This window comes from Ammodytes marinus (genome assembly GCF_949987685.1).
Source record: "Ammodytes marinus genome assembly, chromosome: 2".
In the NCBI taxonomy this organism is placed as follows: domain Eukaryota; kingdom Metazoa; phylum Chordata; class Actinopteri; order Uranoscopiformes; family Ammodytidae; genus Ammodytes; species Ammodytes marinus.
In genome coordinates this window covers 11,502,274-11,646,452 of record NC_137231.1, presented here as the reverse complement: position 1 = coordinate 11,646,452, position 144,179 = coordinate 11,502,274, and the positions used below count along the sequence as shown (strand labels likewise).

General features: G+C 40.8%; 1 protein-coding gene across 5 annotated transcripts; it reads left to right on the top strand.

Annotated features, from left to right (window-relative positions):
• Window positions 1-64,825: 64,825 nt before the first annotated feature.
• On the top strand, window positions 64,826-123,487 carry pbx3b (pre-B-cell leukemia homeobox 3b). 5 transcript variants are annotated; one of them, XM_080046944.1, is made up of 10 exons: window positions 64,826-65,414; window positions 66,042-66,115; window positions 110,669-110,910; window positions 111,859-112,049; window positions 113,131-113,266; window positions 114,066-114,095; window positions 118,157-118,319; window positions 118,935-119,012; window positions 120,431-120,520; window positions 122,313-122,446. In XM_080046944.1, the coding sequence occupies exons 1-9, from the start codon at window positions 65,167-65,169 to the stop codon at window positions 120,475-120,477; spliced, it is 1,209 nt and encodes a 402-aa protein (XP_079903070.1). In that variant the 5' UTR covers window positions 64,826-65,166; the 3' UTR covers window positions 120,478-120,520; window positions 122,313-122,446. The 5 variants fall into 5 exon arrangements, with proteins under 5 accessions (XP_079903070.1, XP_079903074.1, XP_079903071.1 ...); XM_080046948.1 differs by lacking the exons at window positions 114,066-114,095; window positions 118,935-119,012 and adding an exon at window positions 119,462-119,574 and having other exon boundaries at window positions 122,313-123,487; XM_080046945.1 differs by lacking the exon at window positions 114,066-114,095.
• The last annotated feature ends 20,692 nt before the right edge of the window (window positions 123,488-144,179 follow it).

Genomic DNA, 144,179 nt, shown 5'->3' with positions numbered 1-144,179 from the left:
GGGTTTCAAGCTGCTAAGATCAATATTTTTACATTAACAATGGATCTAGTGACCACATGTAATGGGAAAGGGGTCACCGGTACGAGGAATCCAAAGGGAAATTATCAGCCGACTGCAGCTTCTCTCTGCTCTATGGAGCGTTTTAGTAGCTTTTAAGCTTTTAGCTGTTTTGCTCTTATGGCCTCGCAACTTTAATGTTTTGGTTAAGTCTTATAGTCTCTAACTCAGGGGGCTGAGTTCAGCAAAAAAACAAGAAAAACAAAAAAACCTGCTTCATGTTATCTGCCGAGCACTGAACAACTCACAGGCAAAGTTAATGGCAAGTGGATTTATTGGAGCAATGAATTGATACTGTTTGTGTCAGGAGTTGGTGGAGAACAAAACAGAGTTAAAAGGAGAGAGAATGTTGGACTTATATGGTTCAGGTGGCCAGAAACATGACTCAAGATAAATGCAATATTTTCGCCATAGAAAACACGCTGGATGTGTTAATAAACATTTGTTCAATAATTAATGCCAATTAATTATTTAATTAATAGAAATAAATTAATTGAGGAATGAATAAGTCCATTGGTAAATTCTGCATATCTATAATCAAGAACTTAGCGCTTGATTAAATAAAAAGGTAGCCTTTTGCTACTTACAGCCTTTTCACACCAAAATACACTGTGCTACCTAAATAACTGACACCCACACAAAAAGCAAGAGAGAGAAAAAAGAAGAATAAGAAGAATAAGGAATGATTTGAATTGGAAAGTGAATATTTTTTACAGGGGTCCACAGGTAATTCTAGCATGTTTTCTGAGTTAAATAGACTCTACAGTTCTATTGTCTCAGAATTTTTATCAGTTCTATTTGAGGCTCAAAGATGCAAGCAATGAAATCCTCTCAGACAATATGAAAGTGAACACAGTAGACCTTATCCGAAAGGGGCCACTTGGCAAAAGCGAATGAACACGTCAGCTACCTCATGGTTTTAAATGAAACTGCATAAAGGGGTTGCCCTGCCATTCTATCTATACTGGCAGCGCAGTGTGAATTGTGCTGGAAAATCTATTTTGGAGCGCTGGGCCTTTCAATTCAAAGGAAAAAAAGACTGACTGCTGTAGCGACATCAATCAAAGCGGGACGCTGTGGTGGCTTTGCTACACAAGTGGAAGATCGCAGAGTTCACGGGTTAAAACAGGCAATATAAAGAAAAGGTGTAGAGAGAGAACGGCTGAGCTGGGGGCCAGGCTGTTGTTGGTATCTGATATCTCCACAGTGGATGTGTTGGAGAGGTATATACCCCCCAACCCCCCCTTCTGTATTAGCTGGACTTCATTAATCTTCATGCCATCTTCTTTAACTAGTCATGTAGAACGGCTCAATAGAAAACCGTATAATGGGGAAGGCCCAGTGCCAATTACTAGGTTAACATAGTGTTCAGCCCCAGTGCAACAAAGGAATGAGATGGAGGAGGAGGAGAGCCGGCTCACAGGGAGAGATGCACAGCATTTGAATTGACAAGAGATGCAAAATGGAAGCTCCATGCAGTGTTATTAGAGCTGCAGAAAAAAAAGCAAAGGTGCCAATAAGAAAATATCATGCAAGCATATATTTATGTCACTCAATTCAGAGAAATCATACAGAAAGTGAAACTAACAGTGAAGTTTGACATTCCTGTCCTGATTTAGTGATTAGAACAACTGCAACAGCATGTGAACTTCACTAACATATTGTATTACAGTAAAACACAATGTAGTCACGACTTCTCTCGCATTTGTTACATTTTGGACAGATTTTTTGTTAATAAAGTTCTTGAAAAACCAGAGAGATAACAGACAGCAGCTTGTAGTGTAATATATAACACAGGAATTTAGTGGAATCAAAAAATGATTTGTCATTATCTATATAAATACACTTTATGTATTCAGCTAATGAAACTTAAAATGCTAGTTTTTATTTTCAGACCACCTCAAAAACAAATTAAGTGATTTAAAGTTGAATAAACGTATTTCTGAGTTTTACTAAAGAGGCTATAATGGACATGGCTATAATCGATAATTTTTTAATAACGATGCATCAAATTATATTCAGAAAGGAGGGTGACAATGTCAAAGGGGTAAACCATAGCGATGAACCTCGCCCCGGTGTTAATGTGAGTTTAATTGATGTGTTTAGCTGTCTGAGCTGACACTTTACTGTTTGTGTTCACTCTCACCGCTTGTTGTTTTCAGCAAAAGCTGGCAGCTGTTTCGGCAAAAAAAAGCTTGAAAGCCCACTGTACTCTACTTGCTCAGCAGCAAAGAGCAGACACAGTTAAGGACTAACTACAGAACATAGTGGAGTGTATTGCTAAAAAGGCAGATATTTAGTATTAGGTAGACTAAATAATGTTGCTCTGTAACGGCTGGATGTGTAAATAAGCAACTTTTTGCTAACAAGTTTGCCATATCAGCTTAGCGGTGATTATATGTCAGCAATGTGTTCCCTGCTTGTTTCTGTTGACCCCCTAGTGGCCAAAAAACCCAAAACGGTTATTGCGAGTTGACATGAAGTTGCTAAAGAAACTTTCCTTGCGTTACAAATCGCATACTCTTTCTTTTTTCTATTCTACATACTACATCTGACCATACAAATAATCTAGTTAGGATGCAGTAGGCACTTGGGACATACTTTTACTTATTCATTTCATCATAACATTACGCCTTGATCCTGCCTCTTGCTTTTATATCCGTCGCATCCCTGTTTGTTTTCATATGGAGCCTGGAGGCTCCGTTAAAATGACGTCACTTCCATAGCGCACTGGATTGTGGGTCAAAATCACCCAAATAGGATGGTGTTTTCAACACTAAAAATCTCGGCCAGATGTAGTAGACATCCAGGTATTTCAACCATACTAAATCTGGCCACAAGAATTGGGACATCCTAAATCTTTTCTACCATTCTAAATAGTAGATAGTGTGGGTATTGGAACGCAGCCATTATAAGAATTTGCAGCAGATTTCCCAGCATGCATTGCTGTTCCAAGAATGGTGGAAACTTGCATTGAGTTTTTAATACATGTTAAGACAAGTCACAGTTATTTATTTGTGTAACTATAGCTTAAACCAATGCCAATCAAGATGAAAGTTAGGTCATCAAATGACTATGACTTACATATTTAAATGTAGGGTTTTTTCAGGCTAGGATGATCCGATTTCATTTTTTTTGCACATTTATACTTCATAGGATCTCCGAGTTCAATACACCTTCATATTCCAACCGGTGAAGTAGGCCTTTAACTTAATATAGTTATCTCACATTTAAGGCTTACAAAAACAACATATTTATTACACTGCTTGTTATCAAAATTATATAACTTTGATGTAGTTTGTCAACTCTGCACCAGTAAATAAAGCAAATTAAAACTATCTTCATAACTATCAGGCAAAATGAATAATAATGGAGTCACATGAATTTAATCGTAGAAAAGTCCAGATTTTCTTTTTAACATTTGTTTTTCTTTCACTGCAGTTCTCAGTAATGGTAAGTATCACTACTGTCATCTTCAGCCTCCATTTACTTTGTTTTTATTCTTTATTTGACTGGGGGGGGGGGGATTTTGCTGTGCAAACTACTTGTCATGACTGCTGTCAGAACAAGTACAGTGTTAAACTCTAGTTATTTAATTCCATGTGATTAAAATGGGACTGGGTCCGTTTGGGAAGGGCCTGTAGGCTACGGTTTTATTTAGAGGACCAAGATTAAACTCGAGTAAAATGGAAATGTCACACCGTCATGGAAGATGCTGCGGGAGTTGTGAGAAGGATAATATTATTGTGATGTGAAGTGATAATTCCGCCCTGTCCACCCTCATTATCCAGCAGCCTAGTGTATTTCTGGCTTGCAGCTGTGTGTGTGTGTGTGGGTGTGTGTGTGTATGTGTGTGTGTGTGCAGATGCCCTTTCCTTTCCCCACACACACCCAACTGCAAATTTGCAAAAGAGGAAAACACGGGGAAACACATTTGGCATCTTTGCATTTTTATTGTTGTCAAGGCGCCCAAATTAGGCCACGGGAAGGACACGGCGCACGCTTATTTGCGTGTATGTGTCAAAATGAAAGGTGTGGCCCTGCATGAGTGTGTCTGCGTGTTTTGGGATTGGTGATCATGTTGTGTTTGCAAAAGATCTAGTATGCTCAGTATCAAACGTATTTGTCCCCACACTCCCCTCGCCTCCACCCACAGAAAGAGTGACACAAAGTAAAGCAGAAGATCCCATCCTGAATTACATGCAGAGGAGCAACCTAGAGTAACAACAGCCCCAACAAACAGCAACAACCCATCCACATGCAACACAAAGAAATTGAACAAGAGGATGATCTGGAGAGGCTCCACATTCATGCAGACCACAGCAGTCCGAGATAAGGTATATTTTGTCTGGCAAGATAAGGCAGAGAAAGCAAACATATTACAGGGCTCAAAATTCTATATCTATAGCTCCCTTTTCGTGAGTCCAATAATTCATTCATTCATGGCCTCTGTTTCCTCTGCCTCTCGGAACATCTGCCTCATACATACATCACTGCACTGATAAAGATCGCAGACAGAATTGGTAATACACTGTGAATGGGAGACTGCAGCGCTGATTAAATAACTTCGGTGGCACACTAAAATTGAAGCGGCCACGGGATGAAAGGGGACTTATCGGAGGCTTTATTAAAGGCGGCGGAGGATGATTTTAGGTTTAGGGTGATGTACACAATTTAAGACATGGTGTCCCGCTACACTGCAGAGGGATTTAAAAGAGAAAACAGAAATGGCCTTTTTGACCTCTGTCAATGTATCCCCCCCCTCCCACCCCACATACACACACACAACAAGGAGGAGAAAATCTTATCCTATATGTGCCGGGAATGAAAATAAATCTAAGGTTAGGACATGTGCGAGGGGGATGAAAAACTTTTTATACTTTATAACATTGAAAAGTGTTGAATTTTCCTCTTGCTGATCTTTTATTATTTGTTACAACTGAATCTTGATTTATTTTTTAATTTTTTGTAAAAGTTTTAAAAATATTGCATGGTTTACTTTCTGATGAAACACTGTTATGCGATATTCCTCGTGACTTAAAGGTGGAGTCAGCAATTCTTGAGAATGTTTGTTGACAAAATCAGCCAATATCTCCTTACAATCTGTTACCTGTCAGCACTGTGTGTGCGCTGTAAAAATATCTGGTTAGTAAACAAAGGTAACAAAGGGGGCCCACCGTAGCTAGTAACACACCTGTTTACAGAGCCTAGGCTGTGTGCTGCTAACACCGGAATTTTCTTCAGTGTATACACAGTATGTAGAGGTATCAGATCGTGAGGAGATATTAACTGATTTTGACAAATGATGATTTTGACAACAAGCATTCTCCAGAATAGCTGACTGTGACTGCACCTTTAATTCAGTATAGGGACCCCTTAGGTGGAACTCTACCAATATCAAGTCATATTATGTCTCCTTAGTGGCAGATCCCTCTCACAGCTCATATCAGTCTTGCTGACACATTCTAGTTGCAGATGAGGACAGGGTTGACCAGTATCTGATCTAGTCTGGTGATGACTCTTTTAATCAGTCACATTGTTCCTTCAGTGCATCTCTCTCTGCATATGAAGCACTACCCAGCTGTCAGGGGAGCTGGAAAAGGTTGATATGTAGCTAGAGTGTAAAACGACAAACACACAGCATTAGGTTTATGAATATGACCCCTATAAATACACACGCCACTGCTGTATGTTTAAAATAATTATAATAAAGGCTAAATTAACAATTTTTTGTTCAATGACCCAGTATGTAGCAAGTAATTGAAGTGGTGACCCTTCCCATTAGCACTAACTAACTTTACTCAATGAAGGTGTCAAAATAAAAATATTACCATTAAAACATTGTATTACACTGAAAATTAATATTTCATGTTTTATATGTTATGTGGACTGATTAACAAATACAAATGTGATTTGTTCAAACATGGTATGTTGTCCCAAAGAGTAATGTTAGTTATGTTTGCAGATCCCTGTCAGACAAACTATTGTGAACGTCCAATAACAGAAATCCAATTACAGATAAAGAGCAAATGTAAATCCATTTTATTGAACTGTCTTCTATAGCTAGTGAAACTGGGAAACCCAAAAAGACGTAATGTGTCATATTGTTTGTGGACCGTCGTCAAGTTCAAAATCATTGTACTGTATATAAGCGTATCAGCAATTTCCCCAACAATAGATAAAGTATCAAGGTGATTAACTATGTTAAGTATGATTTTCAGCAGTTAAAGGTTACAGATTTTTTTTCTGGAGACTCCTCTCTTTGTGGATGTAAACAAGGCCATGATTTATAATGAATATGTTTGTTTGCTGAACCATGTAGTTATTTATCTTATTTGTGTTGTGTGTAATAATTAAATGTGCATGAGTATAAGTAAACATTTTGTAAAAAGAAAGAAAAAAAGAAAAGAATAGAAAAGTAAAGTAAAAAAGGTTCCAGTACAACTTGCAATTTGAGAGTAAATGCAATAGAATGTATGTGAATCCACAACACTCACTGGACCATAATTTGAATCATTTTAACAGGAGTTTTTCTTTGTGGTCTTTGTATTGAATCACTTCCCTGCAGAGTTCCTGACACGCTATACAAGTTTTATCCTATATTTTATATTTTGTTCTGCTCTGAGACAATCGTGTTAAGATTTCACTCAATTCAGAATCTATTTGCATTCGACTTCGAAAAAAAGCCTTGGTGGAATTTTACCCCGCACAGTTAATCTACACTGATCGTCTAACAGGGATTGTCTAGCAGCACAGTATCTCCACAGCCAAGTCATACAGTATGAAACTGCATCAAATGAACAGATGGCGGTGACACGAATTAAAAGCACAGAACAATAGTAGAATATAAACCAGAAATGACACCCAAAGTGGCTGTTGATTTATGGCCGTGGCGAGTTTGGTACTGGGCTTCCATGTATATTAGTGCTACAAATCTGGGTCCATTTAGCAGGGAGATGCTCATACATACATCACCGACTCCTGCTCCAAGCCAAGGTCAGTCCTTATTGCATCAATCTTTTCAACAGAGGCTACTCCACACAGCAGCAGTTTTGTAACTGTCGCAGCTGTAATGGAATCTTTTTTCTCGCGCTTCATCTTTCTCTTATCACATGAAATATATATTCAACTTCTCTTCTTTCCCCCTCATTCTCCTGATTCTTTTTTTATTTTATCTGTAAAACATTCCCAGGGACCTCATTTCTTTTTCCAGGGGGACACACTCCAAGTAGCACACACATTTTTCTTTAACCCTTTCAGGTCACCGTCACTGCGGGTCACTTCAGAGACTACATATTGATATAACGAAATGAAACATTTTAAAAACACAACTTCAAAATAGATTTGTCTCATGTATAGGCTTGCTTTAGGTTGGCGGCAAGAGATTTATTAAAATCCTTCCCCTACATTCAGTCATTTCCCGAAGGTTTGAGAAAAGTAAAAGCACTTAAGATTCAGTGCTGTGCTCAAAGTAGAAATAGGATGCTCCCTTAGATAGTTTTTTTTTTCTTTTTTCTTTTTTTAAACACAAAATGCCACTTTTCCCGGATTTTACCCTAAATGTCATAAAAGACTTCCTCGGAGTTGTGCCTAATGGAAATGGCTCAAATGCTCATAAAGAAGAGTCTGAGTTGCAGAATTGTGAGGTGCCACTTTTAGACATTCATGCTGAGTCAGTTTCTGTTGTCCTGATTGCTCACGCCACAGCCTCACGTAGTACTTTAATAAATGAAGAAATAATAAAATCAATCATTTTAAATAGCACTGGAGCGTTTACAGCGAGAGGGATGGAGAGAGAGAGAGAGCGAAAAAAAGAGTGGACTTTTTAATTGATGAACTTGACCTGCTTTTCCCTGATAACAAATTTCATTTGTTCTATAAAAATTATGCTCGAGTGACATTATTTGACGGGATCTTTATCACCTGCAGAGTAAATAAGAGTAATTTATGCTGTTTAATTTTGAGCGTGCATTATAAATCACGGCTCTGTCATACATTATGGAGCCTCGCATTGATGAGGGGAAGTGAGAGCAGGGCCAGCTGATTGGGTTGTTAAGGTAGCAGTACAAAACAACGGTAGTAGCAGCAGAGACTCATTCTACCCGCATAGATCTTTACGGCCGGGGCAGATTGATGCCGATGATAAATGATGATAAACACCCAGCACAGCCCAGTGCTGAAGGATAGACTTTTAAATTAATTATAAAGTATGCATCATTAAAAATCAGACAACAGCTTGATGCAGAAACAGATTACAGGTGTGTGCATTGTCTTCCACGGGAGCAATTGTAGTTCAAGTGAATAATCATCGCTGTAAATCCAGTTGTGTGTTCACGCTACATTGCTTTCGCGGTAATAACAACATGATCAAATGATACAATAAAGTGCAGTGCGTAATGATAATAATAATGATAATAAAAGAAGCTCGAGATATATTGTGCTGGGATATGACAAAATGAAATGTAAATTGATGCAGACATAATTTCATCTGCAAAGGCTCTGATTGCAGGCGTCGCTCTGCTGTAGGTGAAGCCTTGCAGCAGTCACTGGAGCAGTCATACAGTAAGCCGTCTCTTGGCTGAGAAGACCCTCAGATCCTCTGCCAAAGAGATGGCTCCTGACAAATATCAGTCTGCAGTGATGAATACATGACAGCTGTCCATCATCTGCTAATAACAGGGAAGCAGAGCGGCTCGCTCACTGGGAGTTTGACCCGTGAGGCCACAGAGAAGGAAATACACACACACAGACACAGACACACACACACAGACAGACAGACAGACAGACACACACACACACACACACACACACACACACACACACATGCGCACAAACACACTTTGATGTATCCAACTCTCAACTTTTATTAGTAAAATATAAAACAGTAGGGGGTGAAACATGAGTAATATTTAGAACAGCAGCGGTGCAGTTAACACTGCTAGACAGTATAATCTCACTCACCGGGCATAAAAACAATCTGCAAAGAAATAGTTTGACATTTTGAAAAATAGTGCTAATGTGCTTTCTTGCCAAGATGTAAAGGTGGAGTCAGTGATTCTGGAGAATGCTTGTTGTCAAAATCAAGTGAAAATCAGTGACTATCTCCTCACAACCTGCTACCTGTCCAGTGTTAATACAAAGCCAAGGCTCTGTAAACGGGCATGTTGCTATAGGCCCCCTTTGTTTACATAACCTTTGTTTACACACCAGTTTACAGAGCCTAGGCGGTGTATCAACACCAGATTTTCAACGCGCACTAAGTAGGCTACGGACGGATCATTAGGAGATATTTACTGATTTGACATAAAGTGATTTTGACAAGAAGCGTTCTCCAGAATTGCTGACTCTACCTTTAATTGATAAAACTGATTCCACTCACATTTATGCACGGCTTAGCATAAAAACCAGAAGCAGGTTGGTAAACAGCTAACATGGATCCGTCCAAAGATAAGAGAATCAACATACCAGCATCCCTGAAGCTCACCAATTAAAATGTTAGATTCAGGTTCGTGTATACATTGTGCTATTCTGAGTTACTGCATGTGCCGTATTACAGTAGTAGTTTGGCATTAGCAGTGTGTAACTAATCAATCATTGCTCTGTGTTCAAAAGCCAACATCAGTTTTGACCATAAGTGGTGATATGGGATGAGAACCTCCAACCATCAGAGATACTTGGGATATGTTTCCACTCGTGACAGCTACTCACTAGAAATATCTTCAACAGGAACAATGGACATGGATATCGCTGGACTAGTGAAGTGAAATATTTATTTTGTAAATCTTCATTTATGTTCTATTTTTCAAAACACTCTTCAGCGTAACGTTCTAGATACTCACTCAGTGCTAATTGTCTGTTGATGCAAACCTAAATCATAAACACACTGTCTCATTAAAAACAACTACAGCATAGAGACTTATGTGAAACATAATTTCACCCGGGCCCATTATATGTTTTATTGCTCGTTATAGGATGATATAAATGGTACACTTTATTTTTTTTTATAGTCAAGTAGCGTCTTGACTAGTGTTTCTCATCACTCATAAGTTCTTGTGGTTGGACAGTTATAATTATTAAAAAATAACTTATAGGCCATATGGGTTAGGCACTTCTCTGTGTTCATGATATTATACCATAACTCACATATACTGTATAACATAACATCAGATGCATTTGGGAATGTCCACATTTTGAATGTATTGTTTGGATTATAATAAATATTCATCGTTTGAAGTTTTACCAGTTTTTGAGTTCATAAATTCAGTATCATAAAACAATGTTGTGCAAATTACTGAACAAATGCTGAATATTTAGACCAAGCTGCCAATCCAGTCCACATATCTGAAAACCATACCATGACAAAAGTTCCCTTTCAATGTCCTTTGCCGTCTGACTTTCTGAAGTGTTTGGCCATCTGCGAGCGGTTAATGTGATGCAGCAAAGTACTGGTCTCAGGTCTGTATGCTGTACAACAGCACAGAGCATCATGTATGCGGATGAAAAAGGATTAATAATACTCTTCCTCCCCTCGTCTCATCCTGCCCAGCTTTATGAGTTCCTTCGATCCCTGCTTTCAGAAGCCATTAGCGCTCTTCCTCTTGAGAGATAGAAGGCGAAGCCCGGAGCCACGGTGAGAGTCCTCTTCCTGCCCTAACTAGAAATGACACAATGTCAATAAGTATACTGATTATTCTGCCCATTTGTTTTGTGCAATGCAGTTAACGAGCTTTATTATACAAAAGACATTGTGAAAACCCAATAACCATTCTTTATCATTTGTTTTGATGAGAGTAATAGAGTGGCTCATGTGGATGGCCTGCTCTGTGGAAACGTCGCTTAGAGGATGGATGAGCTCACCCATACGTAGCTGCTGCAGCAGGTACCAGTGTGAGCCCAGGAGGAACCCACTGACTACTATACAGTGTGTAGTGGGATAGTGAGTAGAGCGGCCTCAGTCCACTCCATCGTCTTGAAGTGTTTGTGTTCCTACATCAGCTGTCCTCCCAGTTCACCATTTATCTTCTCTGAACTGTCCTAACCTTTTCAAGCTTTCACTTATGACAGATTTCAGATACACTGGGCCAAACCTGAATGTAAGCCAGATACAGTATCATACACACAACTGTCAGTATAAAAGGAAGCCTATACATGGCCTGGCACACTGGATTGGCCTCTTCCTATATACAGCCACATAAATCTCAGCAGCATCAGACAGGTGGGAGGAGGCTGTGGCAGATGTAGGCATGAGGAATGGAGGTAGTGATGCCTCAGACAGGAACTCTTCACCGGCCTCTGGCCCTATTACACTGCACAAAACGAGAGAGGTTGTGGGAGACTGAAAGAAAAGTGAGTTACCTGGCGCTCACAAAACTTTGGCATCAGGAATCCAAGTCAGAAGTTTAGTCGTACACAAAAAAGAAAAATTATAAAAAAACAAAGCTTTGGCCGCAAGAGAAATGAGCTAATAACACTGTTGGAGTATATTTCCTTAAGAATGACATGTTAAAGACAAACTTTGTACTAAAAGCAGAAAGCAAGTGGACATTTTTAAATGTCATTTTCATTTTAGCATTTTTACTAGAGCTCAAGATGAGTAACTTTTACAGCAAGGCGACCTACAGCACCTTCACAAGTACAAATTCATCACACTTAAAATGAGGATATTCACATTAATTATGTCAACAAAACCAACACAATTAACAACAACTAGAATTCTGGATTCTCTCTTTCTTTTTTTCTTGTCTACCTCTTGTTTTTTTACTAACATGACTGATCGAATTTTGAGTTGTAAATACATGGGAAAAATACTCTATTTGGTCTTTTAAAAAAAGGCTTCAGTAATGTATCGGAAATGCTCAACAAATAACATATTCAATTTAAACTTTTGATTTTCGTTCGATAAATATAAGATGGTGGTTTTTTTCTACCTACAGCTGAATTTGAGAAGTAGGAGAAAAACATTCCCCGGTCTTGTATTTGTGTTACAACAAGCCTGAGAAAAAAAGATAGAAACATGAGATCTCTTCTTGGATTTGTTCTGTCCTATGGGGAAAGCTCAGAACGTCATTTCTAGCCGAGAGCCTTAAATGAGCAGTTCTGAGCCGTAGTTGATTGACCGAACCTTACAGCTTGTCATCTAATCAGCAAGCTAACCGAGTTTGTGCTGTACTTACCTTGCCATTCACTCTCTGTTGTTGTTGGAAAGCTGATGGACCAATTCACTTTTCTTCCTCTATTGCTGCAGTAACAATGCCAAGGCTCACATTCAGTCTGAGAGGTCTGGAAGATTCACTGTGCTCAATGTGTACTGCACTATTTTATTCAGTGAGTGAATACTTTATAAAATCATGTGAAAAATAGTAAAAAATAAAAGGAAAGATCTTCATGTGCATGGTCATGACATGCAGTGAAGCTCAGTGTCACTTACATCTGGATTTCACAACATGGCATCATGTCATGCACACAGCTCCAGTCCCATGTGTGTTGTCCTCCTGTGGGCAAACAGTGAGTGTAATGTGGGTTAGTTACAACAGACTCTGGCTTGTTTACTAATCTCGGTATGAGCGATATGACAGGCTGACTGACGATGATCCGCTGAATTTTGTTGGCGCTCCTTCACTGTCCGGCAACTATCTGACAACGTTGATTAAGATTATTACACCCAGCTACAGGCTTTATGTAAAACACTTGTGTGGCAGAGGAACAAAGAGGTTTGGCATGTTTATGTCATGGCATAACATTTATACACTATGTCATGATGTAACAAGATAGAATGAGACATGCATGCATCATCATATTATTAATTTCTCTCATAAAAAAACATATACAAAAGAAAATCTCGCCACAATGACAATGAATTGTTTTCTTGTGATTATTTCACTATTATTGCATTTTTATGTTGTATCCTTGTTTTCCTAAAGGGTCTACTGTGACCCACTTCGTCCACTGCATCACACTTTCATTAAGTATTGTTCACTTAGTAACTGCCCAGAAATATCTGGGTGGGAATCTTATATTTAATTTCATACAAAATGAGAATACAGTCATTCTCTATATTTTAATGAAAAGCTAAGAAATGGTTAGGACTCTAACAGCCAACATACAGTGTCAACCAACTCTGGAGTTGCAGATTTTTTGTATAGGACCATAACTATGACATTCTTTTGATTAAAGCTGGGGTATGTGATTTCTGATTGGTCAACGTTAACATGAGCTGTACACTTTGACCAATCAGAGTGAGGCTCCGATTCTCTGTTCTTATTGGCTGTTGGGACTGTCCATTCACTTTGGCACGACTTTGTTGGTGTAGAGCGTGTCAAAGAGGGACCATAGGGGAGGGACCAAAGAGAACAAGTGGAGCGGTTGAGGTATTTGGATTCAAATCTCTATCCCAACTGCTATTTTCTCCCCAAATCCTCCACCCCAGCTTACACTATGCATTATATGATCAACAAGGGAGAAAAGTTTCATTATGTGCAAATATAAAGTAGAGTATGGTGTGCCACAAGGATATGTTGTTGGTCCCATTTAATTATCTCTGTACATTATTAAGTTAGGCCATGGCATCCATAAACTTGAGTTATGTGGATTATATTATACAGTGTATTATTAAGAGCAGGGTTTCATTGTTAATTTGTAATTTTCAGAGGATGATTCATAGTGTTAAATGAAAGACTTTTGTGAGGGGTAAATAATGTTTGTTATTGTAATATTAAAATGCATACTATTCAAATGTTTTCAAATGATCCATCCAACTGTATGGCCTTCATATGGAGTGATCGGTCAATTTCACCATAGGAAACGATGCCTTAAATCTTTAATGAGTCAATCAAAGGCAGCTCATTAGCACATAATTAAATGGGATTGGTTTTAAAAGTGGGGCTAAGCTATGCTTTTAAATTGGCTTTTTGATATATGAAATTGTATCAATGCAGAAAGCGGCATTAGCTCCACAAAGGACCAAAGGAAACAGGTTAGCAGTAAGGATGTTTGCTCTGAGGCATAGTGGGAGGGGGGGTGGGGCTGTTTTCAGCCATCTCCTTGATGGGTTTGCATTTCAAAAGACCTTGGACCAATCCATTAGGGGTGTAGGAAAACAAGATGTTCCTCTCCAGTTGGACTAATTAGGTTTTTTTGAGGGAACCTTCCATATCCTTAAATTGCTGTGGGGATCCAGATGTGTAACTAGGCTAATGACTGACTGGCTAACAAAGAAAAATGGGCTTTAAATCCTGAAGCAGCATAATAAGTCACCTTCTGAGAGGCGGCAGCAGTGAATAGTCATTGTCCGTGTAGCTCCGCTCACTGTGCCAGCCTGGAGTACGCATCCAACCTTTGCTGTTCTCTGGGGTCAAAGAATATGCACGTCACCCCCATTAGATCCACTCTAAATAGTGTGATTACAAGTCCATTTACATGTGGCAACATCCTCCTCGCAGAGACAGAGGAGATGGAAAGTGACCATGAGAGGATGGGAGTGGCCCGGGGGGTGAAGGGTGAGAAGGCGCGGCGGCAGTGGTGTAGCTGAAGCCTTCGTGTCTGCTTTGAGGAGGAGTAGAGCTGACAGAGGCAACCTCAAGAGACTCCTCACTCTCCATCAAAGAGCTGAGAAGAAGAGGCAGGGTCTGTCAGGGGTTCCCAATTCCTACAGAGAACCCACATGCTGCACCTCCCACCCTAAACACCTTTAGTCAGTCTCGCAAAGGCTCCTCACGCCGCCACGAGCCTCCAGACTCATTGTCAATGCATGACCAATCCCAAGCTCAACCAGCCAGACATCACCAGAGTTTAGCACTTAGGACATGACAGACACGTCCAGGGGCTTCATTTCCCACACAGTCCGCAAACATTGGGATCATATGTAACTGGGCTTGCGGTAGGCCTATACGTGATACAATCCTATCACAGGTAACATCAGATAAACTGTACAGTGCTGTTTCAGTCACAATGATCAAACAATATTATATATACATATATATCTGATAGAAACCTTAAACTATTGAGACAACTAAGATAAGATTTCTCCCGGTGGAAGCAGCCTGACCATATCTGGACAACCAATTTGACTTGTTCCTGCTGCAAATTGAGATTCTCTTACGCGCCCCCCGCCCCCATTCCCTGAACAGGGGCTATCAGTTTTAATTTTCCAAACTTTCGCTTTTCCGTCAAAATTGCATAGGAGGAAAAAGAAGGAATATAGAGGCAGAGACCACCATTCCAAGTTGTATCTGGTCTACAACTCTATCTCTTTTTTTCCAGGTGACAGGCACAGACGAGAGATAAGATTGGAAAAGAATCCCACTCCACTGAGTAAATAAATAATCAATACTCATCTAAATGTAAATGAGAAAGTAGCCCCCTTTGATAGGAGGGTTTTTATCAACCAACCAATTTTCTACAGGCACTCACTGGGCCTCAACCAAATCACCATCATTCAGCTCCCATGTAATGGATAAGAAAGGGGGCGGCTGGGTGAGAGGGCTGTAGGGGGGCTATAGGGGGGAGAAGAGAGGAAGGGTCATCTGAGATCAGCACTGTTCAAGAGGGCTGCATCACTAGCAGCACAGTCCCACTGTATGCACAAGCACTGTTTTGTGAAAAGACTATTTAACCCACATTGGGATTTTCCTGTTGTTGTTTTTTTAGATGATGGTGGAAGTATTATTGATGACTTGCACTTTCAAAACATTTTCAATTTAAATTGAAAAAATATTCTTTGTTTCATGAATGTGAATATGAAGTTAGAAAAACTAAGAATCTAAATCTACTTATCTAATATGGTTTAATTGCAAGAGGGCATTGTCAGACATTAAAATGATAATCGAGTGACGTTCCTGGGAAATACTATGGAGGTTGAATACAGTTTTAAAGATTAAACAAAACAAAAACAGCATGTATACCAGACGTATTGAACTTTTCTTTAGTCAGAAGCAGAAGAAGCAAGGTAACCAGAAGTTCCCTTTGCCATAGATTTAGAGATAACTTGATTATTTGGTCATTTATCGTATCAACTTTCTGCACCTGAATATTCTGTGAGGAACATCGAGCCCATCACTCTTTGTTTGCTGAAGCGCACCGATCACATTCACCACTGTCAAGTTAAATTCCAGCAGAACTTTCCCTCAAAAAAAAATCAAGAAAGACAAGCAGATGCTGTGATTATTTCTCAGGGCTCTCTCGGGTTCACATTTTTTGATACCTCTGCACTTTTCTAACCTTTTTTGATGTCCTATATGCGGGACAAGATTAGCATTTTATTGTCATCAGAATGCACTGCTCTGACTTAAAATTGATCCAATAAAAACCCTCAAATACCATTTCCCTCATCCTCATTGCATTAGGTTTTATTTCATAACTCATAGATGTCAATAATGGAAACCATTATAAAGCAGTATACTCAATAACAGATTTTTCCTGCTTGAAATGCATGCAGTATTGATTTCATGTTTTTCTGGGTCCATAAGGGCAAGTAGCGTGGCGGAGGTTGTTTTACTGTACTCGGCCAGCAATGTACAAAAAACAGCATGCAGGGCACACTGAGCTGCTAAAAAGTACAGAAAGACATGTGATAAAACAACCCTTTTATGGCCATTTAATGTATGAAATAAAGGACAATTCATACATACCTAACCTTTTAGATGTGTGCTTTAATTTAACATAAAGATTACTGTGCACAGAATATGCACATGAATTTTGATGCAGAGTAGCATCAATAAATCAAAATAACTGTGTGTTATTTCAGATTTAACATCCAATCACATTCCATTTAAACTATAAAAAAACTACTATATTTAAGATTGCTGTGGATGCAGTGTGCAAGTTACAGGTTATTGCTGTGCAGGGAAAATCTTGTTTTTCAATTATATTTTCATTGTTGGATAAAGTATAAAATGAATTTAGACAGTAGTATTTTCACAACAGCTGTATAGTGTCTGAGGCTGGAACTGTAGTGTGAAGGCTCCAGGTGAAGTTGTGGTCTGTGGCCAAGCCGCCTTTTGATTTTTATTGTGCTGAATTGGAATGACAGAGCAAAGCATTTCACAGAGTGTGTCTTCCATTTCTTCTCTGGGATCCCTCCAAGCTAGCCTCTCGTGGTCCCTAGGGAAACAGACCCATCCAGCTAATATGCCATAAGCTGACAGCCCTCCTCTGAAATGTGTGTTAAAGAGCTGGGTTTGGAAACATAAAGGCATTCTTCAGAAGCTGACGCAATTCCTTTTTAGAAAATACACACCTCTCAGTACAAGCAGAATGCTCGGAGCTTTATTGATACAGGACAGAAAATTTAAAGCAAATCCCATATGCACACAATAAAACTCTGTCCAAGGGAAATATACATGTATATTTTATATTAATATCAAATGATACAAACAGTTGTGTGTTTTTGTATGATCTTATAAATTCAGCACAGGGAGGCAACAAAGTCACAGTGATGCTTTAAGTCTGCAAAAAAAAATCAAGAAAATGGACTTTACAGTATTATATGCCTCTGACTCACTGATATCTATGCAATTTAGCAAGTACATGAAATTGCCCCAAGTTTTTCCAACCTCGGCTGTAATCCGCTCAAGGAGGATTTGCAGACTGCTTCTCCAAACCATTTAAAATCAGACAGAAACGCGGAGCTGAAGAATAACACTTTAAAGGGAAATCTTGACAGGATAGTGCAATGTTAACTCTACACCACGGCTGCTTTTGTTTAAATCCAGTGCATTCACACCTCTTAAAAAATATTGCGTCACCACTGGTTCATAATCTCTGCGCAATTCCCCTCTTTGATGGTCTTAACGAATCAAAATGCTCTGTCCTGACTTATTTTTCCGAAGAATTAGGGAATGACTAATGCGAGCATTTATCACGCCACTTCAGGCCAAGCTGAATTGCGACATTTAGACTAACATTCACACCTACTGAGACTTCCTGTTGTGCCGTTATTCAATTTACACACAAATACTAAAGCCAGGACTTTTTAAGTACAAGCGGCAATATTGCTGTTCCATAGAGCAATCTCTCACAAGCACATTGTTCAACAACAGAATCACCAGCCATTTAAAGACCAATACCAGAGACCATAACGCCTTTATAGTTGGTGTTGTCAACTCAATTTTCAGATTCCACCCCACACTCTGGCTCCTCTATTGAAGTGTCATCTGATCTGCTGAATTACTGACAAGGCCACAGTCATCACCGTATCGCTCTGCCTTTCTCTCCAACAACAGCCATCAGCAGCTGCATTACGCTCACCTTAAAGCAGGGAAATAACAGCTCTGAGGGTGGGGGGGGGGGAGGAGGAGGGAGAAAGCTGCTTGGAGCCAGTGTGCCATCAAACTCTCAGAGGCTTTTATCTGGAGGGCTGCATTTCTGCCTATTGCTGTATCACTATAGCCTGGTCCAACCAGACCATCGTACTTCATTTCATTTGTACAGAAGGTCTGGAAGTGCTGTAATTGGCAAACGTTCACTCACTTGGAGGCGGGTGTCTGTTGAAGTTTAAAACTATTGGATCTGCCCAATGCCACTCTGGATTAGCCAACCAATCGCATAACGTTTGGTCGTCACGTGTGTCATGAGCCGGCTTCTGACGGTGCGTTCCAGTTGTAGAGGATACTCGGAAATTTCCGACTTCACTACATATTGTGGTCTATGGATCTACCGGTACCTGTAACTTGCTAGAGCCTAACGTTTAGTTATTTGGACGAGAAAGGTTGTCGGCGTCCATACTTTCGCGAGCAGATGCACTGGAACACAGACAGGTCGGAACTCGGAACTACCAAGTCGGAAATCTCCAAGCTCAGAGTATAAAGGAACGCAGCATTCAACTGAAACTGGAGCGCGACTTCGACGTCATCGTTCTCAGCCACTCGCTCTGTTCGCTGATTGGACGGCTGTAGATTTTCCTGAGAAAACTGAGAAATTCACCGCACCCCCAGACTGACTACTGAAGGGAAAATGAAATTTGAGCGGAAGTACGTAGGCGGGCGGAGCCAGGCTAGTATCACTGTGCTCTAGCTCACACAGTATCATAGACACATTATTTTTTAAATGTATTTAGATATCAGAATTGAAACAGTTGCAATCTGATCACACACTAGATGACATAGGTCGTCAACCAATAGCATCAGAGGAAATAACAGTAATAGTACGATTCCTTTATTAGTTATTTAAGTATTTTTTTTATCTTTAATTTATTATTTTGTAATCGTCTTTCTCTAATGTGTACCTTTATAAATTAAATGTGTGTTTTATTTTTATCTTTGAGGCCACATTGGTACTGTTGCTGTATTGGTTTGCATTTTATTGAAAGGTGCAGGTTGTGGTATTGTATTGCATTGTTTTATGCAGGTGCACCTAGCCTAGAGTCCAAGTCCACCATTGTAATTTGAAAATCGTTTACTTCATTTGTGCACACCAAGTAGAACATTGCATGTGTTTAAACAAGCAAAGCTAGCATTGTGAAGGTTAATAGGTTCTGCTGCACTGTGAAATATTTCTTATAGTCTACTTAGTTCAACATTAATGAGTTCACTTTTGCAGCAGCAAGACAAAGATGACCCACAACGTATCACCTCACCATGAAAGGATTCGGCAACCTCACCTGAGACTGTGGCCCCAGGGGCAGCAGAACAGCTGAGGGAGGTCCTCAGGGAAAATATCACACTCGCTACCAAACAAAACTCAAGGACGCCACAGAAAGGTTGCCGATATGACCACCAGCAGTCAAAGCAAAGACAAGGGGTAGCATGATCTGGCAGCGCTCTCACTGCTCATTGGTAAGGTTGTCAAGCACTTGCTGAGATTCAGTTTCTGACAAGGACACTGGGACACTTGCTTGTTGTTGTCGCTGGCCAGGGATAGTGACTTACTTTGCTTTTTCTCATGCAAGAGAATGCTTCCATGTGGCTATAGCTAACTTCGCACCAGTGTGGAAAATAACAGTAATCCACATTCACTACAGTCAAATATACTGTACCTACCTGCTTTGTGCTAAATTACTTTAAGAACTAGAGATGAAACTAGCTTTTACTGTATTAAGCACTTTCATGTAACAGTCAAGGAGACTAGGCCTACTTGCATTATATTCTTAAGATTTCCATTTGCCAATTACAGTTTGTGAAGAAGCATCCAGAGCTGCGTATATCAAGTAATATCCTCAGTTAGGATGAATGCAACTTTAAAACAAGTTCCATTAAACAAACATTATGTTTTAACAGCTAATTGAGACCAACTTAAAAAAAACATCTCACATCAGATCAAGAACAATTTCAAAATCAGCCATGTTTGTCTATTTCTGGGTAATCTGGATGAAATTTCGAAAATATGTTCTACAACGGATTAAAAAGCCCCTCCGTGCTTGTTTTTTCACTCTCAAGTAATTGCACTTTCTGCCTCAGGCACCATTGCATTACAGGTCATGTGAGGCCTATGTACTGTAACTGCTTTATAGACGTAGGCCCCTTGAAAACTGTAGGCACCTCTATTATTTATCAACATGGCCTAGCTGAATATGGATGCACTTATGAAATATTTTGACCTGTAACATGGAGGATAAAAATAAATCTGCAGAGGGATGTACATGCAGTAGAACCTATTGAATTACTACTTTATTTGGGTTATTGTCTTTAGCTTTGGAAAGTGTACATGAACTGCAAGACACTCAAATTATCAGATACTTGATTGTTTTGTTTGACTGTGTGATTTTCATAAGAAATGTATTAAATTTTTTTTGATTAAACAAATGTTTAATTTTAAAATAAATGAAACAGAACTTAATAGTTACTGACAATAATCACACACACAACCCTCATTGTTAGTAAATCATTAAAGGCACAAAGTGGACTTTTGACCACTAGTAGCGCTATTGAGCAATGTTGTTATGAGTGGGCCCTGGTCTGTTCCTAACACATAACCCACAGCAATGCTAAACAACGCTGTTGTCGTAAAAAAACAGGTCTGTGAATAACCGGTGATTCTGGGAAGAGATATTGCTGTTGAGGTTTTTTATACATCAAACGTTGTTCTTGTTTACCTGTTGTATTAATGAAGACACTGTGCCAGTTATTTAAAAAACCCAGCTTATGCAACTGATAGTATCTAGATGGCTACATATGCCCAGGGGTTCTACTTCATCCTTTTGCGATTTGTGTGAATAACCCTTTAATTCATGTGTGTGTGTGTGTGTGTGTGTGTGTGTGTGTGTGTGTGTGTGTGTGTGTGTGTGTGTGTGCGTGTGCGTGTGCGTGTGCGTGTGTGTGGCTACAGAGCTTGTTCGTTTACCAAGCCTGGTTCCCCCTGCACACCTCTGCTCCTGGTAATGCCGTCTCCTGGAAGCATTCCTGATGCTCAGGTGAGTGTTCTCATGGTGTGAATTGCAGACCTTGTGCTGAACATTGATGCACTGCCTCCATTACCGCCCTGCCTGCTTCCGAGGAGTCGACGCTATTGTTTATGACACTGACACATGCAGTAATGGGTATTTCACTTCTGCACCTATACTGAGCGCGTGTTGAAACTGGAAACACAGATAAATATGGTGCGTATCCACAACATCAGTAAATTTCTATTTCATCAACTGAAGCATTAGACTGATCACCAGGGAAGCCACAGTGTAGTGGTAGCATTGCTCATTGGGTGCACTGCTATTAAAAAAAACAAAATGATACAGTTTGACTTTATAAAGCAAAAAAATAATAATACTCCCATGGGTAAAACTGTAGTTGCTACAAATTTACTGTCCGCGTTTGGTCTCTCTGTTATTTCCAGGACATAAACGGTGAGGGAATTCAAGGCGCAAAACTTCTGAAAAGATTTAACTGCAACCTCTCTTTAAGGAAATCATCAAACATGGAACGATGTGTCTCAGGGGATTTGAGGAACTTCAGACATACTGTACGAGTCAGATGAATCCTCCAGTACAGTTACGTCCCTGCAGACATGGCAGCTGTCACTAACAAGGAAAGTCACATGCCACTCTGCTCCTTTATGTTCAAATACAAACACAGACTCCGGTGTATTACTGCTAGATATTTTCAATTATCCAGTGTCAACCTTTATCTCTTCAAATTTACTGCCTGTACAGCTGGATTGATGCGTTTCCCTTTTTCATATTTCAAGCACTGTTGTACTTCAGAGGAGAAGATCACAACACTTTCCTCCAACTTTTATGTAGGTGTTTTGAGAGTCTGCTAGCATCGGGGAATGTGCCGCAACAATGCTTTTAGCGGCACGATGATTGTAAATAAAATAAAAACGAAAGCTCAGAGGAAATGTTTGTCTTGAAGAAATCTTGTTCAGCAAACAGGTCATTCATTTCAAACAGGAATGATCAGCACAGATAAAAAGACAGATCAAGTTTGCAGATACGGAAAAGGAAATCCACTGTAGTCCCAGTGTCGATGGTATATATTTGTATTACAGTGTAGCTGGGGAGCACAACATGGTTTCACATCTCCCCAGGAGATTTTTATTACAGTACAACAAAAAGCATTTCCTGTTTACATAGCCAGCTTGCATCAAGTGGAGGACTGTGCACATACAATTACAATAATAGGCAGCCACTGAGTTTGCTAATGTGCTTCTCAGGATGATAGGGCATGCAGAGTCTAGCTGAGGAACTGACAATGTGGCAAAAACAGAAAACCCCCCCAGAATATTCTCATTTTTCCAGGCCCTGTTTAGTACATGGGTGTGCAGCCACCCCAGGAGCAGAGAGGTTACCCCACATCTGGAGAAATGAGTTTGACCCTCTCAAAGGGCACAGGAAGTTGCCCCTGAAAGCTGCAAACAAAAGCAGCAGTGGCGAGCAGGAGCCCAGAGCGCCATTCATCGCGGCTAATGACTTGTTCATTAAGAGTGATGATGGATAAAGACTTCTCACGCTGAGATGAAATCAAGATTTATATGCGTTGTTTCCTCACCCAACTTGTGGGAAGATCATCATCATTTAATTCTATCTCTGCGGCCGGTGATGGGCATCCAGAGAGCGGGCTATCAAACGGTGCAGTCAGCTGGCAAAATCCAAAACGTGCCGTTGGCACATCTGGAGCTTGCCGTCGCAGCTGAGGGTGAGCAATGGCTGCTGGCGGGTGGCCAAATTACAGGCAGAGACGCTTCAGGACTCCACAGCCTCCACCCTGGCTTCTCCTCGTTTAGATCATCATCATTATTTATTTGCTTATTTATTATTTTTTCCATTATGTGTGCTGTGTTGCATTTCAACTGCACTTTTTATTTTTTCCGGTGCATCAGCGTATTATCACACTGCGCTAGACCCTCGACCCACCTCTCTCTGTAGGTTCTTATCTCTAGCTGGAAATAGGCCCCAAGACACTTCATCAGTGTCCTTCACCCAGCTATCTGCTGCTCCCAACTTTTATTAAAACTTCAGCCTTTATCAGCTCCTGGGTAATTCAGGCATGACAAATTGGGCACCAGATGCCACCTCCATTTGAGGCCGCTGTACATCTCTTGCTCCCCTATCAAGACAATGGGAGGTGGCGGGCTGCAGCATTGTGGGATATCCACCTTCAGCCCACCACATCAGGTTTACTTCAACAAACTTCCTACATCAATCTGAATGCTGAAAACAGTGTGTGCCATAGTAAAAGTTCTCCAGTAGACATCTCCTTAACATTGCTGCAGTTCCCATTTGTCTTTAATCTTTCATTTTATGAAGTAAATGTACATGTAGTATGTACATACTAGATGTATTCTTAACAACGGAGAGCAAGACTAAGCTTTTTGTCTCAATATAAGTAAGACACATTTTCTGTCAGTTTTCTTTTCTTGTTCTTAATATTTATTTTCTTTTATTTTTTAATACATCAGTATTAACAAATAATGTGTGGGTCAGGTATTTTGTACTGTAGTCATACACAGTGTATCCCTTTAAAACAAAAAATATCAGGTACATTTTCTATGGTACTGTTGAAGCTACACCATCAAAATGAGCATGTTATCATAATGTATTATTTGTAGGCTAATACATCTTTACCTTTATGGGTTTATGCTAGAGTGAAGAAGAGAAAAATCAGCAGCAGTTTTTATGGAGAAGTGTGACAAGTGACTTATTTAGTCATGTAAAAGTCATTCCATTGTGTTTGAGCATCTGTGCATGAACGTCTTGGCATGAATCTATCTCTGTCTATGAGAACACGAGCTGTGCAATCATTGAAAACAATAAATAAATAAAAAATGTTTTTTATGGAGAATGGTGTTACTGGGCCTGCAATCCACAATTAGCTTAGCGTGGTGCGTCTGAATGCACTCATCTTGATGACATGGACAAGAAGAGCATCGGACAGCTCATATTTACTGCCTCCTCCTCCTGCACATTTCATTTTGGGCATGTTTAAAGATAGGACATAATTTATGATGCATTTAAAAAAGAGGGAATGTGGAGCAAGAGTTTTACGCTCTGTTAAATAAAACCACAGCGGCCCTGGGATATAGAAAAAGAATCAGTCAATGTCATTAGTTCATTTCTATCACAGAGATGAATAATAATCTGCAGTCTTTGAACTGACTGCGGTCCCTGAAACAGACAATACACGTCTACTCACACGTGAGATAACCTAATTCTGACGTAAAGCGCTTTCCAAGTTGACAGCATTCATTGCCTGCCCCTGGCTGCACCTTACGGGATCAGTTACTGGAACTCTTTGAATAGTATTCATAGTGATAGGGACAGTATTCATGGGATATGGTCTCTACCTTAGACCTGCACATCATCTGCTCCTAGGGGGATTCAGCGAGGGTCCTGCCTTTAAATAAAAATCCATGGTAGAGGGGCAGCAGGCGTGAAGCATGAGATTGGAAACCAAAGGCATCACACTGGGCTGTTGGATCTTAGTGATGTTTAGCAACACATAACTCTACACATAGACCCTGAATATGGCATCAGCTAGTACACACTGGTGCACACTGTGGGCAGCCATGCACGAGAACACTCTCAATAGTACACTGCATTACAGCAAACTCCCCTCTTTCACAAATATATGGTATCTTTCAAAATGAGTTTGCAATAATCAAAGCCTGCTTTTAGCGAATAGCCGTTGGTTCAGACAGGGGAGACACATTGGGAATGAATGCGGAAAAAATGCACGAACATCGCAGCATAGATCCACTCTCATTATTCCAACTGGGTTCCATTTTAATGTTCTCTCAAACATCACTGTTTGGTCCTTCCATGCCCAACACAGCAGTGCTGGCCAAGATGCCAGCTGTGTTTCTGGGCTAAAACGTGTTTTAAGAGCTGCTGCAGGATGGTAATGTGTTGTGCAACCTGCCAGCCTGTGAGCATCCCGAGGCAAATGGGAGAAGCAGTGGTTAAAAAGCAGGCTTTTCTGGGCTGTAGCCAGGGAGTAATCTACCACATAAAGGCACGGCTTAACCGAGGGCTATCATATGGGATATGCCTCCCAATATACACGCTTTCTTTAGGAGACCTCCCATTATATGGTGCCAATGGAATTTGGCATGGAAAGCCTCTTTTAGTCAATTAACATTTGAAATTAAAAAGCACTTTACATGCCCGCATTAAGTAAATTAGCAAACAATAGATTCATTCGTCAGAGATGTTACAACCATCACATTACCGCAGCAGATAGAAAACACTCACAGTGAACAGGAAATGGAGACTGACCTCAAAGGCAGCATGTAGGTGCTCTTTTGTCACACATTTACCTATTGGTTTGAAAAATATACCAATTCCCTGGCTGGGAAGGCTTTCATTTTGGTAATTTGTTATGTCAAATAAGTTAGCCGGGTAAACTGGACTTGGGTACAGAAGCCAGTGATGAATAGTGTCCATTAAGCTGGAATCTTACAAACCTTAAAGAGAAAACATACCTAAAACAAGAGCATCATTAGGAAAATGAGCAAAGACCTGAACCTGGAGTGTTTGTGAGCAGAGATGAATGATGGCATCACACCTCAGTCCATTATAGACTCTATTTATACACAGGGACACAGAGGAGCAACACTAGTTAGAGGCTTCTCTCCAATTAGGTTATTACTGGTCTGGGAGCCTTTTCTACTCAAGGAAAATTCAGAATAGAAATTGTGTCTTTAATCAAGCATGAGAAAATCTGTCATGGAATAGTTCACTTTCCTTGCTGTTTCTTTTAGTTTTAGAATCAAATTATGCAAGTCCTTATGCTTTGCAACATTAGATCAAAGTAAATATTCTCCTGATTAGCTTCCATGCATTGATGATTCTCTTTAATTTAAACATTATGAATATAAATGTCTGTAATTTCATTCTAAGAGGATATTGGAAAACATAATAAAGAGATTATTTTGGGGCGACCATTATGTTTGCACTGCTGTTTCCACATATAACTTATTTAATATCCAATGCTGTGATGTCTCAGCTCAGTGTCCCTAAAAATGACATTTATATTTATGTCCCGATTGTGCACAAATTAACCACAGGGTCCTCCCTCATGCTCGACAGGCATGGAGAGGCCATTTTGGATGTCTACTGAAGTTAACATATAAGGTCCCTCGCACGATAAAGATAACATTTTAATGTGCTTAGAGTTTAGGGTGGTGGATGGTTGTGAAATTGGAAAGTCAAAAAAATAAAAAATAAAAATCTAATGTTCATTTTTAACCACAATATTTCCCTTACCTATCAAAGTTTATAGCTGCAAAGTCCATTTTCCCTTTGGATGATGCAAATCTTCATAAAAAATGGGTCAGGAATGTATGATTTCGTTCTTAAATTTCAAATGTAAGTTTTTTTAAAGAGCTGGATACTGTAATTTGACTTTTACAGGATAAATAGTGGATATGATGGGGAGCATTCTCAGCAGTGGATTAATACGCACCAGTGGGTATTCATAGCATTTAGGTGGGATTGAGTCTACATAAACTACAGTGTGTGTATTCATGGTGATGAAAAACTGTATCATCTGGTGCAATGGTGTGGCTCAATGATGTATTTTCTAATAGTTCTTGGACCACAATGGAGCTCCATGGCAAATAGGAATACACTATATCCAGCCCACTTGTCACTAGGATATATTCATTATTGTTTTTGGTCTTTTGATGGCATTACAGTATAGAATAAAAACAGTCATATCCTTTCCCACCTCAGTCTATCTTCTTGTTCTGAAAGGGTAAGGATGAGGGTTTAACACAGGGCCAATGTGAGCTATAGTGTGGCCCCCTCGCACACAGCCTGAGTGACAGGTCAGCGTACAGCGCTGGAATTCCTCCGCCTCCTCATGGCGGGACATGGTGGCCTCACTTGAAGTGGAGCGAGGAATAAAGGATTGCCTTCTGTATTTTTTCATTAGACTTTTCTTTTGTTACTGAATACATAAATCCATTGTGGCACGATGCAATATGTATCATGGCGCTCCACCTGCGGACGTCTCATAATGGCTGCCATGTCCCTCCAGTCAGGGGATGATAAGTGAACCCCCAGTGAATGTTAATGATAGTGATCATTCTGAACCAGCCCGCCTCTCCGTCTTGGCTCACAGCCGGGGTGTCACACGCAGGGTGGCAAGGTTCAAGGGACTAAAATGAAAACAAACACTCAACGGAGATATATAAATAAATTAAGACGGGAAATGAATGAATGAGGGGCTGAATGAATGTACATAGCTGCACCTGAGAGGGAAAAAAAACAGTGGCCGTATATACTGGTCTGTGTGGATGCATGGACTTTTCAAATTACTTTAACCTTACGCAATGTTTTGGTTTTTTATAATGTTGATTAATTATCGGCTCATTTAATGCAAAGTCCATGCTGCTGTAATGTTTCCTGTGCAGTTCTAGTAATTTCTTGGACTTATTTCATTATTTACAGGGCCGGTTAGACACTGCAGGGGAGCAGGTGGGTTTCAAGCAGATGTGGCTGTTTACATGACCGCAATAGTCTGGGCTTCATATCTGCTCATTGCTCGTAAATAGCTTTGACAACATGCACACTTTGCAGGGCCAGACAAAGGCTTGACTCGGCTAATCGAAACTGACAATACTGAAATCACGACGAGCCTTTTTCTATCAAGCGCGGTGAGTCAAATGGGAGATGAGCTTAAGTATCCCAATAATCTTGAACAGCACCACGTACGACAGAGATAACGTGGATATTGGAAAAGACTCTGTTGATCGTTACCAAATTTACACATACAGTTCCAAGGTCTTACGTGTAATGGTAACCCTCATTTGATTTCCTTTTCACTGCGCTCGCCGCAACTTTCTCCATATCTGCCTTCTTTCGGAGTCTGTGCCGGTTTTTTTTGACCAACACGGCAGCCTCTCCAAGCAACACGCCCAGCTCAAGTAACAGGCAGGGGAGAAAGCAAACACAGGGTCCATGCCAGCTCATCCCCCCTCCTCTCTCTCTCTCTCTCTCTCTCTCTACATCTCACCGCTTCCTCCTTGTCTAACTTTGCCAAAGTCCTTGGAACTCGCCAAATTTGGTCATGCCTGCTTAGCTCGCTGGACTGATTGTGCCAGAAAAGAAAATAAGACACAGATGTATACAAACTCTTGGTGGGTGCCAGTGGAGAGACAGCTAATGGCTTCATCTCCAACCCTTCCATTGTAGCTGGGCACAGGTGGGGATAATTAGAGATCTATCTCTCTCTCTCTGCGGTCATCGTCGATCCTTTTCCAGTTGTGATGACTGAAAAGAGTCTAGGAGGCTATAGGCTACATCCCCCTTCATCAACAACTTCCTTACACCCATCACAGCCTTGGTAAGAATGACAAAACATCACCCATACAGCTTGTCCTTTAGAGTCAGACAGATCACTGGACGTGCTTACCAATGGTTTGTGTTGGCAACAATGGAGGAAACACTGAGTTTTTTCAAATAGACACCAACACACGTCCCATTTGGAAACAAGAAAATCTCCTTAGCAGACCTACTCTCCTGTCAGGCCAGGCTGTGTCATAGCAGTGGAAGAAGCACGGCAAAAACCACAGGCGGAGGGTGACAGGGATTGTTTCATAGCCAAGACTAATCGACTGCTTAGGACAGCTCAAGCCTGATAGACATTAAAAGGTAAAAGGAGAAAAAAAAGGAGAAAAAAAAGTGACGGATTGTTAATGTTTTTCGGTCGTTGGGAAATTCAATATCTTCAAGTGCACCATGAAAAACAGTTAGGTGTCTCAATCCAGATTGCTGCCTCATTTAATAATTTATGTTCCCCCGAACTCCAGATGTTTGAATGAGCTCCAAAGTGTGACCTCTTGTCCTCTCTCTGGGAGACTGGTAATGAAATAATCCCGCATGAGCAATTCCCGACGCAAAGTGGAGAGCGCTATCACACGTAGCCCCGTGTGCTTCAAACGGCTCCGAAAAAGCCCTTTTTCCTCCGTTAGCCTGAGTGACAGCAGAGAGACATGTGTCTTCAGATGAGAGGAGGCGAGTCTCATTACGCCGTATTTGGTTGACACTGAGTGATTCAAGTGTTCCTGGACAATTCAGACACACTGATATAAAACACATTAAATGTCTTTCACAGCACTTTACCTGACACTGTTCATCTACACTCATCTGTTATCCCTGACGAGCCGTCTTTTGTCGCCGCCGCTTCAAGTCTGGGGATCTGTGGCACTGTGGTTGAAAAAAGGAGCTCTGATGAAATAGAAATGAGAACTTTTAGATCTTCAGAAATATAAAATATGTTAAGAGCCATGAAAGAAATATGAAAAAAAATCTCTTTGACTTTGGTCTTCAGGGACAATTTAAACCTTTTGTTGCATATGTAATTCATCTCATCAGCATAATATCTTGATGCTGTGGTGTAACATTTTGGAAATACTGTATACAGGCAGGTACCAGCGGATGTATACTTTAGACAAATTTGATAGACCACATCCAGATCAAATCAAAACACGTTGTAGCGGATACACGTGGCAAACCTTCTCAAAAATGATATTTGTTGTTGTGCAGTAATCAGACATGACAGCATAATATTATTTTGACATCCTGCATTGAGGGTAACAAAAAAAAGAGAACAGCAACACAGGCAGGTGTGTGTACATGATGTACAGTTCCTCTAGGAGTGACAGGCACACGAGACAGGGTGACACAGTGAACTGAGCAACCTGAAAGACAATTGCTGTCACAATGATGATTTGCAGCTCCGTCAGGACACAGAGGATGCTCCATCTTCTACATACACATTAAGGCAACATCAAAAAATACAAGTTTTATAGCTGGTTCCCAAATACTGAACAATGATGTTATGTCTATAGAATGCATGCAATCACAAAAAAAACCACAACAAAATATTTTTCATCAAAACTCAAACTTCCACAAGAAACAACATTCTCTGTGAACTAAAGGAAACATCTGCTACTTGATTAGCCACTTACATTCCAAGTGAAAGTGTTTCATGGTTGTCAGAGTATTATCAAAAAAACTAGAAAAAACAAACCAACGTCAGCACCCTGGAACCGATACTTTGTAAGTCCGCAGTCGGGAAATTGTTAGCCTACAATCTCTGGTCTTTGACACCACCAAGGCGTTGATCCTCATTGCTGTTGCAGAGACTTTGAGGTGAGAGTGAGGCATAGAACGTAGAGAGATACCGGTGGAGGCGGTGATAGGGCAGGTGAGTGGAGAGAAGGATGCCAAGCCCAGTGGTCAGCGGCGGGTAACAGAGAGAGAGGGCGGCTGTCACATCCTGCTGACTTAGCCAAGACAGATGAGACAATCAGTAACCCCCAGGCTCCGGACAGTTCTTCAAAACCCTGGGCCCATCATCCTGTGTTTGAGGGCAGCATCTTTCCACAACATCTCAAAAACCTCAACTCACCTTACCTCGCTGCTGCTGCTTCTGCTGCAATGTGGAAGGCGGGGAAACTAGCTGCTCGGGAGTGTTGTCCAGTTGTTGAAAGATATGTAATGTGCTCTGTTGGCAACGCTGATTGTCAATATTAAAGCATCGTACTTTTTATTTCATTTTTTATAATAACAATGCAATGACTTAACATAATAAGAAAGGGGCCATAGAAAATGATCACCAGACCTCGAGTTCCTCTGAGTTCTATGCAGCGTTAAAACATCTTTGAACTCATTGTTTCAACCCAGTCTCACAGTGAAATGTAAAATAGGTACATTGGTCCACAGCGCAAAATGTAGAGATTTCACAATACAGGCCTTGAAATTGTGAATTACCTACATTTGTTCCCCCTATTCATTTCTAATGGCCAGCGTACATGTCACGTGACTTTCAAATCCTCCCGGCCGAAACGAAACCCAAGCTGTGACCGCCATTGCCCCAGCTTTTATTCTGCAGATTTTTAAGATGTATAAGCTATTAAATAGGTTTTTGATAACATCGTTAGTGAGAAATGTGTGTCTTACTCTCACAATCTTCACTCAGTGAATGTATACGATGTAGTTTGATGGTTATCACGAATATTATTCTGGACATCGCCAAGAAAATGTAGAAATACAACATTTCTTTCAGGTCGATACACTGGTTGCTATGCTGTTGCTATGACGCTCCTGGCGCTGCCTTGAACCGGAAACAGGAAGTGTTTGAATTATTATTATTTATTTGCTGTAAATGCTTAATTTGTTGTTCTCTCATTTAAAAAACACATGTTTATTACAGAGGAGGGATGACGTCTACAGAGTCGCCTGCTAACAGCTCCCGTGACAGTTATGAACGTTTTATATTTTCGTTGTCACGAGGAAAGCCAATCAAGAGAGCAGAGCTCAGTCATCCTCCACGGTCAGACAGGAAGTGAAGCGATAAATTACAAAGTAAAATCAGTTTGACACTTCCGGTTTCACCATATGTAATGAATTTAGCTTTCTTGATATGTCATTTAGAGCGATCTGATGATTCTGATCACTCGATATTGCGGACTTTACAGTTAAAATAGCAGGAGAGATCACTTTGCTTGCTTTTTAACCTCTGCATAATCTTGTGGATTAAATTACTTTTTATTTTATTCATTATTTTACATGAAATTACCTTTGAGGGATATCCTTGACACCTATTTTTTTTCTCACCTGCACACTTTGTTACCTTTTACCTTTTACGTTGTATCTTATTTTCTATTGTCTATATCTTTTTAGTTTTTTTATTGTGCAAATAAATTAAATCAAATCAAAAGCATTACACCGGAAACAGGAAGCGTTTTGATGACTTTCGTTTTTTATTTTTATTTTATTCTTTGCTGTAAAAGCTTAATGTAACTGCTAAATTGTGTTCTCTAATTTTTAAAAAACATGTTTATTTAAGAGCAGGGATTACGTCTCCAGAGTTGCCCGCTTACACCTCCCGTGACAGTTAGGAACGTTTTTTTTTTCACGAGCAGCTCCCATGAAGCATGGAAGCGATGCCTATGAGTTCATGGCATGGACATATTGAGTTCCGAGCTGTCCGCCGGTGATGTGCCGCATTCTTTCAGCTTGTGACGTCATCTGAATGGGCGCATTCCATTTTCATGTCTGCACCAAGCTGAATCAAAAGGCCACTATGTTTGTTTTATAGCCTGATATTGATTTTAATGTAATTTCATGTGGCTGATTATATTTATTATGAAATAAAATATATTAAAAACATATATTATATCAGTTAATAGGCCTATTGAACCAAATCATCCACTAAAGCCCTACTGTGTGTGTGTGTGTGTGTGTGTGTGTGTGTGTGTGTGTGTGTGTGTGTGTGTGTGTGTGTGTGTGTGTGTGTGTGTGTGTTTGAGTGATAGTGAGAGAGAGAGAGAGAGAGAGAGAGAGCATGGTCAATCAGACTGAAGACTATGTTAACAGTGAGTGAGTGAGTGAGTGAGTGAGTGAGTGAGTGTGAGTGAGAGAGAGAGAGAGAAAGCATGGCCAAATTGACTAGACTGTTAAGAAATGTTTCATTGCATGCCCCTCATTTAATCCCTGCACTCTCTTCATAGGCCTATTTTAATGAGATATTCAGAATATTCAGCAGTTGAGGGTGTGCCATGCATGTTGTGGGAGGAAGATGATCGAGATGGTTGTGGATTTTTGGATGAAATGGAGCACTAGGCCGAAAACAATAGGATGCCTGGCTTCTCGAATCCTGGGGGAAGAGGATGAGATGGTGGAGGGCTACAGAGACCTGCATTTACTTCTACAACAGACTGCAAATGTAACATGGGGGTTGTGCATGGAGGGACAGAGCAGACTGTACTTCATGAGCAAATCATTATTTACCTATTTGGGCCCATAGTTGGTTGTGGAGAGAATGATAATTCACAAGCTGCTGAAGATAATGGACAGCACTGCTCCTTCAGCTATTCAACCACTACAGAAAGTCATTCCTGCCAACTGCAATACAATCCACAATAACTGCTGCTTCAATGCTACAATTTCCCTATGGCAATAAATAAAGTAGGCCTACATTATCCATCTACAAATCCATCCATCCATCTATGCAGGTATATTTGATTTAGGCCTGTATTTTAGATTATGCATAGCTTTCTGCATTATAATCTCTGAAAGTGACATCCTTTGGATTATTATTTCCAAAAGAAAACAAATGAGCAAACAAAAAGCTTCATTTTCATTATTGGGCTTTAAAAGTGATCAGAGGCCTATTTCAGGTAGCTGGTTTTGAGTCAACCCAGAGTTTGTTCGCTCTGAGTTAGTGGAAACTCAGGGTTTTCCGTTTCAGGTAGCAGGTTCAGCGCAACCGAGAGTCAGTTACTGCGGCAACATACGCCGTGGGTCTAAGCTGCTGGATAGGTGGTTAGACCTACCCTGAGTTTGTTTTCACTTTACGCTGCAGCTCCGACTGAAGAAAGAGTGTCACTGTCACACGCGTCCCTGTACAGTTTGAAGCAAAATCACTCCATAGAAATCTCCATCGGGATGTTTTTATCATTTCCTGATGATTTTACGTTTGACCGATCATTTATCTGATCAGTAGCCTTGTTCTCAGTCCGTTCATATAGGCGGCCACCTTACACATCGTGACATGCTCTACATTCAGATTAATAAACCTATTTGTATTGTTTTTAACTGGACTTAATTGTCTTTCACTCCCCATTTTAAAGAAGCGACAGTCTGTTTACTGCACAGTGGGCTATTAGGCTATAGCTTCCCAACATATTATACAGCGAATATAAAACACTGTCAGAAATGCTGTGCCGCGCCAGCTTTATTACTTTACTGCTGATATGCGTAACTTTTTAAAATAGACTATGGCTTCTCATACGGAAGCGAAATGATTGCTCTGTTTTTTTCTGAATTGCCGAGGAGATTAGATCAGAGTTATGTGACAATATCCCCGTTAATTCTTCTCCATAGGCTACCATAAACTCATTCGTTAATATTTCTAACTCCAGTGGGAGTGAGAAGTGGAGAAGTGGGAGGATCACGCATTTGTTTCTTCTGTTTCCATGGTGAATCATGTTATCAGCGATCCATTGACGATGGCTTTTATGCACACGCTCCACCCAGAGTGAACACGCTCAGAGTTGATTGACCCAACGCTGATCCACTGTTCTGTAACCGAAAACCCAGAGTTACTCATCAACCCTGCGCTCTGAGTTGACCAACTCAGAGCGCAGGATTAAACTCAGAGTATGTAAAACCAGCTACCTGAAATAGGGCCCAGAAGATCAAAACCTTGCCATAAGAACACCAACTGAATACATCGCTGGAAAGGTCTTAATGTTGTCAGTGTAAAGATTCTACGACTCTACATTTAAACACACCTACAATTCACCATCATGCTTATTATTTGATTTAATTTATTTGCACAATAAAAAAATAGGCCACAGAAAAATAAGATATAAAGTAAAAGGTAAAAGGTAACTTGTGCAGGTGAGAAAAAAAATGGGTGAAGGATATCTCACCTCAAAGGTAATTTAATGTCAAATAATGAATAAAATAAAAATTATACAGAGGTTAAAAAGCAAGGAAAGTGCTTTTTGTTAGCACTTGCTATTTTAAATAATATACATATATTTTGCAGGTTTTATACCCTTCTATTTTAAAACGCTCTATAAGTAGAAGACACCACCACTCAAGGGCATGTCCGTCTAAAGGAAATGCAATGAAGAGAGTAAATCATGATATATATTTCTTCTCTTCTCTCTCTTTATGATGAATGTAAGTTTGATTTAATTTATTTGCGAGATAAAAAAAAGGAGGTGTAAGCGGGCAACTCTGGAGACGTAATCCCTGCTCTTAAATAAACATGTTTTTTAAAAATTAGAGAACACAATTTAGCAGTTACATTAAGCTTTTACAGCAAAGAATAAAATAAAAATAAAAAACGAAAGTCATCAAAACGCTTCCTGTTTCCGGTGTAATGCTTTTGATTTGATTTAATTTATTTGCACGATAAAAAAACTAAAAAGATATAGACAATAGAAAATAAGATACAACGTAAAAGGTAAAAGGTAACAAAGTGTGCAGGTGAGAAAAAAAATAGGTGTCAAGGATATCCCTCAAAGGTAATTTCATGTAAAATAATGAATAAAATAAAAAGTAATTTAATCCACAAGATTATGCAGAGGTTAAAAAGCAAGCAAAGTGATCTCTCCTGCTATTTTAACTGTAAAGTCCGCAATATCGAGTGATCAGAATCATCAGATCGCTCTAAATGACATATCAAGAAAGCTAAATTCATTACATATGGTGAAACCGGAAGTGTCAAACTGATTTTACTTTGTAATTTATCGCTTCACTTCCTGTCTGACCGTGGAGGATGACTGAGCTCTGCTCTCTTGATTGGCTTTCCTCGTGACAACGAAAATATAAAACGTTCATAACTGTCACGGGAGCTGTTAGCAGGCGACTCTGTAGACGTCATCCCTCCTCTGTAATAAACATGTGTTTTTTAAATGAGAGAACAACAAATTAAGCATTTACAGCAAATAAATAATAATAATTCAAACGCTTCCTGTTTCCGGTTCAAGGCAGCGCCAGGAGCGTCATAGCAACAGCATAGCAACCAGTGTATCGACCTGAAAGAAATGTTGTATTTCTACATTTTCTTGGCGATGTCCAGAATAATATTCGTGATAACCATCAAACTACATCGTATACATTCACTGAGTGAAGATTGTGAGAGTAAGACACACATTTCTCACTAACAATGTTATCAAAAACCCATTTAATAGCTTATACATCTTAAAAATCTGCAGAATAAAAGCTGGGGCAATGGCGGTCACAGCTTGGGTTTCGTTTCGGCCGGGAGGATTTGAAAGTCACGTGACATGTACGCTGGCCATTAGAAATGAATAGGGGGAACAAATGTAGGTAATTCACAATTTCAAGGCCTGTATTGTGAAATCTCTACATTTTGCGCTGTGGACCAATGTACCTATTTTACATTTCACTGTGAGACTGGGTTGATTGTTTTGGTTTTGTGGCCTACAGCAGGCAGCCATTTTCGTAAAATAAAAACTTTTCATAAGCTTATTTTAGGCTAACTAAATGGCTTACAGGGAAAGTAAGCAAGTACCATTGTTAATGTAACAAAGCTTTTAGATGCTAAAGCTAAAACAATCTTTTAACTTGTGATATTGGGCTTTGAATAAAACTGAATTAATACAAGAGACAGATACTTATTTCTCAAGAGTTGCTCTTTGTCCGCTGGATGTTTAAGTAGGCAGACATGTTCACCATATCAACTACATGAGGTAATAATATATCTGGGTTTCATCTGTTTCTGCTGCTTACAAGTGGCCAAAAACATAATATTGAATTTAATAAAAAACTATAAATGTATAATGTACACCTACATCAAGCTAACAAATGACTCTTTATCTATGAATTATACTGTAAGTAACATGTAAACCCTGAAAGAAAAGAGGTATAGAAAGCAAAGGCATTCATGGGGAATGTGGTCTTAATTCTAATGAACGCTAACATCAATAAAGGCGGTGAGAGACAGGGCCAACTAATCATCTGGACCGTTGTCTCATTTGTTTGTGGTAATTATCCAAAGGTGTCACAATTAATTTGACAATGACATATTGATGTGTAAAAATGCAAGTCACTGCACAATTGAGCAGGGCTTCAGATATGCCATTTTACTGCTGCTAACGAGGAGATCAGTATGTCCAAAAAAAAAGTCCCCCAAAAAAAAGGAAAATAGTTTTGGAGTGTGTGTATGTCTATGTCAAAAATGTCCTAAAGACTGCTCTGGACCCCAGGCCAGCTTCCAGCCTCTCTCCTAATTGCATTGATTTTTAGCACGGTAAATCTAGCTGTGTCACAATCTGCACTCCCCAGGCATGATGTACTGCTCCAATGCCAGCCTGCAAGTCTGTTCCCAAATTTGCTGGCTAAAGATTTGAATTGTAATGGCGTGATTAATGGATAAATTAATTAATTGCTAAATGTATGCTAATTGTTTAATTGGTTGCCTGATCTATATACTATCATTTATAAATTAAATGAGTTGATTTACAAAGTTTATTGATTAAATGTGACAATGAGTTATACCACTACCTGATTTGCAATTTTACCAATTAAATTCACAAAGTGTGGTTTCGCAAAGTGAGCCCTATCCAAGTGATCTATACCAGACCTGACACTGCTGTACTTATTTATGAAATCAGACAGCTGATAATGATGCATTAATATTAATGCAGACTGTACATTTTCAAATTGCTCGGCAGACACAAATCCAAGAGCATTTGTTACTGTAAAGCCATCTATATTTCAAATTTTTAATGCCAATTAAAGTGGAATACCTCAGTGAGGTCAGGTATCTCGCAGGAATCAGATTATTTGGTTATGTAAGCTACAGGTGAATTATTTAAGGAAAACGTAATTTTTGTTAAAGCATTTTCCCTAATATTTAATTTCAGTGAAATGCTTGTAATGTGAAGTCGCAGCCTACGTAACTCTGTTTGTATTAACAGTAACTTAACTGCTGCTTGCTATAGATAGTGTTTTTTTAATGTAGAAAGCCTTGTCCCTGGCATTATCGGTGGTGACACAAGTTTATTAGTTGCTAGAAAAGCCGGCAGAGCACACATCTTTCACCAGAGTGTTATATTGGAGCCCTGCACGAGACTGATCACAGTGATGGTGCAGCATAGACACCGTGCATGTTGTCTTCTATTTCAAAAGTTTAAGTTTTTAAGACTGCAAACACTGTTATCATGTGAACGAACGGCCTCAAACATAAAAATACTTTAGCGTTTGTGTTGAAATCATTACAGTGTAAACATCCCCTCAGTGTGATCCTTTTTATCACTATTTGTTTACAAGGCCTTACAAAAGGACTAAATCCTCAGGTGTGTTTTTCAGACATAATGTTAAAGGTGCTGTAAGCGGAATGGTTCTTTTAGCTAACTTCCTGTCAGTTACTGCAGTTAGCAGTCCCCTTGCTCGTCCCTACGTCACCACATTAATGCACTGCGGTCTTCAAGCACCATCTCAGATCCATAAGTGTGATAAAACATGATAAAAACCATCAAAACAGACATTGGGAAGGATTTTTACCTGCTCCGCCATTGTAGGCTCATACACATTCACCCATCTGTTGCTCTGGCGTGCACCGGCAGTGAGACCATGTATATTATATATGAGTGAGACGATTGCCGGTTTGTAGCGTTCTCTCTTCTGATTGGATATACATTTCGGGATACTACAATAAGTTTATTTGCCGATTACATGGAAAGCAGTTGACTGAGAGATCGGCTTTATGAAACGCGCACATTATGTAAGTGATCACTATATGAATTAAGAGCGATTTTACACTTATATTAACATAAATAAACAAATCTACAGATACACCTGTAGTCTGGTACTATGGAACTAGGCCTCTCTCCAGCTCATGCTTGGGAATTACCATTTGTGTTGTTTCTCCCTTGGGGGCTGGAACACATGCAGGGATGCTGGAAAATATGGCATTATGGCATCCAATACAAATGTCCCTTTGGGCGTGATGGTGAAGGATTGTTTTTATGTAGAGACTGTCTGTACCAAGCTCAGTTAATGAGCCAATGACTTCTGATTATCACATACCATATATTATACCTACAATAGCATGTTATTTGAAATTGGTGACTGGAATGTATTGTGCCAATGATGGTTTAAAACACACAGTAGTGTAGTAACATGCATGTGTTATAGGTCATTGATTTTTATTAATGTATGCAGTTAACAACTATTACTCTTCCTAAAAGCAGACACCGTGTTTAATTATCCACATATTACATTAATAACCATCATGTTTTATGAAAACAATAATTGTTTATTTATCATAATACATTAGGATTATAGGATTATCTTTATTAATGGAGTATTTCATTGCTATTTAATGTACGTGTATCTTATCTTGCAGTAGGCCTTTTGTCTTTTAAGATTTTTGACTTTTCATATATGCTTATAGGTTCAGCACAACACTGGTGTATTAAACTGCAATCAATCACCAATTTAATGGTTTGTTCATATGAGGACTCATGATGGTTGACTAATACATTAAGAAAGAAATGTCCTTATATCTGCTTAGAATTACACTATTGTGTGTTTGCCATTCATTGTATAGCCTAGTGCACATAAGTGCTAAATAATGCCGTGCTAATGGGTGCCTCCGGTAAGGGTCTAAATTCACTGATCAGAAACAACATGCTTGTACGTCCTCCTGAGAGCAGATGTATACACTCAGCCACAGGGCTTATAATTTTTTAAACTTGCTCTTAAGTCATATATAAAAAAGCTCTGTTAAGATTAAGGCTAGCTGTCACTCTTCTGATGGGCTTCCTCTGCTTGATGTTAGCTTTAGCCATCAATACAAGACATATGGCAGATCATACATTTTTGCTGATGTGCACTCATGTAAATATTTTACATAAATACTGTAGGTAATAAATAAATCCGGGGTCCAATCTAGTTTGCTAAGCTCAGTGCTAGATTGATAGCGTGCGTAATTTATAGCATGGAGCTACAGGGAAACACTTTCAAATAAATACACATGGACTTGGTGTGTTACTACAGCACACACAGCAGCCACTGTCTGCACAGATATGAAAGATGGAGGTTTAAGATTGAGGCAGTGAGGAGGCCTCCCAGATCTATATTATTATATTCCAACTCTTTATTTTGGAACTGAACTTTATTATACAGTAAGTTACCGAAAACTATTCTAACTTTAGAATCCGCCGAGTTCTTGACACACAGAATGAAATACAGTTATCATAATTTGGACAAATGTTACCTTCCTTTTACCTTTGTCCCCCATATCCAACACAGCAGTGGCATAGTGGAGCTGGCCGAAGAATAAAAAATGATGATCGATAAAGCATGCTCAGAGAGACAGAGACTTGAGTAAGTTCATAATCGATTTAGCTAATATGTTGCGATCCATGGCCAAATTTCTTATGTACAAAGAAGACATACAAGTGACGTTCGTCTGAACAAACACTGAAAGTTTTTTTTTGTTCATGCAAACAGATGAATTCCCAAAAAAACGAAATCCAGGTTTTTTGCTGAAGTCATAACTGCCAAGAATCCTACCTTTCAGACACATTCATCTTGTTCTCTGTCTTGTCTCCCACCGTCTGTTTATTCTGGCATTCATCAGCGCCATTACTGCCATGCCCGTCACATCTCTTCGAGGGAAATGAAAAACAGCAGTGATTTTTAAGGGCGCGGGCTAAAGGTTAGTTCATGTAGAGGGAGTCTGGCACATTATTTCTTGTGAGCCTCCCTCCCATGCTGGTATACATACTGTATTGCACTGTGCATACCAGAGCGATGAAAAGTTCATAAAATGTTAGTGTCTGCGTTAGATTTTTTTTGTTGTTGAGATAGTACAGAAAAATGCAGCAACAGTTCTGAAACTAACAGACGCACAGGGATTCGAATTTATAGGCCGTCAGGACAAGTTCTTAAGGTTTAATATGATTAAAAAGGTGATAAAAACACAAAAAAGAGCCATGTCCCCCCACACACCTTGCACACAACACTTATAAAGAGATTTATTTTCTAAAAAGTCTTCCAAAGTGAGAAAGTCATATTTTCCGTCTCAAATGCCTCATTAGATTATATTCATCCCTACGAGTAAATGAAGAGCAATTAGCTCTGTTAAATTCTCCAAAAGGCCACGACGGCAATAAAGAGGAATGATTGCACAGGTGGCAAACACTGCCTTGTCTTCGGGAGAGGAATGCACATTTTGCTAATGTTGGTGGTGTTCTTCCAGAGGTTACACAGGTAGTTTGTGGGTGAATTCTTTTTATTATTTTCAATTCCTTTTTTAAGCTTTTTGTAGTTCCTCGGAGGTGATGAATGGCAATGGGTATAGTGCCAGTAGCGATGTCTCTAGAAGTAGCTTATTCTGTGCTGCCAAGCATGATTTATGACAAGAAGGGGGGGGGGGGGAATCTCTGACTTCACCGTTAGCCCTCTTGCACTTTTCCATATCGTCCAGAAAAGGAGTTTGGGGGTATTGGATTGACACAGCAACTGCAAACATCTGGTTTGGAGACATAGGCAGGTATTTTCTTAGAGCCAGCAACCATTCAAAAGAAATAGGCGGAAATGGGAAAATGGAAATATGATGTGGCGAAAGAGGGAAAAGTATCCATGACAAAGATTATTATTGCTTTTCTAAAGGTCCAAATATGTTGGCTTTCAGCGGATTGTTGTCAAGTCTTATTTTACTTTATTCAATAAGAATAATGCGCTTGTGGACTTTTTCAAGTAAATGTAGATAACGGAGAGGACAAATCTTTTTCACCATATGTTCTCACACACAGAAATATTAGAAGCTGCATGGTTATACGAGTTACTCTGCTGAGTGCAGGTTTTCTGTAAGGCGTGTCAACTGAAATATTACTGCATCTTTTTGACCGACTAGAAGATTTAATTTTTTCTTTTCAGTGATGGAAATCATGTCAAAAAGTGATGCATTTACAGTAGCTGGAACAAATCTAAATCAAGCATACACCCTCAACCCCCCCTTACTTCTAAGGAACTTTAGGGAATTTTTTGCAACATATTTTATGGAAAAAGAGTTACATTCACAAAAACCAATTCCACAATGATTCGTTTCCCCCTTTTCACTCTGGAGTCGTCTCCCTGCCACCCATAATATTTAAGAGGAAAAGAGCGATTGAAAAATTTACAATACACAATACCAGATTAATGATCTATCAGTTGAGAGGGTAACCTCAGATTAATCAAAATTAAAAAGAGTCTTTCTCATGATTTAATGTAGAATTTCAGGAGTTGCAGTGACGCAGTGCAAGAACTCCACTCCAGTCCTATTTTGAGACACATGCTTGGTTTAACATTGTTTTAATATCCTTTAACATAATGGGGCTGTGGATTTGGATATTGCTTGATTGAACAATTAATTGATTTATTGTTTGACATGTAACTGAGTTTTAGTTTAGTTACTTTGGTAATTCATACTATACTTGTATTCTTCTACATTAAATTGGTAAATACATCAGTATTTAGAGATGAGTTCGACCAGCTACATCGTTTAAATGCATTATATTTTATTGCATCAATAATAATAATGATAAAATCAAGCATCATTATATCTTCTGCATTGTCAACTCTTCTACTTTTTTAATTTACATGCATTTAGCTGATAGCACAACAACATAAACATAAAACAACAACCAACCAATGGTAACGTTTCCATAACAACAACAAGAAAAACAACAACAACAACAACAACAACAACAACAACAACAACACCTCCTCTAATGAACTATTTTGAAATTTAATTCAGAGTTTGGGATTAATCTGACATTAAAGAAGATAAAAATCATTTGTACCTTAGGTCAAGTGCTGTATTCAAACTCCTAAAAGTATGTTGATAGCCTACTACTGTATAAGCTGTGATGGCAAAGAGCCCCCCTATCTGCCCTATTGACTTTACACTTTAGCAGATTTGTAGCAGTGAAGGGGAATACTGTGTCCCTGTGACCCCAGGCCATTAGTCCATTCAAACACAGGTTCAAAATTGAGTTTGGTTTGTTTATCCCTTCAACCATAAAGCTAATGCCTCAACTGACAAAGTCCCAAACAATCCACCCAACTGTACCACAGCTACGATACATGTTATGCTGTAATGATGCAACTTCTGTCTGAAGTCATTCTGGTTGAGCATTTTATTGTTCAGACACGCTTTTAAGGACCTCTGTCTTCCTAAATGATATTCTTATAAAATCAATGCGGTTAAAATGTTCAAGGAGGATTTTAGCACCATAAGGATGAATAAGACGTCCAGAAACTCTATTAATTTCAGCAGTGAAATTCATATTTAGATTTAATAGAAAGTTTTTAATGAAGCAGATTGGAAAAGGGATCCTTGCCTCCATTACCGGATGATGGATAACTGAGAAAGGTTAGCACCAACTCATTAACACTCTCTTAAATTACGAAAGTACTTGCCGCTTTTTTTCCACCACCACCTTTCATTTTTTCCCCCTTAAATGAGATAAAATAATATTGAGAGGATGAGTGTTGAATCAAGTCCAACCATAATTAAATACAGTGATGGGGTTAAAGTGTTCTCCGGTGCTGCTGCTGTTTGAAAGTGTTGCAGAGTGAGTTAGGATCATGCGAGGCACTTATATTTCAGAGTACCGGGCTGTCTGTGGGAGCGTGACGGATAAGTGGAGAGTACAGAGCTATGTTTTGGAAAGAAATATGGTCAAAGAAAAAAAAGTATACACTTGAATGTGTCGTTAAAAATAAAACATTAACATTAATATTTTTTTTTAAAGATGAAGACAAAGTTTCTTGGGGGATGGATTCTCTTTTTCTATTTAAGAAAACATTGCTATATACTTCAATCTCGAAGGTGAGGCAAGTTTATTTATATAGCACAATTCAGACTCAAGGCCATTCAGAGTGATTTAGAGGGGCATGAAAAACATCAAGATTAGACATCAGAAATTGTACTAAAGAAATAGTAAAAACAAAGAAAATACATCAAGATTAGTCTACATTAGCCATCATGTTGGCTGAGCACATCCGTGTCTGTTCGGACTGAAGTCTCTTTCAACCAAATTCGAGTGCAGATGAGAGTTTGCAGTTAAATACCAGTTTACACGATATTAAAGTTTTAATAGGCTCGTCAGCTCTTTAGCGAGTGTTTCAATAAGGCCTGTGCTGTGTCCGGGACACTTAACTCTTTGTGTGTCCCAGACACTCTATTTTATCCAAACACAACAACCTTTGGGTGAGGTTTGTCGATATCCATGACTCTTACTGTACTTCAATTTGTTTTTATTATTACAAATATTATCAATATCACCCTAGGTGTACAGTATTAGTGACTGTATTTTGATTGGAATCATCCCAAAACAAATCTGAAATCACAATCATTCTGATGTAATGAATTCAGCAAATGTACAGTGAAACATCTGTCACAACAGTTTAGAATCACAAAACGTTTTATTCCACATCAATGCAGCCTTTGTAAATGGTTGAGAAGACCATTAAAGGGCTATTATTAAAGAAAAACAGTGTTGCGTTTTGGGCCTCTGCTCCAAGTTAATATAGTAGGCTGAATAAAAATGGGACGAGGGCTCTAATGTTTCCCTATTTGTACACTTTCTGAATATGAACATGTGCATAAATTCTAACCTGTCAGATTTATTCTCATGGCGGGTTAAGAGCTCCGGTGGATGCATAAAAAAATAAAAAAATAAAAATGGTGACAGGGGTAACGGAGCATCTGATAAAAATAGAGGTCATAAGGTATTCTTCATTTCGCTGAGTGCTACAGAATTGGAACCACTTGGGATGTTTGGTATATAGGACAACCCGCTGCTAAAACAACGGCATGCAGCCCTCCATGATTACGACTTGATCCTTCCATCCGCTGAAAGCTCACGCTGGCGGAAATCAAGTACCCCGAGGCTTACAGCACGCAGCCCAAGGCCTAAAAGGTAATAGCATGAAATATAGATACGGATGGTGACAGATGTTTACAGTGCGTTCGCGAGATGGCATTGAGACACAACACAGTCAGTGGCTCCCTCCATTGGAGAGGAACCTGATGAGTGGTATATGGTGAAGAGATGGAGTGATATAGGGGGGGTGGTGGGGCGGTGTGGGGGGAGGGGGGGTTGCAGGCAGATCATTAGGAGCCCCCCTCTTTAACTCAACCCACCAGTGACAATCTATCGCTCTCCTCCCCTGTCAGCGAATCATTATGGTCTGATCATTAGTGACATCGCCACATGCCCATCACTCAGGCTGGTGCCATATTGGCAGATGAACAGCCTCTGCCCCAGGCCCACTAATCTGGAAGACTTCAGACAGCGAGGATGAAGGAATGTTCACCGAGCAGATTCAAAAACACCAGACTAACTCTATTCACTGCAATCTAAATGTCTCAGCATCAAATCTACATAGGAGGGAATAATAGTTACAGGTCAAATGAAGGGCAAGTGGTTAATTATTGTCTTCATTTGTTGGGTTTTTGCTTGACTTTTTAGTTGAGTTATAGAAAGCACATGACCTCCAGGTATATATAGAATTACAAGCAATGGCTTCCGTGCTAAATTCCTCATGACAACTCTTTTTAAAGCCACTATCTCACAACAGCAGACAGGGGACAGAAGTCAAACAACAAGTATTATTTGAAAGAGTTGACAAATTTGTTAAAAGCAATTAACCTTCGCCGAACTTTATGTTAAATTCAATCACAGTCAAAAGTTTTTCCCGAAGACCCCACCTGATCTTCCAAAATGATGCACAAAGACCTCCGAGAATATGTTTTCATCATGATGTGACGCCGCGAGCCGTAAAACACGCGCGCTCCTGGGTTTTATTATATTTCACTCAGTGTAAACATCCCATAGCTTCAGGTTCAGAATATATATGGCATGCTGTCAGGCGTTATGGAATACGATGATTTTTTTTCCAACTTTAAAGCTACTCAATGGAAAAAAGGTGCTAAGAGATTTGGTTGTTTTTAATCATTCTTTACTGCTCAGTTTTTTATTTATCACTTTGCTTTGCCTCACTTTGAGTGTTTCTCATTCATCATGTCCGCTGCCTGAAATCATAGGCGAAAACACGTCTTACTTCAAGTGGCACACCTGTTCAGAACTGTGTTTTTTTTCTCATCTTTTGGCTAGCCGTTCATGTCAAGACTGTAGGGATTAATGTGAGGAAAGTAAGCAACTTTATACCGAGAAAAACGTTGATTGATTGTGACATAAGTTGTCTTCACACATGTGGCTGATGGGAAATATAATGTAGCCAAGAAAGTTGGTTTTAGAAGGTGATATCTTACAGTTGGATCAAGAGTCAAAGGTTTGACTTATTTTCTTAATAATATATATATATATATATATTTATTTTTAAGTATGAATAAACAAACACAGAGTTATAGATCACTGTTTTTTCACATTCTTAATAATATTTTCTAATATTTTCTGTAAAAAGATAACAGTTAATGTACACTTTTTAATTGTATTTGTTTGAAAATGTACAACACATACCCATAAACAATGCATTCTGCTGTCTTTGTATTGCACATCTCTATTCATTTATGTATGCTGTTTTCTTCTTTCGCTCATCATTTCACATCCAACACCGGCTATAATTAAACATTCACATGAGCAGAAAAAAAACAAGCCGTGCCTTCTAGTTCGACATGTATACGAATACCAGCTCAGAAAAGTAATTAGTTTTAAACATAACATGCATGCTATGATTGATTTCATGTGGAGGAACTGTGGAGATGCTCTCAGCTCTGTGCTGCATATGTTTTTTGTTTTTTAGATGATGATGCAACGAGAAACAGAAATGCATGGCCACTGCTCTGTGACCTGTAAATAATTGATAAATCAATTTTCTTGACTGGAACACCAAATAATGAAGCAATGCAATTCTTATCAATTACATTTTCGTCTTAATTGTTGACTTCACTTAGCACAAAAGCAGCACAGCGAAACACAGTGCCATTTTTCAATTAAAAGGTCCAGATGTTTTCGGAGGCTTCAGTAGACACAGGCAGTTGTGAGGAATGCTTTATCTGCATTGTAATAATCACTAGAACATCAGCTCCGGGCTTGCATTTACATACTCATGTTTTATTCCAGCCCTCTTTTTCTAATGCACCGCTTAATTATACCGAGCGCAGACAATGTCAGAACCCCCATAGCCCCAAATTTATTATTGCACCGTGTGAAGCAGCAAGCATCAAACCTAGCGCCCCTTGTCACAACATACCACACTCATCACTGATCTCGCACTATGAAATACATATCAAGCTCTCAGTGCTGAACACATATGAAAACCTACCATTTCCCTTCCCCCCAGATGGATGCGCAATGTAACACTTGTTCAGTTACTTCCAATTGGAAAAATATCAGTAGGGGAGAACGGGGGAATCTGAGGCATCGGGTAATGTGAGCCACCCCCTGTATCTAGGCAACGGAAAACATTTGTGGTCACGTGAGATATATGTTTTAAAGCCCCTCTCATCTCCCCATGGCCCTGAAAGAGAGGACCTCATGGTGCAGTGGTAAGCATGTTTTTTTCACCAAAATAGGTATTTTGCATGTAAAAGTAAATTTTCTTGCTGTCAACTTAATCAACTGTTGTGCCAAAGCAAATGTATTCACGTAGAAAAACATATATCATACGTGTTGATGAACTACCAACATATGAAACCATGTGATGCTGATAACTGAAGATTAGCCTGAAATGCTAAGAGAGGTAGTTTTTTCTCAAATTGTGGTGGTGGGGGAAAGTGAGCCAAATGCGTGAGCCACTGTCTCACTTTCCCCCACCATGAGGCACAAGTTAAGTTTAGTCTTAAACATGTTTTAATGTAATATTACATAACATATGTTTTATTTTAATGTCATACACATTGTAGAAAAGCCATCATGCCAAGGAAATACACCAGGAAGACGACCTGGGGCAACCACACGGAAAGAGCACCTTCTCATCTTTCCCTGTAACCTTCAGGGCTGGAATGTAGATTAGGCCTGGTTGTAGAGTATGACAGGCTGATGTTTTAATCCAGTTGGGTCTTCTCCTGTGTTCTGAGTCCCAGGTTGTTCTTGCTGGTTCTGATTTTCCTATGCTTTGACCCCCAGACACAAGCTGGCTCTAAGGGTCCTGTGTTCTGACCCCCAGACTGTGTTCTAATCTACCTGGTTCTATCTTTCATTTGAATCTTATTAAAACCTTTTGAATTATAATATGTTGTATTTGATTTTGTTCAGAGTTACTTTCAAGTGTTTAGAATATTTGCTTTGCTTAATTGACCAAACCCCATCATTCTTTTACTAGTCCAACATTAGTTCTGGAATGTGTGGCTAGCTTTCAGGATTCTTACTGTTACAATATGTGTTGTTATGGTAGTTTCAGAGTGGAAAAAGTAAGTGGATCAGTTTACCCCACAGCTGGGGTAAAGTGAGCCACATGACAACTTTTTTTAAAACAATCATATTTTCACTGCCCTTTGTCTTGAAAAAATTGTGCTAATGCCCATTTCTAGGAAACATCCTGAATTAATGGGGAATGTGTAAATTTGAGTGATAAATAATTTTAGCTCGCTTAGAGGGGAGCAAATGTAAAAAGTGGCTCAGATTACCCCGTTCTCCCCTACTTGAAAAAACTGTGTTGAAATAGTATCACAGATGTCATTGGAAAATCTATAGTTAAGTCTGGTGGAGCAATTCAAGCATCAGAAACAGAGAGACATTACTGTTGAGTAAATAGGACAGTCAATATAGATATGCAAAGTAGGAGAGGTGTTCTTATGACGCACAGTGCAACAACAAGAAGATCTCCCCACATTCTCATAAACGTCCACAGGATGTCGAAATGAATCTGTGGCTATTGAGAGTTTGTATTGTTAACTGCATGTGTTGTTTTTCACAAGAAAGATTACACTGTTATGCAAATCATAATATAAATTGGAATTCAAGATGTATAATCATGAGTTCTAATTACTCTCGAAAGCCAAATAGCAGTCTATCATAAGGAATGTCTGCCACCAAACTAAAAATGCCTTGTTTTCGTTTCAGTCTTTTTCCTTCGATGGAGACGCGTAGGTAATCAGCGAACATTTTTTTCTTGTTTTTCTTGCTTCATTCATATAGCTGTCATGTGTCATGTGCAGGGGACCAAGGAAGTACTAAGGTCCTTCGCTGAAGTAAAACTAGAAAAATACTCCATTATAAGTGATATCCGCCATTACATAAACACTTTTAAGTATTCGCAAAAGGTATTTAGTATAAAAAATACTCATAATGTTAAAGAATGACTTGTGTGAATGTACACTTTTCTATTATATTATTGGACTAATTATTACTGATGAATTAATATGCAGCATAGTTTCATCTAAGACAATGGATTTGACCATTTAGCATGTTTTAAATACACAATCTAAGTCTGAAAAGTAACTACAGCTCTTAAATAAATGTTGTTAAGCAGAAAATACAAGTAGCAAGGTATATGGAATGGTAATACTCAATACCTCAGACTTGCACTGTTCCAGGTACAGTGCTTAGGAAATGTAATTAGTATCGTTACAGCACTGCTCCTTTTGAACTATTTTTAGCTAACTAAATATGACATCCGTATCATATTTTTATTTCATTTTATTTGAAGTACTCTTTTATTTAACCATCTTATACTCTGTGAATTCACCCGGATTCACCTTCAGAGGCACACACCAAAGAGATTGAGCAAAAGAAATAAAACACTAAAAATAAACCCCTCGTCCAATAATCATTGCAGTTTACATAAAGGGTTGATCCATGTCTTGGTTCTCATACGGGCTGTGCTTCTCGTAGCTTAGGATAAAACAGACATCCTAAGTGCACGCTACATAAAAAAAACACTTCTTAGTGCAATACAAGCCGACATCTGCAGTTTGGTAAGGTCACATGTTCCATTACAGCGAGCAGAGAGTGGATCTCCCCCCGCCCCACAAACACACACACACACACGCGCACAAACACACACACACACACGCGCACACACACACACACACACACACACACACACACACACACACACACACACACACACACACACACACACACACACACACCCTGCCTCACATCCAACAACTCACACCAATCCTTCTGAGGACAGCCAAGCATGGAAGAAATATTCCTATTTAGATGAGGGCTCTGCGAGGGGCATACCATGGGATAACAGAGGAAGAATACAATGTAGTGTGGCGTGCATGGAGAGTCACCGTGATACGGCCCCCTTTTTACAGAAGGCAATCAAATCTGGCAGTCATGTGTAAAGATACTTATCTGCCTGGAGAGGATTTCAACACCATATTTCTGGGAGAAATGGAAATCAATGCTGACAGCAGCTTGTCAGTGTTATATATTCAGAACATCTGATCTCAATAGAGAAACTTCCTTGAGAAGAGGGGGAATAATGAAGAGATATTTTGTATAGCCAAAAGGTCAATCCTACGTTGAGAATACACAGGACAGTAAAGGTTTGCTTGTGCTTTAAGTATTCTGTGTTCTTCTGATGGGGATGGGTATTACAAGAGAACACACTGATCTAACAGCATGCTTTTTGCACATTTTACATTACGTATTGCCTATTGCCTTTTTTATTCTTCTTCTATTTGGCACAACTTATTGCTTTACAAATGAGAACAGACATTTTACTGAATTCATACACAGAGACGTCCTATCTGATATGCTTTTCCAGCTATTTTGTTCCACAGTATTCAGTTGGCATATCTATGAATTTAGTGTCGAGACTAACCAAAGTGTAACCTACTGGGGGACTGTTGAAATACGACAATACTTCAGTAAAGAGAGACTTTGGCATGGACAAAGGCCCTTTATGAGCGGGTGTGTTCACTGCAAATGTGGAATTATCGCCCGAGCAGCGAAAACGACTTCACAATTTCCAGCGAGCGGCGTTAATCAGATTGTCCCACCAGAGCCGTAGTTCATTGTCATTGCTAATGGAGCCTCCTCTGCAGGTTGTTGCTCTTCACTAAATTAGTGTGAAGCCTTATCCCAAAAACATTGACTAATACCGCAGTTAATCTTAGAAAACTCTCAACCGGTGTGAAAAATCTCATCTGGAGTGACACTGATGCATCGGAGCGTCGCCCCGCATTGCATTCATCATGTTCCTGACAAAATTAATCTTGATAGACTGAAACCAAATTACACCTGAGTTCACACCCATTGCTCACCACGACCACTGGATAAATATTTATTGATGATATGTTGTTATTTCTTCAGCGTGCAGGGCGAAGTTGTTTTGGTGAATAAAGGTGAAATGAGAAACTCTGAAAAAAAATGCAGAATGTTTTTTTCAGGTTGAGCTAGGCATAAAGAAGACGCTCACAGAGGCCAGGGCATTGTCCTCATGGTGAAAAAAAAACATGAAAAAAGACTCCTGAGGGCGAGATGGAACTGAAACCATTTAGAAGTCAAATTTAACTGTGCTGTGACCATACTAAATGATGAAGATTTGAATTATTTCAAGATGGAAGTCTTTTACTTTCTGTATCTCTAACTTTGACCTCTATGCTTCTCATGTGTGGTGACATAAAACTACACAAACTATGCAGCTTTCAAAGTGTTCTTGTCCTGGTATTTCATACACTTATTCAATGACTGACAATCGTTAGCAAAAGGATTACTGTTTACTTTTTACCACTGCAGAGAGCCATGAATTAACATTTTAATCATCAAATAGCATTGGGCATGATTAAAGTGCTCATATGGCAAAGATTTGAGTATATTGTGAATAAATCCCTTCTAAAAACATTATTATTTTGTGTGCATGAGACTCTCTACTTTTAAATGATTTTAAAGGATTATAAAACCATCCGCAGTGCTGTTTAAGTAGCTTCGTAAGCTATGCAAATTGTGTCTCTCTCTCCCTCTCTCTGTGTGCGGGTGAAAAACAGCCATCTTTAGTCCTGCCAACCAAAAACAGACATGCACAGCTACCGTTATTTATCATCCAAATGAACTAATTCTTCACTACTAATTAAAACGTGTTGAGATGAGGAGGAACACGGAGGGAAGGGAAGCATTTGTTTGAGAACTGCACAGTCATTCATTTAGACACGTATGTTTGGCTTCTGTTTAAAAGAAAGCAAAGTGATGTACGAACACAATGCGAGTTGTTGTCACTAATAGCGATGGGGAGTCGTTTGTATTGTTGCGCTGATGCTGACACACGGAACGGATTGACAGGCCTTAAAAAATATTGGGAAGTGTGCCAACCTTTCCGGGCGCCCTGTTTTAAAATAGATCATCCCGTCGCTTCTTTAATGTACCTTAATCTATTAGGTACACAGCAAACCAAGAAGAATATTTTTAGACGATGGGTTTTTATGGCTTTGTGTTGGTGATTAATTGGATAAAAAGATGCCATTTCACAAATCATCCCTTTAATTAGTCTGTGAGCGTCAGAGTGACGACGCTGGCTCTGTCTGAAAACACGGCGACGGGGCTGGAGGTACCAGCCAGAGCTCCAGCAGGGGCCGGGGGCCATTAGGGGCTCTGGAAGGAAGGGGGGTGGGGGGTGGAGAGAGAGAGGGGGGAGGGAGGGTGGCAGCGCAGCCCCAGGCAGCCTCTGCTGCACACCCAGGTGCTGTTGTCAGCTGGAGTCCTGCTCCAGCTGCTAGCCAAAGATTGATTTAATTATTTTCATTCCCTATGTCCCTGTATGTCTTAAAATTCTTTGTCTTCTCTACCTTGTTGCCTTTTGAGCTTCTCTCTCAGTCTCGACCCCACTGATCATATAACAAAAACTACAGGCCTATTGTTGTCAAGACAATACAGGATCTATGATCAAATCTGCACATTTAATCCAATGAAAGTAGGAAGTTCCCCTCACTGTGCTTTTTACATTTCAGAGAAGCAAAATTGAAGTGAAAAAAAGAACACTTGATAAGTCCTACTTTCGTGGCCAAATTTTGACTCTCTTATCACTTAATCTAGTTCCTTTTCATTCGGTTCATTTTCACACATAATGAGACGGATTCATTTTATAATTACAGATGTACCTTATTGTTACAGTCCATAAGTGCTGAAGGAGAATGGGGCTCCGCTCGCTGACTTTGAGGTCGGGTTGACTCGTGTTATCAATTCTCAATGATTTAAATTACTAAAGTTCTTTTTTTTTCTCTTATCTGATCTTTTAAAGGGCAATGAAAGGGCCCATCTTTTCACTGAAGCCCGTCCTCAATCACTGTTAATGTTAACTCCATGTACACATAAGAGGGCTGATAAAGAATCATTAGTCTCGTTAATGGAATCACAAGTCCAATCCCTCCATCCTATTCTATTGAAAAGCGCTCTTCATTTCAAAGTTGTTCTGCTTTATTAAAGCTCATTACCATTTCTCTTTTAATAAGCACTCTTTAAAGTCATTACCTGCAGTGGAGTTAAAGGCTCAGCTATTAAAAGGTTACTTTAATGTGAATAATGGCCTCCCGATATACTCAAGATAATTGCTATTGGATACTGGATCTAGTTTAAACTAATGCCTAAACCTTAATGAAACATGTGTCACAGTACAATGAAATGGCAAAAAAAAAAATTATTCCTGATCAACAGAGCTATTTGTGCTATCTCTCAGCACACAGGCAACACTCCTCCATCTTCAGCTCCAAAGCAGCCTCTCTATACATTGAATTGCAATGTGCTCTATTTTTTTTCAGAATATCAATAGACACATGGTTAGCATGGTTAATTGCAATTGAAGTCAATGTTATTAACGTTGTCTTCATCAATCACTTATTATACACAAACATTATGTTGTAGTCGGTTGAAGCTCTTCCCTTTTATTCCTCAGCCAAAGATGTTATGATTTTATTTTATTTTAATAGCAAACACTACTAAGCCATACTACAGTTTAAGCATGTGGCAGACATGGCAAATGCTGTATTATAACTTTTTTTTTACAGTACAATACTGAGGGAACAGTAATGTATCTAATCCAAAAAAAATTCACGGTTCCTTTCGTTATTTTTCCTGCAATATCTTCTCTACAGCCACGGTAGTGCTATGCGGGTGTGTGTGTATAGCCACTGACAGCACTTTGTTAAAGCAGCTCTAATCAATATTTTCATATTAACAATGAATCACATGTCTACATGGATGTGAAAGAGGTCGCTCATAGTAATGAACCCACAGAGAATTATCAGCTCTGCAGAGCTTTCAAGTCTGTCAGCTTTACTGTTGTGGTTAAAGGTGGAATCAGCAATTCTGACAGTCGTTGTCCAAATCACCGTCCGTCAAAATCAGTTATTATCTCCTCACGATCTGCTACTTGTCGGTACTGTGTGCAGGTTAAAAAAATAGTTATGTAAATACACAGCCTGTAAACAAAGGGGCCATCATGCTAGTTTACAGAGCCTATTGGCTGTGAATTTACACTGGATTATTTTTTAATCGCACACACAGTATGGAAAGCTAGCGGATCGTGAGGAGATTTTGACAAAAAGTGATTTTGACAACAAGCATTCTCTGAAATCACTGATTGGCCCTTTAACTTTCACTGCTCTTATTGTGTCATTTTTAGCTCGCCAGGAAGATGTTTTCAACCAAACAACCTCAACTGTACACTACACGCAAACAATGTTTGTGATACATTTCTAAGGGGGGCAAGGTTGTACTCGAGGCGACAAATGAATGCAGGATCAAAGGTCAATTGAGCACACCAAATATGTGCACATATATACGTGCAAGAGAAAACCAGTCATAACCCAGAGCGTGAACATCAAATTATTCACCGCTCAGAATTCCCTATAATCCCAGCCCTGTAATATGACACCTTTGAACTCTGTGTTATCTTCCTCTCTGAGGGCACGCGGTCAGACGATGAAAGCTGACCCCTTCGTTTTAAACCGTTTTAATTCACATGTGAAAAGCCTAATTGCGGTGATCTGCACAGAAGGGCCAGAGGTAAGGGCTCCTGAGAAGCATTAACCTTGAGCCCCAAGTGAAGTATTCTTTCCAGAAAACTTGGCGCCGCGATCCGAGGAGAAAATTGAAAGAAAATGTGGAATGTTAAATAGTTTTCTGTGAAAACAAAAGCAGAACACCTTTCGTCTGGCAAAATGTTTCCACTGCCTCTAGGGGACTAACATACACATACACAGTAATAACTGTATTCCAAAATGCTCTCGCTGACACACTGAAATCCTTTCATATCAGCAATTTTCCCATCCAAGAGAAAAATAATTATAGCCATGATGACATCACACGTTAACAAATTGCATGTGGTCCTAATTGCTAAAGAGCCGATCCCCTTAATGTTTAAGATAGAGAAAAGAATGCATCACTCTAAAGATCCATTTTTATTTTTTCCTGAAGTGAAATATGTGTCGCATTCACGCACAGAATTAATGGGCACCAAATGCACCACATTAGCATTTTCCAGTGATACGTTTCCCTCTCTCTTAAGGTCATGTGGCTTTAACGGGAGGCTTAAGTAAGACTCATGTGCATGTGTATGACCCATTTCATAAATCCAGACGCCTCCTCCGTGAGATAGTGGATACTAAATGTCACAAACCAGCGGGTCATCTAATCCCTTTTTTTCCTCAACAAACTGCATTAAAACAATGATGAGGAACGAGCAGCGCTTCTGTGAGAGGGTTTCACTGTGCTAAAATACTCTGATGACAACAAACATGTCCCATCATGTCTACAACAAACGTTGCCTTCGTGAACAGGGCCGTTGAGATGTGGTGGACAGATGTTGTGATAGTCATTGGTCTCCATGCTTGACTGATTATTTTCGCAGAACTTCAATGCATCTTTGAAGCCCAGGGGTCGCCCACTGCCAGCCAAACAGAAATGGCACTGACAGAGAAACGGATGGACAAGTGACTTCCAGCAAAAGAACGGCATGATGAAAAGGCACAACATTGTTTCTTGATCAAGAGCGCGAGGCTTTTCTATTATGCATTGGCTTTTAAGATCAAATATTTCAAGTGAGAAATTGGCTGCAGCACAGGCAGGTATGGCGGTGTTCTTCATAAATATTGTACTGTATGTTTCACATGAATGCCTTGCTAACAAGACGAGCGGGACACAGTCAGACATATTCACCCTGAGATGTTTGAAGAGGGCTGACAATAAGAAGTGTAATCTGGCGACTTCATAGAAGCTAAAAATAAAGAAGTTTGCTTTTAGAATTTATTAAAATGCCCCTGATTACACGAACCGGGCTGACTGCTGAGAAGCACCTGATCTTTTTCCTTGCTTTCTTTTTGTTTTCATTGTCTTTTCTTTGAGCTCCCGATGCAGGACATTTAAGAGAGAAAAAAAGACAGCTATTGGTGAGTACGGTCACATTCGCACCACTACTTGTCAGCACTCCAACATTAATGAACTCACTGTTTGCTTGTTATCTGGTGTGTTTTCCTGAGAAATAAAGGATAAAAACAGGTCGGAATTGAAAGGGGAAAAACAACTTAACGACAGCTTGACATGTGTGTCAGCATGTCAAAATGAAACATTACAAAGTAAACCTCCTTATTACTGTAAAAGTAAAATTCAAGTTATTTTATAGGAGTTTCTGCTTAATAATCATCTTGTGAACATGGCAGCTATTTTCACATAGCTCTCAATCATTGGATTTTATTTTTCATGCTGCATAAATGTGTGCAAAATATATATTTTTTTGGTAATATAAAGAAACAGTTTGAATTTTCGGCATATACACTCCTGTTTTCTTGCCAAGAGTTGAATGGGACAACTATCTGACTGTACTGTATGGTTAAAATGAAGATACAGCCAGCGGCCGGTTAGCTTAGCTTAGCACAAAGACTGTTAACAGTGGGGAAAAGCTAGCCCAGCTGTGTCCAAAAGTAAACAAATATCCCTCTACTAGATTTAACTAACATGTTATATCTCATTTGATAATCCTGACCAAAACCAGAGAGTAAACGTCCTCCTTCTTTTTGGAATAAGCTACCTTTTTTTTACCTGCTTCCTTGCCTTGAATGATAATCCACTTAAACACAGACAGTGTAAAAGCTATAGTATTATTTGCCCTGCATCTGAAATGTCTAACTGTACAGATGGCTTTGCCTTTTGTTTCCTCAGTGTTAATTGGTTTAGTCCCATGTGAAATACAGGGATTACTTGGAATGAATCAATAACTACACATCTGACTTTCCAAAAAATTACTTGGAGTTAAACAAGGCTCCATTCTCTGACCCTTTTTGTTCAACATAATATACAGTAGCTGTATATTCTCCCACTAGCTCAGAATATAGGAACAAACAAGACAGTTTACCATATGCTGATGACAAACAGATTTATATATGCAGATTTATTTGTGCAAAAAACTATATTGAAATCAATAAAAAGGAATTAATGGTCTCTGGGGTCCAAAAATAACTATAGTGTGTTCAACTTCAGTAGCAACATTAGAGACCACTGATTCAGAAAGTTCAGGACAGTGGAAAACATGAATCCATCACACACATAAGTACACTCGGTTCTTGTGTGTCAAATAATTTATTCTAAAATTCCACTGTTGATGTATAAAGCACTGAACAATATTGGGCCGAAGTACATTTTATCTGGTACATACAGTACAACGGGTCTGGGGCAGGTCTGCTTACTTTCCCCAGAGTTAAAACTAAACACGGAGTTACAGCATTCAGTTTTCATACATCACATAACTGTGACAAGTTCCCAGAGAGCTTGAGGTATAATACTCCTCAGTTCTTTTGAATCAAGACGTTTCTGTCCGGTCGTTGTCTTTAATTAAAATATATTTAGGAGTAAAGGACACTTTTTCACATTTTGCACCGCACTGTATTTTTTACTCCGCTGCTATATCCCGCTTTAGCTCATTTTTATGTCCTATTCCATTTTACTTTTCTATTTAAATGTATTTTATTCAATTGCCTTGGTTTTCTTTTCTTAATGCATTGTATGGCTTATGTAAAGGCCTTTGATTTGCCTTGCTGTTGAAAGGTGCTACACAAATACACTTGCCTTGCCTTGTCTTGCCAAAGTCATCAAGAAAGCATAATGTCCAACCTTCACTTTGGACTCTTTTTTTACCTCTGAAAACTCAGTCAGGTTTTACATGTAAAATACCCATTTTGGCTATTTCTGCTATTGTTTCATTACTTTTTAATCCAAAATGGGATGTTTGTTTTCCCCCTACTTTTCTTTCACGCACCAGAGAATACATTTTTTTTTTTTAAAGGCAAAAGTATTTCTGAAAAAATGCACAATGTACTGCTCATATACTGCACTCTTTCCCTCAATTGAGAGGAAAGCAGTAACATTGCAGCTCCATAAGAGCCTCGTAAAAATAATGAAACTCCGTCGCTAGCTGCTCCTCCTGCTTCCACCGACACTACATTTGAACTGCATGTCGACGAAGCAACAAAGTCATCACTATCTGCAGCGAGCGCTTGCATTTTGCTGATGAATGGAGAACCCTGCCAGATTACTTGATTTGATAAGCAGTACAACCCATCGGTAACATAATACATCACAAATTGTTTTGTCAACAATTTATGATACCATTTATCAAATGACCATCGCAGTGGGCTGAGTTATGGTGTCATAGCTGGCATAATGTCAATACTCAAGCTGAGTTGAGGGCAGTCTGGCCACAGTGATTTAGACACGCTATACTCTGACCTCTCTTCGCAGATTTTCTCTTCATTACCAGACAAATTGACGTTGAAGGGAGAAAAAAAGTTGCAACATTTTATGTTTAAATCTTTATAATTTAATATATAAATGGAGATAAAGTAAGTGAGATTAAGTCCAAAGTCAATCTTATGCTGGCCTGCTGCACAGCGATGAAGACTTTTAAGATTTAGCTTGAATTCTAGTGTTGACTAAAAGAAATTAAGCTGTTTATGCCCAAAATATGTTACCATTAAATATGTAGTTGAACACCAGATGATGTTCATGGTTTGTATGAAAATATTATTTGCATTCCTCCACTTTCAAGACGCTGATTTGATTAATTGGCAACAGGGTGAGCATAGCAATCCAGACATCTCTTTCCACTGCAACTTACTCCATGTTTTTTTTTTTCAATCACATTAAAAGTCTTAGATATCAGTCAAATGAAGGTGAATTTCGCATCGCAGGCGCCGCAATCAAGGTCTGATTTTATTCCGCGCCTGAGAGTAAATTTGGGCCGCAGCCTGGCTGACAATTAAAATGTAAGGCTCTAAAAACGCCTCCCCTCAAGTCAATCCCTGTCTCCGGTATTGACCACGATATATGGCCCGTGTCCGAGCCCTCCACCACCCGCTAGCCAATCTTAAAGGTTACTGCAACCACTACATGTACCCACATTAGCAGGACACTCACCTCTCCGGGTTTATGGCCTGTGTAATAATTTTAAGCAAAGAGAGAAGTGCATTCAGTGGAGACAGTAACAGCGGGAGAGTCGAGGGAGGACAAGTATAGTATGATTGATCGTGGTGAGCAGTATGGCTGTGTTCCTCTCAGCCCCCCCACCCCCCCATTACTGCTCGCTCCTGATCTCTCACATCTGTCTTGACAACCTAAAGGAACAGATTCCGTAGACATGATACTTTTTACTCTTGGGATTAAAACTTTGTCGAAAAGGTCGACATTGTAAAGAACATCCTGCTTTACATTTGTGTGTCAAACAACAGCGTGGTTGAGGTGACGGTAGGTGGAGCGTATTTATTAAGGTCAGTTAAGTCAAAGGTATTTTTAGACTTTTATCATATCAAATTTGTTCAGCTGGTCCATACCAACAAACCAAAATGAAACCACATCGGCACTGGCTAAATTCACTCCTGTCCCACAAACATGCTGGAGATGTACCCACTCTCTAATTGTGCATTTAAGAATCCCTAACAATGTATTAATTTACCTCCCACTCTTAACACTGAAATGATTTAATAAGCACAGAGGGAGTTAACAACACCTATTAGCAGATGCAATGTTTCCAGCATAGTTATCTCCCTTTTTTAAGCACACTGCTTTATGCACAAGCTGCGCTGGTTTAAACAATGTACATTTACTAAATTACTGTACTGATTTTAAAGGTACTTGTACTTTTCTTTTGCTTATTACTTTTACTCCATTACAAGTAAAGAGTAAAATATTGTACCTCTTAGTCCAATAGATGTATTTGACAGCTGTAATGACCATTTCCTATTAATATTTATACATAAATAACACGATCAGCTCATAAAATATAACACATTATATGTATAAACAGTTTGAGTATTAAAAATGAGTTCCCTCCCAAGCAGCTACGACAAGTCAATGTTGTTTACAAACGTATGCATCAATATAACTATTTCAGCTTTGCATTTTTTTTTCATTTAAGTAAGGGATTTGATTACTTGTCACACTGCTGTCAGCAATAAACAACACCTGATATTTTGATCTTTGAGGACCAGCTCTGAAACTCTGGAATTGTTGGAGACATCATTCCTTGGATGTTTAGTTTGCTACATGAAACCAAGGAGCAGATTCAACAAATATTCTACTACCTCTCTCTTACTCTCTCTCTCACATGCACAACCATAACAAACACAAAGTGCATGCCTCCCCAGCGACAAATCCCTGGAAATAAATAGGAATAAAATATCCAAACCAAATGAAAGACTGTTGATAATTGGGTTAGTAATGTCTGTGGCACCGTCTGCTCGGTCATTTCCACCAATATTCCCCACGAGCATCATGGGGGATCATATAGAGGCGACACTCAAACCCAGGAGCTCTATCGCGCTGCCTTTGTGACAGGCTCTCTTCAATGGCTCCAACATTCTTTCACCGCCTTCAACACCAATTCCGATAGAAGGACGCATGGAGCATCATCATCTTCAAATGTAAAACACGCAGCCATTCCACAAACCTTTTTAATGATGTGTGACCCTATTGTGGCCAGTTTAAATTGTGAAACCATGCACCCATAACTTCTCACTTAATCTGTGTTACTCTCATCACAACAGAGCAAGCCACTCTATCAGTAAATGCTAATCTCCTAATTAACAAGCTAATTAGGCAATTACAGCTTTGCAGAAGGATGCCTAAATGAAATATGACAACACAGTCACTTTCTACAGCACCTGTGGGTCTTTTTCAGATGTCACAGTGAGCAGCACGATGACAAAGTGTTGTCTCTGCCGCTCGTAGTAGGTGCTAATTCCTACGCCTCGCTTAGCTCATCTGTAAAAATATTGTCATTGTATTTAACCTAATGTACAGTGCACGCGGGAAACAAGTTGTCAAGGTAGATGTAATTTATTCCCTCTTCAAGGAGACTGACCTGCAGCATTTTTTAAGGACATTTTTTTTTACAGCCGTATATGACTTTAGAAAGGAAACTGGATAACACAGCCTCTTGGCTACATAAACAAGGTTTTGTGAACTGGTAGCGCCACCGTGTCTCACTGTAAGGAGCTGTCACATACAGAAATGAATTATGTTGACATATGGCTGAAAACAACGGTGAACAGGCCTGCTATGCAATGCAATGAAGAATCATGCACTGCAACAGAGGAGAGGAGCCGGAGCTGTACCTTTGAGCCCCTTCTGACAGGTATGCAGTGTGACTTGACAGCTCAGTATTTCAATGATAAATGCAGTAGTCCTGGGACTCCCAGTCACCACACTCAAGAGTGTGTTGCTCCGATACTTCAAGGTCAAACCAATGACAGAACACACACACAGGCCGCTTAAGACAATCTGTGTCCTTTTTTTTCCCCCCACATATTGAAATCTTGTGATATTAAGAAGTTTAGATTTGAACACGTAGAGTTATGGTGACATCAGCAATGTCATCAAGTTGCTTTTTGGTGACAAATTGGAATCCTTAATCACAATACAATGCTGAGATTTTTACAAAAAAAATGTATCCATATACAATTATTAATTTTGATTCTAATTCTATTGTATATCAAAACAAATTCTGCGCAATTACTCTATTTTGTAAAAATGGGTATTTGTGACTGAACCTCATCTTCTTCCTAGACTGCAAATTGAAAAATCAGACAGGTTACAGTGATGTTCCAATTCTTCTTTAGTAAGATAGCAGTTATTTGAACTCATGCCTCACTGTATTATGCCTTTGATTGAAATGATTTTAATAAAAGTTATTTTGTTACTGAAAATGAATCACTGTCACTGACTATTCTACTTTACTGACCAATTAGAACAAACACTATTTAAAAGGATCACTGAAAGATAACAGGAACATATTTGAATCTCATACTAAATACCATATTCTTAAGAAATAGGAAGTTATTTAAAATAAGTAACCCATAATGATCTAATACAATATAAAAATCACATTATCATCTTTTCAATCTGGGATTATGTTCATCTGTTTTTTTACTAAGAAAAGTACATTTAGATCTCACGAGGATTAGCTAAATACTGTGTAACATAACTATCAAAAACACTGTATAATTACCATAAAGAAATATAACCAATAGCTTCCCTATCAGAGATTTTTTTCAGTGCTCTCTGTCAGATGATGCTCACTTGCACTTGAAGTTTTTTTCACTAATTTCACAATCTTGAATTTGTTTTCTGCGTTCCTCTATTTTCCTACCAGAAAGGATACTTTCTTTTTGTGGCAAAGCAGTCTTAGCCAAATCTGACCCAAAGGCATTGTAAAATACAGCACAGCGACAGTTAGCGGCTGTGAGTGATGCCCAATACCCAATGACGGTCCGTCTGACGTTTTATTAATGGTATTTTTATAATGCCAGAACATCTGTAGGTTCAGATAACTAAAAAGTGCTACATAGTGTCTTTAAAAGTGAAAGCATCATAATCCTTGTGTTATAAAAAACATTTTGTATTTGTATGTGTTTTCTTATATCATTTCCACAGGGAGATTGAAATGCTTAAAAGACTGAAGTTATTCCCACCCCAGCAGATCTGGTTCCTCAGAATAAACATGGGTCCACAGGGATCAAGTTTGTCAGGACTTGCACTTTGTACAGCTTCAAAAATAGAGGAATGAAGCTGGAATAAAAAAATAAAAAAAAGAGTACTGAAGGGAAAGAGAGCTCAACTTTTCGGGGATAATGCTGACAGTTGCACATATTTCTTCACATGGATTTTTGTAGGCAATTATCTCTGTCTCTATGTCTTTGGCTTACATTGGATGTTAAGGTTCAGTGACAAAAAAAAGTATAAATATACTAGGTCTCCAAAAATAACATTATTCCAAACTACTTAGAAGTGATGTTTTTTAACACATGTATGAATGCCTATGGGTTTAGGAGACATGACACCCACAATGTATAGCCAATGCAATTATTTTGACTGCTGGGGAATATCTTATCTGATATGAATAAACAGTGCTGTGCATGAAGCTGCAGCATTGTCATTTCAAAATACTTTTTTATGATGACTTTGTGACTAAATTCCATGGTCATCGATCCTCAAATCCTACATTTAAAAAAAAAACTTCTGTCAAAAAGTTCATAATGAAGGCCTTATATTACACTTTCTAAGTATACATGTAATCCTCTCAGGCCTACAACTCAAATGCATGGAAAACCCACCTCTCTTTAACCCCCACTCTCTACTTTATCCCTGCATGCTTATTCAGAAATGTCCCCCCAAAATGAAGGCAAGCCCCCATTTCTCTCCTTTTCTTTACAAGCCCGTGCTCTACAGGCTCGACGTAGAGGTGCACACAGTGTATTTGCTGCCTTGCATCCAGCTCAACAACTTGTCTGCTGCCATAGCAACTGCGGAGGAGCACCGAGGCAGCGCCGCCTGCCTGTGCAATAGATGTCACTCGTGGCAACGACCAATCAGAAGTTCCCATCCTTTTGTACGAGCGGCGTGAAGATGGAGGGATGGAGTGGGTGGGATCTCGGCATCATGCATCTGCCAGTAATAGGACACGCGGATCGTCAGTCTTCGTCATTCTCGCCCTGGATTGGTCGAGGAGCCCTACTTTCCAATAATATAAACATGTCTTCTACTCGCCTGGCTTGAACCAAGGCTTACAAGGGGACTATGCAGTTCTACATCAAACTGTATAAAACTCTCATTATGTATTTTGCCAGTGCGGTTGCAGGTCTAAATCTTTGTTATTGGTAGAGAATATGCACATAGCTGCACGTGCACGCGTGAGGAAACGAGGATACCCTGGTGCCGCCGCTGCAAGAAAGAGAGAGGGGGACTCTGCCGTGCTTTCATCATTATAATCACCATCCTAAGTACTAGCTCTTAACATTTTGTTTTTCGGTGTTCAGGCGAGAAGTGACAAGACTATAGACCCCTCCTCTGGCAGGGCGGAGCGTGCATTTTCATTTCGTATTTTTTGTATTTTTTATTTTTTCCCCCTCTACCCCTGTTCCCCGCTCTGACACGTCTGCACTGAGTGAGTGGCATTGGCACACTGTCAATCGCTCACTACTGCTGCCATCAAACAACATAAAACACACACAGGCAGAGGCTGGAGCTCATAAATTTCAGCAGGGCAAGATATTTTTTTGCGCATCGCCTTCATACAGTGTGTCCTCATTAATTTCTTCTCGTGGTTATTTTTTTTTTCTAATCAGAAATATCCCAACTTTTTTTACATTTCATATTTTTTATAGTCACATCTGGACACCTTACGCCGCAGATTTTTCATTATTTTTTAAACTGACTGCTTTCGCGGGAATCATTTCTGCACATTTAGTTGGCAACACCTGCAAGATTTCTTATTTATTTGTTAACACGTTTCCACATTGGATATTTTTTTTGGTTGCCGGTGCTTCACGAAGAGGATTTGGACATTTTTTTGGAGAGGAAATGCGCCGGGAATCCCACGAAGAGCGCTAATAAATGAGAGATCACCAAGGAGCGTTTCTGTCTCTATAGCAGCCGTCAAACCCCCGAGAAAAGACAGATTGGCATGAGGAGTCGAGCGGGATACGATGGACCGTCAATTTTGACCAAGAAGTGTTAAGAAAAAAATATATAGATTCATGCGTTTTTCTACAAACATAGCCACGCGTTTTGGCACTTATTTGGACAGCGCGTAAAATACAAAAAAGAGCGAGAGGACGGCGAGAACTTGGACACAATATTTTACGCTAAAACATCACTGCTTGGCATTTTTATTATCATTTTTATTTTTTAAACATAAAAATAGAAACGTGTTTTCTCCATCCCGCTGAAGAATCACACATCCGTGCATCTCCCCCAATTGTCTGCGGCACATGTTGTAGCCCCGTTTCGTATATGAGTTTTTCAATTTGCGTGGCTCAGTGCACAGACTCTTTAGCGGCGACCATGGACGATCAAGCCCGGATCATGCAGTCGATCGGCGGTGTCAGTCTGAGCGGCCACTCGGTACAAGGAGGCATGGCACTGCCGCCTCCACATGGACACGACGGGACAGACGTCGACGGAAGAAAACAAGACATTGGTGACATTCTCCATCAAATAATGACCATAACTGATCAAAGTCTGGACGAGGCGCAAGCAAAGTTGGTTGATTTATATGTTTTATTAACTTCGTCACCCCCCTCCCTCCCTTCCTCCTTCCCTATACCCAAAACGCTGAACGCATCGTTATAGAGATGTGGCCCGCTTAACTTTACTCCCCCATGCATAACAATAGGCTGGAGTGGCTTTAATGATAATCTTTACACCGAGGTGTGTTTTACTGCCTCGCAAAGCCTTTTAACACACGAGAAAGTTGTCACTGAGGGAACAGCAGCATTTTATTTAAAGTGCTTGTGTGCCCCCAAAGTGAACCAGAGTGAGCTTGTGTTGTTTAAACAAAGTTTGTGTGCACACATGTCCTAAAATAAAATGTTCATACATCTGCAAGACTATAACTTGGGCTGAACAAAATCTAATTCATGTCAATAGGTTAATTATATAAATCAGTTGTCATTGGTCATCATATGTATAATGTAGTGGGGCTATTAGTCTAACCCAAATAACAGATACTTTTATTATTATGTGAAGTGTGGTTTGATGAATTGCAAGGCATGACATAGTGAAAACTTAGCCTTATATATTCAGTTATCTTAATTTAAGTTCATATCTTGCATGTGATTTATCAGTGAATTTATTTCAGTATTGTATCTTGTCTTATACTGAAACAGGAAACATGGACTGAACTGTCACAGAATGAAACCAGCACTCTTCAGCGTTCTCTGTGAAATCAAAGAAAAGACAGGTAAGATCTTTATGTAAATATATATATATATATGTTTATATTATAGCATGTACCCAAAGATACATATTAGTGATGCTTCGATGCAGTGTAGCACACAGACTATTGTACCTCCCAGTGATCCGATGGCAGCCTGCATCCAGGTTCCAGGGGACCTCTGCCCAAATTAATCAATCACGTAAAAAAAATATATATATAAATTTCATTTTTGCCACACATAAAGAGTCCTGTTGTCACATGACTTAGAGTTTGTTTATTTATTTGACATCATGATGCTCTTGATTTTGCATGGAGCATCTTTTACCAGCACTGGTTGCTCGCATCTAAACAGCTAGTGCGCCCAGGCTTTCACCCTCACTGCCCTGGCACTGAACAGGACGGGGAAATCCCGCAGCATATGCTCCACATAGCCGGGATCACAATGAATTCATGCTTTATAGCCTGACAACAATTGCCACACGGTTTCAACATGTGAAGGAAGCTACACACTATCAATCAATGATTGTGTTACAATTGCACGCTCCTGGATTACCTGTCCTAACAGTGTGGGCAGTTTCTCCAAATCAAATGCAAAATAATAGAATCAGCTTGTTGGAAATTATTGAAAAAAAATTGCTTTTGAAAAAGATAAAGAGGAAAACATTTATTTTGGTTGTATAGTGTGCAATGCTCTTGATGGTTGAAAACATACACACACATATAAGACAGACTCAAATTACAGCTCATGTTTTTTTCGTGTCTCAGAAGTTTTTCTTATTGCTCAAATTTTGCCCTGGTACATTTATTTTTTGAAAAAGTCACCTTTGTACAACACAGATTGCTGTTTCTACACTTTCCCAACCATTTTTATGGGACATAAAATAAAGCTGCCCTGCAATCTTAATTGAAGACATAATTGATTTGTAGTGATAAAAGCTTTTTCCAGCCGGTGCTTATTATGCCTTATATTTATGAGATTGTTCTGTTCTTGAAACTAGAAACTAAGTGACCAGATGCTTCAAATATTCAAACCGCCGTACGTCCCTATTTTATTTCCTAGTAAAATGTGTATTTCTCAGTCAATGAAAAAATGACAATAGGCATAAAACAGTGCTGTGGCTTTGGTGTAATTTAGCAAACCTGATGCCTTGTCAGATTTGTGACCTTTGTGCGGTTTATGAGGAAATTGGTTTGGGAGGGATCATAAAAGTTTATGAACTTCCCCAACACAGGTGGCGTCTACAGTGGCAGGCAAGAGGGGTCCACAGTCTGGCCGAGGTGCTTTACTGTGTGTGTGTGTGTGTGTGTGTGTGTGTGTGTGTGTTTTCGTGTGTGCGCCTGTTGAGTTCAGACGAGGGGTAAGACAGAGCAAGAAAAAGCAGAGGATGCAGGTCACACACAAAACACACTTTTATTTTGTATGCCATCATTGATTGGACGTTAAAGAGTTTTCCAATATTAAGTGTACAAGAGATTTGATTGCAAACTTTTAAAAGCAGCTCCAATTTCGGTGTTGCTCCACAAGTCCCTGTAATCAGATATTTTATCAGTTTATCTGTCTACACTCTGGTCTGAATGTTTCTGCTGTGGACTAAGCTCTCTCGTGTTGAAAATAAGCCACTTAAAAGTAGCACGACAAAGTGAATGAAACTGATACAAATCTTACATATATATATATTTGTGTGCTCAGGAGTGTATGTGCTTGGGAGTAAATGTGTGTATTAGCAAGAGATGAGAGAGCAAGTGTGTGTTTGTGTGTGTGTGTGTGTGTGTGTTTGTGTGTGTGTGCGCGTGGTTAACCTGTGGTCTAGAGTCACAGCCTCCCCCTCTTAGCCATTGACAGAGCTCAGCTGGTCCGGTGGCCTTGTTGACCGGCCCTGTTTCTCCAGCACAGTGAGAGCCTTTGACTGGCTCCTGTAGCGTGGGTTCACACAGGGCTCCCTCGGCCCTTTCATGTGCCTTCACATGGCACAGCGGCCCCGCTGTCTCTCTAGCCATGGGATCCACCGTTTGGCTCAAAGTGACTTTTAATAATAAATCTGAACGCGGGCCAAGAATCATCTTGTGTAATTAGAGCGCATGTATCATGTTATGGAGACTTATTGTCCGTGCGGTCGGGGGTGAATAGTGAGTCCAGGGATTCGGCTTCAAAGCTTCAGATATGTGTGTGTGTGTGTGTGTGTGTGTGTTAAATGTTATTTTGTGATCAGTGGGCAAGACGGAAACAAAGCAGCCATGAGAACAATCTTACTCTTGAATTTCTTTTATTTTGTAGGGGAGATGTAGAAAGTGCTTTTTCTACTAGATATTTTTGAAGACTTTTCAGGGTGTTTAGAAGAAGTTTCCGGCACTTTTTCTGTCACTGTTATTGTCGAGCCACGGCGTATTTCTGCATTGCTAATGCCCCTAGAAGTATTAATTCACTTTGATATGCTAATCAGAAAGCATTATGCAAGAAATGAGATTAAGTGGCAGCATGAAGTCATTTGCCTGTCACTAAATTGAGTGTTTTTAGCAGGAGGGTTTTTTTTTCTCCCCCCACCTACATTTTTTTTTTGCTTTTGCATTTAGATAAGCTAAATGTGAGATTCATTTGGCAAGTGTATAGTTTCTTTGAGCGCGAGTGAGGTTTTCTTTTTTGGGTACGCACATAAAAAAAATTGCCATCAAAATGTTTTATTCCTTGACGTTTCTATACGGTTTCTGGACAAAGGATGCATTCACAACGTACCTTTCCCCCCCCCCCCCCCCCCCCTGTATGGCTGCATGAGAGGGACAATGAATGCATTGAGTGAACATGTTGCCTTTGCGATTCAGATGAGTTTTGCAGTTATTCCTATGTGCTGTGCTGGGGTTTGTTTTATCCTGCTGGCTACTCCCTTGTCTTGCTCTCATGCTTTGGAAGACGAAGGGGAGCTCGCACTAGCAGAAGCCGAGGCAGCACCGGGAGCGGCAAAGAATAACAAAGGTGAAAGATTACCTCCATATGGTATTTCTGACCAGCAAAAGAGAGGTTCTGTTGCAAGACTCCCCTTTGATGTGAGGTTTAATCAATAGAAAGAGATTACAGAAAACTATTACAGGGCTAAATCACGGAGTGCCACAGAGAGGCTTAGCCCCTCTCTCTCTAACACAGCTCTCTCTCAGCTTGCCTGGCGCTTCTTTGGGGCCGCGCGTATTGACTTGTTGTTTTGCTGACCTTTGACTCATCAGGTTCAGAAACAGGGGGGGATCTGGAGAGGTAGGAGAGGGAGGGAGAGAGAGAGAGAGAGAGAGGGAGAGAAGGAGAGAGAGAGCGTGGCAGATCCAGGCTGATAAATGCTCAGACCCAGTGTTTTTAGCAGTGGATTAGGGAGGGGACTACACACGCTCGCAGTTTCGAGCCAATGTCGGTGTGTTTTGTTGTACATGTGTGATTTGGCCCCCCCTGAAAATGGACAAAACAGGCTTGCGAGTGTGTGTGTCTATTGGTTTGTCCACATATGTAATGTTCCAGCTAGGAAAGACTGTGTTAATTAAATACAGTTCAGGATGAGCCTGTAATTAACCACATGCAAGGCCGACTAAAAGCATTACCTGGAGTAAATAGAGTTAGGACTGAGGAGGTAAGCATTTCTGAAATCCACAGGGACCATTCATTTCAATGTTTCCTGACAAACCTAATGACTCTTCTCATTCCAATTGGGTTATTGTTATTAATACAAATGTAATAGCACTATTCATTATTAGAACAATAATTAATTAATACCCATAATAATTATTATTTGCATTATTATTGTTTTTTATTAATTTTGCTAAAGCAACCGCAGTTCATATAAAATAATCTTTCTCATAGGCTAGGAAACAAAAATATATTTTTTATCTCACTATATTTTTTTCCACCTTGTGGGTTTTTCTTTGTGCTTCAAAAAGCTCCAGTATATAAACGCATGACAGAGAACAGAAAGCTATTCAGCAGGAGAGACAATTGACTTTGGCTGCTTTTTTTGTCTCGTAGAGCCCCAGTGATGCGGCTGCAGTGACTAGATAGTGTTGTGCAGAATAGCTCGCGCACAGCTGGGTTCCTGACTGGCTCAATGGCAGGGCCACTAGTGCTTCCTCCTCTAAAGCACGAGAGGGGGACCGGGGGAAGATGTGGCTATTATCTAAGTAGCTCCAAAATACCCTCCATTTCCCCATCAGTAAAAAGAGGAAAAGAAAGGAGAGCCAGACAAAGAGGAAAGAGGGTGAAAAAAAACCAGGAGTGTACATATCAGTTTCATTTGAGAAGGGAAAAGGATTTTGTGCAGTGGGGATAGATGCCTCTGCACCGGTGCTGCCTGGTATCTGCATGCACAGCTCCTTTAAATCAGTTTTTTGTGTGTATGGTGATTCAGTGCTGTCCCTCCATCTGCACACACACACCAGCACCCATCTTGCAAACGTCTCTCTCTCTCTCGTTCCCCCTCCGTCGCTCCGAGCGTTTTTCTGCGGGGCTCCTGCGCCGATCAACAGCTCATAATTGTTTTTTTGCACATACGTTATGCAAATGAGTCTTTATGGCAACTGGCATAACAATTAGCATCCTCCAACAATATTTTAGTAGGTTAATTGCGAAATTTCTGAATTGTACATCTGAGTTGTTAATTAGGCATGACAGAGGTGGTGAAATAGTTATCTTCAGGCGGTGGCAGCCAGCAGAGGCTGCTGCTTGGGATGCAAAAAGGAAGGATTGATTGAAATGAGTTTACAGCAGTGTGAGTGTGTGTGGACTGTTGGAGAGTCTTTGCATGGCCCCCCTTTTGCTCTGTGAGGCGTCGGTCTGTCGCTGAATGTATAAAAAAGAAGGTGGAAGAGAAAGGGAGAAGCTATACCTAAAACTATGGCCTCCTATGAATATAGAATTAACTTGTGTGTCCCATTTGAAGAAATTATGTAAATAGAGATGTCAGTGATACGACTTGTTGTCCTGTCAGTTTGAATTAGCAAGTTTTTTAATTGTATGCATCACCGGCGCTGCACTCCTGTCAAAACACTCAAAAACCCTTGACCTGCCAGACATAGTTAAACCAAATGTTTCCTTTATTTTGAACAGTTGCAATATGGACGTTTTAAGAATTTTACATTCTAAATACACACTTTTAATATCTTTTACTTTCATCTTATGAAGCTAAATGATGGCTTCTTCAGTGATATCTTTCATCTGGGAAAAAAAATGTTTTGAATGCGCTTATCAATATGGGAAACAAGTTTGTTTTTATTTATGTATGCTTGACAGGATTAAGGCGAGGGCAGTATGCATTTACTTCCAGCATTGACTTGTATGTATTTACAGTTAAATAAAAAGAGAGAAACCACAAGAGATTTATTTAACATGAACTTTTCTGTGTCATGATGTTCATTAGCGTGTCAGTGGATGGCCGAGGGTACTGTATGTATTGCCATGGAGCCGGTTATTAGTGTAAAAAGGGTTAGAGTGAAAGACTGGTGCAAAGCAAGTCCTCTCTCAGTAATGACTCTGCTATTTATAGGTCCCTATTTCATTAGCTCTAGTGTTTCAGGGAAGAGTTTCCCTCATGGGACAATAGACACCATGATGTTCATTTACTCTGTACACATTACATGTGGACATCTAAATGACCCATCATTTGGGAGTGCAGGAGCACTGAAAACAATCTGGCTTGGTCACTATTTTTGCTTTTGCTCGGGTTACCTTTTCTGTATTTAATCTTGTTGATAGATATACTGCCATTTAACTGTTTTCATGGGCAGTTAAATGCCTGTATTCGTGTGTGTGTGTGTGTGTGTGTGTGGAAAGGGTTACTCCTACAGGTGATTGATTTCTGTTGATGAAGTGATGCAGAAATGACAGGCATGAGTCTGTAAATGTCTGCATTTTAAATCTCATTTGTAATATTTTGACACTGTAGCAGTCGGAAGCTTGTTGCTTGAACAAAACAGAATGATACATTGTTGTCACCTTTCTTTTTCTCAACAAAAGATTGCTTTCCAAAAAAAAACGGGGAAAAAAAAGAAAACAATCCGTGCTGTCTTTTCCTCATTTGCAAGCTCGGAGATGAAGCCCCTCTTCCCCATTGTTCCAAATGCCATTGTTCCACATGTTTCATACATTAGAATGATATATTGAAGGCAGAAATGGGAAAAAGACTGCAATGCAATGAAATTTTAATCAGCGTCTTCTGCTGCTTTAATAAGGCAAATAATTCTTATTGGCTGCTGTGTTAAGAATTCTAATATTTAATTCATAACAAACCTTGCATTATTCTGCTTTAGCCCTGAGACACGCTCCACTCTGCTGCCTGCCAAAAGGCAACTACAGGGACAAGGAAAGACATAAAGGGAACTGCACACCGAGCATTTTTCACATCAGTGCTGGCATAATATTATCACATTGTTTTGATATTTTCCGGGAATTTGAATAGATATTCAGAATAATTTTGAATAATTGCGTTACATGAGCTAATGGGGCTGGACTGCCACTGCTGGTGGATCACCTGAAAATCCCTCCCCCCTTTGTCATTTTGTCTGTAAAGTAGGACTATTCACTGCCTATCTTTTTTATTTTCTTTAAGGCCCTTGAAGTTCATTTTTGTGCCTGAAGTAATGGAAAGATGGCGAGGGGCCAGCATCTAGGTGCTGGCTCATGTTACAGTGAAACGGCGGGCCCTGTTTTCGTTCTCTCGGTTGAAATGGCTTAATTGGTGTCAGAGCCCCAGGGATAAAGGCCTCTTGCTCTGAAACACAGCCACACAGGCCCTGTCTTCCCTCAAACCAGAGGGAACGGCCGGCGTCTGCTGCTGAATGAGGACTAAGCCGTGGCATAACAATACCAAATGATGTTTGGGATGACAGAAATTAATATGCGCTTGCTCCCAGAAAAAGCTATGATTAATGACGGTGAGCAGGGGAATGCTGTCCCTCCTTTTTAGCTCCTCTTTGATGGGGATTGAAAAGCAAAAAAAAAAAAAACCTGGATTCTCCTCGCTTTAGAAAGTGGAGGTCATCCAGAGTACATTACTGCTATTCTTCTCTCTTGCTTTTTCCTCAAGCGGAAGGCAGCAACGAAGTGATGGCCTGTAATGAATTTTGGAATGATTCACTAACATTGTGAGCCAGCGTATTGTCCCATGGCGTGGGGCTCAAAGAGACGCATACCTGTGTGCCGCTGCAAAGGCTTTCCAGCACAATTGTAACTATAATAATTTAGAGCCTGAATATCACATTGCTAATAACAGATATTAATATATCTATATATATGTGTGTGTGTGTGTGTGTGTGTGTGTGTGTGTGTGTGTGTGTGTGTGTGTGTGTGTGTGTGTGTGTGTGTGTGTGTGTGTGTGTTTGTGTGTGTGTGTGTGTGTGTGTGTGTAAAGCCCAATGTGTTGATTTATTTAAAAAAAAAAAAAATAATAAAAAATGTAATTTAAAAATTAAAAATTAAATAAAAAAAAAACAGTTCCTATAATGAAGATAATGACTGATATTCTGCCTTCTTTTCATATGGAATTTTATACACACACACACAGATTCTGAGCCAAGCGTGTGAACAAAATGGTGGTGTGCTGTTGCCATGATAATGATCTGTATCTGTTGTGTCCTAGGAGGAGACGCATGAATATTTAATTGTGTCTGCCAGAGAGATCCCCAGACCCTTCTGTTCATTCCTTACCTTCTCCTAATGTGTTTCCACCCTCCCAGGTACTTCCTTCTCTAAGTAATGGAGAATTAAAGCGTGCATTAAAATGATATAAATTGCGACGTAAGGGATTTCTGAGGACATTTGTCTCTCGCACAATACGCTCCAAAATTCAAATGGCAAGTTTTGACAACAGACATACTGCTGACGCGGCGGTATTTGCTTCACATGGCCCCCTCAAATAGACATTTCCTCTGTCAAGAGTGATTGATATGTATTAAGCATGCACTTTTTACATCACGGTGCTCTGGCAGATGATGGGGGGAGGGGGGAGGAGATGTAGGGATATGAGCTTTAAACAGTGAACCAGTCCCCCACACTCATATTGATCTATTTGTGTTGGCGGAGTGGCAGGTGCTATACGCAGACGACTGTGTCAGCTTTGATTGTTTGTGTCAGTGATCCGAGCCGACACTCAGCTCTCTTACTGTTCGTCACTGCACTTGCTTCCTCTTGATGAATGGCGGCACACTGCACGGATCCTCTGGAAAAAAAACTCATGTCTACTATGGCGTCTCACCAACCAAACCCTCTTTGAATCAGCATTGGTCTTGTGAGGTTATTTATCACTCGTGTACTTAGATTCCTTCATTGAAAAAAAAAATGGTGGGACGTACCTGTGATCTTTGCAAGGAGATATCCCGAGGGGGTTGTTTTCGGTCTTTTAATGCAATTATGTAAAAAGCTTTCCACGTGTATGTGAACATCAGTTGTTGAGAGACAGGAGGTGTGGTTCCTCTCCTTTTCAAAATATCCACGATTAGTTCTTAACCTGCATGTGTGTATGTGTTTGTGCATGTGTGTGTGTGTGTGTGTGTGTGTGTGTGTGTGTGTGTGTGTGTGTGCGTGTGTATGTGTGTGTGTGTGTGTGTGTGTGTGTGTGTGTGTGTGTGTTGGCAGACCTGCTATAGGTTACAGCGTGAAGGTGAGGTGTGCATGATGCTCATAGCCCTCTGTAAGTATGCAGAGCACGGCGGGCCCTCTCGCGGGTGCTGAAGGAGAGCATGGAGTGGCAGAGTTAATTTATTTAATGACTGAGCGTCTTATATCTCCCCAGCCCTGATTAGAATCCATGCTTGATGAGGGAAGCGATAGAGGGGTGTGCACTGCCCCTAGGCCCTAGCACGTACTCTCACCGTTTTTCTTTCTCCAGTGCTTTATTTCCCCTCCAACCTCCTTCCACCGGGTTTTGCAAAAAAAAAAAAAAGAAGATGTATAAGAAAAAGAGAGAAATCCACCACAGAGTATAGGATCATTTCCACTTCTGTCTGTTGCGATATTTTGTGATCATGTCTGATCATTTTGTTACACATTGACAGCAAATGCAGAGCCGAGGCTGATTAAATGCGTGTGTATATGTGTGCGTGTGTGTGTGTGTGTGTGTGTGTGTGTGTGTGTGTGTGTGTGTGTGTGTGGCGTGCTGCTCGGTGATAAAGACAGAGTGCTGTGGTGGAGGCTCTATGAACGTGGGAAAGCCAAACAGAGTGTGTCACTTTGGCAGCGCGGCCTGTCAGCATTGGGGAGCTGCAGTTGTAAAAAGCATGACCTTCCTCTTTGCCAGCATGTCTCTCGCCGAGCCAAAGCGCTGCCCTGTAGATCTGGGGCTATAGCTGGTTGGCTGTGGGAGGGAATACAAACACAGAGAAACAAGGACCGACAGTGGAAAACAACGGTAAGAGCCATAATTGTGAAGGGGTGGGGGGTTGAAGTAATGAAATACTTCTTGGAGCTATCATGACTGAAGAAAGTGAGGGAGGGAAAGCAAGAGAGAGAGAGAGAGAGAGAGAGAGAGAGAGAGAGAGAGAGAGAGAAAATAATACTCCTCCGCTTCTAACATTTCCATGAGCCATCATCAGTAATGCCGCGGCAGCCTCGCAAACCAGAAATTATTTCTTCAGGCGTCGCTGTCAAGTGTTATTCAAATAACACCAGCCTCACATTTGAATAACAGCCGACATTTTGAATTAATTAATCAGACAAGATAGTCTGGGCCTTTTCTCATTAGTCTACAGGTCAGGCTGGGGAAGATATATGCGCTGGTGATGATATACTTGTCTTTAATAGTGATTTATGGAGATTTTGGATTGTACTCGATTTGTCAAAGGGCCCTGCTAGCAGAGAAATAGGACAGTGCATATTTCATTACCTAATCTTTGATACGTTCGGCGATGCTAAAAGATAGCAATCCTGTTGTTTAGATGCACAGGAAGCTCTTTTATGTTCACTCTTCTTGAGTGAAGAGACGCACGCACACCACTAACTCGTTTTTCTCTCTCTCTCTCGCTCGCATGCACGTCCACACACACATACACACATTTAATCTCCTCTCGTAGACCTCTCCCATTTTACTTTTCCTATGCAATTAAGCCAGCGCTGTAAATTATAACTGTGTCGTACTTTAATTATCATGGTGTAAAAATAGAGTTCCTGTCTTTGAGGGGATTTCATTAACTTCCTCAATATTCCATGTCAGCTCAGAGCATCACAGGATTGGAGTGAGGTATGTGTTCAGCACGCTTTGAATCATGTGTGTTATTCATTGAGACAGTCGGAAGAAAAGTATAAAAAATTAAATATATGAAAAAAAACATAGTTGCTTAGCTTTACGTATAAATGTATTCTATATTTTTTCATGCTTATTTATGGATTCACTTTAGCTTGTTTTACAGCCCCGGTGTGACATTTTTATTTTTGGGTTCATACAAGGTACTGTGTGTGTGTGTGGTCATGGTGGAGGTGTAAATGAAAATGTATATTTCCAAAAGGGTAACACGTGCTAATGATGGAGTGTCACCTGCTTTATTGGGTGTTACATATTAATGAACACATTCGGCTTACCATCACATCACACTACCTATTTTTATTTATTTTTCAACATGCGCAGGTTTTAATTATCCGAAGTAGACAGTGTGCATCTGTGATTTTGTGCTAGTCCAGGTGTGTGTGTGTGTTAGAGAGTGTATGTTTTTGTGTGTGTGTGTGTGTGTGTGTGTGTGTGTGTGTGTGTGTGTGTGTGCACAAGTGTCAGGATGCTACGAGCTGTTGCCATTCCGGTGAGCAGCCCACACACAAAATGCACCAACACCAGTGTGACAAAACATTCAAATAAATTGCTGTCAGCCTGCCGAAAACACCAAGTGCAGCGATTTTTATCTGACATGTGGAAGACCCAGACATCCAGTCCTGACAAGTAGCGCCTGAGCACCTGTGAGAGACGGGCGATAAAAATCAGGATATGCCTGATCCTCGGCATAACAATAGCTATCATTACTTGATATTATTACTCTTCTTTAAAGAGAGAGCTCAAGATGGAGAGATAGCGACGCACGTGTTGGCTTTTTAAAAGTGCGGATAATAAATGATCTTTGGCCGTCGTTTGCGTAGGTGCACTTAAAATGGACAGCGGAATTGAATTATGCAGTCCGATGGCATATCAACAAGTACCAAACCGTTTTTGTTTTATATTCATGCAGAATTGTGTTTTTGTTTTACTCGGAGCATACTGCCAGGTTTCTCCCAGGCTCATCGTAAACAAAGTCCAAGGTTAGGACATTTATTTATTCATGTCCAGCATCGGTGTTCACAGGTGTATTATTTAGAGAACACAATCAAATTCATTTGCGCAGTAACTGTGAGATTCATTTTTTTTATGATTATGGTTTAATTTTTATATATTTGGTCCGGTTTATTTTTACAGTTAACAAAAGATTGAAACATATCATGATACATTTTACTTTTAAAAAACTGAATCCAAATTCAATACTTCAGCTATAGTAACACTAAGTGGCTTTGTTATACTTTTTAAAAACAGTCTGCAGGCACAACTAAATACTAACACGACCTGTTACTTCACTTGTTTTCATTCAGTCTTCAAAATTGACTCAGTAATTCTTAAATCCAATTGAGAAGCGTATAAAAAAAAAATGCTTCTCGGAAAACTCGGAGACAAAGGACTCACTGTGGAATGCGCCATCCATTCTCCACTGTATTGTTATTTTCTCCCTTATAGGTTACTAATGAGGAATCGGCCCTCATTATGATTTTAAGGATGAGAGAGGAAAGCTTTTAATTAATGATATGTAAATGGTTCTGAATTGATTATGTTAGAATATCAAGAGAGATGGGTAGAAGCTGTGGTGTAATATATTTTAATTAAGAATTAATTAAAAATGATGGCAATTTTATAGGGGCTCACAGAAAATAGAAGAATTTATTTTCTGTCACAAGTAAATCAGCCCCTTGATTAAATAAACAGACACATGCTGTATTCATTGAAGACAGAGTAATATTTATACTTTGCTAGGACAAATTATCCCGATTATAAAAAAATAAAAATAAGAAGTGTGGTATGTCAGTGGTTGACCACAAGCTATAGGTTCTCCGGGGTTAATGGTGATTTATCTCATTCTTAATTCATGAGATCCTCCTGGTCTGTGTTAGGTGGATCAATGAAGCTGTGTTTCCTTTTTGAATTCAGCGTCTACAATTAGATTTGCAACGTGGAACACAATTAGAAGTAAGACATGAATGCCTGTTTTTATCACTTGTGGCAAGTGAGGTGAGCTGCCCCCCCCCCCAAAAGATATCAATCTGTTTATGAGCTAAAAAAGATGTGTGTGAAAAAGATGAGATGTGACTATAGACGTGCACCCTTAGTTAACCTTTTTAATTGCTATCTGTTTTCTTTCATTCATTCTTCGGGGGCAGAGGGAAAACAGAAGACGTTAGCTGCATTAACAGGCGCGCGCCACTGTTAAAGGGAGAGAGGTCTTTGTTTTTCTGCTAACGGTGGCATGCATGCTCTGTGCTAAACTCTGCGATCAATGGCAGAGAGGCTGCTATCACAGCACTCGGAGCAGGCGTAGCTCAGGGGGGGGAGAGGAGGGGAGGGGGGGTCCCTGGTGGTTCATTTTGATTGGAGCGCAGAGTTTTGTGTTGAAAGGCGAGGGAGAGACAGGCTGTTGGAAGCAAATCCCCCCGGATCAGTTAGAGCTTTGCAACAAAAACACCTTGATATTCCTGTGAACATTTGCTTAGGAAAAAAGAGCAAATTTAAATAAACGGGCAACGATAGAACGGAATGATCTAAAGCATTTCTGAAGGTTTGTGTGTTCAGAGAAAGCCTGCGTAACTCGGGCTTGGAATTAATTTAGAAGCCACGTTTTAAAGAATCACAGCAAATCGCTGCACTGTGAAAAGGGAAAATTGATGTAACTGCATTTTATCGATACATTGTTCCACCTTCCTAGAGACAGCTTTTCCAAATGAATGAAAATATACGTTAAACGATGGTGTGATTATACTATGGGTTGACTTGCAGACAGAGGCAGTGTGTGTGTGTGTGTGTGTGTGTGTGTGTGTGTGTGTGTGTGTGTGTGCCTTTATGAGCTCACCAATATGTTATGGGCGGCAGGTAGTATGTGCTGCTTGAGATGGAGGCGGTGTTGAATGGATTATTAGTCCGAGTCCCCCCATAGCAGGTCACATGTAAAGGCATAGAGGCATCATGGACATGCGCACACGCACATTAAAATGTCTGCGGGCGCACACATCCATGCACACATACATGACGTGCACAGGGTTGTCGTCCAGAAAACATGCAGGAGTGGCACAGTGGTGTGCATGCATGCATATATATACAGTGCATGCACACCAGTGGCTGGCAGAGCATCTTCTTTTTGACACCTGCAACTAGTTGCAATACATCACTGTCAGGATCGCTTTCTCCACCTATCCGCATTTGTGCGTTAGTTATCCGCGGAGGCCTTCGTCAAAAAGTCGAGCAGTCTTGACACCAGCTCCCTAGTGGGAACAGAAAAGGTGATGTTGTGCTGGGAGATGCCACGGCTGGTGTCTTCACCTTGCTGTACTCTCTGCACCCAGCAGCATCCTAATGACAAACTGAGGAGAGAGTTGATGGGTTTAACACACATATAAAATTATACAAATATTATGCCACAATTACTTCTGGTATTGACACGTGAGGAGAAATTCCGAATTGCAAAAGCAAAAATCCTGTTTTGTAGTTTCGTATTCATCATGTGTCACATGGATAACTGCCCTGTGTATATTATGTAGTGTAGGCCCAGGAATGACATAATAAATAGCCAGGTGGAGGTTTATTTTGTTTAGGAGGCCTCTTGTAGTGAAATGCATGTGCGTGTAATTGACAGTGAGTGTGGCTGTTGAGGAGTAGGTGAGGGCACGGCCCCGCCTGTGTGAGCTCACTGTGGAGATGAGGAGAGTCTGCCAGTGGCACTGCTATAGTGGAGAGCTACCATCAGCTCCGGCCACCACAGAAGAGAGAAGAGGGGGGAGTGAGGGGGGAGGAGGGGGGGTCAGTGTCTGAACTGGCTGATGGGAGCCAGAACATGAAACAATGCCGGGGGAACGTCTGGTGGGTTCGCTGCACAGAATTACAAGCGAGGGAGCAGGCCTGCTGAGGCAATTACAGCTTAATGGGGTCATTTGGAAGGCAATTGCCAGGGGTTAATGTAGTATGGAGAGATGAGGTGAGATTGAAGTGAAATTTTTGGCTAGAAAATGTGTTCAAATGAAAAGGGAGCAGGCAGACAAGTTGTGCACTGATGGGGTGGGAGGTTGATTGGGGGGGAAACTGGAATGCAGGCCCTCTCACTGCCACACAGAGAGACGCCCAGGACTGGTCACTGTACACTGGTGCCGGCAAAATGCATTTGAGCGTTTTTCCACACAGGTGCTTTAATGTTCCTTCTCCTTTCTACCTATTTAACCAAGCCTGTGCACACTCATATGGTCCAACAACAGCTCCACTGTTCTACTAGTAATTCTTGTTTTCCTCACTGACATCTTTGTTTTGACCTCTGATATCAGAGAAAGATGTGTCAGTGAAACTACAGTGAGGCACCTTGGAGAACAGGGATAAAAAGGATCATTATGCGTTGTTACGTTAGCCAGTTCATTACCTTAATTGCCCGACATAATCCGGTGTTGGAAAGGGTGCACTGGAGCTTTGGGAAGGAGTGGGTTGCCAGGACCCTCCTTTGCCCAGGTCTCATCTCCCCTGATCCCCTGATCTGTAGCAAGCAGGGCCGATGGTGCTAAACTTTGATCAAAGCCAAACTTATTTAAGGTCATGGCCATGTGAAATCCCCTTGGGAGGCGCAGTGTTCGCCGGAGCGGACTGCAGTACAGTATAGGAAGTGGTACAGCATCGTGCCTTGCTGCTGCTGCCTGTGACCGTGCTGGATCACTGGACAGCAATAGCATTATCATCAGCCCCTTTCAAGTCTTCAGCATTTTTTTTCGGCGATTATGCTCAACAGTGGAACTTAACATTGTCCACGGTTGGAGATTCCTTGAGAGTTTGCTCTCTCTCTCTCTCTCACCCTTCTGTGTCTGTCATTCTCTCTCTCTCTCTCTCCCTCTCTCGCTTTCTGTCATCCCTGTGAAGTCTGTGCTGCCCCCCTCCCCTTTCCCTCTACACAGGGTTTTTTTGGCCAAGAGCCGGCCACTTCACTGAGGCAGATTTTCCCAGGCTCCCCAAAGGCTATTTCACCATGATTCCCATTAGGTCTTTAGCCATTACCAATGTTCCAAATCATTTACAGAAGAATCTATTTACTTTATGTGGTAATGGATTCATTTGACATGGCTTGCTCCGAAGAAACTCAGCATTTAACACGCACTCTCCCCCCAATTGAAATCCCTTACTGTATTCTCTATGTTTGGGTTTATTTATTTATCGGTTACTGCGGGGATTATCTCACATGTGCCTTTAAATCATCTCCACGCCAGGCGGCTTTCCAACACAGTGTAGTATTGCACAATGTAGAGGTGGTGGAGCATTGTGTCAGTGCTGCAGGAAAAACAAGTGTGATGCAACTCTGTTGTCATTTAAGAGTGACAAATAGACAGTGGCAGACCATCAGAAAGGGGGGAGAGTGGAATGGTGTCGCTGACAAACTGCTATGACCTTTGGGTGCTTTGGCCTCTAGAGTGCCAGGCACATACAGTGTTTAGCTCGGGTCAGCAGCAGCAGCGCAAACATGCTGGTCCCCCATGGAGAAAAGCCTGGCCCATTGCACTCATCACGTTTTAATCGTCTAAATCAATAAGCAGTCAGATAACTTTCAGTCAAATTGGATGCATGCGTGTCAGGGATAAAATACAAGAAAAAGGGGGCGCTGCAGAATCTGTATTCCTTTTTGTATTTTAAAATACTATAAGTCGGCCATGCTAAATCATACTTAATTCATAAACGGTCCATAAAGCAAATCCTTTACAACAGAGGCATAGCGCCTAAAGCTGCTGCACACGTCTCCTGCCTCTATTCCATGTCACCAAAGCATCCCATCAAAAGCCTGCCTCCTTCCTGTTGTAAGGTAGGGAACAAAATCAATGGAGCAATCTTTTATTTTTTCCTGCTCCAATCCGTAATTGAAATGGAAAATCAAATGAACGGCAAGCAGATAATTGTTTTATCAATATTCCCTGCCTGCCCTACAAGGGTCAGTGCAGAATGATCATGAGTCGGGGATATGACGAGGACAAAATGTGAAATTGAACAGCTAGGAGGCAATAAATCAGCCTTGACAACTAAGAGTGACCAGCATGTAGCTGCAGCAGGCAGCTCTCCCTTCAGAATGTGTCCTAAAGCTGTCTACACTAAATGGGAGAATATTCATCTCATTATTGTTGCACTTAATATTGCTATCAAATATTATTCTTAGAGTCCAGACGGGAAGTCAAGGTCACTGGTGCTATTATTGTTGTCATTGTTAGTGTGTGATATTGGGAGTATAATAGAGGGCAAAGCCATATGGCCTGCCGGGCTTATGAAGAGGCAAAGAATACATTTAGTCATTTGTTCCTGTGGGGAAAGCAGTGGTTTGCTGTTTGATTTCTTTTTCTTATGTTCATGACTACTAGTGCTGCTTATAAATGGCTGTTCAATTTTGAAAACAATGATGTTGTAAAAAAGTCACAATAGCAACATTCATAATACCTTTTTCTGCCAGTTTCTTGCTTTGACTAGATGATACAGCTGTCAGCTTTTATTGTCAAACTGTTGACGATTGCGGATTTGTGTGTTAGCCTGATTCGGAAAAAAATAATTAATAAAAACAGTTATAATATTAATAAATATTAATATTAATAATGACAACTGTTAATTTTTTTTAGAAATAATTAGATGTTCAATAAATAAAATTAAATGATTATTGAAGATTCAAATTCTACAGATGTTTGTTTGGAGGGTAGAGTTTTTAGATGATAATGTAGTAGTAGAACAAAGACCTATCATGCCCTTGTATTTGCCAGTTCAAAAGCTGGAGCTAGGTCATGTTGAAATAAATGATAAAATGATCAATTGACTACTAAAATAGTTGCCTTTACATTTTGTACCGATCAACTAATTGGCTAATGGCAAATTGTTTCAGCTCTGACAGAGACGCACACCAGCTTCCTTTGTTTGTTTCTCCTCAATTACATGTCTTTAAATAAAAACGTCGTGCCAGCTTTCTAAGTCTTGTAAAAACTGCAGATAAAACTGTTGCCAGAAAATCGACATCCTAAATCATGTGACGTCCCTTTCCATCTGGCTCATCCAGTTGCAAGGCATTGACAAAAATATGAAATTGATTTGGTTGAAGGGTGTTAAGGAGCCGACAGGAGAATGTCACAAACAATGAATGGTCACAGCTTGGAGGAAAATCAATGACAGAGGTTGAAGCCAGTCTAGAGTGCTACTTGGCAGCGCTACACTGGAAAAGAGCTGTCTTCTGGCCTGGCTTGTCTGATCAAAAGGAAAACTTGATAGGTTTAATGAAGGAGGGCTACGGTGAAACTGACAAGTGAAATAAAGACACTGCAGCGGAGATTGTTTGACTTCAGTATAGGTGGCAGCTGTATATGCTTGATTTGCTTTTGCTGAATGACATGCACTCTATATATTCATACTTCATATACAGTATATGATGTACTCTAGTCTGTAGGTTAGTATTAACACATTGTAAAGCCCATATAATGTTATGTAACACTGTAGTCCTTGCTGTACCATTTTAAACTTTGGAGATTTGTAAAAAAAAAAAAAAAAGCATTGCCCAATAAGTCATATAGTGGTCCTATCAACAGATGATGAACATGTATAGATGTTACACAGGCTATGCTAATTGCACTGTGTAGATTATGATACTTGAAAGGGAAAGGGGGAAAAATGAATTGGCACAGTGTCTTTCAAGTGGACAAAGTGACGAAAATCCCCCCTACTTTGTTGGGATTGCAGTTGTAAGCTTTGCACCATATGCTACTTTCCTCTTTAGCTGGGATTATGCCATCATTATTGCTGATAAAAGCTGTTTACTGCCTTGGCTCCAAATCGATGCTCGGGGCGCTCTGGAACTGGCATTCCCTCTCCAGAAGAGTTCATTCCATGCCAGCTGCTCAGGATTCAACCCCCTTTGTTTAAGATTTCACAGTTTTTGTAATGTTTATTTTCTATTTAGATTCTTCCCCCCCTTCCCCCTCCCCTTCGCCTCACACATGAGGTTTTTCCTGCATTAGCATATGTTTGCAACAATTTGACATTTACATTTGATTAGCTTACAGCAGATTGAAGTTGTCTGAGACATGATTAAACAATACTCTCGTAGCTACAGTGGTTAACACCGGAAAGGACGGGAAATACAACAAATAAAGCCTGTTCTGACTAGTGTATTTGAGTATCCTGCCCCTTATGATCCCTACGGGCTTACCGGACATTAAACAGGGACAAAAACAAGGATGGCTGCATGGAAAACATATTTGATCATTTGTTATTGTTCATCTAAAGTTCTTTCTGAGCTCCTATGTTTTAACGCTGGTGCACAGGTGCTCCTTGGGAAAGAAGTTATCATCAAGCCCTGAAAATGCTTTGAATTTGAAGCAATATCCTAAAGGCTCCCTTCACCGTGTTACCAATCAATGGCATAATCAGTCAATGCAGATTCAGCCCGACAGCTGTGTTAAGATAACAACTGGTTCTCATGACTATAGAGGCCTCAATGACCTTGTGTGCCTCAAATTAATAATGTAAAATCAACAGAAGACAACCACCCCCTTGGTTCCCATGTAGACAATGATGAACTACCTTTTCGCCTTAACATCAAAGGCCACTCAGACAAAGTCATGTTTCAAGGCATAGACCATAATGTCACATTTTCCTCTCTCCTTTTTTCAACATAGGCTCCATGTCCCTTAAATAATGCCTCTCACTCTTCCTCCACAGCTCCCCAGTACCCAGGGAAATCATACTGATCAATATTTCCCATTGTAAAGGAACTGCAGCAAACATTCGCCCAGGATTTACTGTTGCCTTCTGTTCGACTTTAATCAAGCTATAATTTAGACCCAACAAACAAGAGGATTTGTGAAAATAAATTAAAGTCTATTTGCAATTTTACATATGTTTTCCTTTACGAGGTTTATTACCTTAGCCTCACAGAGGATGTTTTATTTTCTATCTATCTATCTATCTATCTATCTATCTATCTATCTATCTATCTATCTATCTATCTATCTATCTATCTATCTATCTATCTATCTATCTATCTATCTATCTATCTATCTATCTATCTATCTATCTATCTATCTATCTATCTATCTATCTATCTATCTATCTATCTATCTATCTATCTATCTATCTATCTATCTACATTTGCTTTTTCATCAACAGTATGTGTTGGTGTTCATGCATGTGCTTGCATGCATTCATAATGTCTTCACAGGGCATAAATCAGAACATGCTATCTCAGTACTTCTTTATATTGGTCACAGGCCATTGAGCAAAACAGCTTAATGCGCCCTTAACCATTTCAGTCGTGGCAGGAAGTGGAAAGACTGCTGACTCGCTGACACTGGGGCGATACCCTCTACAGTCTTTTTTTTTTGTTTAATACAGTATCTTGGGTTTTCTGATTTGCTCCCCTAAAAAACACAAGAATAATTTAAAACCTAGTAAGCTAGCCGTTTAAGTAAGCTTGCTGTTTTAATAAGCTAGTAGTTTAACCTTGCATAGCATACTCTGCTTTACAAATGTGAGCACACACGTACATTTAAGCTATAATACAACTAGCTAACCTCATGTTCATATTGATTGCAAAGCTTACGTACACCATTTGGCAGTCTTTTAAACCTTACCTGTAGCCTTTCATCATTCCAAGGGCTACTGCTAATATTACAACTGTCAACCGTACACTAGTTTTTCACTCACATACCGTTGTTTCTTGACCTGCCAAAAAATCAAACGTTAAAAAAGAGGGATATAACACTATTATAAATGAAGTTTTTATGTGTTTCTCTAATTCCAAGCTGTTGCCAGTTGATATTCCTTTGATACTTATTGGGAATTGTGTAGCAGCTCCCCGTTCATGCATGACTGTCGGCACACAAACTAAAGCTTAACCCTATCTAGGGAGGAGCGCTCCCACAGCTCCCAAACGGTTTTGCAAGCTCAGGCAGGATGTGGCAAATCCACAATGAACATCCCAATTTCAAAAGATAATACAGTTGGCTACAAATTGCATACATACAGTGGAATTGGAGATATGCACAGTATGCCTGTAGGTTGAACAAGTTGAATTATGTGTTGCAGCTCTTGTGTGCACTCAACATTACTACCTCGGAAAATCTCAAATGTTTTATTTGATTTTATGACTGAAGGAGTTCAAGAGTTCAAACCATTTGACTCTCTTATGATATCTACTTGAACTTGATGACAACTGCATGACCAGAGTGCAGACTGTTGTTGACTGTTCTCCATGGCAGGTGGTGACGGAGCATGTGTGGTCCCCATCACAGGTGTGTGCAATTAGCCTGACAGCTAGTCCTGGATTGCCCTGAAATAAGACCCTTGACTGTTTATGTGACTTTGCGTTTAGGGAGGGGGCGGGGGGGCATTTGTGCACGTATGTGTGCATAGCTGCCAGCACATTTGATCTGCTGTACTCCAACCAGATCCTTTAACAAAGCTCTGTGGTGCAGAAGTATATGATGTTAAACAGTATACAGTGTAGATCCAAACTGTCTGGTTGTTGCTGCGACTAAGGAGAATCTGTGTGTCATTTATTCAGCCCCCTGTAATGGGGGAATGGACTTGGAAGAGAAGAGAGGGTAATGTATTGGAAAATATCCCTTTCAGCACCTCAGCGTTACTTGTCATAGGTCAGGCTTAAAACGTAGCTTGATACAGTTATTAACTCTAATCCGGGCATAAACACAAATCCTCAAGCACCAGCCCAATTAATAATTTGCATAATTAACATGAATTTTAAATAGACGCTGGTCTTGTCGTTGCCAAAGCAGGGATGGGGGTAATTAGGGCTAACGGAGCAGTGCCTAGGGCCCTTGCCTTGTGGACGTGCTGCAGTCGTTTCCAGCAAAGGGGATTGACAACTGCGAGACAAGCTCTCTCGGCTTAGAGCGAAACCCCCTTTGACAGAATTAATAGTTGACAAACTGCTCCTAAAGCCCTGGCATTGTTTCTGTCAGTTGTTTGGTTTGATGTCACTGTTAGACATTATAAATCAATAGTGTCAGGATTTAGTAATGTTTATCGCCATCCATGGTTTATTATTTCATGTGACTGTCATGGACAAATAGTATTTATCATAGCTGCCTATAAATTACAGGAGACAGACTGTTGGTTTACCCAAACCCACGCTGCTCTTACAGGGCCCATTCCAACGTCCACTTACATATTTAGAGTAATTTATTTTCTCAGCCGTAGGCCCACATTAACCCTCTGCTTTCTATCACTCCTTTGAGACTTATTGTGTCTTGATTGCTGCGCCTCCGCTGACACATTAACACATTTAAAAAAGCTGATCAAAGCATGTTCAAAACACCTTGTTGCATCTATTTCCAGAACACATTTTAACTGTGTGAATGTTTTATATAGCAGGGTCTTAAATTCTAATTATAAATAATTGACAAGTTATTTTTCATGTTTCTACAGTATTTACTTGTATTGGCTCCTCTGTCTTGGCAGATAAAAGCTATCATGTAGTTTGTTTATTCAGAAATAAGTCAAGTGTCATAGCGAGGGAGTTTAATCAGTGGCACTCTTTTATAAAGCAAATGTATAACTTGTATTTAACTAGCCGGCTTTCGATGCACCAACACGGTTCCTAACCTTTGCATCAGTGCCACACTCATCAAAAACAATTAGAATCATCGGTTTTAATGAGATGATTGATTAGTCAGCTCTCGCAACACTTTGTCAGCACAGAGCAAGAACACAATTGCTGCATTCAGTGATTGATGCTATCAGGTAACATTACTTACATTAACACATGGATTTGTCTTGTTTACATTCTCCATCATAATGAACACATAACAATGAGACGTTATTGACTGATATGGCTTTGTGTTTGGCAGTCACCATACAGGTGTTATTGATGAGCTTCAAGCTAATTCTTCATTTGAACATCAACATGTGACTCGTAAGATAATATGATTTCATTTGGTATGCAACTGTCCTAAGTATCTTTTTACTATGTCTGCAAAAGGATTTCAGTGAAAACTAAATAGAGGAAAGAGAGGGTAAGCTGAGCTGAAGCAATGATATTGATCAGCTGTGCCATGGATTATAAGGTCCACTTTCAGCAGGGAGGTCATTAGTTACTCCTGTGTGCTAATTCATCCGCGGGTTGAGGCGTATCCGTTAGAATGCTAATTCACTACTATGGTCTGACAGCTGGGGTAAAGAAAGGGGCACGCAGGCTGCCGCAGAGAGAGCAGAGCAGAGGAGAGGAGGGGGCTGCAGCGGCCTACTGGTCTGATCTTGTGTTTGGGTAAAGAGGGAGGACCTCTTTACATGCGGTGTGGCGGAGTGTGCATGGGAAAAGGGGTGCGGAACTGACCCCTGCTGTCTTTGCCCCCTAGCAGTTATGATGCAAAGGAAAGATGACATTTGGTGTCCACATTTAACTTGCATTTGCAGTCCACTTGAGAGGTCCAGTATGCGTGACCTACCTTGATTAAGCCCGGGGCTTCCTACGACTGTACCCTTTAGACTGAAACAAAAAGTGGAAGCTCACAGGAGAAAGCTGAGCCTGTATAATTGGGCCAAGTAGAGCTGCGGGAGGCAGCCAGTCCCGGCTTTGCCTTTTGTATATTCATGACCCCCTCGACTTGATTGATGGAAGGATAGCATTTGGTGACACTGTCATTTGCAAGTTGAAAAGGTAGTGCAGTGGCTGGAGCGGCACTGTGGCTGTGCCTTGGAAGGGGCATGGAGAGGAGGCTCATTTCTATGCTGATGATATCCAGCCCCCTCTCATTTTCTTTGTCTCCGTTAGAAGGACATCTGCTGACAACACAGAGTTTAAAGAGAACCAAGTTGAAAATGAAAAGGGGGCGAAAGAAACATACATCTGTGTGTTTGCATGTGAAAAGCACGGTGGAAGCGCGGTTTTAATCAGTGCAAAGGTTTGCTCTTTGATATCTGCATAATCGTGTCTTATATTTCAGTGAAATGGAACATTTTGAATGAGATGATGAAGTGATAGGAAGACTCAAACGGGCTGTCTATTTTTTTTGTTGATGTTATGACTTTGAACTCGTGTTTTTTTTAGCTGTCGAGGACGTAATCACTAAACATTAAGAACAGGAAGCTTTGGGTTTGACAGATTCAAATCATCTCAATGGTATTTTCTTCCCAATTTGTACCCCTCGCAAACCGCCATGTATAAAACCATGTAAAGGTCCTTCTATATGTTTATGATAATTCATGACTGTTGACTAAATATTCTGTTTCTATTTTTCATATGCATTTTGTAATAATGTATCTGATATCATATTTGCATGAATATACAATGTATATATTCATGATCATGCACAATACATCATAAATGGTTAATTTGATCATGGCATGATCTTGATATCTAATTGTTTTAGGTTTCTCGTTTTCAGCAATGCTACAATATATTTACATGTAATTGTATCCAAATGGAAAGGAGACTGGAGTCTGTTGTAAAGTTACAGTGCAATATTAATAATAGGAAAATCCTCATGTCGCTATTCTGAGAAAAGTAAAGAATAACTAATACTCTGAGGATAAAATAAATATCTTATATTATAATAGGGGTTATCCTTCTACAAGTAATGTGTGGGCATTTATAAATATTTATATTATGTTTGATTTAATATTACTGTCTTTGAATAACGTAGTTCCAGGTCGCAGGTCTTAACAAGTCATTTGACAACTAGCAACTGTGACATTTGATATCCAATGGTAAATGACACTTTTAAAGCCATACCATGCAAAGATGTCTTAAACAATTTCCCCAAGCTGTATAGTGCTTCGAATGTTTAAAGAAGGACGCAGGGCTGGTGGCTGGTGACAGAAATATCAGTTTCCTATAGACACTTGTGCTATTCCCTCAGCACAGTATACAACCCACACTTATCAGAGCCAGAATTTATAGCCGCGGTGTGAAGTGTTCGCCTGCAACTCCCATCTTTGTATTTACACCAATTAGCACATAAACTCTAATTACCGAGATCAAGGCAGCCGGGGAGTCCATAAATGCAAAGCGACATGGAGAACAGAGTCAGCTGACGGGGAGAGGGAAGGTGACGATAAATAGGGAAGTATCAATTAGGCATCAATGACGCGATGGTGCATGCGGGCGCAGGGAGGTGTCACACGCAGGGGAGGTGGGAGTGTGAAATGTGTGGGGGCAGCAGGGTCCACAGCAAAAGTTGCACCAGGCTGTGGGGTCTCGTAACTCACACGCTGACACACAGTGCGGTGACACGTCGACTGTACAACACGTTCTCCATATTAACACCGCGGAACAATCGGGCACTTCTCTTGTGTCTCGGTGAAAAGTAGCATTTATCACAGCGCTGCGCCTCTTACAAAGGTGGCAATTAACACATACTTATTTCAAGGGGCAAGTTGCAAAAGTCCTAAAGGTATAAAAGTAAGTGAGTATAAAGTATAAAAGGATGTGTCATATTTTGAGGGATGGATTTGACATATTTTACTTTAGCTTTTAATTATGAGGACTAGAAACTCAGTCACAGCGGGAGAAAATAGAGGTTTCATATAACGACTCGAAAAGGATCCTAGACCACGCTTGAACCTCAGGTTAATCCCAGGAAATTGAACTTGATCAAAGACTATAGCAGTAAAAAAAAAGTATGGCTCCGCACATTAATCTCGCAAACACATAAAAGAGGACTGGCTCAGCTCTATAAATTAAACTCTGGCTGCAGTAATGCTGATCAGGGGAAATGCTGCCGGCATTGGCTCAAGCTGCCTCTGTACGTCTCAAGTCTTGTTATCCCCTTGTCTGGATGTGCAATGGTGTTATCTCTTCCACTCTCCTTGTGCAGCTTGGATTCTGTTGCAGGATAGCCCGTTGATAGATTTGCAAAGAGGCTGTTTACAAGAGAGTGTGGAGCATTAAAGAGCTGCCAGAAGGCCCATTAACATAAATGTTTAAATCAGACACACAAACTTACAGTATGCACCCAAAATTAAGACATTTCCTGCATTCATTTGCCAAATTTGCCTTTGGTCCAACAATTAGTGCTCCCTTGTCTCCATCCGCCTCTCACTATAAAGACATGGAGTAGCAGATATGTCACTGCTGAGACAGCATGCTTCTAGAGACCCCACCAGCATTCAGAAAATAATTGTCAGTCTTGTATATTATGATGGAGTTTGTGGCATTACCGTGAGGTCTCCCCGACCTAATGTAAGGCACCAGACAGTTTACTTCTTCTTTCTCACTCTCTCTCTCTCTCTCTCTCTCTCTCTCTCTCTCTCTCTCTCTCTCTCTCTCTCTATCAACACATGGCTCCACTGCTGATTTACAGCCTTGTAAAAATGTCCCGTTTTAAATACTGTTTGCATGCGAGGCCCTGCACGACATTTCATACTCAGCAGATTTACATTATGGCCATTATTATGATTTTATGATGCAGAAGCCTTAACAACTATTTCCTCAAAAAAATGCTTGGGAATCGTATTGGCAAGTGTAAATATTTGCCCACTCTATGGCTGAGATAGACATTTTTTCCCACCAAATGCCTGAAAGATCCCAGACTCAGACGTCACTGTTTTTCCTTTTTTTTTTTCACTGAGATGAAAGCTTGTCCCATGGGGGGAAGGGGTTAATGACATGTTTCTCCTTGACCCAAAATCAATCTCTCAGGTTTAAGTGGACTTCCCAGAATTTAGAGAAACAGTGAAAACTAAAGCGCCATGTGAATAGATTTCCTACCACTTTTCAGCGAATGACCTTAATCATGACAAATTCCACGGGAGTTTCATGTTCCTCTCTCTCTCTTTGCTGATGTGATCGCGGATCGAATGGATTTTCATGCTGCTAACAGCCAGGATAAGATGACAGTAGAGTAGAATTAGCCTTTTTACTTATTCTCATCCCTTCCATTATCTGGTGGGTGGAGACATCCACACTATTTTTATCAAAAAACTGTACAGCATTTTTTCCGAAGACATTTCTCTCTGTCTGCTTCGTGTCTTTGGAGATCCTGGAAGCGCCGTTGGAAGCAACCGAAATGTGTCTTGAGACGAATAGCGCTCGTGAATTGATTCCTCCATCACCTGGATAGGCTGTTGATTTTGGGGAGAGTTATCGCTGTTTTTCTAAGTGTGGCGTGGAGATTTGCTGGAGGGCTGAGTGATCGATTCAGCAGCCTGGAGCATCCTAGTGTGTTTATACATGGCTTGTATGGCAGCTTTCATAAGACATTTACCCCATGATTTGCGATGAGCTTATGTGTGAATAATTAATGGCAATTAATCCTTAATTACAGTAATTAGGCAAGTCACAGGAAATTAGGCTGCAGCTGGAGAAGCCCGTGCCTAGGAAAAGGGAGGACTGGGGCTGGGGAGAACGTGCCATTTAGTGACAGTGGAGCCGCGGTACAATGATTGTGTGGCAGGCCTGCACCGGGCGTGCACGCTTGCCAGCAGAGATAAGAGTTGTGAAGACACAGATGCTGCTGGCCGGTGCTAAGCCAGGGCCTGGAAAGCAATCACAGGCAACCAAAGCACCAACACACCCAATAAAAGCCACCTATAAAAGTCCCACCAAGGTGACCTCTGACCTCAAAATCCCTTCAAAGTCTATGTTTGCTCAGAATTACACGCTAAGAGGTGGTGAACCACTTCAACAGGTTGTGACTGATGAGCTAACGGTTATTGGTTAATGCTACACATCAAGCTCCTTTTTTCTTACTTACATACAACTGGATTTACCACTTATAGGGGCCCCCGAGGCGGCAGGCTTTAGCACCCAATGTGCTGTTAACACCAAGTTTATTAATCTGCTGTGGCCGGAAGGAGAGACACAGTCCGAGAAATATTTATTTGTGCCTGTAGTAAAACAATTAGCCGGCTTGGAACTATGAAAGGGAAACTATACCAGGCAGAGTCGCTTGGTGGCTGATTTCATTGTTTGGTTAATGGTAGGGGGAGATTAGGTGGATCTGTTCTAGGCAAAGGGGGGAGCAGAAGAATAGGGACGAGGGCTCTCTCTCTCTCTGTGTGTGCGTCGCTCGGAACTCATTTGTGCTTTTCCATGCTTGCCTTGATGAATTTCCGCTTCTTTCTGCTCCTGTTGCTTTCAATTACACTCTTATTCACAATCCTAATTGATATGCCAGTCTCAGTAGATGAACCATGGACTTTTTACAGTCCATTTTTCTATTCTTAGACTAACGTTTCCCCATGACAAAATGGGACCATGGGCCGCGCCAGATGTGATTTCTTTTTCTTCTGTCTTTTGTTTTTCTCCAGACATTATTTAAGTGTGATATAATAATGCACCGCTTGATTGAAAACGTTTAAATGATAGGGTACGCTTATAATCCGTCAGACTTATTTTCGTCAGTGGCCCGTGAACGATGATTTTTTTTGGCGTCCTTCATTTGGAGTGTTTGTGGGCCCTCTGCCGTTATGGGCTCCTGTCCCTCCTTCCATGCATTGCACCCTTTTTCTTTTTTTTCTTTTTAACAGAATGACTATTTAAGCTAACAGGGAATGTAAGTGAGTTGAGGAGGCATCCAACTGTGATATTACATTAACCCATAGTGCTTGGCCATGTCTGTCAGGGACTGCAGAATAAAGAGAACATGCTCTGCTCTACTCTTTAGCCTTCAGAAGTGCTATTAGAAATAATGAGGATTTATAGTAAAGATAAGAGACGCTCTCCTTGCTCCCGTATTCTCAATAGCCGGCTATATTACACCACCAAGAGCCCAATGAGGCTCATTGGGAATGCACACCCAACAACAGTTATACGATTAGTGTTTGCAATGCATTATATTATGGATTGTATTTCTTCTCGTTTCTCTTGTGTTCATAAACAAGCACCAGATAGGTTCAAAAGCAGATGTTGCCTTTCTTGCTAGAATGTAACACAATCTTTTCATCAGTGCTCGATGAGCATGTTATGTTGAGCAGCCATTCAATGAGCAACCTTTGTGCTGTCACGCTCAGAAGCTCTTAGTTCCTCCTTTATGTATAACACGAGCAGGAAGCCAGCGAGCGGCCGGGTAACAGGAGCCTGAACATCAGCAAGGCTCCTTCGCTATAGCACAGGGGAGATGCTGCTAACAGTGACAAGGTCAGCATGTTCTACAGGGCCCCGCGCAAACATTCCTGCTTATAAGTAATATAAATGAGCTTGTGTTAGCCGTACACTCACAGCATGTTGCCTGTAAGCTAAAGGGTAACTGCGCAAGAGCAACGTCTCCAAATCTCCTCGTGAGCAGCTCTGGCTGAAACACCGGAGCCTGCAGGATGAAAGATAGAGCCACCTGCTCCAATTGTGCCTCGTCTCTGAGAAGTTTTCACATAGAACTGAGCAAAATCACAGTCATTCCAAAGCATATCGAGCCAGAAAGGATTCAAATGCAAAGCTGGATATATGCACATAAGCTATTTTTTCTCTCCCCTTGATGAATGGTTATATGCAGCATTAGCTTGTGTCTGGATACCGAATTTGTTGAGCGTATACAGCTTTAAGTGGGAGCACCGGTTTGCGTCGTTAGGGGCATTCTTGTATCTACAGTGGTGTTTACTCACATTGGCAATTAATTATTAATGCAGAAAGCACTGAGAGGTTACAGCGATGTGGCGCTGAGGCTTTCCAAGCACTGTCTATATGTGAACAGTCAACACACAGCGAGAGGTTCAAAGAAGCCCCTCTGAAATGTTTCAGACTCTCGCCGAGAAAGCTTATTACAGCTGAAATGTTTTTCAAGGAGCCCCAGATATTCTTTGTGAGTGCTGGGGAAAATATGGGGTATTTTTTTTGTTTGTTTGTCTATATATCAAGAGACGTGCGAACAAAGAGACAGTAAGCATTCGCGGCTCACTTGGCGTGAGCACTGCAAGTTGTTTGTGCGAAAACATTTTTTGCAAAAAAAAAAAAAAAATGTGTGAAGATTTGACACATAGAGCGAATTTATAGAATTCCATCTCCCAGTCCTAGAACCATTTGTTTTTCTTTTACTGATGCAACTCAAGGCCCAGTGTGAGACTGGCTAATCAATTTTTTCCCATTAATTTCAGAGATAGTATGTCCAAGTATAGACGCCGGCTGAGTAAAAGGTTTTAATAATGAGTCCTGAGTAGATAGGCATCAATTGGCAATCTGCTTCTTTTTTTTGAGGTGTCTTTGTTGCCTGCCGAGCCCTGCCTGATGACACCTCTGTGGGTCTGCTAATGGAGGAGGACCTGTAAGGCTATCCCCTCGCCTTTGTCTGACCCCTTTGTGGAGCCGAATTCTTCAGATGTTTGCAGGATCAAGTCACTTAATCTGTAGCGCAGACTAGGGCCAGAGAAAAAGGGACAGGGAGAGCATGGGAGAGAGAGAGAGGGGGGGGGGGTGAGGTTTGGGGTGGGTAGCAGACAAGCCCCTTACTCAGTCTGAGGGGCAGAAGCATTGAGCGCACACACTGGGTATAAGGAACTGCAAATGTCTGGCTGCTCTGTTATGCACCATTGTTTCGTTGTACGGTTGCTCGAAATAGACAGAAACAGTGTATAGCAGGGGCGAGCTACAACTGGCAGGCGGCGCGCTTTTATTACCGCTAGACCCATACACTCAGACATTAGTGAATATGGCTCATTAAATGGCACGGAATGTTCCCATTTTACATAATTCCTCCTGTATCGCGTAGTTGTAAATGAAATCCCGTTTCTGTCTCTGGAAGCTGCACTCCAGTCACTCAACAGCCATTACGGCTCTCCCCCATCAGGCCCTGAAGCAGCGCTCCTTTGAAAGCGGCGATCTATAATTTCGGGTCCGTGTCACACACACACACACACACACACACACACACACACACAGTGCTACACAAGCCCTAATGGTTTGGCTTGGTTAATGTGGAAAGGATACGAAAGAAATCTAAAGAAATATTTGAGAAGCAAACCATGATGTATTTCCGATGTACTGGAGAGACTGTGGTGGGCAGCAACACATAATAAATCATGTATGTGTGTGGCATCGGGCTCCTAAACATAAGCTGGAATTTGCCGCCCGCACTTTTTTTTGTTCTCAATCACCTTGATGAAACAATCCCGAAGCGATGGCTGCCTCTGAACGAGACCACTGACAAGCTGATTTTCCACCCCTGGCATGAGGCTGCTTTCCCCACTTAATGTTCCCCGATAAAGTGTTGCACAGAAGTAAACTAGAAGAGCCTCCACTCCTGAGACATGTGACAGTATTTGCATCAATTATGCAGTCTACGGGCTGCAGCAGGAGGGAGGGAGCGGGAGAGAGAGAGAGAGAGGAGGAGATAGGGAGAGAAAAGGGTTTGTGACAAGGAGCCCAGGCAGAAATGAGAATTCCTTTTTTTTTCTTTTAAAAAGCATTCTTTAGAAAATAACATTCAAGATCATTTACATGAAAGCGGCGCTGCAGCGGTCGCATCTCGACAAAGCAGCGACAAAGTCTGGCGGAGCGTTTTGACACTAAAGACTTTGGCAAACAGAGTACAGTATAATGGAGAGTTCTTTGTCTCCTCCGTATTCACTGTATGCTGAATATCTACACTGGAGAGTTACTGGAGGAGACAGGGAAGGGAGGAGAGAGACGGGGTTAGAGCTGAGAGGAAGGCTTGAGTTCCGTATTGCTGAATTCAACCAAATAAGTCAAATAAGCAGTGCTCTGTAAGGGCTGGACTTGGACTGAATGAGAGAAGGCACACAGTTAAAGAATCTAGAGTAGGTAAAAACAAGAAAACAACAGTAATGAAGCAAAGAAAGAGCAAGATGTTTGTTAAAACAATTAGCAGGGATATCATGTGAATATATCAGATTGTGCTGGCTAACAACAACTTTCAGTAATGTGTGCAACAATCACTATTAGCCAAAATCCATGAGGTTGTGATTGGGCTGAAACCACAGTGGTACAGGGAGATGCCTATTGGCAGAAGGGAATAACTTTTAAAAACCGTGTCCCAGTTTCAGCAGACTCCAGCACAGCATTTTATGTCACTGTGTCCAACCCTATTTCACATCCTAGGTAAGTACACTTACAATTCTGCTGTGCCATGGTTTCTAACCTCTCTCTCTCTCTCACTCACACACACACACACACACACACACACACGCACACACACACACACACACACACACACACACACACACACACACACACACACACACACACACACACACACACACACACACACATAGGCAGTGTCACATCACTAGGCCTGTCACTGCCTTTTATCCATCGTCAACCTTCAGCTGTATGGTTTATCTGTAGTGACACTATAGCAAAGTGCTTGACTGCTTTTTGCCAACAGACTGCAACACTTTAACTGTACTTAGTCATGCATCATTATGGCAGACTCAAAGCGGTGTGTCTGGGAACGCCTGCAGATGGCGGAGGCTGAACCATTTGGAAAGGAAGCCTCTGTGACAATGATGCTTATTGCATGAGTAAGTGTGTATGGACACAGGAGTGTTATGTACGCCGAATAGAAGAAAAAAAAAACAGTGTTAATAAAAAAGGGCCCACTGCCGCTAATTCAACAGGCTTGTGGAAACATGATCCGTGTGAAATGTACATGTGAGTCTTTGTTAGAAGGATCCTTTTTTTTATGTGTGTATTGATCAGTCATTGTTTACGCCAATCGATGCTGACTTTGTGAGATGCAAAACCTACTGGCGGTTCTTTATGGAGATTTAACCCTCTTGGTATCACATGTTGCTGCTTTGTTCTCCTCTTCAAACCTTCCTCCGGCTGAGAATGTGATAGCGTTACTGTCACTTGTCACTTTCTCTTTATTTCAACAGATGACAAAGCTTTTTACATTGCACATTCAGCTCCACGCGCGCGCGCTGGTATTTCCAACAGATCTCGTCTGCTATTGAAAGATAAATGTTAACTTCATTCAATAGAAAGCTCATTCAGGGTTCATTCAAAGCTCGACTCCTTTATTCTTTAAGGAAATGAAGAAACCATTAGCGAAATATTCACTCACGGAGAAAAGAGAATCTTATCTTTATTCCGCATGACCATGCAGAGCCATATTCCTTTTGACATCATTATGTAAAAAAAACTATTTCTCTTTCATATCATTTCCGCCGTGCCCACATTACCACATCTATACACTCACTACTCTTTTATTACAAAGTAGGTGGCCTCCAGGAAAATATATGCATTCGTTCCCTATAGCATAAAATATGCATATAGGTGCCTCATTTTCATCTCCAATCTGTGTTATTCCTTTAAAAATTCACCACCGCCCGCAGACCCTCTTTAATATTTAATTTGACAACTTTTTAATCTGTCTTTATGCGATGATGAAGTAATCGTCAGCTGTCAAAAAAGGAAATGGATTGAATTATACAAAGGGATTGAAGGCACTGATAGGTTGTAGGCTTCATTATTTGTTTGGCTTCAGCCGTAATGGGAGCTTGAGGGGAAAGAATATCCTTTCACACACATATTTATCTTCCATCTTTATTCATCTTTTTCTCCCCCTCCCCCCTCCCTCACGAGGCAGAACTAGTGTGTACATTCGTCTACCATTCATGCATCATTCATACTTTGTTTACCAGCTTTTAGTTTTGAAGCATATCAAAATACCCGAGCCTGTTGGTGGTGTATTTAAAAGACATTTAATTGTGTATCCAATGCTACTCGCTGCTTTTTTCCAAAGCCCTTCACTCATTAGTGGGGACCACGGAGCAATGATAATTACTCCCAATCTTTTCTTAGCTCTTCTGATCTTTAATGATCAAAGATTATCCATCACGCGGCTAAATAATTAGCGGGAATGTCTGGTGGACTATAGACGCCGACAGATGCTCAAACACCCACAAGGTGAACGCAAGTGCACTGGCTCTCTCTCCTCCGAATGGTGGCCAGAGAAAAAAAAGAATTGTTTGGAAAAAAAAAATAAACAAAACACATAGATAATGGAGCAGCAACGTAAATGAATGCTGCAGCGGATGAATGATCAGCCTCCTGCTAAACTCTGTACAATAGCACACCACCTCTGTCGGCCGGCCTCTCTGGCAATCTGGACATGTTGGGCCCCCACTGTGGAACAGCATGGCACTGGGAGCCAGTTCCCCCCATAGCCCAGGGCTGCCTCTACCTTTGCTATGCTCCTCAAGGTTAAAATGAATCCCAGTTGGGTGTTTAACGGCGTTCCGCTCCCATCCGAAATGGCTTTTTTTCCACTCCTCCTTTTTTTCGACACTATCTTCACTGTGGAGAGAGAGTGAGAGTGAACTATGCATACTGTTCATCTTTGGGAGCCGTTTCTTTCTACATCTCCAATGTAGATTCCGAGGTCACCACTCTAGCTGTAATATTTCTACAGCGGACCTTTAAATCCCCCACACCACTGTATGTAATACTCTTATAAAGTAGCAGGGGTAAGTGATTTGAACCGTTTTACTGGGAGAATCTGCTGTTTTGCCATACACGTGCCGCTTTTGCTGACATTCATTTTGAAACCACTCGGAGCACTCGCGGCGAGCAACAATGCTGAGGAGAAAAGTGCCTGCTGAGCTCTACAGTGAATATACCTCTGACCCAGACGAGGGGAAAGGGAGATTTATGAAATCCACATGTTTAATACATTTCATTTTGTCCTAGGGATTTGTATTGCTTACCACAGTATTTTAGGGGTTGAAACATTCGGTATAGTCACAGCTTGTATTGTCTGTGGAGAATAAACCCTGTCCGGGTCTGGCTGCCGAAGATTTGTTTTATATAGCAGCAACCTCCTCTTGCCTTACACACATCAGCCACGCGCCGTCTGAGGTATTGCATTTTGTTGTGCTGAGGTGTTAGGAATACACACCCTTAATCTTTAATGCATAATCCCTCGGAAATCCGCCACGTAAATGAAAAAGATAACCCTTCATATCGGGGCGGTGACAGAAAAGAAGATAGCTAGGTAATTTAATAAAGGATTGACGCTGGGCCCTGGTGTGATACGGTGTGTGACCTCTGTGTATTCATTGTGTATATAGCACGGAGCAGGTGAGCCACTGCTTGTAAGGGAGTAGTCCGTCCTATTCTACAAAAACCCATCCCTGGGAGCGGAACATCTGCGCTGACAAACAGCATGCACCTATATGGATTAAAGCGCAAGCAGGGTAGTCACTGAAATATTTGCTTTCCCAAAGTGTTGACACAGAATGAGAAACAAAAGCAGAACCGCGGTCAGGCGCTTTGCCCGCCACTGTAATCAGGTAGCAGTTATCACAGTGAAGTGTTTGCCTACATAATGGTGTTTCCATTTTCTGTGAGTCTGTGTCATCGGCTTCCCATTTGGAAACACATGGCAGGAAGGATCTGCCTTCTCATAAAGTAAGTGCCGGCCTAGCGAGTTAGCGCGTATAGCAGTGTTTGTTCTGTCCGCCAGGATCAACAAAAGGCGAGCTGATGAATGGAGTGAGAAAGGAGAAGTCTTTTTGTTAAAAAGAAAACGTCATAAGCGCTTGTCAGTTCAGCTCGCTCGGCAGCTGACCACATCACCCTCGTAAATACTCTTCCCTGGGAACGCTTGTTTTACATCCAAAATGCACTTGAGTGTAATATTGACAGATATGGCTTGTGACGAGTGATAGTCAGAATGTATGAGCGCCCATTATGCCGCTGTCAACCTCTGGTGCCAGACTGAAAATAAGCAGTTCACCTCTGTTTTCATTCAGCAGAGTGCAGCAGACAGCACCGGTTTCTCCCCCTGTATTTATTGACTTGTTTTACTAGCCTGAAACAGGGTGCTTTTATACGGGGCCTGCTCAGTCTTAAGACTCTCCAGACATTTACATTATTCCTGACTGAGTTACACACACGAATAAAGGAGCACGTTCGCAGGCTAGGTTAGATATATGCTTTCTCTTCCACCTCTCTTCCTCTCTCTTACATGCATACACACACAGACACACACACACACACACACACACACTCATGCACCATTTTATTACCCCACCATTTTAGATATTGTTACAGTGTACTTTTTCTGCTATTACTGCTTCATATTCCCAACATTGAATGATTTGTGCTGTTTGTACTTAGGCTAATTAATAGTCTTTTTTTCCTTTACAAACTTGTCTAAAAAGCTGAAAGGGGGCTATTTTTCCAATCTTGATGAAGTCTGTATATTTGAATAAAAGGCATTCTGTTTACGCTGAGGCTGATTCAGTGGTATAAAAGAACAGCTTTCACGAGGCTCTAAAAGTCATCTTTCGCTGACTAATCTGCACGACTGCAGGGGAAGATAATGAATGCGACACCAGAGTCACAGTCGACACCATGATCCCCCACCACCACCACCACCATCACCCAGCCTAAACCACCAGCAGTATTTAGATGATATTTCATTTTAGAATAAACCTCTTTTCTCCCCCGCTGTGAAGATATTGAACTCTTTCACACAGATGTCATCTTAACCAAAGCTTATTAAAAAGATGGACATCAAAGTTGCGGGTGCCCATTTATCTTAGAGCACTCTAATTGGCCACCACAGGCGAGAGAACAACTAACTCCAAAATAGGAGGCGTCGGCCGGTTGGGGCTAAAGAAGAGGATGTCGAAAAAAGACCTCTTGGTGGATTCATTTGCCAATAAATCCTCTAGAATGTAAGCAGGGCTTTTCTAGGGGGGGCGGGGGGGGGATGGAATTTCACAAATACATTATGAAACCTGATACGCTGAATTAACTGAACACTTATGGCCACGGGGTTTGCTTTTTCTTTGTTCTGCTCTGTTTTCATAGTGGCTACATTGTCCTGCACCTGACCCGCTACTTCAATGTTTGCTTGACATCTACCGTGAGGCAATACGCTCTGAAAAGGTCACGCGGCGCAGCAGCCATGACTGAACTGTGATTTCTTTTTTATTTTCTTCCAACCTCCAATATAGCACAGTGCATTGTTTTGAATTAACTATTCGCCATGGTGAACCAAACCGATACTTCAGCCGGTGTCACTGCTACTCCATCAAACGGCACACACACACACACACACACACACACACACACACATACACACACACACACACACACACACACACACACACACACACACACACACACACACACACACACACACACACACACACACACACACACAGGCCCGAGGTGAATAATGTATTATGTTTTCCACTCAAGTGGGCAATAAAAACACAAAAACAAAGTCATTAATTGCCCACATACAGTAACCAAATGCCATCAAGAGCCCGCGCTCTCATTAACCTGGCACCTAATTATCTGCCTCCAGTCTGAGTCCTGACAAGCCCCACCATCTGAACCCTCAGCTTGGGTTGTGTTGCGTTGTGTTGTGTTGTGTCAGCACTCGCCAACCGCAGCCAAGGCGCCATTAGGTGCCGAGAAGACAAAAGCTTCTCGCAAGCAAAAGGTTCCCCCTGCACAAGCCGCCACAATGTTCCTCCTGTTAATGCCTTCCCTTCCAATTAAATCTGCAACTGTTAATTATTGTAATTATGAGAGTGAGCTCCGAGCCCTACACCCCCCTCTACCCCATACCCCCAAACCCCTCCCTCGCCGGTGTGCAGAGACGACGCTACGGGAGCTGTTGTGTTGCTTCAGTGGCCGCCTCTCGTCTCTCTGCTCCAGTGAAGCCCTAGCAGGGAATTGGATGCGGAGGGGGACTCGGTATGCACATGACAGGGGGGGTGACGTGAGGGAGATTGCACGGTTCATCTTGGATAACTGGGCGAGCAAGTCACAGCCAATGGCCATGCCTCCAGTCTGACTCATTAAATGGTGTGTAAAGTACATGCTGGGAATAATTAGCACCAAATAACCTTTTTTTACCCCGCTACCTTGTTCGCAGGGGTATAGCGCATGCACAACAAAAGAAAAGGTGGAGGATAACGTTGGTGGGTGTAACATTAAAACCAATCAGCCGGTCAAATGAAGAAGAAAAAACACAGAGACGATATTCTCCTAAGCAGTATTATTCACTTGCTTTGAGAAACGCCACAGTTATTTCACTCCTTTCTTATGGTAATGCAAAACTCCTATTCCTTCAGTCGGGTTCTTTGAGGGGACACTTGCAATGGATCCGGAGTGATGTGTTGAGTATAAGGAGAGCTGAAAAAGAGTGGATGGCAGGCCGGCTGCCTGTTAAGTCCCTGCGTGTCTCCACATCCTCTTTGGCCTGCTTCTGTCACAAGCTGTTGTTTGGCCGGGACCTGATCTGCCTAGCCTCTCCTTGCTCTGTGCTCTGCAAACCTAGCAGTAACCCTGCACAATCACACTCAGGATGCTTGCAGAGGCAGCCAATCGTGTTCAGGTGTGTGTGCAGGCTAATACACTGGAGCTCGATGTTTTTTTTTTTCTTTTTTCAGTTTTCAGCAAGAAATGCTCCAAGAATCAACACGTCAAGCGCAGCCTTATTCCAGTGTCATAACCTCAGTTGCCTCTTAGCAGAGTCCTCGCACGCTAGTACATCTAGCAAAGGATTCTGGCTTTACCATTTGGAGGCGAATTCTCTTCCACAGCAGACACTGAAGGAAAGAGCAGCTCCTTCTGCTCGAGGCGATGCAGCCTTTTCGTGGATACACTGCAAAATCTAAATGATGGACTGTCAACTCTGTTGCAGAAATGCCATTGCAAAGAATAATCTCTCTGGCAGTGGATCATGGTTGGCTGTATGCTACCAATGCCGTTCCTTTGTTTATGCAAACATGTAGCATTCACACGCACACATGCAGACATGAGCGTATGTACATGCACAGATACACACACATGCTGTACATATGCACACACTCAAAAGAGACACACCCACATTCAGAACACATACACAAAATGCTTCAAGCCTAAATCCTTCTCTGGGAGCATACAGTAAAATATATGGGATTAATAATGTGAATAGCATTATTCTTTCACCTCTGGCCTTTAAAACAATGCGTGCATGGCTTGGTGTCTGCATTGGTAAAGTTTTGCCTGTGTATTTGCCTGGTTATCGGTGTGTACAAGACCTGCTGTGTGACCTGGTTTCATGCAATCTCCATCTTCTAATTAGGAGGCTGCAGAAAGGCTGGAACGAGAGGAGGAGTGATTAGTTGCCTTTGGGTATTTCATAAGTGGCTTTCAGTGCCACATTTGCATTATTTGCTTGGGGTCTGAATAACAAATCAGCCTACCTTTGCAGCAAATTGGGGCTAGCAGCTAGACCATCGATATATGAAATATATAAATTGAAAGTGAAGAAAAGAAATAAGCAAAACATGTTAACACAATATAGGGGGGGAGGGGATACAATGAAATATTGCCAACACGGGACACAATAACTGCCTCAACCGCGAGTCTACCTACAGCACAGAGATTAACATTTTATTTGACTGTTCTATTGAGTGTATTTCCATTTATGTCCATCTTAGATATGGGATGTCTGCCTTAATAACACAAGGAGGGTCTCAGTGATTGCATGCGGCTCATTCTGTAACCAGCGGACCATGTGAGCCCTGTATACGTTTGGAGCCCCCATGCTCCATGTGTCCTGTAAAGGGTCAGTCAGTGTGCTGATCTGTAGCGGAGGTCCTGTCCACTCATTTGGCCGGTCTCCCCAACCGCTGCGTGCGGCCGCCACCGCCAGGCCAGGCCTGGTCAGCCATCACTGCACCACTTGGCCGTTTGCCCACGTCGACTCTTAGAGGGCAGGACACAAAGCGAGCACTCACACATCGTCGGCGTATAAACACACATGCAAGCGATCGCACACACACACACACACACATGATCACAGCGAGTGACAGTGGCCCTTGTTTACCCGGCCCCTCCTGCCCTCCCCTTCGCTCTCCTTTCATCCTCTCCCTCCAGTCTGTCATGTTGTGTGTCACTTCCCACAAATGTCAGTGCCACCATGGGACAGTGATTAATTTTGGTGTGCTTGGCAAAATGTCTCAGAGATGTTTGTTTGGGTTGTCTTTTTCCCACCCCCTTTGCCCACCCCCTCCCTCCCCCCTGCTCCCCCGCATGTCTTGGAAGTCTTGGGTCGAGAGAGGCAAGCCCCCCTCCTCCTCCCCCCTCCCCCGCTGTCACAACCTTCCCCCTATGGGAGGTGTAGGGGGTTGGGGGTGGGGGGACTCATCATCATCCAGGGACAAAGGCTACCTGAACTGACAGAGATCTTCTTTTCTGACCAGAGCCACTTTTTTGTCACCTCCCCCTCATCCACCCACCTCCATGCGCCTGTCTGTTTAGCGTGCGCTGGTGGTGTATGATGGGAGAAGTCTTGACCCAGCACTGAGGGGCTGTATCACTTCACTGTCAGCGCGGCTGATTAGCTTATCACTCACCGCACTGGGAGGAAATACATCATCGTACTAGACAGGGATTCCCCAGTTTAGGGCCCGTTCCCTGCCTCCTTTTAACTCTGCATTCCCCATCCAGTATTTCAGCATCACCTCTAAAGCCAATTGTTACAATGAGAAATGACCTTCTTTTGGGTTTGTTTTTTTAGTCAAATCAAAACAGTGCTTGTAAAAGTGTAGTGCTTCTTGGGTTTGATAGGCCACTATTCATTGCAGACACATTAACGGATAGTGGATAGTGTCTGGAAACCAGAATGAGCCATTCTCCCAAATTCCCCTCTTCAGCTCTCTCAACAAAGAAAGTGAGACACAAAAGTGGCAAATGTGCTTTGGCTTCCCCACAGTGCTGCATCAGGTATGGTAATTACTCTGCCATTAACATTGGGAATAGTTAATGTGTATTAATGTGTTAATGGCATGTTAATTACTGTACATGCTAGAGAAAGAGAGAGAGAGCCTGCAGGCATTCTCTCAGATTCTTTTGTGCCATGTGGATGTAGGCCAAGCTTAAAAAAAGCCTTTAAGAACGTCGATGAAAGCGGATCCTTATGTTTCATTTGTCAGAACAAAAGATTTTCAATGGTAATTTGATCCAGCGCTCCGGCTTCTGAGAGCTGAAAGTCAGTGATCCAGGCGCCACGACAAAGGAGATGATATGAAGTCAAAGGAGACGTGGGACACGGCTGTAGTGACACTGGCCCTCTTTGTGAAACGGATACTCTGAGCCCTCTGTAGTCTCTGGTGTGTTGCTTTGGCAGCGGGTTTTAATAACACGGTGGATTAGAAAACCTTAGATCCTGAGTGCCAAGCACGGAGTTTAAAGCTCACCTTGGAAGAGCCTCGGTAACAGGCTAGATGCCACGGCCCTCCCTCTCCCTCCTCCCACTGCACTGAGACAACCTCTCTGCTCACACCATCTACTCCCTTGGCTTTAAGAGAGATGACCTTTGCAAATATTGACAGGAAATAAATTCTCCTTCGATTAGTTAGCTTTGGGGGACCTTCGCGGATCAATGCAATTAGATGAACAGAGTGTCGATATGTGGCCACCGCAGTTCACTGCAGGCACCGGCTAGCAGAGAGGACCTGCAGGAGGTCAGGGTTACTTGTAATGAACAGGATGTTATGGAAATAGAGCAGAATCACAGTCTGCATCGTCAAACACAGTAAAACACGCCTGCCTTACAGCAGTGCATGTTCTGTAAACAGCACGGCACATTTGACCTATCTCAGAAAAGCAAAAGAGTTATTGCAAAACAAATTAACTTAAAGGGAGAGTCAGCCATTCTGGAGAACGCTTATTGTCAAAATCACTTTTTTGTCAAAATCAGGGAATAAAAAAATGGGTTTAATACAGACAGACAGACAGACAGACAGACAGACAGACAGACAGACAGACAGACAGACAGACAGACAGACAGACAGACAGACAGACAGACAGACAGACAGACAGACAGACAGACAGACAGGTAGTGGATCATGAGGAGATATTCACGGATTATGACAAAGAGTTATTTTGACAACAAGCGTTCTCCTGAATTGCTGACTGCACCTTTACAGAGAAAAGTATCTGGGATTATGTGAAAGTAGCAGTGCATTGTTTGTCAGTCAGTGTAGGCAGAAAGAGGCAGAGAAGCCAAGAGCCAAGCCTTCCCCTCTTCAACGGGCCACATTAACCCAGCAGGACTCTGCCTTTATGGCTCTCCTGCTCACACTTCAGTGATGAGAGTAAACAAGCAACGGGCCAAAGGTCAGCTAAACCCACGGAATGAAAGAGGGCACAGGGGGGAAAGAGAGGTGGGAGGAAAGGGAGAGCGGCCAGAGGCAGTGCTCAGATCACTGTCAGGGCTTCAAGCAGGGAATGATGTACGAGACAACAGCCCAGCACGGGAAATGATTATAAACAGAGAACAGGGGAAAGTATATGAGGGGAAAAGGGGGCCGCATTGTCTTTATCTGTCAAATTTGTTACTTCCTGGGATCCGATAGCGACTGTGAAACCTGTAAAAAATGAAAAGGAGAACCACCCCCTGACTGATAGGGATGGATTAATCACAGTGTCTCCTTTTGTCTCAGTCACAGAGGAGAAACAAGGAACAATCATATAGGCAAGTACTCTCTCCCACCCCAGCTACTCCACCTGTATTGTTAAATGACAAATGAGGTAGATTAAGGACATGTTACGTTATTATTACAGTTTCTGATAATTTTTTTCTTCCTTTCTTTCCCTTTTACATCATTAAATTCCTTCTGGTAATTAAGTGAGCCAGCATCATCAGAGCTGGGTGAAATAATAACCAGGCCAGTATTATAGATTTTTTCATTCTTTTAGTTCCAATTGCTCACAGGCTCTTATACCAAGGTGACACGACACCCGCACTCTCCCTATTGCACCAAGATTAATCCCACTTTGACTGTGGAGGTGGATTAGAGCTCAACTCGGGTGCCCAAACTTGTTTTAATACCCATATCATCAGACAAAAACAGGATAAGGATTTGAGCAGGCAAGCGGCATCGCACCGCTAGAAATGTGACTGTGGCTTTGCAAGTTACCATACAGATTTGTCAACCACACAGCAAATTAAAGATATTATCTGGCGCGAGCCTATTTTGTTGGAAGTTGTGCGATGATGCCGCGCCGAGACAGCCAAACCCGCGGTCTTTCGCTCTCCGACAACAAAAGGTGCACATAAAGAGACAGAGATACATTGCATCTGTTTTTTTGAAATATTTATTTTTTCTCTCTTTTTTTAAATGTCTTTAGTATTTATGTGCATCATCCCGCCCAACGTGTCTTATTATGAATGGCCAGCTGTAGCTGCTGTGGCAAGAATACACCCTGGTGGACTCCTGCAGAGCCGTCTGCTTCTCAGGGCCACGCAGTAATCGTTTTTATCCCGCTGATTTCCCAAATAGAAATGGACACGTATGATAAAAATGTCACGGCCACTCCACATGTCACCGGACTAACAGGATTACATGTCACTTTCTAATGTCTCGCTCAGTTTCTTTTCCTTTGCCCGGCGAACGGCCACATTATTGCCTCACACAGGAACTTTGTGGTAATATATGGTAAGAGACTGGTAGCTATTTATGGCCTGTGATTATTTAGTTTGAATGAAACCGGGGATTTATGCCCATTTAGCCGAAAAGCCCTGTAAGTTCCCCCCAGCTGCATTTCCCCCTGGATGTAGAGAGTGATTGGAGTGAAAGTGACAACTGGGTTTTGGTGTGGACTGTACACTGCTTCCCAGAGATATATTTAATATACCTGACATGAAAAACATGCCTACCTACTTACAAAGGAGAGTGTGGCCTGCCGGGCGTGTTGCATCAGAGAGTGGGAGTAAATAGTGAATTAGGAAAATATGAACCACAGTGGCAGACAAACCACCAGCTATCAGAGCATTGCTGAGATATGTAGCCAGGCATCTGGTCAGTCAACATTTTTCAATCTCGTGCCATTTTGTTTCACTCTGCACAAACTGGAATAGAAAGAGTGGAGCCTGTCCAGAACGAGAGCTTTGGGTGGAGTTGGGTTGCAGATGCAGTGTGATGTGAATGAGGGTTAGTGGAGCAGTGGCATATTGTCCACATGGATGGCTTGGCTCTGCGAAGGCCTGATGGAGCCTGGTCCAGCATCTCAATGTCTCCAACACAAATAGCCACATTCATCCACTCCCTCTCACACCATTACACCTAAAAAGACTCAAAGCCAGCCCATCCATAAATAGAGGCAAATTTGTTTTCCCTGGTAGCGCGGTCAAACACAACACCAACACAGAGATAACAGCATCAGAGGAGTGGCTACAATATGATGTGTTTCCTCATTTATTTTCCCCATTCAGAATGTGTTTATAGAAAATGATATAAAGAAGGAAATGGATGTGTTTTTCTAGTATTTACTCCTGTGTGTGGCTGGTGGCCAGGGTCAGTCGGTCAGAGTGTGGTAAAACGGGCTCCTCTGATTGCATGCCCACTGGCTGACACAATAGAGCCACTAATCTTCTTATTTAAAATCCAGAGGCTGGGCCATATCTTAATGAAGCTGTAATGAGCTGTTGAAAATCCCTGAATTGCGGGAGGGATTATTGAATTGAACCAACTCTGGTAATCATAATGTTCGAGTAGCCACTCAGTATTTACTGCCCATTGAGCCACATTTCTATCCACTTATTAGAGTGGATTGCTCCGGCTTGTTTGTGTTGTAATTCTGACCCACAGTGCTTTTCCCTTTTTTTTTCTTCTTTAATTCTTTGTAAAGTATGGCACTGTGATTGCATTGCCAATGCGTCAAGAAGTGCAGGTATGCTATCTGCTGGGTGATTACAACCCGCTGACAGGCTGGCGCGACAGAAAAACCAGAGGATGTAAACAGCAGGGTATGAGAGCAATAACAGAATTCACGAATGAGCGCTTGACATAAAAATGACTCTGCACTCATTTTGCCTTATGTAGAGTTTAATTTCACCAGTGCAGCTTTATTACTTCTTCCGAATATTGCAAAATCAGGACTGTAAAACAATACAGGATTTTCAAACCGCACAAGCAGATAGAAATGAGGGAAGCAGCAGGAGCTACTTTTCTTTTTTTTGGAGTTCCCAGCATCCCCCCGGTGTCAAAGAGACAGAGACACTGACTGGAGGTATAGTTTTCTGTTTAGCATCCGTTCACAGAGTAGAAGTGCCACTTCACCCATTGAGCATTTGTCAGTTTATGGATGTCGCTGTCATGTCAGCCTTCCCCGTACACACAGTGTGCAGCGCAGTGTGTAAATAAAAGAGAACAGGCATAGACACGGGCGACAGGAACACAGCGCACGCATACACACACACACACACGCACACACACACGCACACACACACACACACACACACACACACACACACACACACACACACACACACACACACACACACACGAGTCCCCCAGTTCATACCTGCAGGGAAAACATCACACTGTAGCAGACTAAACACAGACATAATGGATTATATTCTAACCCAGTCATAGCGTGTCCCTGGATGGCATTATCTGACCCTCTGTCCCTGTGATTGTGCAGGTCTCAGCATCCGTGGTGCCCAGGAGGAAGACCCCCCAGACCCCCAGCTCATGCGTTTAGACAACATGCTGCTGGCTGAGGGCGTGGCCGGACCAGAGAAAGGGGGCGGATCTGCTGCTGCCGCAGCTGCAGCCGCGGCCTCCGGAGCGGCGGGCGACAACTCCATCGAACATTCCGACTACAGAGCCAAACTCACCCAGATCAGACAGATCTACCACACGGAGCTGGAGAAATACGAACAGGTAAAGAGTCCTTGCAATCCAAAGGGTTAAAGCTATAGTGTGTAAACATTTTTCATATATAAATGAATGTTGTTTACATTCAAGCCACCACAAAACAAGTTGAGACAAATTGATTAAGCATATCAGCCCCACAAAACTCTCTCTGTATTTCTCAGTATGGCAGCGTTTACATACTTAACATACTTTGCTGACGGACACCCAGAACAGCTAATTCCCCGCATTAGCAAGAATGAGTTGGAAAAATAAATTGCAGTATTATTCAGTGCGTTGCAGCTGATTATGGAGATCCAAAGCAGCGCCTTACTCATCTGTGTTAAATGGAAGTATGATCAGCCCCTTCACCTAGCACTTTGAGCCTGCCATTAAACACAGAGGCATTATGGGTGAAAATAGAAGGTGTAACTGTGATGCCTCAGCAAGCCAGTGAGGTAAATTAGACTAATTTACTCTACTACTCTCCGAGAGAGGAGGTGGGTACGCGGGGGCACACAACACTTCGCCTGGAGTAAATGCATCTTTCTTAAGGGTGTTTCCAGGTTTTAATTATCTAAATGTAAATACTTAACGAATTTTACTCAGAGTAATGAGCTGAAGTGTGCACTACGTAAATGAGTTATTCTAATTAATCATGTATGAACTTCTGGTTTACCGAAAAGCTGTTTAATTTGGCTCGGCATTAGGGCCCAGCCAAATTGCAAATCTGCATTTATATTCAAAGATGACTTCACCTATTATGTCATCAAACTAATATGTAAACGGTGCACTCCGTAGAGGATTTTGACAAAAAAACGCTGGCATGTAGTAAACTAATTTCCTATTTGGAAAATGTGTACAACTTTAGGATATCAGTCAAAGAGCTTTAATGAGTTGTAAAAAAAAAAGAGGCTCACTGCTGCGACTTGGGATATTTACAGAACTCACAGCTAGTGTTTCTCTGTCACTTGGCAGGCTTGTAACGAGTTCACTACCCATGTGATGAACCTGCTGAGGGAACAGTCTCGCACGCGGCCCATCTCTCCCAAAGAGATTGAGCGCATGGTGGGAATCATCCACCGTAAGTTCAGCTCCATCCAGATGCAACTGAAACAGAGCACCTGTGAGGCTGTCATGATCCTGCGCTCCAGATTCCTTGATGCCAGGTCAGTGGATCGTACATAGTGTATATACAGAACATGTGTGTGTGTGTATTTGTACAACCCATATAAGCAAATTCAGCGGGCGAGGTCATTTTTAGACCTGAAGTTAGCTTTTTCTCCCACTTTTTTCTGGCACAGCGCACAGTGTGAGCGCCGCAAAGATGCATGGTTTTAATTGTGTCCATGTTCCATGCATCCTCCATTTTCGAGACAATCGTGCCCCCACACCTGAGAGCAGTTAAGACCCAAATGAAATGGGGGCCGAGTCATGTGTGTAATGGATGGAGGGGAGGTCAACGGCAGGTGTTGTGGATTACTCTAATCACTAACAGTGTGAAGCGCTGTGGAGCTCGGGCGGAGAGAGAGAGAGAAAGCGGCACAAGTTTGGGGCCAAACAAGCCAAGTGGAAGCACATTTGCTGCCCACTGCCTGTGTGTGAAGTGGGGTAAACAAGAGCAAAATAAGCAAATGCTCGACAACATGATAAGTAGTGCCCATGGGAGGGTAAGGGGGACCCAGATCTAGTTAGAGTTTGCTTGTTTCCACTGGAGATCCCTGGGGCTGTAGCACTTCAGGAACAATGCTCAACTGTGCATGCAGTGATTTCTATAATGTACCGAGATGCACTCCGACTGGGCTCTGCGCTCCATCACAATGCCCACCCATCCGCTGCACTAAACTCTACACATTACACGCTTGGACTAGAGATTGGAGACCAACAGAGCAAATTAAACATTGTATGTGTTGTGTGACTGTGTGTGTATTTGTTTGTTTGTGTATGTGTGTGTGTGTGTGTGTGTGTGTGTGTGTGTGTGTGTGTGTGTGTGTGTGTGTGTGTGTGTGTGTGTGTGTGTGTGACTTTATTGGTTGGAGTCTGGTCTTCCGTGTGTTGGCGAGGATCTCGGAGCAGGCCGGGCATGACATTCTGTCCTGAGGGCCCTTAGAGCCCATTCCTCATTATTTTCACCATTTATGTGTGAGATTGATAGTGCAATTTGTGCGATCCAAATGGATGAGTTAATGCTGGTCCCCACTAATAGGCGCGCTTCGGCCCTTTTTCTCTCGTTTTCTTCTCCCCACTCAGGCGGAAAAGGAGAAACTTCAGCAAGCAGGCCACGGAAATCCTCAACGAATACTTCTACTCGCACCTCAGCAACCCGTATCCCAGCGAAGAGGCTAAAGAGGAGCTGGCCAAGAAGTGCAGCATCACAGTTTCCCAGGTGGGTAGCGCTCATCAAACTGTAGCTGTGGTGGGAAGGGGAAATAAGGGTTGGGGGAAAGGACTTAAGCCTAGAGGGGATAGTTACTGTAGGTCACACCACCAAGACACCATGTCCTTAGCTAACCTTGACATTGTGGCGGCCTAATGATGCTTCAGTCAAGGCTGGTCCCAGTCAGTCAGAGCAGGGCCACAGGGAAGGGGGAAGGCCTATATCATCAATGGCCTCAATCAAAGCACTATATGCTGTCCTTCCTTTAGCTGCCCCAATGCTGGGTCCCCTGCCATTCCCCCCCCCCCCTCATTCCCATCTACCATGTGTGCTCTTCTCTGTTGCCTGGTCAGTCGCACAGGTTAGACAAAAAATGGCATCATCCATTACTTTTAAGAGAAAGCAGTAAAAGTCTGGTGCCTCAAAACACACACAAACATGTATTTGTATGTTTGCTAAAATACAGCTATATTTTAGACGCGACTTTCCCCACTTTATATATAGTATATTTATATAGCATCCCTGAAGGCAATATCTCTCACACCTAACCCCCACATCCAAAGTATTATTATCCTGTGCTCTCTCTCTCTTTTTCTTCTGCTATGACTGTGACTACTATCTAGATTTTTTTTGATAGTCTATTGTTCTATGGTTGTCCTCATGAGACACGCTATCAGAGAAACATGAATTTATACAATAATCTGCAGTGTTCTTTTTACTGTGTGGGGAGGGGGTCTTGAAGGGTTTTTTATTGAGTGTAGTCATGAAGAGTCAGATACTGTAAAAGCCCATTCTTTTTTGCCTTCAGGGGGTGGGAAGCACCATCACAGTATCACAGGTATGTCATAACTTCTCCTGATCCACTGTTTTCATTTTCTTTTGTTTATGTATGTAATAGCCTCCACTGTTTATTTGCCACTGCACAGAACCCACCCCTCCCTCACACTAATACTGGACCAATGCTAATGTTATCTTAAATGATTAGTATTTCAAGTTTGAATTTACATTTTCTAAAACAAGTGGATACATCATTTTCAATAGTTACATCCCACACAAGGACACAGACAATTTTTTTTATTGATTCATATTTTGTTTCAGAATATATACCCATGTTATCACCATATTATGTGTGTACAAATGTGTCACATGATATCTCACCTTTTGGCTCTTGTTTACCACATTGTTTTTTTTATTATATTGTTGATTGTATGTTGTAGAGCGTTGACTAATTGTGTGGTTTTTTTTAATCTTCAAAATGCGCTCTGAGTTTATTTCCTGACTCCCCCCCGCACCCACTCTGTGATCACTATGTGCTTGGTAGCGGTTAAAGAAATGGCCACTGACCCTCACAAATGGAACTCAGCTCTGTTTGTGTGTTTTTTTTTATATATGTGAGTGCCTCGCAAAACAGGCCACCGTAGCCAGTTCCCATGAGAACAAATCAGGCTGTGCAGAAAATTAGAGGGCTTTTAAAAATTCACTTGAACTCATCTCAGGCCCCATTAGTGGCGCACTCCTCGACAAGCCGAGGCCACGGCAGACATTCTTATTGACTTATTCTTAGTGCTTTGGCTCATTGTAAGTGAGTAACAAAGTCGGAGGCTCGACACAATGCCGAGTGCACCCTAAGTGTGTTATCCCTCACTGTGCTCCGGAGCTCCAAACCGCACGCTGAGGGGCTCGCCTCTGTCATTTTTTAAACACCCCCCCCCCCCCCCACCCCCCGTCCCCCAAAATACTTTTTTGCGGGCTTTGTTGATTGCACAAGCAGCTCATTAAGTAAAAACCATCAGTCGTGAATGTTATGCCAATACCGGTCGACAGCTATAGCTCGATACATCATTGCTGACGAAACAACCAGGCCATCATTTTAGCACGGGGTCGTATAAAATGCAAGTGATGCAAACACAGTTGTCATCCCCGAGAGAAAAGCTTCTTGACCTGCAGTTCATAGCCTATGTTTTATGTAGATTCATATTGTATGTTTGCGTGTATACCCAAAATGCTGCAGTGATAACTTTGAACAAACAAACAAAAACTCCATTATCCGAATATGTCAGTGTGTCTGATTGAATTAATACCGATTCCTGTTTGTTTATTGAAAACAGCTCAAGTACAATGAGCTACTGACATCGTTACGATTACCTAAGTGGCTCTCTAAATACAGGGTGCCGTCACTTTGCATGCGCTGTGCTGGGCTCCTGAATGAAAGGCATGTGATTGGATGGCTGTGGTTTGTGTCAGGCTTTGTGGTGGCCATACAGCATATGATATAAGTGTGCGCCAACGGTTCAAGAGTTAAGGCAGATTCTCCCTGAAAGTATTCCTTTACATCGCTTTCATTTCTTCCCTGAGTGACACTTTTCAATATTTCAGATCACAGTGAAGTGAGAGAAGCTAACACTTGAGGTCTCATTCATTATTAATGCTTGCCTCTATAATTGATGGTATCACAGCCAGCCAGAGCACCTTTTTGCATTTGTATTTAAGGCTTAGGGCATTGTAACCTCAGATATATTGAGATCATAGACAGATCATGCATTGCCACACGTCGACTACAGCGAGGAGTATTGACCTGAAATAGGGTGAAATAGCTTGAATTATTAACTAGAGCGCCGCGGCCTCTCCAGTGGGCAGCAATGAAAGCAGCGGTATCGTGTTCTTGCAAGGAGCCTGCATGGTCATTATACAATCGCTGCCTTTGAGGCCAGCCGATGTCAGGTAATTCAATCTCACAACCTGGTTCTCAACCACCACATAGGAGTCAATTGAATGCATGGCCTGCCACAAGATAAAAGGGAATTAGTTCTGTAGATTGGGTTGTGCTCCACACCTTCCAGTGCAGCGCGTTTGGTTCAATATTTAGCTGAACCCGAGAATCACCACAGCCAGAGTTCAGTGGGCAGGAGAGAGAGAAATGTGTGTGTGGAACGGAGGAGGGTGGTGGTGCAACGTCCAGAGGGGGTTTGATGCCAACACTGCTGGGCTTGTAACACCATACAGTGGTAGAATACAGTCATAACACACATCGTCAGATTCAAGTAATGTTAAGAACATGTTTCTCAATTGTGAAGTAATCACATTTTAAAATGAAACTGGACAATTAGCATGCATCACTGCCATATCTGTGTATGGTGAACAGTAAACAACTGTATATGTACCACTGTCAATGTTCAGACTTAATGTTATACATTTCTCTTCATGTGCAAACACCACAGCGGACATTTTAATGAATGCACTTCTGTGTAATACACTGTTTGCATGCACACATTGTTACATTAAGCAGACTGATGAGCTTTAGAGGAAGATTTTTCTACGATTTCCCGGGGTTTGTGGGCATTTGGCGAGCCGTCTAAAAGAGCGAGAATATTGCATGGTCTTTGGCTCTACAATCCACTATAAGCAGGTTAAGTAAAAAGGATGATGGCCAGGGCTTTCATTGCTTCCAATTAAACCTTGCTTGTTAGTTTAACCTCTAGGTAAACCCATCAAACAATTGATGTCAAGGAAACCCTGCCAACAGTGGGCCTCGCCTGAATGGTCATTAATTTTAATTGCCTAGATATTAAAGATTTAGAGCACAGAGACGTGCAGGATAGAAATGATCTGATGTCCTGCAAATCCACTCGTTCTTTTTACGCCACAGCATCGGCGGGCTGCTGGGGATATTAAAATTTAAGCACATGGGTGGAAATTAAATAAAGCGTCATTAGGGGCAGCTGCTCTTTGGCTGGTCCAGCCGTGGGCTGCAGGGCCTGAGAGGGGGGCAACAGCACACAGACAAGACACTCTAATTTATAGAACCATTAAAAACAGGCATCATCTCATTATTATTCTACAGTTATTGCAGAGCAAGCATGCACACATAAGGTTCACCCCTCATACAACTTTTCGGTGTCTAACTGATGTCGGATGTCATCATTTCAATTCGACTAAATTAGCATTTGCGACTGCTCTAAATCGGAATATACCCAGTCTCAGGCATTCATTTGAACTCAGCTCTTCCTTGTGTCTTAATTATTTATTTGGTTTTCTTTTTACCACATTATTTAACACTGACTTCCCCAATAACCCGTGTTTACTGCTCCACATGTCTGCAGGTCTTTTCCCTATAACTTTTGTTTTTGATCATTACCAACAAAAGTTGCATTTTGAATCAAGAAGCAAACATGTGCATATGCACACACATAAATACATTTTTCATTGCTGTATTAAGGTTTTACTCTGCAAATTAAAGCAGTGCAGTTACCCAGGCCAGCCCTTACTTTAGGGCGACTGTATATTATATTATAAGTTAGGATGCATGCTATTGTAAGAATTTTAGTGAAATATTAAAATGTAACACACATGTACACTGTTGTACAATGTTTTCAAATGTTCTGTTTATATTACATGGAACATGCAGCTTGAACGTAAAATAACAATTTATGGCTGCATTTTATTCTTTTCTCTATATTATTTATGCATTTACATGAGGTGTCAATCACCCAGACTCACTGATCTGGAATCAGCGAGAATCCTTTAGAGAGTAAAATATGAACATTCACATATTTCACTGAGGGATTTGTATCTTTAACGATCAGCCCTGATAGGAGAAATACATATATAATACATTGACTTTAGTGCCGGTGGGATAGGAGCCCCTTGTGTTTTTAAGTTTTGTCAGGAGACAGATCTGAGAGCGTGTCATGCTCCCATCCATGAGAAGACACAAGTGGCTCCTGATTATGGCTTAATTAGCTTGTGTACCCGGCGGACATTACTGCAGGGCCTGGGAATTGGGTACTTGATGGACCCAAACATGACATGTTGAAACAATCACACTGCTCAGTGCACGGTGCTGTGGCTGCTTGACGTCTGACTCCTCTGCTCCTCCTCCCTCTGCTCTCTTCCACACAGGTATCCAACTGGTTTGGAAACAAAAGGATCCGCTACAAGAAAAACATCGGAAAGTTTCAGGAAGAAGCCAACCTGTACGCCGCCAAGACCGCTGTAAACGCAGCACACGCTGTAGCCGCCGCAGTGCAGAGCCAGACCAACTCCCCTACCACACCTAACTCCGGTAGGCACTCCTGCATTATAGACAAACAAAATAAATACAAATAAATAAATACATCTGCCCTCTACCTCAGCCCTTAACCTGCTGCCTATACCTGCCTCTCTCTCATGCACCATTCACACCAGGCAAGAGTGACAGGCTCTGCTCCCAGCTTGGGGATCACAGTGTCTCCTGTCTATAAGACAGTTGATGCCAAGCAAACTCATGCATAAAGAGAGCGTTCCTGACTTGTGAACCGAGAACACATGTATTTTTGGCAAAATAAAAAATAAAAAATCTAGAAGGATGCCATGGGATTTGTTTCCCCTTGACTTTCTGTCAACATCCTGTCATTTGGAATGTAATGGTATGTAGTCCCATTGAATGGTAGTGTTTCTCTTGCTAAAATAAGGGGACAAATAATTGCTGGGAGCATTTTACCTACAGTAATGGTAATAGATCGAAATGGCTTTATATGAAAATCCTATTCAATTATAGTCATATAAAACCATAAAGCCTAAAAAAAGGGGCATGTTTAGTCTGGTTTGTAATGAGAAATGTAATGCTGAGTGTGGACTAGGTTGACCTGCGTCGGGATGTGGTAAGCTTATGAAGTGGTCCCCTTTTTCTTGCACCCAGGATTCCAGATGAAAGATGAAGAGTTTCAGCTGGATTCTGCAGAGAGCAAAAACACTCTTTTAACCAACATGTTTACTGGTACTGGTCTTTTCATAAGCTTCTTATTGTCCTTGTCATTTACCCATGTGATACCTCCCTGCCAACCTTCTTTAGATTGGATGTAGGTGATGCGGAACAATTGGGAGCTTAAGCGACCAACCGCATATAGAACCAGTCCCCCCTTGTGTCATTTCATTTGTGTTGTCCACCGCATTCGTGATAAGATCCTCTCCAGTCCCTCTGCACACCATCCTCTTTCTGTTTGGTTCCTTGGCTTTCCTTTCCTTCACCCTTGTAGTTGCTTGTTTTATGGGAGTATTTTCTTTGTGTGTATTTTCCTGCTTGAGTTGGGTCTGTGTATGTATGCAGACACCATTTGTGTGTGTGTGTGTGTGTGTGTGTGTGTGTGTGTGTGTGTGTGTGTGTCTGTTGCTTTCCCCTTCTATAGCCTTCTCATGTATTCAGCTACTTACACCCTCCCTTTCCAGGTTCTTCAGGTTCTTTTAACCTCCCAAACTCTGGGGACATGTTCTTGAGCATGCAGAGTCTGAATGGGGATTCTTACCAAGGGGCACAAGTCGGAGCCAATGTACAGTCACAGGTAGGAGCAACACTCAGGGACAGTTCCTAAAGAGCTGTCCTTGTCTTGCCTGTGTACTGACTGAGCCATCCACAGTGCAGTCTGAAGCACGACCAAAACATTTAAAAAAAATAAGGAAAACACGCTGCTCTTGCAAAGGGGGCAGTTCAAATTACCAGAGAAAACCTCCGATTGACCGAAGTGTTTACTGACTATTTCGCTTTGGATGGAATATTTTGGCAGCCAAAATATAATCCCACCCCACTGCTATCACGCCGCAAAGCAATTATACACTGGTGCCTTAAGTAAACATTTTGTGAATGCATTTGGCTTTGACTTGGAACTCTTGGGTTGGTATTGGGTTTTTTGGTACTGTGTTCCTCCCCCCTCCCTTTTCTGTATTCTATATTGCTATCTTTTTTGTCTCATCTTGTTAATGTGTCTTGTTGATGTCTTCCATTTTGTAAACTTAGCCCAGCTGCACACCCTACACACAATTACTACCAATGTTTATGTAAAAAAATAAAAAATGCTTATCACGATTAAGGTAGAAAATAAAAAGCTAGTTTTAATAGCCGTAGTATATTTTGTTACTTTATTGTCACTTCTGCTTTTGTTTATCATTCCATAGCCACCTATATTTAAAACGTAGATATACATTACAGGTTAATAGCTAGTAATGTCAAAACACCTTTTTATTTTTCACTAGAAAATCTATTAGTTATAAATCTGGTTAGTTCAATTGTCTCAGGAGTCCCCTTGTGATTTCACACTAGTCAGTATGTGTAGCTTCACTGAGCATGTTTTACAGTTAGTGTTGACCTGCATGGAGACACTTGAGTTGACCGGCATGTCCACCTTGTCTGTCCCTCTTCAGGTGGATACCCTGCGCAATGTTATCAGTCAGACGGCAGGATACAATGATGCTCTCGGGGGGAACTCCATGTACAGTCCACACGTCTTAAATGTAAGTACTTCTAAAGCTTTTGTTGGTAAAATATGTAGGTTGTCGCGACTAAAAGGCTCTGTGGAATTAGTTACTACAGTTATTTCACCATCGAATGTAAGCAGCAACTTTTATGCAATATTTTATGACATGTATAGGACATGTTCTTGCATTCCAAGTAGAAACAAGTAGACATGAGTTTTAGCTTCCCGAAGCAAACGCCATACAATATTAGACACCTCTTGTCACTTTGTCACCTGATATGAGCAAAAGATGCATTAATAGAAAACACATTACACATAGCAGTGGAATAGAATATCCAGCTTTACTTTAATAAACATCTTTTAATACTTTGTTTGACTCGAACCAAAGAGGAGATGAAAAAAAAACGGCTATTCGCTGCACGGTATCTTATTATTATTATTATTTATTTTTTTAGCTGTTTTTGAAATGCTTCACAGAATTATCTGTGGCCTTATCTCCCTGATAAAATATATGAACATGTGATCACCCGCAGCCCTTTTCCAGACAAGAATTCCATCTTCCTTGATGAGGTTTGATACGGCGCCTTTCTGTAAAGCAGCGCATAATCTGCAGCTATCAGAGTAAAGATTAATTCTGTTGATGAGAGAGGATGAAGAGAGAGAGAGAGAGAGGGAGAGAGACAGAGAGATCAGACAGCTATCTCTCTCTCTCTCTCTGTATTATATCAGAACCTCAGTATCTGCTCTCCTTATATCGTTATGCCTGTTGGGTAAAATGCATATTCACTGTCTAATATTATCTAAAGCTTAAGCATCAAAAATAAGGCATTGGATCCAGACCAGTGCTACTGGAAATAATAACAAGTTTTCTCTGAAGAAAAATTAACCAATGTTATGTAAACAAATGGTGAGGGGGGCCAGAATTCTTTTTTTTTTTTGGTGTCATTTTGGCTTTGCTGAAGCCGTATCGCTATAAGCTCTTTAGACATGTCAGCTCCTACCAGGATCAAGCAGTTTTTTTTCCACTTTCTCACAAGGTTTCTCACTTCCATGCGCAGTGTAGACCTGTGCCCACTGGCTCACCACAGCTCAGTGTGATCCCAACTAAAACAGCAACTGACGGCACTGCACAACCTCAACGCACGAGAGGAGAGAATCGGAACACACAAGAGTGTAACACAGCGATAAATAAAATGAAAAAAATATTTTAAATAAGTCAAATTGTGGCACAGCTCCCCTATTTCGCAGCCACAACAACAACCCCTTGAAAGTGCAGTATAGGCACATTAGCATAGACTAACCTTTAGCTCTGTTGTCGGCGGTGACGTAGAAGGATCCAGTAAAGGCTAGGTCGTGCCTGGAGCAAAAGCAACATCAGGGCTGGCTAAGACTGGCTCTCTTGGAGAGGCCCCCTGCCCTGTCACTTTCACTCAGCTCTCCCCACCTCACGCCCGGCAGAGCCCTCCCTCTTCTTGACTGACAGGAGAATATGTAGCGACAAGCTGTCGGCCGCTGCAGAAATCTGCTTAGACACTGATTTCAGAGCCCTGCGCCAGCCCCATTGGTCGGGACACGAGACAAATTTTGTTTTCCAAGAGTCTCATTTTGCTGATGCTACTGTAACGCAAAGACTGCTGCGCTAATCACACGGCATCAGTGTACAGTATGTAAAACTGTTTGCTATCAGCTGACGCAACCAGAAAAGTCTCATTTCCATTTTTTGGTGGGTTTCGTTGCATTTTGGGAGTTAAAAAATAAAATGTGGCAAGCTCATGTTGCAGAGAATGTGTTTGTAATCTCAGGTTTTTTTTTTCCCATGTGTGTCCCAGGCTAATGGGGGATGGCAAGATGCAAGGACTCCATCGTCTGTAATATCTCCGACAGAAGGACCTGGAAGTGTGCACTCCGATACCTCGAATTGATCCGCTATTAACACATCTTCGCCCTCCAGCTGGGCATGGACACTTTTAACTTGGCTGATCAACAGAAGAGGATATACAGAAGAAAAAAAACTTTAAAAATACCTTCAAATTTCCCCCCACGACCATGCCACAAGCCAATTACATCGCCCGCCATTAACACATCATTTTATCCTGATGGTTCCCTGTTTACTTTCTGTCTACATGAATCAACCGTATTCAAAATGCTCTTATGTGTTTGTCATAGGGGTAAGCACACACACGTACAAATAGAAAAACAGCCCTCCGATGTCCCTCAGCAAACCTTCAGGATCTGAACTGAAAAGAACAACGGATGACACTTTATTCAACATTTTTTTTTAAACGGCCATTTGTTTTGATTCTTGACTGAATCGCAACATTCCATTTTGATAATTGGGTTCTCTTTCAGTTCGTACAATGCATAGATTAGAGCCGCTTGTTTCTTTGACTGTAATGTGCTTGCAATCTTGTCCAGCAACTCAACAATGCTACTGTTGACAGCTCAATGGCAGCTTTGTAGTTACTTTCAAGATTTATTTTTTTGCCTTACAGCCGTATACATTAGTAGAGGGAAATGACTATTCAAAGTCTGGGAACATAAAGAAGTGTAATTGATTGCTTGACTATAACATGACACCATTCCATATTTTATAATTTGATATTGAGTATGTACATATGTAAACATTTTTTTTTTGTACTGCTTATCAACAAATCCCCCCACAGTAGATCATTCTGTCACGGCACACAGAGCAGGCCCCCGTTACACAGGAAAAGTTGTACATAATATAGCTTAAGAGTAATTATACATCCCACCAATCAATACACAGCTTTATTACCTCATTCCAATTCATACAAAACAATAATTTCCAACATTTCTGTAGCTTAGAGTGCTCACTTACTACCTCTAAACAATATCACCACCATTGTTTCTTTTGCCCCTTATTTAATGTTTTTATGTAGTTATTTTGATGACATCTTGTAACACTGTAAACTCGGCATTCTCTATGTAATCTAATGTATATTTTAATCTTTTAATAAAATGCTGTCGCTGTACAGCAACGTAAAAATGACAAAAATTAAAAAATAAAAATGATAACAATATTAATACCATGAGAAATGGACTGGGAGGGAGGGTGGGGGTGGGGTGGGGTGGAATGTGTGAAGTTGTTGGTCTGTGGCTTTTAAGAAGGGGGGGGGGGGTGCGGTGATGAATATTGTTGATAAATTAACACCAAACAGTGAAACTGTTGTAAATACTGAAGAAGAAGAAGAAGAAAAAAAAACATTTTGAATGTTGCTCATCTTGTTACTAAATCATGCGGGGAAAAAAGAAAAGAAAAAAATCATTATAAAAACTGTAATGCATAGAGGTTTCAGTATTCAGAACTGTACATTTTCAGCTCTGTTCAACAGGGTTCAAGACTTCTTTTCTCTCTTTTCTATTGTATGTGATTCTGAAACTGAAAAGTCATGACAAAATGATTTGTGGCAGTGATTCTAATGTATTAAAGATGTTTAGTGTTACTTTCTAACCAGACTACACCCTTAGACTGAAAGGTCTTCCTTGTGGTAGTTGTGTGATTTCGAACATGAATAAACCTTTTGCTTTCATGACAGCAAATTGTGCTTTATTTCATTCTAAGTCAATAGAACAGGCTTGGTACTTTTCTCCTTCATAAACCAAAGCCAAATTCATTTCAACCTGTTCTTCTGCTACGTCCCATTCCCTGTCTTCCCCTCTTCAATGTTTTGAAGCAATTTCACAGTACTTATTTACACTCTGTGTGTTCATCAAAAATAAACACACAGAGTTTTCAAGTAATTTTTTTTAATAATTAGTATGCAGTGATCCCTGCACATATACGCTCTGTACAAGGCCTTTGCACCTCTGTGTTTGGAAGGTACAAACTTAACTTGGTTTGCAGCTACTGTGGAGCTGACAGGGTTAGTGCAATTAACTGAAATGTCAGCCACTTCTAATTCAGGCTATGTTGTCTGTCTGTTGTGGAAAAGGCTGCCTTAATGGATCATTGGTTACCAATTCCTCACGGAGATTGACATCCATTTATCCTCATTTTCTCTGCAGAGCTCTTCACTTCAGTCTTCCCCTTTGTCCTTGTGTCCAATGTTTGTGTATCTCAGTTCTGGATTTTTCACTGTACATGCAACTTAAACGCAGTGTGTTTGTACAACGCACAAGATAGGTCATTTCCCCACTCATGATGCGCAGCTGATTTGAAACGTTAGTGGGTATGTGTGTGTGTGTGTGTGCGTGGGAAAGTGTGCACGTTTGGTATTTGTTTTGATTTGGACATAGAAGTGTAGATAGACAGGGAATTGAGTAAGAGAGATGTAACGGCATAGCATGAGTTTAATCCAAGCGCAAAAGCACAGACGGTTTCCCGGGAGAGCATATTTGTCCACTCAACCAGTGCAGAACTTCATTGAACACCTTTCTCTAGAAATCATATCTTTATCCTGATATCACACAATGCCATGCCGCAGATTTCCAAAGCACGGATATACTGTTTTCATAGTGTTGCCTTTGGGGTGAATAAAAAAAAATAAACTTTATGGATTTCAAAACTACTATTTTCTTTCATGATTATTAATAATAATTGAATTCTGCTTGAGGGGGTTTTCACTGTTGTTTTATTGAACCTTTTATACATCCGCACAAGCTATAGCTTGCTCCATGGCAGTGCTGTTTAACACCATTCTTTTCTATATATAATGAAGTGTGCCTGTGCATGCATATGGCCTCTCACAAGAATTATGAAAGCATTTAGAGGTTGAAGTCCAGTACTGCTGTACCCTGCCATTTGGATTACAATCTATTTGCTCACTCTACCTTTACAAATAGATACATTTACTTCCCAAAGACTTTAACTATTGGATTTTAAGCACTGCACTCAGCAAAATTGGCCCTCGGAACCTTTCTAAATAAATCAGTCGCATTTTCTGAGATTATGCCTATTAGAGAGTTTTCTAAGGTTCATTAAAGACGACATTTTCTAAGTAAAATTCACAATGAAAAGCATGCGTCATTAAATATGGAAATGCAGAGTTTTATTAGCAATATGCACATAGCCGCTGCCAATTAAATTAGAGAAAGATATCATTTATATTATTAGGTAGAGTTCATATTGGATTACTTAGAAAAAGTCATTTTATCAGGGTTTGATTTATCGCTTAAAGTGCATTGTTCACAGACCCGTGCTATACTATATTTCAACAGAGAGATTGTTTATATTAAAATGTATAAAAGCTGTAATTGCATCACACTGTTTCTAAATGAAATTGGTAGGAGGTTCAAACAGAAATTCATAAGCTGGCACATTTCCATGTGTTCCTTCTTAGATGGGACTCTGTATGCACATGTGGTGTACACACAAAGCCCTTATGTATTACACCGTTATAGTCCAAAACAGCTTTGTTCTTCAGTTTAGATTTGATTTGAATTATTATAGCAATGTGATACCAGAATAAAACCAGTCGGCCTGAGTGAAGTCCAAAACAAATATGTTATAGCTTTGGCTCTTGATCAAAGATTGGGATACACTATACAGTATGGGGAAAAATAGAAACTTAATAGATCTTAATTCATTGGAAAGAGATTTAGGGAATGATTCAAAAAAGGTTATTGTGACAGCAGATACATTTTACGTAGACTACTTTCCAAAACCCAACAGATGGCCTATACAGGGGCGTAGCACCACATTCTGGGCCCCTATACAAAAAGTCCTGATGGGCCCCCTGAAAGGCGGTCTTACAATACACATGGCTCTCTGAGCCAGACAACTCCACAATATTTCATCTGATGAATGACCAAATCATTACTTGTACCAGTGTTTCCCCCAGAAAGTGTCTTAGTCAAGGTGGTCACAGGAGGCGAAAATTTTGGGGGTATTTTGCTCATAGATGCCAATGCGCACTTTAGAAATAATCAACTGTTAATTTGAATACAAAAATACAACAGACACTGACCTTACAGTTGTGCAATTGTGTTTGCTATGTGCAGGTTACATTTTACAGACAGTACAAAACACAATTAAAGAAAACTTCTACTGTTTTGGTGCAATACTATGCAGACACACTAAATACAAATAATAGACCATACACTTGTGTATGCACATCAAGTGCAAATTCAACTTTTTAAAGTTCCTTTATGGATGGGGGGGCTGTGATTATTGTGGACAATAGGCCTACTGTGATGCGATAGCCTATAATTCATTAATGGTTATTATTAGCCTACTTGCTTGATTTCTTTTTAAATACAGAGGTTATTGGTCGTTTTGGAACATGTCTTTCCCAATTTAAAACATAAAAATAAAGCAGCATTGAAAATTCAGAAAATAAATCTTGTTGGCCTACACTAGCATGCTGTTCTACAAATAACTCAATAGTTGAAATAATAAATACAATTTGTTTTCCCCTTAAAATGTCTAAATGCATTTCAAAGACAGTAACAGTGTGGCACTTAAACTTACAGAAACTTGCAGGGGCCATCACTCTCATGTATTTATCAGACTTTTCTCTGCGCTTTCTGAGCTGATAGATAGGTTGTGTTGCCACAGTGATGTGGAGTCTTAAACTGTTCTAGTTTTGCGAGCACTTATTTCTGTACAGCTAAATATCCCCATAGAAACATCGCTGCATTTATTTTCGCCACCAGTTCAATTCAATGTCGGCTTGCTCCTGCTTACTCTCCTTCACACATGCCTTATTCATGTGCAGGCCCCTGATCTCCTTGCAAGGGTCAGGGGCCTATCATGAGCCAGTCAATTATTATTTTTTTGGAATGGCATTGTTCAGGGCCTTCGGAGATCGGGGCCCCACATTCAGCTTGTTAAAAAAAATAAAAAAAAATACGACTGTCGCACTTTCCCCCGCAGTCCGTCGGCCCTGGGCCTATAGTCAACAATCAAAACACTTACTACGCCTGACTTTAAAACCCATATTGTGTCTGAGCTGCTGAACACAAATTACACCAACATGCTGACAGCAGAGGTTTTGAGGGAAAGAGAAGCAGATATAGTAACAGAATGACCAAAATGCAACGGAACTCAGACATGAGGTAATGCATGTGTTGGTGATCTAATTCAAAGCACTTTAGTTGACTACTATGCGTTGTCCAGGCTTGAAACAACCATGCAGGTATCCCTAATAGCAGGGGCTTTTCCTTAATGCTATATTTGAAACTGAAAACCCATGTATGTATCCCTTAATTCCAATAGTAACTGATAGGGTTGACTTGCTATTTAATCTGTTGGAGCTTGCTTCATGAGATGCTCATAAAGCCAGACACATGAGAGAAGAAGGCTACAGTAGTTTGATTTAGTGTGAGCAGGAGTATAATGGAGCAGAGACTTCCTGCACTGCTTCCTATTAAGACACCAGTCCTGAGTGGCCTTTGAGCTTAAAACAGTGGAGTTAATTAACATTTGAACCTAACTCTCCTTACTTCTCTTTCTTTAAAATTTCATATCAACCGCATTCACCCGTTTTTTTTTTTTTTTTTAGTGCCGGGAGATTGGCTTTCCCGATCACAATGTCGCCTCATCTCTGAACCGATGGTGGCTTATCACAGCTTGTTGGGCAAAAGCAGGCATGTGAAGGCTTGTGACAGGAGACAGATGTTTGCCTTACCTCTTAGCAGACGCGTGTCAGCAAGCAAGGGCTGCCTTTGTGCTGCTCAAATATACTGACACCAAGTCGCAAAAAAAAAACAGAAAACAGCACAAAACAGGACCTGTATCTGTCTTTCTCTTTCCTATGTGTCTGGCTCTCACTCGCATGCACGCACGCACACACACTCGCACACACACACACACACATACACACACACACACACACACACACACACACACACATGCAGAGACATACAAGCAACACAATACTTAATAATTATATCATAAACCTGATGATATTAATAGATGCATTTATTTTAAGTTATGACCTTTCTAATTTGACTTCATAAAGACTTTATTACTAAGTTTGATACTATTCACTGATTTGCACGACCTACAGAGCAGTAGGTGCAAGCCAGTAAAGGCGATAGCTGTAAACTATAGTATGGAGCGCATTTTCATATAAAGCCACAAAAGGTTCAAGTGGTAATCTTAAACTGATTGCGGTGACAGCTCTTAAATTAATTTGATCTATAGAGGCGCAGCATTTGCTTATGATTAAAATGTGGTCCTACTTGGTCTCATCCATTCTTACTCCATTTTTTTTTTAAATAAGCATATACAGGATGGTGCTACATGTGTCATTTTCCATAAATAAATACAACATGGAAGATGGGTTTTTAGAAGCAGAGATATCTTACATTGACACAATGCAAACACATCACCTGGCACCCTGAAAACATGCCACAGGACTTGAAAGCGCTTCATGTGCCAGTTATACTAACAGTCATATAAATGTTTCCATCCTGCTGTGACTGGAACAACAGGGAGCCTTGCTATATGAGGATGCATTCCTCCTTCCATCACTGCATTGTGTTTTGGTGAGAGCCCAATACCTTAATATGATGAAATGGAAATTAACCACAAGTTATACCCTAAAATGTGTGTGTGAAAATGTTTATTATTTTGAGGGATGAATGTAAAAGATGCTTTGCTGTTTCGGTGCCTTATTTTGAGTGAACATAAGGGTTCATATGTCAGAAATACACTGTTGTTTAACAAATAGAACTAGTTCGGTTCACACTGATAATAGAATATAACAACACAATCCAGAAACATTTGTTATATCGACAAATTATACTGAAATTGTTGTCAAGGTTCTTCTTTGACTTTTTGACCACTTGTAGTGCAACAGAGCTATAATAATGTGGCTTATATTGTGCACATGCATGAGCACACATACACCTGCTAGCACACCGGTGACTCTATTCACATCTGATGGACCGTAACACAACAGCAATGAAACAATGTGCTGACTGACTGACTATACTGTAAAGTAGCAAACATGGATGCAAACAATGCGCCAAATAAATATTTTTGGAAAAATTGCTTGGTAAATGTTTTGTGGGGAAGGAAATGCATTAAAAAAAGAAAAAGTCAAGGACAACATTTTTGGAAGGCTGTGGGTATCAATTGTGAATTGTTGGTATTGGTGCATGTCAGCTAAGAGATGGCAGGGCATGTGCATGGACAATTGCATAGCTGCTAAGGCTGATGGAAAATTTTGATTGGACTGGCAGGCCACAGTAACACACAGTTTGAATTAAGGGTACACCCTTAACCTGTGCTCGGGCAGTGAATGTCACAGGAAGAAAACTATCCCTCGACTTAGAAAACAATCCTGTGGCAACATAATAATGGGACACGATGATATCTAAGGGTTTATTCTGGACTACTGGCATATAGTGATAACATGTTACTCTCCAAGTGGCTTAAAGATCTAAAGTATAATATGTAAATTCAATGATCCTGTGTTCAGTTACCGTCCAGGATTTTGCCTCGTCTTCTTCCTATCTCTCCCTGTGTGTCTCGAGTCTGTTGAAGTTGTCAACTGGATAAAAGAAAAAGCAACTGAACACATGTTGTATCCAAGATTAAGAAAGTGGGTCATTGAATAAGCATACCAGACAATGGAGTAAATTAATTTACAATTTAAAAAAAAGGTACAAAGTAACAAGTCTACCTTCACTTACAACATGTGTGTGACTAGATTTATTTTTTAACTTTATTTTTTAAATCATAAAATGGCTTGTTAAATATCCTTTGCTTATTTTATTTTTTTCAAGCCGGTGGGGAGATTCAAGGAAGCGATGACAACGGACATGACCATAAAGATTATCAAACGCTTCTTTAAGGATTCAGAGTACGTTGAAGCTTCTAAAGGAACTCTATTCAAACTTAGATTTTAAGGTTTATAACGTGGATGAACATTTTTGCTCACCCTCATCACTGGTTTGCTGCTGCATAACATATAGGCTATATGGTACAACAATTGTTTACATCTCAAAGAGTCTACAGAGAGGCTGGGGCAGTCATTTGTTTGTCTCAGTGAGGGCATCTTACCAGTAGCACAGAAACATATCCTTGCTCATAACAGTGTAGTAAGATGCTGTGTAGTGTGTCAGCTCTGTGGAGCTATCATGAGATCATATACTGTCTATTCAGTTTAGTGTAAAGCACTTGATGTTAAGAACTGACTATTTCAAGAGCTGGTTTAAGTGACAAATTTGGCCCACTTAATTATATGTTCTTTTTCCTTCTGTGCGTTTAGACTGAGTGTATACAGTGTCTGTACAATTTAAAAAGGTGTCCCAGGGTTTCTAAGTTAGTACAGAAAAAATAACTAAAGTTGTACAGTGGTGTGCCAGACTATTTCCTTGTCAGTGTATATTTTGTGGTCCTTTTTTGGCTTTAATTGATAGATGTAAACCTAGAGAATTGGACATGAGAGGCGGGTAGAGAGAAAGGGGAGGGCGGGGGGTGACATGCAACAAAGGTCACTGGCTAGAATCTAACCGACAACGTTGCACCGCACACTGATTTCTTGTTGCTGCTTTGATGTTGCCAGGCAACCGGGGGAGACTTCAGGAAGTGCTGCTCACACTATAACTCCCAATAAAAATGCTCATTATTACGCATAGACATATCTACGTATATTATATCTATGATTATTACGGACTACAGACACTAGCGGTAACATGTTAATATGTGAGCTTTAGAAGTACTGCTAGAATGAATATTTTCCTTTGGATGGAGCCAGATGAGCTGATCTCGCCCGTTTCCAGTATCTCAGCTAACCTACACTAAATTACTGCCGGCTTTGGTTTAATAGGCCTATTAAGATGACAGGTATGAGAGTGGCGTACGAGAATGTATCACAAAATGTGTATCCGTTGCTTTAACTGTGATGGTGATTATGATCATTCAGAGCACACAATATCGTTTAAAAATAGATGATGAAGCTAATATACTACTGCAAACTACTGCACATCATAACAGCACAATTAAACCTTTTACTGAAATGTCTCCAGACCTGAAAACCAGCATCCAGCTGCTTTGATTCTAGTAATTACATGAAATAACAACACATTTGTGCAACACATTTTCCCCTCCTCCGTGCACTATCTTGTGCAGTGTGGCTATAGGCTACATTGTGTAATGGGAAGTCATTAGCTTTTGGTCTGATGCAGTTTGTTCTCGGTCCCTGGCTGCTGCATTTATATTTCATATCTTGTGTTTCACACTGTATTAACAGCTGTGGCTTGTTTTTGCCATCTGCAGACAATTACTTTAGTTTACTTGGCTTTGTAATAATAACATGTTTTCTTCTTGCAACTCTCTCAATAGACAACATACTGCAAATTCTTGACAGGTGCTGAGGCATTTGCTCGGGAGACATGGCGAGGAGGATTATTACTGCATTATTTAGTCCTCCTGAAATAAACAAACACATTCCCTTCCTGGCATCGTGTGCGACGATACCCAGTCAGAATTGTGTGGTGTTGCATCTCTCCAGCTCGGAGCAGCCAATTATGATTTACGTTGACTACCCAGAAATCCCAGTGCCCCTTTTTCCCAACCAACAAGAACCACTTAGTGTTGGAATATTTCCCCCCTCCCATACCTCCCTCATTTGCTCCATATCTCCTCCTTTTATGACCTTTTTCACATTCACCTTCCCTTGTTTCACCTCCTCGCTATACGGCAGCAGTGGCTCGGGTTCTGCTCCACAGTCTAGTTTCAGTATAATAACTTGACACTTCACATTGCATTAGTCTTAGTCCCGACAACAAGGTTATGTGACCTATAGTGTCAGGGAGCATACACCATACTTGCCTGGAGTAGCTATTTATCAAGACAGCTTTGGGCCACCTATGATTCAGAGCAGAACAAATACAGATGTGAGGCGCTTATACTGGGGACATTTTTTCTGTCCCACCAAACCAGAATTTGAGCTAGCAAAACGCCATCGCACAGTTTGTTTTCACAGGGAATCCGATACAGGTCACCGGGTTGCATGTCATTATCTAGTTAACATAATCAAAACATACAGATCAATCTTTGCAATTGACCAACATGGGATATGAGCTATGTAACCTAAATAGAAAATATAACATGTTGTCCCTTCAGAAATATATGAATCTTGTTTTTTTTTTGTATTATATTAATTATATTGATTAAGAGCAATGAGCATAGATGTTATAGCTAAATGTTGAGGGCCTTGTGCAGGGGAGGATGGGGAGAAAATGAACTGCAGCGAATGAGGCAGACTCTGAACCCCCAGGAAGTCATTAGAAGACCAGTGACCTCACTGGTTGCAGCGCTCAAAAAAAGCTGCCCACTGGCATGATGTCATATTTTACATGCCATCAGTCATTCCAGCACCCCTGGCCATCAAACCCAGCGAGCATACAGATATTGACCACTTGAGAACGCGAAGAGGGGAAAACGTGTTAAAGTGAGCATTTATGTGGAAATTTGGTTTCCATTGCGACAGATTTCCGATGGTGATTTTCTTTTCTGGCTCTTTCATTATTACAAATCCCAATGATGTGCAGATATCAACCCTGGGGCTACATCCTCCAACACGCTTCCTCACTGTGCACATCTGGCCCGCATAACAATCTCTCACATTACATGGCATGTAAACAGGATTACAGAAACAAGAAGTTGTAGTTAAAAAAGAAATGCTTGTTTGTATACATTAAAGATTTGTTCAGAGATTAACACTCTTGACTTTAAGATGACCTTTGAAGCCTAAACCATGTGTATGCTTTGGATTTACAAATGTATTTAACCCCAACCGTGTAGCTCAATTCCATTTCAGTACACACATCACACGATGTATGATTAGCCCTGCATGTTAATAGGAAGCATAAACAAAATATTGTTTCGCTGATCAGCAAACACTGTTTCCACAGGTGGTAATTGCAAGATAGAAGGGAAAATGTCCCTGCATTTCCAAATATTCTCTTGATTCCAGTGCTGTATAAATGTGTGTCTCTGCCTATGTTCAACTATCCTGGAATAAAACAAAGGAGGTAAGGAGTCTGGTAGCTTTATAGAGACTACAACTGTTAGACCTAGTGAAGGGGCACACACATTTTACAGATGAAGTTCAGTTTACCATGGGGAGAACGACTCCCTCTGGAAGGATCCGTCTTGACCTTTCTTTTCTCTTGGGCTTTGGGAGACCAAATGTTTAACCAAAAGCATGCGTTACAAATTGGGGCATGAAATTTGAAAGCCATAGGTCTTTACCAGGAAGGGCAAGTCTAACAAAAAAGAGGCTTAAAAAGGCATTCAACCATAAATATGAAAACTTCATGCGTATGCCAGAGGAATTATTCTTTGACATTTTTTCTTGACATTTTCTTGTTTGGAACATCACATATTTTCTTCTATAACATAATGGATATCATTTTTAAATATAGTCCTACAATTTTTTTCCATGTAGATTTTATTTGTTTGTTTTTTTTCAGTAAGCTTTTCCCTGTGCACTGATCCTTGAAATATGGAATCAGGCGAGGGTCACTAAGCAGGCTTGGATTACACTTCATTTGCACCCGACGACAACAGCTGTATATTGTGAAGCATGTACATAGCAATAACAGCAGATCTTTCACCAACTGATATTAGCTTAGCATGATTAAAGCAGAGAGAGAGAGAGAGAATTGTAGCAAATCAGGCAGTGCTATTCAGACAACACATATGTAGCCTACATGTGCATTCATCAAACCCCCCCCAAGACTTATCACATATCTCTGCAATAAGCTTCTGTGTGCCTTAAGAATCACCTCCGAAGGCAGTGTAAGCAGTGTGGCTATGTGACTATGTTGATCTGTGCTACAATCTGCACCACTGTGCTGCATAATTTATTTTATTGCACAAGAAGTAAAGCTCTATCACTCTTCCACACAATCGCAGCCTTAGTAAATGTGTTTATCTTGTTTATTTCCCTCCCTCTCTCTACCTCTCCTTCTCTCTCTCTCTATCCCTCCCTCTCTCTCTCAGTGGGTCTCTGGGGTCTGTGCGGCCCCTGTCTGCTTCCTGGTGGTGTCTGGGAGCCCAGGTCTATGAGGCACCAGGATCATTTTCCCTCTGTAGCTGTTGTCACTAGCATGGACCCAGCTAATTCATCTTGCTAATGGCAGGTGGGTCAGTTGAGCGCTATAATTGTGATTTCCGTTTTCTCTCTCTCTCTCTCTCTCTCACTCTCTTTGAACGTGTGTGTGTGTGTGTGTGTGTGTGTGTGTGTGTGTGTGTGTGTGTGTGTGTGTGTGTGTGTGTGTGTGGGGCTGTAGTTCCTTGATCTAATAGAAATAGCAGAGCCATCTTTAAAAGAAGACAGCTTCACCTACCAATCGACATGTTCGCTCTCTCGTTTTATCAATAGGAAGATGTGCAAATCTGCTTATGATATAACTTATACTATAGTTAAAAGCACAAAATCAAAAAAAAAAAACTGTCACAACTCAGTGTTTCCAAATTCCATGCACACTTTGGTTGAACTGGTTGTTTGACACACAGGCTTCTGTTCCAAACTGAATTACAAGTTAAATTGTACCACATAAGATCAAGAATGTATAGGTAATTTAAGCCCTTGAGTTGCAATTAGATTGTATCTAAATTCTACAGAACCAAACGCTGGTCATGAGCTAAATAATGAAATACCTTTTTTCAGATTGGATATAATGGACTAAATGCTTTAAAAAGGGTTAACTGATTTTTTTCTCCCCCCCCCCCCCCCTCCCCCTCCAGAGTTACCAGAATGAAGTCAGCAGTCAGTTGGAGTCGCTGGGGCATGAATCTCCAGAGAGCAGTGGACATGGAATGAGCCCGGGCTGATTTCAGTCAGCAGGAAGGTCGTCACCACACAAATGAAAAACATGAGAAGTGGTTCAAGGTCTAATCAAGTCCTCAGACTGCACTCACTGGGAGCAATTAAGTCCCTCCCTCTCCTTCAGCATAGGTAACCCGATCCACCTATTGACATTCCCAATGAAAGGTCATTTTCTGTATGGATAAAAGGATCACCCCTCCATTGCCTATACAAAACTACAAAACAGTGTACCATAAAATGAACTTGAAAATTGTGGTCTATGACCAAAAAAATAAAAATGCGTTATCTAACAAAATTGACAAGGATGTAAAATCGAAGAGCAGATTAACATAAAGGAACAACGGGGAACACATCCAATACAATAAATGCTTTCGCTGGTGTATTTGTAAATCTACACGCAGGATCTTCACTGCATGTATTTCCAAGGGCTTTTGGCACCGAGTCCGACCCAACCGCAGGAATTCATTACCGTCATTGCTACTCTGACACAAATTAAGTCCCGGTACTTTCTGTCTTGCCGCTCCGACCACAATACTTCATCATAAGTCATCCTTAATTTGTATGGTTGTCACAGGCACTTGTTGTCAAGTCTGTTAGCTTGCAGCTCCCTTTGTCAAAGCCTGTCAGGGACTGCACAGACGGGCGGGGAGAGAGCCAGGCAATTTTCACACTCTGATCCCACCTAGAATGCCTACAAAAACCTTGTTTACCACTGAGCCAAAATGTAAAACCTAGTCCTCGTAAGGTCTTGTACTGTCTATACCTTTATAAACATTTCATATATGTTACCACTCCATGCATACTTCTACACAGTCCAAACTGTAAGATGATGCCATGTTGTCTTTAAAAGCCTATTTCAGAACAGAATTGTACTGACGGTGGGAACATGTTTTCCCTTCTCCATTTATCATCCCCCAGGAGGAATCAACCTGTCTCTGTTTCTTCTCCGAGCATCTGGCTTTTACAGCGCATCCCTGTTCAAATTAAATGCAACTTTGATGCTTACCAAGTCAAATTGAATAAGGGGGTGAAAATGCTTAATGATAAGCCAGGCTTTTAGCCAGAGAAAATACACAGATTAAAGTTTGACTTATGTATCTGACTCTGCCTTTCCCTGTTGCCAGGGTGTAGTACTGAGGAGATATAAATACTCTTACGTGTGTCTAGATCATCTGACACACACACAGTGAAACAGAGTAACACATATTGTAGCCTTTCTTGTGTGCGGCTCTTGGGATAAGAAGGAGGAGAAATCATCCTCCTTTGCATTCTCACCAGAGAACAGGCACTGTCAATGCTTAAACTATAAGGGTACCAAGAGAATAGTGCTATGGAAATCTAAAAATACACTGCACTACAGGACAACATTACTGTAAACGTAGAAATTGCAGCAAAGAAGAAAACATTTAAATGTCTGATAGAGGGGAGTCAGCTGTCATTTAACTTGTGACCACCCCTCCATCTCATCATTAATTACTTCCACAGCAATACATAAAGTCCCCTAGTCTCTTTACCAAACAAGCAATACATACTGTATCACTTTGACTGATACACCTGCAAAAGATACAAGGATAAAAGTAACCATTTAAACAGGAAACCCATTTCCCTGATTGGTAACACTTTAACTATTCAGAATCAAGACAGGTTTATTGTCATATGGTTTTCAAACAGGACTACAAGGAACTTGCATGTCTTGTTGTGATGTGTAACGGTCAAAATAAAGACATTAAGAGAAAAGGTAAACAAGTACAAAGTCAAGAGTCATAAATACAACATACAGTATATTATATAATAATACAAATGTGCAATTAAACATTGTGAAATAGATATACTCTATATAAATAATATAAATTATGAAGCACTACAGACTTGGCACTATGACTCTATTGCAATGTTCAAAATCTCACAAAGCATTTTTTACATTACAGGAGAAGTTTTTCCATATCAGTAAAACAAATTCAGGTTAGCATGTATCATTGTTTGTTCATCAATTGCTCATTTTACCAACACATTCTCCTGCATACATGCATGCTTTATTTTAACCAATAAAATCAAGCTGAAAGGCAGCCATGAACAATGAGAACACAAAGACCTGGAATGTGGCAGCGAGTAAATGGCTGATTTTCCACCCTTGTTTTCTGTCATTTCAAAACACAACTGTTGGCCCAGCAGGCAGTGTTGGGAGCAATACAGAGAATATTGTGTACTTTTGGTCTGTAAGTGATTTTGGTCCAACTTCAACGTGCAACACACTGTGTTCTGGCTGGGTTTTCGGCGGTAGCACTCTAGTAGAGAAATGAATGCCAAGATGTCTGTTTATAGAAGCTAGTACATTTTGTGTTTTCTTATATTTGCAGTCACTCCAGTTTATTCAATATTTAAACGCATGGTGACTGTGTTGGTTTGCAGAGGAAGACAGATCAAAATAGAGTCATCACTTCCTGTAACATTTTTGTGATTATTAAAGGACACTTTGAGAAAAAGGGGTGTTTAGTTAATGTCAACCATTACCAAACATTTCCTTAAGCTAGTATCCCAGAAAATGTCCATTTAAAAGTTACTTCTTCATTATGTGGGTGCTTCGCCATTTAGGAATAATTGTTACCACTCTTTATATCTGTAGGGTAGCCTAACTGTCATACACCAGAGCTAGCAGCTGGTTATTTTTTCTGCTTAGTGCAAAGACTGTAACAGTGATAACAAAAGTATTATTTTAACTTTATAAATATTTTGAGGGTTAGAGAGTTGCTAGTAGACTAGTGTTATATTTGGAGAGAGTCGGGTTAGCTGTTTCTCCCTTTTTCAAGTATTTATGTTAAGCTAAGCTAAGCTGAACTGGCTAGCTTTATGTTAACCTTAGCTATGTTAAACTGGCTGTAGCCTTATGTAAAGCTAAGCTAAGGTTAATTGGCTTTAGCAGACAGTTCTAACAATCCTTACACTCAGCGAGAACGAGAATAAGCCCCCACTTACACGTTCTAAGCTAATGCTCTGTTTAACATGGTTTTGAAGCGTTGCAATCACTAAAATGTCTGCACTATTCAGTAGCCTATAGAGGAAACGACTCTGAGTCTTTTGAATAAATAAGGAGACACTATTACAAAATAAAATTCAAGTCGGCATAATCAGCAATGCATCATGAATGTGGTGAAGGGCTTTATTTATCTGAGAGAACAGAAATGGGCCGAAGAGGGTCCAGTGAATCCTTTGAAGTGAGATGCACCATAAAGACATTAGAAGAGAAACAGAAACTATAGCACACACACAAAATGTTGGCAATATCGTCACCCTGTAATTACTTATGGAACAGAGCATTTAAAGTAATTACTGAGGTGTTTCCAGAAAACAAGTCAGGCTGTGAGGTTTTTCTAATTTCATTGTGGCTACAATGTATAAAAGCGCATTTCAGCAAAAGGTGTCACACCCATACATCTTGCTATGTGGTCATTGTGCTTACTTGCAAGGTGCCAGTCTTATTCATGTCCGAGTGGGCATATGCCACACAAAGCAGGACACCTCACACACAGGACAGCTTCTAGACAGTGTGAGCGTGCACGGTAAAGTGGAAGTCAAGTAGTTGTACAGATGCATTGACATGACATCAAAGCAAAAACCTTCGACATCAACACATAGCTGGCTATCTTTGGAAAGTGATGATGATCTTGGCTGTGCTTCTCATCAACCGTGAGAAAGATTGCAATGTACAGCTGTCTGCACGCTACCACCCATTTGACATGTTGTTGACACAGTGGCTCCTTAAAAGTGCATGTGTCAGGAACTCTGAACTAATAGTGCAACGTCTAAACTTCAGAAGATTAGCCAAGCAATGACATAAGCTGTGGGCTGCTCATGGTGTTTAGACGCCCTATTTTGAAAAATGTGTATGGCACTCGTACGTGAGGAGAGAGAAATGAAGGCGACGGGCAAGGCTCTGCAAGAGTGGAAAATAAGTGAAATGTAAGTCATAGGTAGCAATATTTTGATAAAGTAATCATGCTTCGGGAGCCAAGCCTCGGACTCAGACATCAGCCTTTGGTGATTCCGCGGAGCTCTTCCGAACATGGCAGCTTCAGATTTACAAATTGAAAATCATTAATAATTCTAACCAGGATGTGATAAATCTGGAATCACTCCCGATGAACCTGGACACACTTTCATAAATCACAAAGATTACTTGGATTTTTTTTTTTTTAAATCTGATGTCAAAGTGTCAGCGTTACTAATGGTTTTTGTAGATCCCTCGGCGTGATATATCATTAATCTGAGATACATTTGAAGTGTGTCACCGGGGCAATATGCGATCCCTCTAATATTTGGAATATGCTGGTCTGTATCAATACAGGGAGATAGAAAGGATTAAAAGCGGGGCAGGGGATGCTGAGGAGAAAGTTGCCGTGGGTTACATTCGAATGAATATTTCAAATGGCCGTACACAGCAGGAACTGAACCATCCATCTATTTCAATGTAACACCATTTCTGGAAGTGGAGATACAGGCTGAACACATTGATGATGATGATGATCACCCATTACAACCATGACAGATAACCTACTGTAGAAATAAGACTGGGAGCTCTTGTTCCTATTCTAATGCAGCGTCAGTGTTTACCTCCTTAAATCCTGCAAGTAAACTATATCACCAAAATCCAAATCACTGCTGAAATACCTTCTTTATTCTGCGAGCAGCGCGCAGGCTTAGACTCAAGAGTTTTCTATTGTGAAGTAGGAGGTATTGACCGTGATGGTGAACAGGGCACCTCTGTAATCTAAATGTCATTCCCTGAAAAGCATCTCCCACACACAGCCAATGGGCTTTCATCTGACTGTGCTTCCAAAAGATTCAATTACTTTCTCTCTCCTTCTATTCCTTTTTCGCCCTCTGATCTCCACCCCCCCCCCCCCTTTTTCCATGCACTAGTTGCTTATCTGCCGTGATTATAGTCATTATGAAGCAGCCGTGTCTGTAGTGAGATTTCATCAGGAGCAGACATGCTCAGCCAGCTGCCTCTGCAACCAAGTCCTGTTTAGTAAAGGAGCTCTGTAAGGGCTGCTGTGGCTCAAGATGTAATAATACTGCATACTTCAACTACACTCCCTGGTTCCCCATAGATTATTATAGTCATAGGAGTACATTACTAATAACAATGTATACCGTGCCGTACATTTCGTGAATCGCATTCACATTAACACGAGTGTCTCAATGTAAAACACTGTGTAAAGGTTATGTACTGTGGCAATGCACAGCTTTGACTGTATTTCTGGTGAGGCAAAGGGGGAGAGGTATGGCAGCCCCAGGATAAAGAGAGGGGCTGTATCAGACAACACAGCTGCTCTTTTCATGTTCAAAAATCTGTTTCTCGCACGTCTCCGTCTAGGTTTCAGCAGAGTGGGGAGGTGGTGGTGGGGGGGTGGAGTTTAAACGTGATGGAACAAAACTCATTTTTTGACAATGACATCAAAGGAGATGGTTGCTTTTGTGTTTGAAGTGGAGCATGTTTGAAGTGTTCTGAAGACAGTAGAGTGGTAGGGCAAGTTCATTGTTGCCTCACGCTCTATGGGGATGATTATCAGCTGCTATCGGCGCGAATCTCTGAAACAACTGTCAGCATGACACGTGAATAATGATCTCCCTTTTTCACCTGCTGACGTCTAACCAACTCTGACACCTTGAATACCTATACACTACAACTAGAGTTCTGACATTCATTTCCTCCTCCGTTCTTTGGTTCTTTGGCTCTTTGGCTCCAGTTTTTTAGACAATTCTTGGAAATGATTAGGAATTGCGGCAACACCCTACCTTCTACTTTCCGCTTTAACACACTATGTAAACAATTAATACTTTGTTTTATAGCAACTTAACACACGACAAGCTGTGAGCAAATGTAAGTGATAATTATAAATATGATGATAGTATGATAGTATGATTATACTCTAATGTTAATATATAATCTTAAAAGTGAAGTAAGCGGTTTATTTATGTTAATATAAGTATTGAATCGCTCTTTATTCATACAGTGATCACTTTCATAATGTGCGCGTTTCATAAAGCCGATTTCTCAGTCAGCTGCTCTGCATGTAATCGGCAAATAAACTTTTCGGGGGATCCCGAAATTAATATCCAATCACAAGAGAGAACGGTACAAACCGACACCCGTCTCACTCATGGTCTCACTGCCGGTGCACGCCAGAGGACAGATGGGTGAATGTTTATGCGCCTACAATGGCGGAGCAGGTAAAAATCCTTCCCAATGTCTGTTTTGATGGTTTTTATCACGTTTTTATCACACTTATGGATCTGAGATGATGCTAGATAACTCGCTGCTTGAAGACCGCAGTGCATTAATGTGGTGACGTAGGGACGAGCGAGGGGACCGCTAACTGCAGTAACTGACAGGAAGTTAGCTAAAAGAACCATTCCGCTTACAGCACCTTTAACTCCTGTAAAACATGGTTGAAATGTATAATTACACATCATCTGTACTTTTAAACACATCTGTAAACAGCTTTAAATTGACTATACATGTGTACAGATTTGTAAGGCACACATTTTCACGAGTCAATACATGCATATATATATACGTACATACCATCTTATAATCATGTATAATTGTGGACAATTTCAAACTATAACTTAGAAAGGCTTTGCAAGTGTACATTGAAGTTATTGCAAAACTATTGTGTTTCGCTAAGCATTAAAGTGCACCTTGTACAGAACTCTATGCAGTATGCTGGAAACATTTCCTGATACAAGTGTATTAATCATGTAAGTACATTAACCAATCTATAATATTAATGTAGCATTACTGTTTTTTCATATCTTGGACTTTATCTTAACATAACATTTTAATTATGGTCAAAGGGTGACAGTATCTTCATAAATATTCTTTTTCATCTTTCTAAACAATAACATAGCCTATATATAGTTGTTTAACAAATGCATATTTTTTAAATATGAAGTATAGCTGATAGTAATAGCAAACTTTAGCAAGAGAAAGTTTTTTTTAAGTTTGAAAAAGAAGGGAAGACTAAAGATTGTAAATTATTATTGGCCCATATAGGTAGAGTTATAAGACATTAATAATGCTGCTTATATATGGTTAAAGCTTTATTGGAGCATGTTATAGTATGTAATAAACTATCTACTAATTGTTTATATTGCCTATAAATAAAGTGCTAACATCATTATATTCTGTAGTGTATCATTACAGCTATGTCATAAAGTTTTATTATGTCAATAAGTGTACTTAAACTAAAATGTACCTGCGTTTATGTAGTAAGATTTAAACCAGTTATTAAGTATCTATACACTGTCTATATCTGCTAAATTGAAAAGAATCACATTTGTTTATCCATAATGTTACAATCTAAATATTTCTAGGAAAGATGTGATCATCCACCACTTAGAATATATCCTTTTCCAATATCAATACTTTTGTGTATTTTCTCAGTAAATACCAAATTTTTTCACCTTTCTCTTATAATGCCTTGAGTCAGAGAGCAATGGCTGTCATCGCCCTTTAATACAAGCCAGTCTTTGATATTAGCTGCTATCATATAACCGTGTGCCCTTAATGGTTACATTATCCTAGTAAAATAGACACGTTAACAGTCCTCCTACATGTAGTGAGCTTTAGATTTAGCTGGGCCTCTAAAACCCTCCTCCACTAACTATTATTGTACATGGGTTGGCAGTCTATAGTCCAGCCTGTAAAATCTTTCAGGAAGGGTCATTAAGGATATTTCATTATCTCCATATTGCCAAGGTCAGGTTGTCCATATATCCACTTTACGGCTGCTAGGGGAATATGCTGCGACTGTAGTATAATAGACCAGAAAATGTCCACACCAGGAATGATGGGAAATCAATATTGGGCCCAGCTCATCAATACAAACCCCATTTCCACAAGCAGGAAGAAGGTACTCTGGAAAGACATGTTGAACAAAATAGATTGAATCAGAGGGTGAAAATAAAATAAAGCAATGTTTTATTGTTAATAAAATGTTTGTTTTTTGGGTGTACAATATGCTGGGAGACTCGTCACACAGGAGGTTTAAACCGGTTTGGCTTGATTTTGCTTTAATCTGCCAGCACTGGATCAGGCAGTCCATAAATGTCCCGGCACAGTCGTGTAACCACGTTAAAAGGAGAAAGAAACATGGGTTGTGACAATGATTTGCCCCATTTGTTACAGCAGTGGCAGGGGCCTCAATCTGCCTTTGCTTTGTTAGAGGAATGTTGATGCCTTGAGTTTATTGCAGGGTAATGGCGAGGAGAAATGGCGGATGGCGACAAACAAAGGGAACATTTATATCGGTACAACTTAGAGAGGAAGTGTAGTGTAAACCATTTGGTCGCTACTAAAAAAAAATCCCCTATTATACTCAGATGATGATCGACACATTTTTTTGTTTGCCATTTCTGCTGGATTAATTAAGGTATAAACATAAAACCAACTCAATACTTTTCTGGAGTATAACTATAATAAGGGGGGAAATGTTTAGTACATGTAGGCTATTTGTTAAATAAACGTAGCAGAGCATGTTGTGGTCCAACAAGGAATTTACAATGCACTATGGTGGAGAAAAGAGAAAACAGCCTGTGGTTGTTTAACCAGCCAGTGGTAGCCTTGGGCGTTGTTTGTTTATGCAGCACAGCTTCCAACAAATGAATATCGCACTGGCAAAGTGATGTTGGAAAAGAAGGACTCTGCATACAAAAGCTTCTCCGTTCCTCTCCAAACGACTGCTGTAGCTTCAAAAACAATCCAAAATACTTCTGCAAATTGCTGTGACTTTTCTTTACTACATGTTGTAAAATGTATATTTTTTGCCCCGAACTCTATTGTGTGGCACAAACACTAACTCACTACTGTTACTGTACAGTAGATACATTGTCTTTGTTCTAACATTATATTGTCTGCTGCATGTTAATGGCGTATTGACC

Excerpts from the sequence above, each read along its gene's own strand:
- pbx3b (XM_080046948.1), top strand. The coding sequence starts at position 65,167 with ATGAGTTTTTCAATTTGCGTGGCTCAGTGCACAGACTCTTTAGCGGCG. Across the intron at positions 110,911-111,858 it reads AGCTGGAGAAATACGAACAG|GCTTGTAACGAGTTCACTAC; the intron begins GTAAAGAGTCCT and ends GTCACTTGGCAG. Across the intron at positions 120,521-122,312 it reads ACAGTCCACACGTCTTAAAT|GCTAATGGGGGATGGCAAGA; the intron begins GTAAGTACTTCT and ends TGTGTGTCCCAG.